At 50.7% G+C, this 108091-nt stretch overlaps 5 protein-coding genes across 5 annotated transcripts; 2 read left to right on the top strand and 3 right to left on the bottom strand.

Moving 5' to 3' along the window:
- Positions 1–23177: 23177 nt before the first annotated feature.
- Positions 23178–33291, top strand: SP7 (Sp7 transcription factor). Its single transcript, XM_010373923.2, has 3 exons — positions 23178–23387; positions 23843–23910; positions 30426–33291. The coding sequence occupies exons 2-3, from the start codon at positions 23890–23892 to the stop codon at positions 31698–31700; spliced, it is 1296 nt and encodes a 431-aa protein (XP_010372225.1). The 5' UTR covers positions 23178–23387; positions 23843–23889; the 3' UTR covers positions 31701–33291.
- A 5838-nt stretch (positions 33292–39129) lies between these two features.
- On the top strand, positions 39130–52809 carry AAAS (aladin WD repeat nucleoporin). Its single transcript, XM_010373924.2, has 16 exons — positions 39130–39414; positions 39972–40099; positions 45123–45178; positions 45483–45574; positions 45769–45815; positions 46059–46157; positions 46467–46610; positions 50525–50645; positions 50965–51089; positions 51227–51287; positions 51432–51522; positions 51739–51832; positions 51918–51985; positions 52134–52215; positions 52334–52418; positions 52550–52809. The coding sequence occupies exons 1-16, from the start codon at positions 39292–39294 to the stop codon at positions 52772–52774; spliced, it is 1641 nt and encodes a 546-aa protein (XP_010372226.2). The 5' UTR covers positions 39130–39291; the 3' UTR covers positions 52775–52809.
- A 277-nt stretch (positions 52810–53086) lies between these two features.
- C10H12orf10 (chromosome 10 C12orf10 homolog) lies at positions 53087–61741 on the bottom strand. Its single transcript, XM_010373928.2, has 7 exons — positions 61362–61741; positions 61053–61165; positions 56567–56726; positions 54265–54417; positions 54007–54129; positions 53408–53589; positions 53087–53297 (listed from the first exon to the last, which is right to left on the bottom strand). The coding sequence occupies exons 1-7, from the start codon at positions 61575–61577 to the stop codon at positions 53114–53116; spliced, it is 1131 nt and encodes a 376-aa protein (XP_010372230.1). The 5' UTR covers positions 61578–61741; the 3' UTR covers positions 53087–53113.
- A 123-nt stretch (positions 61742–61864) lies between these two features.
- On the bottom strand, positions 61865–66750 carry PFDN5 (prefoldin subunit 5). Its single transcript, XM_010373927.2, has 6 exons — positions 66565–66750; positions 66262–66364; positions 65928–65959; positions 64008–64082; positions 63782–63887; positions 61865–62046 (listed from the first exon to the last, which is right to left on the bottom strand). Exons 1-6 carry the CDS (start codon positions 66634–66636, stop codon positions 61970–61972), a joined length of 465 nt encoding a protein of 154 aa, XP_010372229.1. The 5' UTR covers positions 66637–66750; the 3' UTR covers positions 61865–61969.
- A 2161-nt stretch (positions 66751–68911) lies between these two features.
- ESPL1 (extra spindle pole bodies like 1, separase) lies at positions 68912–95405 on the bottom strand. The gene is made up of 31 exons (XM_030939799.1): positions 95026–95405; positions 94516–94608; positions 93285–94346; positions 92888–92992; positions 92610–92730; positions 90213–90349; positions 88879–89072; positions 86890–87129; positions 86522–86666; positions 86142–86280; positions 85790–85929; positions 83896–84030; positions 81470–81589; positions 80667–80838; positions 79846–79974; positions 79565–79721; positions 78624–78733; positions 75770–76758; positions 74296–74665; positions 73938–74099; positions 73334–73547; positions 73043–73233; positions 72429–72556; positions 72170–72292; positions 71525–71680; positions 70668–70838; positions 70440–70544; positions 70150–70265; positions 69889–69972; positions 69577–69741; positions 68912–69282 (listed from the first exon to the last, which is right to left on the bottom strand). The coding sequence occupies exons 2-31, from the start codon at positions 94594–94596 to the stop codon at positions 69081–69083; spliced, it is 6363 nt and encodes a 2120-aa protein (XP_030795659.1). The 5' UTR covers positions 94597–94608; positions 95026–95405; the 3' UTR covers positions 68912–69080.
- Positions 95406–108091: the final 12686 nt, after the last annotated feature.

Consider the following 108091-nt stretch of genomic DNA (forward strand, 5'->3'; position numbering starts at 1 on the left):
AGGCAGATTCACAGAACATTCTTGCCTTTCCTGTAGAGGTCAACTTCAATTGTCCTACACATTCCTTCCCTATGGTATATAAATTCTGCATCTGGAGATTAATGGCACAGGGATACACTGTCTTGTCTCAGCACCGCCAGAGATACAAACATGGCTTCTGTTCGTAAGTCCCTGTTAAATATTTCTTCCTTTTTTTGAGATGGTCTTGCTCTGTCACCCAGGCTCTTACTGCCTCAGCCTCCCCAGTGGCTGGGACCATAGGCAGGTGACACCACACCGGCTAATTTTTTTTTTTTCTTTTTTGAGATGGAGTTTCGTTCTTGTTGCCCAGGAGTGCAGTGGCACGATCTTGGCTCACCTCAACCTCTGCCTCCCGGGTTCAAGCGATTCTCCTGCCTCAAGCTGCCGAGTAGCTGGGATTACAGGCATGCACCACCTCACGTGGTTAATTTTACATTTTTAATAGAGACAGGGTTTCTTCATGTTGGTCAGGCTAGTCTTGAACTCCAGACCTCAGGTGATTCACCCACCTCGGCCTCCCAAAGTGCTGGGATTAAACAGGCGCGAGCCACCGTGCCGTGCCTTTTTTTTTTGAGACAGAGTCTCACTTTGTCACTCAGTCTAGAGTGCAATGACTTGATCTTGGCTCAAGGCAGACTTTGCCTCCCGGGTTCATGCAATTCTCCTGCCTCAGCCACCCATGTAGCTGGGATTGCAGGCACCTGCCATCATGCCTGGCTAAGTTTTGTATTTTTGTAGAGATGGGGGTCACCATGTTGGCCAGGCTGGTCTTGAACTCCTGACCTCAGGTGATCCGCCTGCCTCACCCTCCCAAAGTGATGGGATTATAGGCGTGAGCCACTGTGCCTGGCCCATACAACCTCCGCCTCCCAGGTTCAAGCAGTTCTCCTGCCTCAACCTGCCAAGTAGCTGGGATTACAGGCATGTGCCACCTCACCTAGCTAATTTTATATTTTTAGTAGAGACGGGGTTTCTCCATCTTGGTCAGGCTGGTGTCCGACTCCTGACCTCAGGTGATCCGCCCACCTCAACCTCCCAAAGTGCAGGGATTACAAGCGTGAGCCACTGCGCCTGGCCTGGATATTCTTGCTTATATGTGGGATCTAAACATGGACATAAAGCTGGGGACAATAATCACTGGGGACTCCAAAAGGGGGAAGGGAAGGAGAAGGGCTAAAAAATACCTCTTGTGTACTATGCTCACTGTTTGGGTGATGGGATCAGTAGAAGCCCAAACCTCAGCAATATTTTTGTTGTTGCTGTTGTTTTTTTTTTTTCTTTGAGGCGGAGCCTCACTCTGTCGCCGGGGCTGGAGTGCAGTGGCCGGATCTCAGCTCACTGCAAGCTCCGCCTCCCGGGTTCCCGCCATTCTCCTGCCTCAGCCTCCCGAGTAGCTGGGACTACAGGCGCCCGCCACCTCGCCCGGCTAATTGTTTGTATTTTTAGTAGAGACGGGATTTCACCGTGTTAACCAGGATGGTCTCGATCTCCTGACCTCGTGATCCACCCGTCTCGGCCTCCCAAAGTGCTGGGATTACAGGCTTGAGCCACTGCGCCCGGCGTTGCTGTTGTTGATGTTGAGACAGGGTCTTCTAGCTCTGTCACCCAGGCTGGAGTGTAGTGGCATGATCTTGGCTCACTCCAATCTCCACCCACCAGGCTCAAACAATCTTCCTATCTCAACCTCTGAAGTAACTGGGACCACAGGCTCACACTGCCATTTCCAGCTTTTTTTCTTTTTCCTTGTTCTTTTCTTTTCTTTTTCTTTTTCTTTTTTTCCCTGAGACGGAAACAATTGAATTGTTTGACTTAAAGAAGCTTGTTATATGTGGCCGGGCACGGTGGCTCACGCTTGTAATCCCAGCACTTTGGGAGGATGAGGCAGGCGGATCACAAGGTCAGGAGATTGAGATCATCCTGGCTAACATGGTGAAACCCCATCTCTACTAAAAATACAAAAAATTAGCCGGGCGAGGTGGCGGGTACCTGTAGTCCCAAGAGACGGAGTTTCACTCTTGTTGCCCAGGCTGGAGTGCAAAGGCGCCATCTCGGCTCACGGCAATCTCCTCCTCCTGGGTTCAGGTGATTCTCCTGCCTCAGCCTCCCAAGACTGGGGTTACAGGCATATGCCACCATGCCCAGCTAATTTTTGTATTTTTTTTTAGTAGAGACGGGGTTTCGCCATGTTCACCAGGCTGGCCTCGAACTCCTGACCTCAGGTGATCTGCCCGCCTCAACCTACCAAAGTGCTGGGATTACAGGCATGAGCCACTGCACCCAGCCTCTTTTTTCTTTTTTTGTATTTTTAGTAGAGATGGGGGGTGGGGGTCTCACCATGTTGTTTAGGCTGGTCTTGAACTTCTTTTTTGTTGTTGTTGTTGAGACGGAGTCTCGCTCTGTTGCCCAGGCTGGAGTGCAATGGAACAATCTCGGCTCACTGTAACCTTCACCTCCCAGCTTCAAGTGATTCTCCTGCCTCAACCTCCCGAGTAGCCGGGATTACGGGAACCCGCCACCACGCCCAGCTAATTTTGTTTTTTTTTTTTGTTTTTTTTTTGTTTTTTTTGAGACGGAGTCTCGCTCTTTCGCCAGGGCTGGAGTGCAGTGGCCGGATCTCAGCTCACTCCAAGCTCCGCCTCCTGGGTTTACGCCATTCTCCTGCCTCAGCCTCCAGAGTAGCTGGGACTACAGGCGCCCGCCACCTCGCCCGGCTAGTTTTTTGTATTTTTTAGTAGAGAGGGGGTTTCACCGTGTTAGCCAGGATGGTCTCGATCTCCTGACCTCATGATCCACCCGTCTCGGCCTCCCAAAGTGCTGGGATTACAGGCTTGAGCCACCGCGCCCGGCAATTTTTGTGTTTTTAGTAGAGACGGAGTTTCACCATGTTGGCCAGGCTGGTCTCATACTTTTGACCTCTGGTGATCCACCCACTGTGGCCTCCCAAAGCGCTAGGATTACAGGCGTGAGTCTTAAACTTCTAAGCTCAGGTGATCCACCAGCCTCCCAAAGTGTTGTGATTACAGTCATGAGCCACCGTGCCCGGCCAGCGTCATGCAATATGCCCTGGTAACAAATCTACACTTGTACCCCCGAATCTAAAATTAAAAATAGCCGGGCACAGTGACTCACGCCTGTAATCCCAGCACTTTGGGAGGCTGAGGCAGGCGGATCAGGAGGTCAGGAGATCAAGACCATCCTGGCTAACATGGTGAAACCCCATCTCTACTAAAAATACAAAAAATTAGCTGGGCGTGGTGGCAGACTCCTATAGTCCCAGTTACTCGGGAGGCTGAGGCAGGAGAATGGCATGAACCCGGGAGGCAGAGCTTGCAGTGAGCCGAGATAGCACCACTGTACTCCAGCCTGGGCGACAGAGTGAGACTCCGTCTCAAAAAAATAAAAATAAAAATAAAAATAAATTTAAAATAAAATAAAATGTTTCAGTGGGTTGCAGTGGCTCACGCCTGTAATCCCAGCACTTTGGGAGGCCGAGGGGGGACCGATCATGAGATCAAGAGATTGAGACCATCCTGGCTAACATGGTGAAACCCTGTCTCTACTAAAAATACAAAAATTAGCTGGGCGTCGTGGCACGTGCCGCCTGTAGTTCCAGCTTTTTTTTTTCCTTTGAGACATAGTCTCACTCTGTTGCCCAGGCTGGAGTTCAGTGGCACCGTGTTGGCTCACTGCAACCTCCATTTCCTGGGTTCAAGCAATTCTCCTGCCTCAGCCTCCCAAGTAACTGGGATTACAGGCACCCACCACCACGCCCAGCTAATTTTTATATTTTTAGTAGAGATGGTGTTTCACCATGTGGGCCAGACTGGTCTTGAACTGCTGTCCTCAGGTGATCCACTCACCTCGGCCTCCCAAAGTGCTGGGATTACTGGTGTGAAGCCACCATGCCTGGCCAAGAACTAACTTCTTGAACCAGAAAGCTGTCATGAATATTCTCAAACATGTTATCTTACAGTTCTGTGTAATACTTTCTCATGGTGACGATTCTGATATAAAAGTCTGGTCCTTTCACCTCCCTGCTCCACATCCTTCAATAACTCTTCATTCCTTTTTCTTCTTTTAAGTTTCTGTGGGCTCTCTGAGAACAAAGATTAGACCTTGAGTGCAGTGACAGGACGTCAGCTCACTGCGACCTCAATCTCCCCAAGCTCAGGCGACTCTCCCACCTCAGCTTCCCAACTAGCTGGGACTACAGGTGGATGCCATCACGCCTGGCTAATTTTGTGTGTGTGTGTGTGTATTTTTACTAGAGGTGGGGTTTCACAAAGCCTTCCAGAGGCCAAGGCTGGGATTACAGGCATGAGCCACTGTGCCCAGCCTCTTTTTTTTTCTTTTTTTTTTTTCTTAAGACAGGGTCTCGTCGGGTGCAGTGGTTCACGCCTGTAATCCCAGCACTTTGGGAGGCTGAGGTGGGTGGACTGCTTGAGTTTAGGAGTTTAAGACTAGCCTGGGCAACATGACGAAACCCAGTCTCTACCAAAAATACAAAGAAATTAGCCAGGTGTGGTGGTGCACACCTGTGGTCTCAGCTACTCAGGAGGTTGAGGTAGGAGGATTGTTTGAGCCTGGGAGGCAGAGGTTGCAGTGAGTCAAGATTACGCTGTTGTACTCCACCCCTAGTGAGGGAATGAGACCCCATCTCAAAAAAAAAAAAAAAAAAGGTCTCATCATGTTGCTGATCTGGAACTGGGCTCAAACTGGACTCCAGCGATCCTCCTCTGGGACTATAGGCATGTGTGAGCACATCCAACCCTTCTTTTCTTTTCTTTTGTTTTTTCTTTTGTTTCTTCTTTTGTTTTTTTCTTTTATTTTCTTTTCCTTCCTTTCCTCCCTCCCTCCTTCCCTTCCTGCTTTCGTTTCTCCCTCCCTCTCTCCCTCCCTCCCTCCTGTCTTCATTCTTGCCTTCCTCCCTCCCTCTCTTCCTTCCATCCATCTTGCTGTGTCACCCAGGCTGGAGTGCAATGACATTATTATAGCTCACTGCATGTTTGAACTGGGCTCAAGGTCTCCCCCTGCCTCTGCCTCCAGAGTAGCTGGGTCTATAGGTGTGTATCACTGTGCTTAGCTGTCGGCTCTTTATTTATCTTCATTAACTCTTGTTTTTGTTTTTTTGTTTTTTTTTTCTTTTTGAGACGGAGTTTTTCCTCTTGTTTCCCAGGCTGAAGTGCAGTGCCGTGATCTCGGCTCACTGCAATCTCTGCCTCACGGGTTCAAGTGATTCTCCTGCCTCAGCCTCCCGAGTAGCTGGGATTACAGGCATGTGCCACCACGCCCAGCTAATTTTTTGTATGTTTTTAGTAGAGACAGGGTTTCATCATGTTGGCCAGGCTGGTCTCGAACTCCTGACCTCAGGTGATCCACCCGCCTCAGTCTCCCAAAGTGCAGGCATTATAGGCATGAGCCACCGTGCCCAGCCTTATCTTCATTAACTCTTATAACTTTTTTTTTTTTTTTTTTTTGAGACAGAGTTTTGGTCTTCTTGCCCAGGCTGGAGAGCAATGGTGCGATCTTGGCTCACTGCAACCTCTGCCTCCTAGGTTCAAGTGATCCTCCTGCCTCAGCCTCCCGAGTAGCTGGGATTACAGTCGCGTGCCACCACACCTGGCTAATTTTGTGTTTTTAGTAGAGATGGGGTTTCACCATGTTGGTTAGGCTGGTCTCGAACTCCTGATCTCAGGTAATCTGCCCCCCTCAGCCTCCCGAAAATGCTGGGATTACAAGCATGAGCTACTGTGCCCAGCCAACTCTTATAACTCTTGAAAGAAGTTCCTAACAGGTGCTCACCAAATGCATGTTGATTTGAGGAGAGAATCCAGACCATGCTAGCCTCCACTATGGGAAGCTGGGCCTATCCTGTCCCTGTGCTGGTGAAGTAGGGCGTGTACATTCATCTTCTCTAGAGTTTGTCTGTGTTACTCCTCCTGGCCCACTTTCCCCTACCGCCACCTTTTCCCCACCAGACCGTTACACATCTGCCATTCATCTTTCACAGTTCTTTTTTTTCTTTTTGAGATGGAGTTTCGCTCTTGTTGCCCAGGCTGGAGTGCAATGGCACGATCTCAGCTCTCCGAACCCTCCGCCTCCCTAGTTCCAGCAATTCTACTGCCTCAGCCTCCCAAGTAGCTGCAATTACAGGCATGCGCCAGCACACGCAGCTAATTTTGTATTTCTTATTTATTTATTTATTTTTTTCGGAGACAGAGTCTTACTCTCTTGCCCAGGCTGGAGTGGCACGATCTCAGCTCACTGCATCCTCCACCTCCCTGGTTCAAGCGATTCTCTTGCCTCAGCCTCCCGAGTAGGTGGGACTAAAGGCGCGTGCCACCATGCCCAGCTAATTTTTGTATTTTTAGTAGAGACGGGGTTTTATCAAGTTGGCCAGGATGGTCTCAATCTCTTGACCTCATGATCTGCCTGCCTCGGCCTCCCAAAGTGCTGGGATTACAGGCGTGAGCCACCACATCCGGCCAATTTTTGTATTTTTAGTAGAGACGGGGCTGGTCTCGAACTCCTGACCTCAGGCAATCCACCCGCCTCAGCCTCCCAGAGTGCTGGGATTACAGGCATGAGCCACCATGCCTAGCCTAATTTTGTAGTTTTAGTAGAGACGGAGTTTCTCCATGTTGATCAGGCTGGTCTCAAACTCCAGACCTCAAGCAATCCGCCCACTGCAGCCTCTAAAAGTATTGGGATTATGGGCGTGAGCCACCGCGCCCAGACTCATCCTTCACAGTTCTACACAGTGGTTCCCTTCTCTGAGAAGTCTCCTCAAGACTGAGCTGGGGACTGCTACCCGAGCATTGGCATTTGTAATAACTGCCACATGGCAGGCAATGATCTTTATGTTTTCTCCTTAGGCAGTGAATTTTTATATATCATCTTAGTCTACTATGAAGGTGTTCTACTCCCATTTTATACACAAGGAGATTGAGGCTCAGATAGATGGTGCAAGCATTGGTACTTTAATTCACACCCTACTCTGACTTCCAAGGGAGTGTACTTAAGCACTACTCAAACTGATTCTCAGTCTCATATGAGTGTAGTGTTTACCAAGCTGTCTTTCACTAGGTTGCACACGTCTTGTTAAATACTATATTGTACACTTCTAGCACATACCTGGCACACAGTAAATGCTTAGGAAATGTCTGTGAAAGGCAATCAGGTAGGCTAGTGGGGCAGGAAATAGACCAGCACTTGCTGAACTCTGACTAGGAGTCAGGATACCTTGTGTTTGCCCTCTCTGTACCAAGACTGTAGGGAACGATAGAATAAGTACCATAACTCTGAGACTTTTTCCCACCTCAGCCCTTGCCTCAAGCGCTGACAACTCTGCCACTGTCCCCCTGCAAAAAAGGTGCCAACACTCTGCCTCCAGCCATGAGCTCCAAGCAGTCGGTAATCGGTGTTGTTGAGCGGCTCACTTCTGCCACCTGGTGGTAGTAATAAGCCTTTCTCATTCTCCACGGCAGTGGACCCAAGGGAAGAGCTTGTCTAGAAAAGGGTGGAAGAAGCTCTTTGCACACTGCCCGTTCCCCTGAGGGTTTTATTTTTGTGGAATCCTTTCTCATTTGCAGCACGCCTTGACATTCCTGTTTTCCGATATGCTGAATTGGATAGAGTTAAGACCCTTAAAGATCCTAAGCTCTGAAAAGATTATGGTGCACACCCCCACCATGAGGGCTTCAAGACAGAAACAATACAAAAAGCGAGGCGGCTCACGACTGTAATCCCAGCACTTTGGGAGCCTGAGGCGGGCGGATCATCTAAGGCTAAGAGTTCGAGACCAACGTGGCGAAACCCCCGTCTCTACTAAAAATACAAAAAAATTTAGCTGGGCATGGTGGTGCGTGCCTGTAACCCCAGCTACTCAGGAGGCTGAGGTAGCAGAATAGCTTGAACCCGGGAGGCGGAGTGAGCTGAGCTGGTGCTACTGCATTCCAGCCTGGGCAACAAGAGCAAAACTCCGTCTCAAAGAAAAACATAACAAGACAAAACAAAAAAGGGCCGGGTGGAATGGCTCACACCTGTAATCCCAGCACTTTGGGAGGCCGAGGCAGGTCCATCACGAGGTCAAGAAATCGAGACCATCCTGGCCAACATGGTGAAACCTCATCTCTACTAAAAAAAAAAAAAAAAAAAAAAAAAAAAAAAAAAATTAGCTGGGCGTGGTGGCGCGCGGCTGTAGTCCCAGCTACTTGGGAGCTGAGGCAGGAGAACTGCTTGAACCCAGGAGGCAGAGTTTGCAGTTAGCAGAATCCCTCCACTGCATTCCAGCCTCGGCGACAGAGAGAGACTCCGTCTCAAAAAAAAAAAAAAAAAAGAATCAGCCACCTACCCACTGCAAGCTCCGCCTCCTGGGTTCACGCCGTTCTCCTGCCTCTGCCTCCCAAGTAGCTAGGACTACAGGCGCCCGCCACCACGCCCGGTTAGTTTTTTTGTATTTTTAGTAGAGACGGAGTTTCACCGTGTTAGCCAGGATGGTCTCCATCTGCTGACCTCGTGATCCACCCACCTCGGCCTCCCAAAGTGCTGGGATTACAGGCGTGAGCCACTGCACCCGGCCTCCCTACCCACCTTCTTATCCCTCGCTCCCACCAGCTCTAAGAAAACACATTTCAAGCTGGGCGCCATGGCTCACACCTGTAATCCCAACACTTTGGGAGGCTGAGGCGGGTGAATCACCTGAGGTCGGGAGTTTGAGTCCAGCCTGACCAACATGGAGAAAACCCGTCTCTAGTAAAAATACAAAATTAGCCAGGCGTGGTGTCACATGCCTGTAATCCCAGCCACTCCGGAGGCTGAGGCAGGAGAATTGCTCGAACTCAGGAGGTGGAGGTTGTGGTGAGCCGAGATTGTGCCATTGCACTCTAGCCTGGGCAAAAAGAGCAAAACTCCGTCTCAGAAAAAAAAAAAAAAAGAAGAAGAAGAAGAAAAAGAAAACACATTTCACCTTCAAAGAAGGATCCTAAAATGGTAATCTCTATCATTTGTTGAATACTGTTTTTTTTTTTAAATGAGTTTCATTAAGAATAGCCATCTTGACTTTTGTCAAATGTCTTCTTAGCATCCATTGAATTGATGATGTGATTTTTCTTTTCTTTTATTTATTTATTTTTTTTTGGAGACAGAGTCTCGCTCTGTCCCCCAGGCTGGAGTCAATGGTGTGATCTCAGCTCACTACAACCTCTGCCTCCCGGGTTCAAGAGATTCTCCTTGAGAAGAGCAGCTGGGATTACAGGCGCCTGCCACCACGCCCGGCTAATTTTTGTATTTTTAGTAGAGAAGGGGTTTTGCCATGTTGGTCGGGCTGGTCTCGAACTCCTGACCTCAGGTGATCCACCCACCTGAGCCTCCTAAAGTGCTGGGATTACAGGCTTGAGCCACCACGCCTGATTGATTTTTCTTGCTTAACATATTAATGTGTTTTATTTATTTATTTATTTTGAGATGGAGTCTCAGTCTTGTCGCCCAGGCTGGAGTGCAGTAGTGGGATCTGGGCTCACTGCAACCTCCGCCTCTTGGGTTCAATAAATTCTGCTGCCTCAGCCTCCTGAGTAGCTGGGATTACAGGCTCTTGCCACCACACCTGGCTAATTTTTGTAGTTTTGGTAGAGACGGGGTTTCACCATGTTGGTCAGGCTGGTCTCGAACTCCTGACCTCAAGTGATCCGCCTGCTTGGGCCTCCCAAAGTGCTGGGATCATAAGCATGAGCCACCGCACCCGGCCTATTTTTATTTTTTAAGACGGAGTCTTGCTCTGTCACCCAGGCTGGAGTGCAGTGGTGCAATCTTGGCTTACTGCAACCTTTGCCTCTTGGGTCCGAGCGATTCTCCTGCCTCAGCCTCTTAAGTAGCTGGGACTACAGGTGTGTGCTAACATGCCCGAATAATTTTTGTATTTTTAGTAGAGACAGGGTTTCACTATGTTGGCCAGGCTGGTCTTGAACTCCTGACCTCAGGTGATCCACCCACCTCGGTCTCCTAAAGTGCTGGGATTACAGCCGTGAGCCACCATGCCTGGCCTAATGTGTTCTTTATTAACTAATTCCTGCGGTAAATCAGAAAGGGACCTAAAAGATCATGGAGACTAGTGGTTCTCAATTAGACATAGCCAAATTACTACTTCTTCCTTTTTTTTTTTAGAGATGGCCTTCTCGGAGGTTGCAGCGAGCCAAGATTGCGCCATTGCACTCCAGCCTGGGTGATCTGTCTCAAAAAAAACAAAAAAAAAGTCATGTTGTGCAGGCTGGTCTAGAACTTCTGGCCCCAAGCCATCCTCGTAACTCAACCTCCTGAGTAGCTGGGATTACAGGCACATGCCACTACGCCCGGCAAATTCCTTCATTTTTGAATGAGGAAATAGAGGCATTGAGGAGTAAAGTGAGTCATCTGTGCCTTCAAATATGGTCCATAGTTTTTTCTTTTCTTTCTTTCTTTCTTTTTTTTGTTTTTTGTTTTTGTTATTTTGAGACGGAGTCTTGCTCTTGTCACCCAGGCTGGAGGCTGGAGTGCAATGTCGCGATCTCGGCTCACTTCAACCTCTGCCTCCTGAGTTCAAGTGATTGTCCTGCCTCAGGCTCCTGAATAGCTGGGATTACAGGCACTCGCCACCAAGCCTGGCTAATTATTTTGTATTTTTAGTAGAAACGGGGTTTCAGCATGTTGGCCAGGCTGGTCTCAAACTCCTGACCTCAGGTAATCCACCCACCTTGGCTTCCCACGGTGCTGGGTTACAGGTGGGAGCCATGACGCCTGGCCCCTAGTTTTTTCCTGTATCTCTTTTCCCTAACCACACTACTAAACTCCTAAAGAGCAAGGACTGAGAGTTGTATGCAGCATTTTCTCTATAGTATTTCACCCAAGGGGCCACTCAATAAATGCCATTGACTACCAAATTGATGAATAGTCTTCTCTGTATTGGAGCTACAGCAAAAAGTTACAAGCTGAAAAGAAGATAGACAATGATGGTTATACCACATAAAGGACTTCTGGGCAAGGCATGGTGGGTTATGCTTGTAATCCCAGCACTTTGGGAGGCTGAGGTGGGAGGATCGCTTGAGCCCAGGAGTTCAAGACTAGCTGGAGAACATAGGGAGACCCTGTCTCTACAAAAATATAAATAAATAAATAACTTCTGGATAGTTGGAGGCAAACCATTAAACATGTGAGTAAAGATGGCTTGAGGTATTGCCTCCCCAGGTGAGCTTGGGAAAGGAAGATATACCTTCTAACGGGGCTACAAAACTGAAGAAAGAACACAAGGACTTTTGGCCATCCTGATTAGCTTTGGTTCTTATGATTATATAGTCAGTCCCTCATCCCTTCATGGTAACCATGCATCCCAGATTTTCTGGAACTTTCCAGCTTCAAATATTTCCCTAAACCAGTGATATGTTCCAGGAAAGACAAGACTATGTATCTCCATCCTCAGCTTTTCCATAGCTCTGTTCCATATTGTATCCATGCACAAATCTGTGCCCTTTCCAGCAAAAGACAAATGAGGGATGTAAAAATTAGGGTCATCAGGGCCGGGTGGTGGCTCACATCTGTAATCCCAGCACTTTGGGAGGCCAAGGTGGGTGGATAACCTAAGGTCAGGAGTTTGAGACTAGCCTGGCCAACATAGTGAAACCCCATCTCTACTAAAAATACAAAAATTAGCTAGGAGTGGTGGCGCATGCCTATAGTCCCAGCTACTCGGGAGGCTGAGGCAAGAGAATCGCTTGAACCCAGGAGGTGGAGGTTGCAGTGAGCTGAGATCATGCCACTGCACTCCAACCTGGGTGACAGAGCAAGACTCTATCTAGAAAAAGGAAAATTTAGGGTCTTGTACTGGAAATGTGCTCGGATTACTGGCAGAAGATAATATGGTTGAAGAATGGGCTGAGCTGGGGGCACAATCCCTATCCTCTTCTTCTCAGTCACCAGGGCTGAGATAGAAGAGATCAGGAGGAGCAGTGTTGGGGGCAGTATGTCACCAGTAAGACCACAAAATCCCTAGGGTTCCTCTCTGTCCCCAGGAGTTACTCTGGTTCTCCTTCCTCCTCCAGGCTCCCAGAGCTCCCTGCAGCTGCACACATTATTCCCCCTTCTTTGTCCTTTGGCTGCCATGAGTGAGCCGACTAGACATCGTATGCATCTTCTCCAAGAATCTGGAAGCAACTAGAAAGTGCTCTGAAGGTAGCACTTGAGAAGAAGCCCCCACAGCCTTCCTCTACCCCAGTTCCCAGGATCCTGGAGAGATGGGTTAGGCAGGCCTGAGCATCATCTAGAAGTAGAGTGGGATGGTGGGTGTTGTCTGGCTGGACACATTAGATGTCTCTGTCTCCTCTGTTAATTGAGGTCCGCCTTTATCCTGTGCCAGTGTTCTTGGATTCCTAAAGTCTCCTTATCTGGCAAGGAAGGCCTAGGGTCCAAGGACACTTTAGAGGGCCAGGTAGAGAGAGAGTGTGATCATCTATGGGTGTGTTAACTTCTTCTAAGACCTGACCTCTGTGGTTCATGTGTCCCCATGAATGCCCATGGTGTGACTGTGACATGTGGTATATGCCTGTGTCAGCCTCTGTGTGTCAGGGCAGGGGCTCCTGTGGTGTGCATATGTGTTGGGAGGGGGTGATGGTGAGAGTCTGGCTCCCTCTCCTCCTCCCCCATCCCTGCTCCCATCTGGCCTTGATCAGCCGGTCCCTGGGGAGGGAGCCGCGGTTTCGGATACAGGAAAATGTTCCAGGAAGTGGCCACTGTGCTGGGCCCTGCTCTGGCTCCCCCAGCGGAAATTGTTCCAGGAGGGAGGGAGGAAGGGAGTGTTGAGATAGGATTAAGGGAGGAGAGGGTTGGCTCTTGGCTCCCCTTTCCACAGGATAAAGCTGGATAAGTTGATAGGAAGCTCAGGTCAGCCAGTAACCTGGATGCTGCCACTGAAATCATTGAATGCAGGAAAATGGGCCAGCAAAAGAGGGTCCCCTTGACTATCTGCTTCTCTTTTTAATGAAGTTTCAGGATTGGGACCAGGGTGGCCCCTGAGGATCCCTCTTCTGGCCCTGCTATCATGTACACAAGCTGGAGACCAGAGCACCTGGATCTTGTCTGAAAGTGGTGTGGCTTGGTGGGGAGGTAGGGGGCCTACGATTCAGCTCCCTTTTCTCCCAACTGAGGGGGCTTTGAAGCTTGGATCCAGGACTGGGAGGGCTGCCTAATTGGGATAATGGAGGTTAATGGGTCGCCTGGAGGGGGTTGCCACGCTCCTAGATCAAAGGAGCCAGCTCTTCTCAGCCACCACAGCTGGAGATCACAGCTGGACGGGGAGGGGGAGGGACTTCGGGCCAGCCAGCAGGGGGTGCTCTGGCCCTGGAAAGCCCGTCCTCTGCGTCTCTGACCTCCTTCTTCGCTTGGAAGGGCTTTTGCCTAGAGAGTGCGTTGGGAAGCGGAGGATATGAGAATGGGGGAGCTCTGAGATCCTGACTCCTCTCTGTGTGGGTTGATGGGGAAGAGAAAGGGCATGAGAGACTGGCAGGCTGGGGTCAACGGGATGTTAACACCGTCGGGACCTCGGGCACTGCAGGATCCGGAGGAAGAAGCTCGGATGCAGCCTCGAGAAAGCTACGACCGAAGACGCAGGACTCCAGTCCTGGGTTCCCGCGGCTGAAAAAGGACTGGGCCGGGCAGCGGGGGGCGCTGGCTGGGCGGAGGCGAAGGGGCATCCGGAGCTCCCCCGCCGCCGCCCCCTCCCCCGGGCTGGCGCTCCCTCTCGGGCTCTAATCGGCGCGGCGGCCGCAGCGGGCAGAGTCAGCGCCGCCAGTCTCCGGGACGCGACTCCCAGCAATTGTGGTCGGGACCGCAGATATGCAGCTGCCTCCTGCCCGGGCGCCTGGCCCGGCCGGCCCCGCCCGCTCCCCGCCCCCCGGCTGCCCGCCCCTCGGCCGCGCGGGGACACTGAGGCACGGGAGGGAGGCGAGATCCCTGGCGGCCCTGAGCCCGGCCTAGGCCGCGAGAGACCTCCCAGCAGCCCCGGAGCTCACGACCTGTTCTGTCCGTCTGAGGGTGCCTATCTCTCCCACAGCTGTGGCTGGGGGCTGAGACCCCCCCATCCTGCCTCAGCTTCAACTGTGCTTCTTGCCTCACACGTCCACGTGGGGTGGGGGTGGATGGGGGACGTTGAACAGTGCTTTGAAATCTAGAGAGGGGCGTCCCATTGAGGCTGTGCGGGGAGGAGGTGGTAATGTTGGTAGCTGAGTTCCAAGGACCCTCATTATCTGAGGCAGTGGAAAAAGGAAGGAAGGGAAAGAGTGGGCCTAGGTAGGCTTAGAACTTACAGCGGGTTCCTATGTAGGGAAGGTGATGGAATGTGGGGGGAGGGAGACATGGGTGAAAAGAGGGAAAGGAAATAGTTCAGGAGGGATTGGGGCAGAGGGCAGAGGCAGGGATTCTTCTGGGAAACTGCAGGCCAGGTCCTCAGATACTGCCCTGGCCCTTCACTCTGTTGGCCAGATCCAGCAACTGTCAAGAACCATTCTCAGAACTGAATAGGTACACCTCTAAAATGCCTGCACGTCCTGTGTGCAAGCACACACATCAACACATAGATCAAGGGAAGTCATCTGTGACTACTCACCCCTCACATCCCACTGGACACCAAGTCCTCTCCACCTCACATCCTCAATATCACCCCTCCATTGACTTATTTTTTTATTTTTATTTTTTTGAGACAGTCTGTCTCTGTTGCCCAGGCTGAAGAGCAGTGGCGTGATCTCTTACTCACTGCAACCTCCACCTCCCAGGCTCAAGCGATTGTAATGTCTCAGCCTCCCAAGTAGCTGGGATTACAGGCATGTGCCAAAAATTGGCACAGCCAATTTTTGCATTTTTAAGTAGAGAAGGGGTTTCACCATATTGGCCAGGCTGGTCTCAAACTCCTGGGTTCAAGTGATCTGCCCACCTTGGCCTCTCAAAGTGCTGGTGTGAGCCACCGTGCTGGCCCCCTTCATTGACTTCTGCTCATCCTCTCTGCTACTGCAGGCCACACCTTCCCACATCTTGCTTGGACTGCTGCAACAGATTGTTTCCTTGCTTCCAATTTTGCCCTTCTCCCAACTGTGACAATACTGATAGACACCATTTATGGAGAAACTACTAAGTGCCAGACACTGTGCTAAGAACTCTACATGTATTATTGCTAATCCTTGTAACAACCCTGGGAGGTTACCATATTACATTGTCCCTTTCAACAGGAGAGGAATCTTAGGCCTCAAAGGTTAAATAGCTTACCCAAGCTTGCACCATTGTAAATGCCTGATTTACCCAGAACCGCCTGGCTCTAAGCCCCTATTTCATTCTCCTCTCTGAAGTCAGTTGTTTCTCTAATATACAAGTATTCTCCTATGTTGCCTTTGGATCAAGTCTAGGCCCCTTGCATAGCTTATTAGAACTTCTCCATCAGCCTGCACTCTGTGTTGCACTCACATTCAATTTTCAGCATCTCAAAAGTTGTTAATCCCTCATACCTCTGAGCCTTTGCATATACTCTTCCCCCTGCCTACAACACTCTTCCTCTTTTTTTTTTGAGACGGAGTCTTGCTCTGTCGTCCAGGCTGGAGTGCAGTGGCCGGATCTCAGCTCACTGCAAGCTCCGCCTGCCTCAGCCTCCAGAGTAGCTGGGACTACAGGCGCCCGCCACCTCGCCCGGCTAGTTTTTTGTATTTTAAGTAGAGACGGGGTTTCACCGTGTTAGCCAGGATGGTCTCGATCTCCTGACCTCGTGATCCGCCCGTCTCAGCCTCCCAAAGTGCTGGGATTACAGGCTTGAGCCACCGTGCCCGGCTTTTTTTTTTTTTTAAGACAAGGTCTCATTCTGTCACCCAGGGTATGGTTTTTTGTTTTGTTTTTTGTTTTTGTATTTTTTGTAGAGATGGGTTTTTTTTTTTTTTTTTTTTTGAGACGGAGTCTCGCTCTGTTGCCCAGGCTGGAGTGCAGTGGCCGGATCTCAGCTCACTGCAACCTCCGCCTCCCGGGTTCACGCCATTCTCCTGCCTCAGCCTCCCGAGTAGCTGGGACTACAGGCGCCCGCCATCTCGCCCGGCTAGTTTTTTGTATTTTTTAGTAGAGACGGGGTTTCACCGTGTTAGCCAGGATGGTCTCGATCTCCTGACCTCGTGATCTGCCCGTCTCGGCCTCCCAAAGTGCTGGGATTACAGGCTTGAGCCACCGCGCCCGGCCAGAGATGGGGTTTTGTCATGTTGCCCAGGCTGGTCTCGAACTCCTGGACTCATGTGATCCACCCACCTCAGCCTCCCAAAGTGCTGGAACTACAGGCATGAGCCACTGCGCCGGGGCCACACTTCCTTTTTTTACTTGATAACTCTGATTCGTCCTTCAGTTTCTTTACTTAGTCATCCTTTCTTCCAGGAAGCCTTCCTTAATTTCACCCCGCCAACACTGGCTTAGATTTACCCTTTTGTCTCCTATAACATCCAGTACTTATTATTTTATTTTATTTTTATTATTTATTTATTTATTTACTCATTTATTTTTGAGATGGAGTCTCGTTCTGTTGTCTAGGCTGGGGTGCAGTGGCATGATCTCGGCTCACTGCAGCCCCCGCCTCCCAGGTTCAAGCAATTTTCTGCCTCAGCCTCCCAAGTAGCTGGGATTACAGGCACCCGCCACCACACCCAGCTAAGTATTTTTGTATTTTTAGTAGAGATGGAGTTTCACCATCTTGGCCAGGCTAGTCTCGAACTCTTGACCTCATGATCTGCCCACCTCAGCCTCCTACAGTGCTAAGATTACAGGCATGAGCCACTGCGCCCAGCTCCCCAGTATTTATTCTATCGAGATACTTCCTACTCTTCTGTATTAGTTGCTGGTTAGTTTGTGAGGTGAAGGGATGAGTCTGTCTTGCTTGTTATCGCATGCCTAAGTCTAGCCCAGTGTGCTTGACACAAAGTAGGTGCTTTCTGAACGTTTGTTGAATGAAAGAATGTTCTTTAGGTTCATTCCACATCTCAAAAATCTGTGCTCCCATGAAGAACACAGCAGGCCAGATAAAGCGGGGAGAGGTGTGTATTTTTAGGAATTTTTTATTTTTTTTTAGATGGAGTCTCGCTTGTCCCCTAGGCTGGAATGCAGTGGTGCGATCTCGGCTCACTGCAACCTCTGCCTCCTAGGTTCAAGTGATTCTCCTACCTCACCCTCCCGAGTAGCTGGGATTACAGGCACATGCCACCACACCCAGCTAATTTTATTTTGGGCAGGCTGGTCTCCAACTTCTGACCTCAGGTAATCCACCCACCTCGGCCTCCCAAAGTGCTGAGATTACAGGTGTGAGCCACCTCACTCAGTCTGTATTTAGGATTTTGAAGGACCATCCCCTTGAGTTGCTCAGCCTCACTCCTAGGGATGATGTGATCAGAACTCCATCACCCCAAGTTCTTGTTATGAAAGACACTAGTATATTTCATGGATCAGATTTTAGGGTCATTTTTACAAAGGGTCATTTTCTAGAGATGACTAGGTTCTTACTTAATTCAATGTTGTCCCATTTTAGACAGAGGCATCCAGGACAGGTCCCTTGTTTCAGAATCAGACCTCAGTCTTCCCCTTCCTTTCATTTTCCTCTTTGTCCCCTGCCATCCAGTTTCCTTCCTCCTCCTTACATGGTACTTCTGTTTCTGATTCTGATCTGCCTCTCCTAAAGCTGCTGAATTATATCAGGGCTCAATATCAATGAAGGAACCCAAGGTTCAGGGAAGAGGGGAGCCAGAGCCAGTCGCAGAAGTCCTGCTTTGTAGCCCTGGTGCTGGAAGAGGGGATGGGGAGACCTAGCAGAGAGGGAGGGAAGTTGTAGTCTGTCTGTACCTGTAAATTTGTGTACATATTTGTTGGGATGAGGAGCTCCTTTTCCAAGCTGTCCTATACAAAGGTTGCCAGCCTCTTAAAAGCTTTCCTTCTACCCCGTGTCCTCAGCTTTGCCTCCTAAAATTGGATCCTCTTCCCCAAGTACGCTGAGCCTAGTGTCAGAAATGCTGGGTCAAGGCACTCGGCAGTCTCTAAATCCTGAGGCCATGAGTGGATGTTCCTTCAACCCAAGGAGCAAGCTTTCCTGGTCATCAGCCCCATTGCTCTTGGAGGACCCAACAGACTAGTAGCTGATCCTCAGGGTCTCTCATCTGTATGCCCACCATTTGTTTCCTCTTTGTCTCTCCTGTGTCTTTTTGTTTCCGTCTCTGGGTGCCTTCTTCTTTCCTGTCCCCTCTATGTTCTCTGTCGCTGGAGTATCCACTGGAGACAAGGGCTGGGCTGGGTGCATGGGCGGGTAGTGGCCAGACCAGGGGCCCGGGACATGAGCGCAACTTTCCAAGCTTCTCTTCCAGGCCCCTGTGGTTGGGGAGCTCCACAGAGGGAGAGATGAGTCAGCGGGGCCGCAGAGCAGCGGGGGCCTGGGTGGGGGTAGGGATGCTGGGGTTCCCCAGGGCCAGGGTGTTTGCTGGGCCATCTGGGTTTCTGTACTCTGGTGTGTGTGTGGAGTATTGGACCAACAGTACCTAAAGGTACACTGGAGCTTCTTATACTAGTAGGAGTTGGAGGCAGCAATTTGTGGGACTGGCATTGGCCTCCATATCACCCTTATCCCCAGATCCTTATAGGGAAAGAGGTTCCCAAATGCCCTTTAGGAGACCTCAGAGATCTCCAGAGCTGTAAAGTTGTAATGATAGCCCTGGGTGTATGTATGTGACATTTGCCACATGTGTAGATGTGTGTGTTGATGGGTGTCTGGGAGTCCATGTAGGGAGTAGTCCAGGTGGTTGTGAGTCTGTACGATGTGTATATATATATATATATATGTATATATATATATATATATACTGGTGTGTGCATTTTTATGATTGGGGGTTAGGGTGTCTTGGGGTAAGCATTATCTGTATATGTATATATCAGTGTCTGTCAATATGGATGCCTGCATAGTACAAATGTGTATGAATTATGTGTCACCTTGTGTGTGTGCAAGTATGCAGATATGAATGTGTCCCTCATCAGGTATGTATTAGTGCATGTGTCAGTCTCTGTTTCAGGGGCTCTGCTCACTATTCTCTGGTGATTCTCCCTAGGGTAGTCAAACCTCCTATAACAGCAACAGTGAAAAGTTGGGAGTCCCTTTGGACGAGGCTCTTAGAGACAGCCCAACCTAGAAGAGTGGTAGAGGGCGATGGTGTGGACGACGGAGGTAGCATCCCTTGGGAATAGAGGGTACAGGTCTCCCACTCTCCCCAGTTTTTTTTTTTTTTTTTTTTTTTTTTTTTTTTTTTTTTTGTGAGATGGAGTTTTGGTCTTGTTGCCCAGGCTGGAGTGCAATGGCGTGATCTCAGCTCACTGCAATCTCCACTTCCCGGGTTCAAGTGATTCTACTGCCTGAGTCTCCTGAGTAGCTGGGATTACAGGCACCCATCACCACGCTCAGCTAATTTTTGTATTTTTAGTAGAGACGGGGTTTCACCATGCTGGCCAGGCTGGTGTCAAACTCCTGACCTCAGGTGGTCCACCCACCTCGGCCTCCCAAACCGTTGGGATTACCGGCGTGAGCCACCGCACCTGGCCCCACTCTGCCCAGTTTTCCTTCTGTTTTCACCCCACTGATCTTTCCAAAAAGATCCAAAATCATTTGGAGAACTGAGGCAGGTGCCAGATTCAACCCCCTCTGACCTAGAAAGCCCACCCTGATTCTCCTAGGGGAGGGCGGGAAGGGAGTGGTTCCTGTGGTTCAGCCCAGTCCTGGCATTGGGATATCAGAAAGGCATCATCCCACCCCTTCCTTCTGGGGCATCCATCCCTTGGAGCTCAGCGTCTGGGTGGCCGTGGGCGGAGGCTGAGGGGCCCCCAGGGTGGTGGGGGGTGGTGGATAGAAACCAGATGCCTAGGGGGTTTATACTGGAAGGACCAGAGCCGCAGCCTCTACCCGCCCCTGCCACATGGCGCCTCTGCCTGGGCTGCCCCACCCCCTGGGAGGCTGGGCTGAGGGAGGCCTGAGAGGGTGGAGGTAGGTCCTTGGTTAGGACTTCCAATTGCTGCCCCCAGCCCCTCAGGGCCCTGGGAAGGAAACTAGGGAGCTGGACCCAGGAACGCCAGAGCCTCAGCTTGGCTGCAGGACTATTTTTTAAAAGGACATGGAGAAGTCAGAACCCAGGGGGTCCTGAGGGCAGCAACTGGGGACTTCAGGCAGCCCCGCTACCTATCTTTGGTGCTGATCTCTGGTGGGGAACAGGCTCTGTGTCCAGAGGGTGTCCTATGTTGACACATCAGGGGCCCTGGCTCACATCTTCCTGGGACTCTGCTCCTCCTTTTTATTTCCCAAGCACTCATAGGATCTGCCCCTTCCTGGGTAGGGATTAAAGCCCACACGGGGAGTGAGAAGGTGACCCTTCCTTCCAACCCCTCTCCCCAGCCCTGTCTGTCCATTCATCTTTCCATCCTTCCTCCTTTTCCCCTTCAGTCTCTTCCTTTCTTCTCTCATCTAATCTGAGTCCCAATCCCCTCCTCACCTGCTATCTCTTCTTTAGAGTCTAGACTTTCTCCTCTGCCTCAGTTTCCTGCCTGATCTAACTGGGCTTGGGCTTTTCTGCTGGTGATACAGAATTTCTCTAAAGCTTCTCTTTCCCAACTTCTGAGTTCGGGGCCCTGGAAATCCATCTGGCACCTCAGTCTCAGACTCCCCCAACAAGGGGGAGACCACGAGGTCACAGGGACACCCCACCACGGGCACTTCCTCTCAGGCAGACGGGTGGGGTGGCCTGTGTAATCAGCGGACACAATTATGTGCTATTTATACTCCATCCCCGCCCCCCCACCTGCCTGGCAACACAACACAACCACCCTCCTCCTCCTCCTCCTCTTCCTTCTCCTCCTCCTCCTCTTCCTTCTCCTCCTCCTCCTCTTCCTTCTCCTCCTCCTCCTCTTCCTTCTCCTCCTCCTCCTCCTCTTCCTTCTCCTCCTCCTCCTCCTCCTCCTCTTCCTTCTCCTCCTCCTCCTCCTCTTCCTTCTCCTCCTCCTCCTCTGGACCTGGCTATGCCTCAGGCTATTTTCCTTGTCCTTCCGAAGCCATTGTCTCCCCATCTTTGTTCCTCTGGGCCTGTTTCTTTACCTTTTTAGTTTCTTTCCTGCTCTGTTTTTGTTGTTGTTGTTTTTGTTTAAAGCCACACATCTGGTCTTCTGTTTTCCTCTTTCCTCTCTCTTTCTAATACCTGGTGATAGCTCTTTTGATTCTCTTGGACTGTTTCATTTGCTCTGTTTCTTCTTTTGCTGCCTTTTCTTTGTCTATCAGCCACCTGGTTCCCAAACCCTTCCCCTAAACCTTGGGTTCCCAGAGTTCCTTGGGGTAAATCAAATCATGGGGCTAGCATCCAGAACTCCTGGGCCCTACCCTGAAATTCGTCCCTGTCTGCTGGCGAAACTGCTGTGCAACCCTCCCTGGACCTCCATCTGCTCCTGCCACCTACCAGCTTTTTCTGTGGAGATCTGGGAGAGCAAAAGGAGCAAGGAAGTGGGCACTCCAAGAAAGTGAGGGGATGGTGTTGCGGAGTGAGGAGAGTGGAAATGATGGGGCTTTATTCCCCTGACAGGCAGAGCTGGGAGGGGGAGAGGTGTGTGTTAAGGAATAACCTGCAAAACAACCCCAGCAGGCTAAGCCCCACTGTGGGAGAGCTGCCGGTTCTACCACTTAGCTGCCCAGTCCTCTCTCTCCCATAAACACCTCAGGGCCCAGGGCCCAGGTTTCAGGTAATAGACTTTTTGGGTTTCTCTTCTTAAGACCTTCCTTCTCTTATTTCCTATTTTGATGGGAAGTCAAAGTTGGGAAGTCCTTATTAAGTTCTAACTTCAGTTCTTTCTGTGGAAGAGGGAATTGATGTATGGCAATGAGAAAGGGAACCTGGAGTTCCCAGGAAAGTCAGATCACTCAGGAGAACTGCCCACCAAAGGATGGAGATTAAACCCATGGCCTCGGCCGGGTGCGGTGGCTCAAGCCTGTAATCCCAGCACTTTGGGAGGCCGAGACGGGCGGATCACAAGGTCAGGAGATCGAGACCATCCTGGCTAACACGGTGAAACCCCATCTCTACTAAAAAAAATCCAAAAAACTAGCCGGGCGAGGTGGCGGGCGCCTGTAGTCCCAGCTACTCTGGAGGCTGAGGCAGGAGAATGGCCTAAACCCGGGAGGCGGAGCTTGCAGTGAGCTGAGATCCGGCCACTGCACCCCAGCCTGGGCAACAGAGCGAGACTCTGTCTCAAAAAAAAAAAAAACAAAAAACAAAAAACAAAAAACCATGGCCTCTAAGAGATGGTAACTTGGTTACCCAGGGATGGTAACTGACAAGGAATGATGGAGGTTAGGGTATTTCTTTTTGGGGGAAATAATCCAAAGGGGCTAGGTGTCGGCATGAATGAGTTGACCCAATGACCTTCTACCGCCACCCTCACTCCTGCCTGTCTTAAATTTTCTCTTCATCAACAAGATCCAGGTTCTGCCCCAGGAAGTGAGGTAGGCCTAGGTATGACCTCCAAACAGTGAAACTGAGGCACTGGAAGACTGAGGGACCCCAAGCCAATACCAAGCCTTTCCCAACTCTTCAACCCCTCCTCCAGGCCTTGCTCTGGAACCTACCTCAGTGACACTAAAAGTTTAGGCAGGAGAAACCTCCACCTCAGAACCTTTCATCCCTCTTCACACAACATACACAAACACACACACATGCACACACACACGGGCACGTACACACACACAGGGGCACGTACACACTGCTGTCCTGATCTAGAGGCAGGTGGGTGACTGGGGAAGCAAGCCTCTGCATGGTCAGCTGGGGCGGGTATGGTACGTGTGCCTCTAGTGTGTCACTGTGTGCATTTGTGTGTGTCCGTCTGTGTTCATTCATGATAGTGGCTGTACCCATGTGAGTGGTACTGTGTGTACGTGTGCATGCATCACCCCTGTGTTCGGCCATGAGTGTGTATGTCAGTGCGTTCCAGTCTCTGTGTGTGAGTGTCGTCCCCAACCCCCCATCCCCCCCCTGGATCTCTAATTAGTGGTTTGGGGTTTGTTCCTTTTCCCTCCTGTTCCTTTCCTCAGCAGCGGCGGGCAGCAGCAGCCTAGGCAGCAGCAGTAGCAGAAGCAGCAGCCGCCGAGCAGCAGCAAGGACTCTGGAGTCAGAGTAGAACTGTAGGACCGGAGCCTGAGTGGGAACAGGAGTGGAGCTGGCCTGGGAGACAGCGGATCCCTTCCAGCACCCTCAGGCCGCCCGTTTCCTGCACTCTCCCTGCCAGACCTCCAGAGAGGAGAGACTCGGGACAGCCAGCCCCAGGTTCCCCAGGTACATGACACTGGGGAGCTCTGGGAGGGGTGCCCACAGATGCCTATGGGACTGCTGCCATGTGTAGGACACCGGGGTCCACCATCCCTTTAACCTCTCCCCTCAGCAGCCCCCGCGAGGAAGCCCTGACAACTTGCCCGTGTTGCTCTCCCCTCTTCCTGCTTCCCACCCCTTCCATGGGCGCCCCTTTTTCTCCTCTCCCTCCCTGATCCCTTCTTTGGGGAGCTCAGCAAATGGAGCAGGAAATTTGGACCCTCTGCCTCCCTCTCTCACCCTCCTCATTGGATCCGGAGCCTTCTCCACTGGGAAAGCTGTAATTAGAGGGTGGATCCCTACAGACAGAGAGCAGCCCCCCACCCCCCACCCCCCACCCCAGTCCCTTCTAACTTTAGATCTCTTCTCTCCCATTCTCCCATTCTCCCTCCCTCTCCCTTCTCTCTCTCTCCCCGGCTCAGCTCTCTCCATCTGCCTGGCTCCTTGGGACCCGTTCCCCAGCCTCAGGATGGCGTCCTCCCTGCTTGAGGTAACTGTCCCCTCTTCTCCCCAGGAAACCAGCCACAACCTTAATGGTCCTAGTCCTTGCCCACCCACCTCCTCCAACTCACATAGATAGTAGCTCTGGTGCTTGTCAATTCCAGGGGTCCTTCTGATGCGGAGAGAGGAGTGGGGTCCAAGAAAGGGGAAGCAGAGGGCAGGAGAAAAGGGAGGGAAGAATAGGGCCAGGGTTCAGAGGGCAGTGAAAAGAGGGTGAGAGGGGATTAGGTCAGAAGACAGCATGGACCCCTACCTAAGGTCAGCTAAGCACACTGACTGTGAGGAGTGGAAAAGAGATGGAGAAAGGAGGGGGAGGGGGAGGGGGAGGGGGACGAGGGGTAGTGAGGAGAGAGAGGTAGGAAATACATAAGCTGGCAGCAGAGATAGAAGGCAGAGAGGACTGGCTGAGTGGGCACAGAGCAGCAACTGGGTATAGCTCATTAGGGGTCCTGTCTCCTGGGACTCGTAGCCCAGGCAGGATCTTGCCTGGTTGTGTGGGGAGGGGGCTGGGCCTGTGAGCTGGTGTGTGGAGGAGAGGAGGCAGGCTATGAGAGAAAGGAGGAGGCCAGCCTGTGCGTGTGGGGGGGCTGACCAGGGGAACTGAGCCCAGGCCTGAGAGGGAACCAAGGAGGAGGGACGGGGTCTGAGGCCGCTTGCCCGGCTCACAAATATTTAGCTTTCAGCCAAAGACAAACTCAGCTCTATTTTGGGAGTGGGAGGCTCCAGGGCGGACTGGGCCACTTCCCCTCCGGGCTGGGACCCCAGCATCCCTTGCCTCTGGCGCTGGGGACAAAGGGAATTGGGGTACTATCGGGGTCAGGGTTTGGCGTCTTGAGAAATTTCTGACTCTACCATGGCTTCTAGGAGACTCAAGGCACAGAGTTGGGAAGGGAGGGCTCACAGCCACTCAGGGCCAGACTCCTCCCTGCTTCTGGGTCTCTGACACTGTTTCTCTGTCACCATCTCTGTCCTGCTTTCTAGGTCTCTCTGCAGAAATTGAGGGCCAGAGGGCCCTCCCCGAAAGTCAGCCCCCTGCAGTAGCCTTGACTCTGCCCTATTCTTGGGTCCCACATCTCACTTCCCAGTGCCCTAGCTCAGACCCAGGGGTGCGGGGCCAAACAGGAAGCCGACTCACTCAACCTGTGGGAGAGGTGTGTGTATGAGAGATGGGGCAGGAGTCTTTTACCACCTGTGTTCATTGGCCTTAGTGTAATCGTTAGGGTGCAGTCGAGTGTGCTGAGGGCTCTGAGAGAGAGAGAGAGAGCGTGTATGTGTGTGTGTGTAAGTGGGGCCATCTGAGCGCTGTGAGTCCAAGTGATAAATGGTGCGTGCACAAGGCTGTGAGACAGTGAGTTTGTGGCTGAGTTTGGGGGAATAGAATGCAAGCCAACCAGATGGACACCATGTCCCTTGTCACACTCTGTATCCAGCCAGGGGTCTACCCGCAGATGCAATGGGTGCAGACTGTTGTCCTGCCGCCTCCCCAACAGACTCTATTTTGAGCCATTGTTGAAACACTGTGGTCTTGAGGAATAAGATGCATGGAAATCCTGGGTCCACCCAGGGCAGGGACAGTGTCAGTGGGCGTGGGCATCATGCCAGTGTTGCCAACGTGGCGCTGGTGCCTTGGGAGGGACTGGCCCAGAGGCCTGCTGGAAAGACATGGGATTGGGATAGTGCATGGCGAAAGGAGAGTGTCCTGGAAGCTAGGCTTTCATGTCCCCTCATTCCTGTGAGCTAGAGATGCCTGCAACACAAAGGCACACCAGTCCCTCCTATCCCTCGACCACCTGCACCTAGTTTTTGGGCACCAGGGCCCTTAACTTCCTCCCCACCTCCCCAGGAACCCCTCTGCCTGGTATGGGTGGGCTCTCTGGCAGTGGGAAGAACGTGGGGTTCAGAGAGGGAAGCAGCTGCTGCTTGATGAGGGGCTCACCTCGGCCAAGTGAGATGCAGGGAACAGGGAGGGGGAAGAAATGGTTGGGGGCCTAGGTGGGAAAGGAGAATTGGGAAGCTGGGAGAACGAAGAAACTTGGGAGAAGGCTGAGAAAGTTGAGAACTGGAAAATGGGAACCTAAGGCCAGTCAGCCCTGAGATGTCTGGTGAGCATTTCCACTGGGAGGCCAGGCTGGGCACAGCACCATGAGCTGCCTGGGAGGAGGGGTCCCCCTCCCCTGCTCCACATCTGGGTGGGAGAGTTGGGACAGCTCCTATCTTGTTCTTTTTCCAAACACTCCCACTTCAATACTTTAATTCTGTTTGTTTTGTTTTAAGGGTGGTGGGGTGGAGGTCGGGAGGGAACAACTTGAAGGTGGGACTGCTGGGCCCTGGAAAGGGAACACATTTGATCAGGTATGGGAACACATACTTAAAACTCTTAACCAGGACTCTTTCCCTGAGTTCTCAGGAGAGAACAATCAGCAGGAGAAGGAAACTGAGGCTGTGGTGAAACTTAGCCACGTGCTCAGCCCGTAGCTCCCCCATCACTGGGGTCTGGTTCCTTGCTCCCCCTTCCCTGCCTTCAAGGGCCCTCTGGGCCTCCACTCCCCAGGGCTGGGGTCTCCTGTTGGCCTGGGGCTGGCTGCCTTCTTTCACCGCTCCTTCCCTCCCCACAGCTGGGTGGGGTCCCTGGGCTTGGCTGAGGCCCCTGTGGCCGCAGTGTGAGGGCTGGGTGGGGGACGGCGTCGGCGTTTTTAAAAATAAACCGACCGCAGGGAAACCATCGGAGCCGGGCTGGGCAGAGGGAGAGGGGGCGGTCAGGGGGGAGAAGAAGGGAGGAGTGGCCTGGTCTGGGGGTTTTCTGGGGCCCAGCACCATGGTGGTTTTCTCTTAGGTAGGAAGGCTGCCTTCTTCCTTCTCCTCCCCTTTTCTTTTTTCCGCACCTTTCTTTTCGTCTCTGTTTTTCTTTGCTTTTCTAGCCCAGTCTCTTTTCCATCATCTCTCCTTCTTAGTTTGTGTCTTTTTACCTTTCTGCTCTTTTAGGTCCCTGCCTATTTCTGCCTCTTTTTGTTGTTGTTGTTGTTGTTTTTGAGACAGGGTCTTGCTGTGTTGTCCAGGCTGGAGTGCAGTGGAGCAATCATAGCTCACTGCAGCCTCTAACTACTGAGCTCAAGTGATCTTCCCATCTCAGCCTCCTGACGAGCTGGGACTACAGGCATGCACCACCAAGCCCAGCTAATTTTAAAATCTGTTATACAGATGGGGTCTCACTATGTTGCCCAGGCTGGTCTCAAACTCCTGGCCTCAAGTAACCCTCCTCCACTTGACCTCCCAAAGTGCTGGAATTGTAGCTATTTCTGCCATTCAATGCCAGTTTTTCCTCTCAGGTCCTCCTTTCCCCATTGCTATGGGTCTTTTACCTCAATCACTCACCCTACGCAGGTTCTTTGTGCCCCATGTCTCTGGGTATCTGCATCTCTCCTTTGAACTCCATGTTTCTACCTCTTCTTTCTGCTAGGATTTGAGTCCTCCCCATCAGCTGCCTTGCCATAGCTCACCCACTGCTTGGAAGATCAGGGGTTCCTGGGAAACCCTGACTAGGAGGAACCGTGAGTGTTCACTGTGGTTAGACTGGAGAAAGCTTTTGGTGGCTCAGTTTGGGAGTCAACGGGACCTTAGAGAGAGGTAACTAGGCAGGAGGAGCAGCAGGTTTGCACTTGGGGAGCAGTGCAGGAGTGGGGACTGCACATACGCCTCATGGCAACCCTAGGGCCCCAGGCCCACCTCTCAGATTGGCATCATACACATACTACATGCTAAGAGCTACCAGGCAGGTGTGAGAACTCTGAATTCTTGAGTTATTTTCTCAGCTTTACTGGGAAAGGATCAGGCATATCAATTTGTGAAGAACCCAATCCTCAAAACATGTTCTTTTAGCCCTTTCATACTCATATAACTGTATAGGGGTAGATGTTGAGGGCATCTTTTTTGGTGGGATTCCCAGCAATGAATGAATGTCTATGCCAGCCAGCAATGCTGTAGGGCATTTCCTCCTTGGATGCCTCCCCCAGGGAGAGGTACCATGATTTCCTGAGAGGCGGAGATCTTGAGAGTGGTTTGGCATGGTAGCAGCAGCATGGTGGGCATTAAGAAGATACCTTTGCATTTCTTTTTTTTCTTTTTTCTTTTTTGACATGGAGTCTCGCTCTATAGCTCAGGCTGGAATGCAGTGGCGCCATCTCGGCTCACTGCAACCTCCATCTCCCAGCAATTCTCTGCCTCAGCCTCCTGAGTAGCTGGGATTACAGGCGCCCGCCACCACACCCGGCTGATTTTTTTTGTATTTTTAGTAGAGATGGGGTTTCACCATCTTGGCCAGGATAATTTTGAACTCCTGACCTCGTGATCCACCCACCTCGGCTTCCCAAAGTGCTGGGATTACAGGCATGAGCCACCGCGCCTGGCCAGAAGATACCCTTGCATTTCTAAAAGACTCCCATACACTACATCCGTGTCTTCCTTCATTCACAGTACTAGAAGGACTACATGTTAGGGGACACTGAGGCATGAAGCAGTGTGGCTGTGGGCCAGTGTCTTAGTCACCCCATTCCTTGCCTTGGAAGGGGATGATGACTTTGGGCTCTTCCTGCCCTCTCAAAGGGGTACCAGCTGGCACCACAAAGCAGGAGGTGCTGACTGCCTGCTTGAAAGGCATTCTTGTCTCAGCCACAGTTCGGGCTTGGCGGCAGCCCTGTTCCCTCTCAATGTCCCAGTGTCTCCACCATCACTTCCTCTTGCTCCCCAACTGAGTCCCTGCCAAGAGATTCCTTACCAGGGACATGAGGATTGGACCTCAGGGAGACCAGACCACTGCCTTAGTCAGGAGCTGAAGCAGCGACAGGAAATGGAATATGGGGTATGGGATGAAGCTGGGAAAATCTGGCATGGGAACAAATATAGTCCCCTAATACTTTGACCTTCTTCCTACACTGCTCTTCGAGCCTCATCTTTCCTCTCCAAGGCCCTGACCATGGCCTTGGTCTGCTCCAAACCTACTTCCAAGAGTCAGGATCCCCAATTCTCACTTCACCTAGCTGCTGTCTCTATCCTCAGTTCTCTGACAGCCTTTTTTTTTTTTTTTTTTTTTTTTTTGAGACGGAGTCTCGCTCGGTTGCCCGGGCTGGAGTGCAGTGGCCGGATCTCAGCTCACTGCAAGCTCCGCCTCCCGGGTTTATGCCATTCTCCTGCCTCAGCCTCCCGAGTAGCTGGGACTACAGGCGCCCGCCACCTCGCCCGGCTAGTTTTTTGTATTTTTTAGTAGAGACGGGGTTTCACCATGTTAGCCAAGATGGTCTCGATCTCCTGACCTGGTGATCCAGCCGTCTTGGCCTCCCAAAGTGCTGGGATTACAGGCTTGAGCCACCGCGCCCGGCTGTCTCACAGCCATTTTAAAAGAGCCCCTGGCATATGCCTGTAGTCCTAACTACTCTGGAGGCTAAGGGTGGGAGGATCGCTTGAGCCCAGAAAGAAGTTTGAGGTTACAGTGAGCTGTGATGGCGCCTTGGGAGACACAGTGGGACCCTGTCTCTAAAAATATTTTTTTGGCTGGGCGTGGCCACTCACGCCTGTAATCCCAACACTTTGGGAGGCTGAGGTCAGGAGTTTTGGATCACTTGAGGTCAGGCATTCAAGACCAGCCTGGCCAACATGGTGAAACCCCGTCTCTACTAAAAAATACAAAATAGCTCAATGTGGTGGCATGCAGCTGTAATCCCAGCTATGCGGGAGGCTGAGGCAGGAGAATTGCTTGAACCTGGGAGGTAAAGGTTGCAGTGAGCCGAGATTGGGCCACTGCACTCCAGTCTGGGTGACAGAACAAGACTGTCTCAAAAAATATTTTTTTTTTTTTTTTTTAAATGAAAAGGCTGGGCACAGTGGCTCATGCCTATCATCCCAGCACTTTGGGAGGCCGAGGTGGGTGGATCACCTGAGGTCAGGAGTTTGAGACCAGTCTGGTCAACGTGGCGAAACCCCGTTTCTACTAAAAATACAAAAAAAATTAGCCAGGTGTGGTGGCAGGCGCCTGTAATCCCAACTACTTGGGGATTACTGAGGCAGGGGAATCTCTTGAATCCGGGAGGCGGAGTTGCAGTGAGCTGAGGTCACACCATTGCATTCCAACCTGGGCGACAACAGCGAGACTCCATCTCACACACACACACACACAAAAACCAGAAACAAAATGAAAAAGAACCTCCTGTTCCTTGGAGGCCCCTAGTACACCCCTAGCAACTCCAGAATGAGCTCTGCTTCCTGCCTCCCAGGCTGGGATACTGAGCTGCAGTCTTGGGCCTCTGCTCTTCTTCCCACGACTCCATGTGAGTCTGCCCTGAGGTCCAGTTCTCACTGGCCAACCTCTTTTACCTGTAATTCTCCACCCTCTTCAACTCTTCCCTGACCCCTCTGTTCTGCTGTGGATGTCTCTAGGTCACAGACCTAAAGTGTTGCCCTTCATTCTGCACCTCTCCTCCCCTCTCCCTAAGCAGTGTGTCCCTCTTTCCACAGGAGGAAGTTCACTATGGCTCCAGTCCCCTGGCCATGCTGACGGCAGCGTGCAGCAAATTTGGTGGCTCCAGCCCTCTGCGGGACTCAACAACACTGGGCAAAGCAGGCACAAAGAAGCCGTACTCTGTGGGCAGTGACCTTTCAGCCTCCAAAACCATGGGGGATGCTTATCCAGCCCCCTTTTCAAGCACTAATGGGCTCCTCTCACCTGCAGGCAGTCCTCCAGCACCCACCTCAGGCTATGCCAATGACTACCCTCCCTTTTCCCACTCATTCCCTGGGCCCACGGGCACCCAGGAGCCTGGGCTACTAGTGCCCAAGGGGCACGGCTCTTCTGACTGTCTGCCCAGTGTCTACACCTCTCTGGACATGACACACCCCTATGGCTCCTGGTACAAGGCAGGCATCCATGCAGGCATTTCACCAGGCCCAGGCAATGCTCCTACTCCATGGTGGGACGTGCACCCTGGAGGCAACTGGCTAGGTGGTGGACAGGGCCAGGGTGATGGGCTGCAAGGGACACTGCCCACAGGTCCAGCTCAGCCTCCACTGAACCCCCAGCTGCCCACCTACCCATCCGACTTTACTCCTATTAATCCAGCCCCCTACCCAGCTCCCCACCTCTTGCAACCAGGGCCCCAGCATGTCTTGCCCCAAGATGTCTACAAACCCAAGGCAGTGGGAAATAGTGGGCAGCTGGAAGGGAGTGGTGGAGCCAAACCCCCACGGGGTGCAAGCACCGGGGGCAGTGGTGGATATGGGGGCAGTGGGGCAGGTCGCTCCTCCTGCGACTGCCCTAATTGCCAGGAGCTAGAGCGGCTGGGAGCAGCAGCGGCTGGGCTGCGGAAGAAGCCCATCCACAGCTGCCACATCCCTGGCTGCGGCAAGGTGTATGGCAAGGCTTCGCACCTGAAGGCCCACTTGCGCTGGCACACAGGCGAGAGGCCTTTCGTCTGCAACTGGCTCTTCTGTGGCAAGAGGTTCACTCGTTCGGATGAGCTGGAGCGTCACGTGCGCACTCACACCCGGGAAAAGAAGTTCACCTGCCTGCTCTGCTCCAAGCGCTTTACCCGAAGTGACCACCTGAGCAAACACCAGCGCACCCATGGAGAACCAGGCCCAGGTCCCCCTCCCAGTGGCCCCAAGGAGCTGGGGGAGGTCCGCAGCACGGGGGAAGAGGAGGCCAGTCAGACGCCCCGACCTTCCGCCTCGCCAGCAACCCCAGAGAAAGCCCCTGGAGGCAGCCCTGAGCAGAGCAACTTGCTGGAGATCTGAGCTGGGTGGAAGGTCTCCCACCCCAGGGCTGCCCTGCCAGTCTCTCTTGGCTCTCTAGACCACTGCTTGCCAATCACTCTCTTTGCCCCATGCATGCCATCCTTCAGGGCTCTCTCCCTCTTTCTCCCTCCTGGTCATTCTGGGCTTGGGTATCTCCTTGCATGCCTCCTCAGCTCACCTCCCTTCACCATGAGACTGGCTTTCTGCAAACTCTCATCTCAGGCCCTCCCCTTGTGCCTGATTTCCGCACTCCCGCTTCCTAGACTCTGGCCCTGCCACACCAACACACTTTCAGTTTGGGCTCCCAACACGATTTCTCCATCTCACTCCTTGAAATGTACCCTTTCTACTTCTCAAGCTTATTTACTGCTGTCCCTCAGCCTCTAGGCTTCAGTCTTCCCAACTTCTTACATCATTGCTTTCCGTTCTCCAGAACTTTTTTCCTTTTTACAAACACAATGATAATGATAATTTATTGCCCCCTGGTGGCCTCTTCATCAGGGACCATGGTTAGGGGGATTGGGGTTAGTGACCTGGCCAGAGGCAGGGTGCTAAGAGGGGGGCAGACCAGCAGGGATCTGATCCCAAAGATGGGGTGACCCCAGGGTCAGGGAGGCTGCCCCCAGGCCTGTATATTTAACCCCTATGTACCAGGAGTAATGAATAGTAATAATAATTCTATTTATGTAAGTTATGATGACGGGTCAGGTAGAGTGAGCTGGGGAGGGAAGTGGATCCATTTCTACTAAGGAAATTCTAGTCAAATGCATCTCTGTATAGACAAAATGTTAGTGGAGAAGATCTTGGCAATAGAATGTCTATCATCAGGATCTCAGTTGATGGGGTTTCTCTTATAATGAAGTCTCTACAAATTGGGTTAGCTAGATCTCTGCTAAAGAGTTGATGGGGTATCTCTTGATTAGGGGGATCCCTAACATCCCCAGCCCCAGCCAGAAGCTGTGAAACCTCAAGTCCTATGGAGGGGAGAAGTACTGGAATGTACCCCAGCTCCCTTGACCCCAGAGCAGGTTCTTCCACTGCCCCTCCCCTTAGACACCATGACCCCATCAGGTTAATCCCCTGTTGCCATGGTTATGGAGAGCTTGCAGCTGCCATCTTAGATGTGCTCTTTGGGGAAGCCCATCTAACAGGAGGACATTGGTTTGGAGGTGCACCTCCTGAAGAATCAGTGGGGAAGGCTTTCTCTGGGATCAGATTCAAATAAATCAAGTATTTTTTGAGTGCCTACTCTGTGCAAGGTACTGTGCTAGACGTGGTGCCTAGAAGCCCTGAGAAAGAACAACTTACAGAGCTAGGAAGACAGAGGCCCTCAAGCTGATCTGGGGGTGCATCCACACACCCCTACTCTGGGACTTCGGATGCTCCCATCTCCACCTCCAGTGACTTTTAAAGCCGCTTCGTGCCTTTCCTGTAACTTTGGATCCTCCTTTTCTGTCCCCTGCTGTCTCAAGGCCCCAAGTTAAAGGGTTAAAGCCGCTGGAGCTTGGGGAGAGAACATTGTGGAATGGAAGGGATCATGCCCTTTGTGGAGTCTTTTTTTTAATTTAATAAATAAAAGTTGAATTTGAAATTTTGTCCTGGTGAGAAAAGGAGAAGAGGAAGGGCGAAGCGAGGGCCAATGAGTTTTTTTCCTTAGCAAATTGGAGACTACTCATGGGTGAATATTCTATCGTGCACGTTTGCTTATTATGCTCGCGGCGAAATAGTTTATCCGCCGGGCGCGGTGGTTCACCCCTGTAATCCTAGCACTTCGGGAGGCTGAGAAGGGCGGATCACCTGAGGTCAGGAGTTCGAGACCATCCTGGCTAACATGGTGAAACCCCGTCTCTACTAAAAACACAAAAATCAGCCGGGCGTGGTGGCAGGTGCCTGTAATCCCAGCTGCTTGGGAGGCTGAGGCAGGAGAATCGCTGGAACCTGGGAGGCGGAGGTTGCAGTGAGCTGATATCGTGACACTGCACTCCAGCATGGGCGGCAGAGCGACTCCGTCTCAAAACAAAACACAAAACAAAATTGTTTCTCGGTCAAATCCTCCGGCGGTGTTGTTTTTGGGCGTGCAGTGCTTTCTGCAGAGTTGGGAAGACTCACTGGTTTCTACCCTGGCACTTTCTGGACTGCACCAACTGAGCCTGGTCAGGGCAGTGACGCGACCGAGCGCTGGCACCGCGGTTGCAGTGCGGACTACAGCGCGGCCCCAGTCGGGCGGTGGTGCGGCTCCCGGCGGGCAGACTGGGCCTGGCACGTAACCCGCCCCCTGCCCGGGGCCTGCAATCAGTCGTGCCCGCCACGGAGTTAGCCGAAGAACAAAAGCCACTCTGTGGCGGCCATCCCCGAGCTACAATAGGGCTTTGTGCGGCCCCCGCCCCCCAAGGCTCCCCCGCTGGGCTGAGGGGACTCACAGGCCACTCCCCCCAGCCTGGCCCCGACTCCCAGCTGCGACCCGCGTCGGACTGTCCACCTCGCAGGTCGCAAGAGGCGATACTCCGGGTGGGAGGGGGCCAGCGATCCTGGGCGGGCTCGGGTTACGAGCCCCCCCCCACCCCCTGACGCCACTCCCGCCCCCGCCCAGGTGGGAAATCTCCTGCCCTCTGGCGGGGCGCGCTGCTTCAAAGGCGCTTTGAAGAAATCCGAGTTCCGAAGACTTCTTTAGTGGGCTGGGGGCTGTGACTGAAGAGACACGGGAGACGGGGCTGGGGCGGAGGAAGGAAGGGGGGCGCCTTGGAGCTGGTCTGAGCGAGGCGGCGGCCTGGATGGAGTGGACCCCCGGGATCCCGCCCCAACCCCGCCGGACGGGCTCCTCCGGACCCCCCAGAGTCTGGCCCTCTCGCCTCCCGGTCCCCGCCTGTCCGGTGCCAGCTCCTGCCCGCCGCAGCCTCGCGGTCCTCCCCTCCCTAGCCCCTCGGCCCCTTTCATCTTCCCTAGACTCCGCTTGGGGTTTTGCTGGTTTCTGGGAGATAAAAACCGCTTCAAATAGGGCGGCGCGCTGCCAGGACAAACAGGGCCGGGCAGGCCATGTGCGCCTGGTTACCGGCCCCGGGTCGGGACGCCGGGCTCCAGCGGGCCCGGGAAGGGGTGGCGGGCGGAGCTCCAAGCACCCAGGCTCCGGCGATGACTCCCAAAGTGGGGGGCCCCTTTTAGAAGCGGCCTGCGCGCTGTCTCGGTTCCCGCCCAGGTCGTAGGGAGGGGCCGGCGGAGACCGCCCGCTAAGCGCTCCGAGCCCATGGGGTCACAGTCGCTGCGTCGCCGGGCCCGCCGCGCCCCCTGGTGAAGTTACTGGGTGAGCGCGGTAGGCCTGGACTTGGGCCTTTCTAGAACCCGCAAATTGTGAAAAGCGTTCCACAAATGTTAGATAAGCAGTATGGGGGAGGGGACAGTACTTGTGCCAGGCCAGGGCGGGGGCTGCGGGCGGAACAGCACTGTTCCTTCTCTCTGGTTCACCTTACAGGGTAAGATGCAGGCACCTAAACCGATCATTATAACCTGTTGGTTTCATCGAAGGATGCAAGATGCAGGCCGGAGTGATTTTTCCTAGGGGTATCTGGGTTTGGATGGTGTTACCAAGGTACAAACGGAAACTTTATCGTGGGTCTTCAGTGCTCTCCACTAATCTGTCACCTATTCCCTCTTTCCCTCAAACCTGCTCACTTCCCCTTCTCAGGGAGAGCTTTCCCAGCCAGGATCCCCAAACCATCCCTAGTGTATACCTTGTGCTCTTCAAGCTTTCTGTGACTTCCCAGGTGACGGTGAACTCATCTAGGAAACTAAATGGGGCTATGGGTAAAGGTTAGAGGAGGAGTCCCGCCGCCCCTAGTGTTAGTGGCCTGTAAAGGAAGCGCACAGCAGTAGGTGAGCTGAGCAAGCTGAGCTCCGCCTCCTGTCAGATCAGCGGCATTAGATTCTCATAGTAGCGCGAACCCTGTTGTGAACTGCGCACGTGAAGGACCTAGGTTGCTCGCTTTTGATGAGAATCCAACTAATGGCTGATGATCTCAGGTGTAACAGTTTCATCCCAAAACCATTCCCTCCCCCGCTCCCCATGGAAAAACTGTCTTCCACTAAACCTGGTGCTAAAAAGATTGGGGACCCCTAGGTTAGAGCCTTGCTACTTAAAATGTCGTCTGTGCAGTATCAGCTGGGGATTCTTTGGAAATATAGCCTCTGAGCTCCACCCTAAAAGATGCCCAGGAGATTCATATGTCCCTTAACAGTTGATAAGTACTAGATTAGAGGCGAGCCACTTGCCTTCTCAGGTGAAGTGCATTTTCAGGAGACTGTGGAGCCCTTTGTTTTCTGACCTGGGAATAACTCTCTTGGGGGAAATTTTTCAGGTGAAAAAGAAGGGCAGACACGGAATCCAGAATACTAGAACTAAATGCCCCCTAGATTATTCAATAAGACTGGTAGTTTTTGGGAGTGGGGACTGCCTTCTACTTCTTCAAATCACTTAACATTTGTTAATGAACTCTGACCAAGGTCACCTAGCTGATGGCACAGTTATAGCTATTAACCTCTGACATTTGTTTAGCACTTTAAAATTTATTAAATAGCTTCACTTCATTATTTTGTATGGAAAACAACCATATGAAATAATTAGGACATTGCAAATGAGAAAAGTGAGACTCAAAGAATTCAATGTTTCTTTCTCCTTCTCCCTTTTTTTTCCCCCTTTTTTTTGAGACGGAGTTTCACTCTTGTTGCTTAGGTTGGAGTGCAGTGGTGTGATTTCTGCTCACCGCAACCTCTGTCTTCCAGGTTCAAGCAGTTCTCCTGCTTCAGCTTCCCAAGTAGCTGGGATTTACAGGCATGCACCACAATGCCCCAGCTAGTTTTGTATTTTTAGTAGAGACAGGGTTTCTCCATGTTGGTCAGGCTGGTCTCGAACTCCCGACCTCAGGTGATCAGCCCACCTCAGCCTCCCAAAGTGCTGGGATTACAGGCGTGAGCCACTGCGCCTGGCTTTTTCTCCCTCCCTTTCTTTCTCTCTTGCTTGCTTGACAGGGTCTCGCTCTTTGCCCCAGGCTGGAGTGCAGTGGCGCAATCTTGGATCATTGTAGTCTCGATTCTCCCATCTCAGCCTTCTGAGTAGCTGGACTACAGACGCTTGACACCACCACACTGGCTAACTTTTGAATTTTTTGTAGATACAGGGTCTTGCTATGTTGCCCAAGCTGGTCTTGAACTCCTGGGCTCAAGAGATCAGCCTCGGCCAGGCCTGGTGGCTCAAGCCTGTAATCCCAGCACTTTGGGAGGCCGAGACGGGCAGATCACGAGGTCAGGAGATGGAGACCCTCCTGGCTAACACGGTGAAACCTCGTCTCTACTAAAAAAAAAAAATACAAAAAAAACTAGCTGGGCGAGGTGGCGGGCGCCTGTAGCCCCAGCTACTCGGGAGGCTGAGGCAGGAGAATGGCTTAAACCCGGGGGGCGGAGCTTGCAGTGAGCTGAGATCCGGCCACTGCACTCCAACCTGGGCGACAGAGCGAGACTGTCTCACAAAAAAAAAAAAAAAAAAAAAAAAGAGATAAGCCTCAGCCTCCCAAAGTGCTGGGATTACAGGTGTGAGCTACCATGCCCAGCCTCACTTTTATTCTTAAGTCAGAATAACTGGTTTGGGTGTACCTAGGTCCAATCTCTCTGTGACTCACTTTCCTCGTGGTGACAGAACAGCACCCACCTTATGGGGTTGTAAAGATTGTAAGAGCATTTATCATAACAAGTGCTCAGGAAATAGTTTTGTAGCTTGGCAAGGTGGCTCAGGCCTGTAATCCCAGCACTTTGGGAGGCCAAAGTGGGCGGATCACTTGAGGTCAGGAGTTTGAGACTAGCCTAGCCAACATGATAAAACCCTGTCTCTACTAAAAATACAAAATTAGCTGGGCGTAGTGGCACATGCCTGTAATCCCAGCTACTCCAGAGGTTAAGGGAGGAGAACTGCTTGAACCCAGGAGGCAGAGGTTGCCATAAGCTGAGATAGCGCCACTGCCTTCAGCCTGGGCAATAGAACGAGACCCTGTCTCAATAAAATAAAATAGGCCGGGCGCGTTGGCTCAAGCCTGTAATCCCAGCACTTTGGGAGGCCGAGGCGGGCGGATCACAAGGTCAGGAGGTCGAGACCATCCTGGCTAACACAGTGAAACCCCGTCTCCACTTAAAAAATACAAAAAATTAGCCGGGCGAGATGGCGGCGCCTGTAGTCCCAGCTACTCGGGAGGCTGAGGCAGGAGAATGGCGTGGACCCGGGAGGCGGAGCTTGCAGTGAGCTGAGATCCGGCCACTGCACTCCAGCCTGGGCGACAGAGCGAGACTCCGTCTCAAAAAAAAAAATAAAAAAATAAAATAAGCCGGGCGCGGTGGCTCAAGCCTGTAATCCCAGCACTTTGGGAGGCCGAGACGGGCGGATCACGAGGTCAGGAGATCGAGACCATCCTGGCTAACACGGTGAAACCCCCGTCTCTACTAAAAACTACAAAAAACTAGCCGGGCGAGGTAGCGGCGCCTGTAGTCCCAGCTACCCGGGAGGCTGAGGCAGGAGAATGGCGTGAACCCGGGAGGCGGAGCTTGCAGTGAGCTGAGATCCGGCCACAGCACTCCAGCCCGGGTGACAGAGCGAGACTCCGTCTCAAAAAAAAAAAAAAAAAAAAAAAAAAAAAAAAAAAATAAAATAAAATAAAATAAAATTAAAGTTTACTTTCTTTTTTTGTGAGACAAAGTTTTGCTTTTGTTGCCCAGGCTGGAGTGCAACACAGCCATCTCGGCACACTGCAACCCCCCGCTGCTGGGTTCAAGAGATTCTCATGCCTCAGCCTCCCGATTAGCTGGGATTACAGATGCCCGCCACCACGCCCGACTAATTTTTGTATTTTTAGTATAGATGGGGTTTTCAACATGGCCAGGCTGGTCTACGAACTCCAGACCTTCAGGTGATCCACCCACCTAGGCCTCCCAAAGTGCTGGGATTACAGGCGTGAGCCACCTCGCCTGGCAGGAAATGTTACTTTTCCACCTGTCCCCACCTCCCTTTCCAGGAGTCCGCCTAACCTTGTGGGTGCAGGACTGTTCCTCCTCTCTGAGGTTTTTCCCTCAACTTTCCAGCCAGCTGCCTGTGACATAGCCTGTATTTTCCTCTGGGTGATCCACAGGCCTGGGAGGGTTAATTTGGTACTTCCCTGAATGTGGGTTATTTCGGGCTTTCTAAGCATTAAAAGAGTGAGTGGGAAAAGGCGTTGGGGAATTCGGAGCTGGGAAAAACAGTAGTCGCCTGGAAAACAACAAAAAAACCCCCGCTCCAGCCTGGTAACCAACGATTGGCCCGAGGACGTGTCCGCGCTGCTCCCCCTCCGGCCGCCAGGGGGCGCAGGAGGACGCTTTGGCGGTCTGTCCCGGGACCGCTTACTCGTCCTTCTTTCCTGTCAAGTCTTTTCTTCACTTCCGTCGAGCGCCGCCTCGCCGTTTGTCCCTTGCGGCTACCCGTCCGCATACGAATCTAGCCCGGGAACCGAGTTTCGGGAGGGCGGTCTGTGCCGTTCCGGCCAGGAGTTTGCCGACTCTAGACGTCCTGCGAACCGGCAAGATGTGCTCCCTGGGGTTGTTCCCTCCTCCACCGCCTCGGGGTCAAGTCACCCTATATGAGCACAATAACGAACTGGTGACGGGCAGTAGCTATGAGAGCCCTCCCCCCGACTTCCGGGGCCAGGTGGCCAGGGCGAGGAGGGAGGGGACCTGCAGGCATGGGGGCGGAGTCGGGGAGAATTGGAGAAGGGAGGCAGTGTGACAGGGGCAGGGTCGCAGAGTCTGGTGGACTGGAAACAGCTTGGCCCCGGCAGGAGAATAGAAGGGCTGGAATCTGTTTTAGGGCAGGGATTGGAGTATAAGGGGGGGTTAAGGAGCTGTGGAGGAGTCCTAGAGGGAATGGAGAGAATGAGGGAGAACTGTCTAAAAGTTGGGGACGGTATCTGGGGAGGATCAGAAAGGTACAACTTGGAACTTTTTTTCCGTGGTGTACCTGGGAAGGACAAGGAAGGGAAACTGATATTTACTGAGCGTTTGTTATGTAAGAAAGAGAATGAGTCAGGTGTTTTCTAAAAATGTTCTATGGTTTCATAATCACAACCCTGTGAAATATTATTCTAGTTGCACAGATACGGGAGCTAAGACTTATTTCCCATACTCACAAGTGTTAGCTTTGTGGAAACGGAAAACCGACCTCTGGAATCTTGACTCACCATCACACCCCTCGCTTTTGTGCTATAGTGGATCAATCTTCCTGTCCTACACCTGACCAAGGATCCCCTAAAGACCCCTGGAAGGCTGGACCATGGCACAAGAACTGCCTTCATCCATCACCGGGAGCAAGTGTGGAAGAGATGCATCAACATTTGGTGAGGCATGGCAAAGCGTTTTCTGGGTCATAGTCTGCAGATCCTGGAAAATGAGTCACCACTCTTTACCTTGGGGTGTTCTTGAAAAGACTTATTCAGGCTGTCTCCATGAGGGCTGTATATCTTAAATCATATGAAATTTTTAGTCCTTATTGTAGAAATCAAATGCTCAATAAATATCAGGTTCCCTTCCTTGCCCTTCCCAGGAACACTATGGAAAAAGTACTTCTATTTAATCTCTAGTAACTTGCTTTGCTTTCTGGCTTGATTAGGTGAACCTGCTCCCTGCCCCCACCTCATGTCATTAACACTTCTGAGCTTTTACCTAAAGCTCAGCAAGATTAGATATAAGGTTGCATTGAATAATCTACATAGGTCATCCACTTTGCACTTGTAGGAGTGGAGCCACACTACCTGGTTTCATTTTCTTTTCTTTTCTTTTTTTTAAGATGGAGTTTCACTCTTGTTGCCCAGGCTGGAGTGCAGTGGCACGATCTCAGCTCACTGCAACCTCTGCCTCCCAGGTTCAAGCGACTCTCCTGCCTCAGTCTCCCTAGTAGCTAGGATTACAGGCATGTGCCACCACGCCCAGCTAATTTTGTATTTTTAGTAGAGATGGGATTTCTCCATGTTGGTCAGCCTGGTCTTGAACTCCCGACCTCAGATTATCTGCCTGCCTCGGCCTCCCAAAGTGGGATTACAGCCGTGAGCCACCGCGCTGGCTCATTTTCTTTTTTTTGAGACAGAGTCTTGCTGTGTTGCCAGGCTGGAGTGCGGTAGTACAATCTCAGCTCACTGCAACCTCCGCCTCTCAGGTTCAGGTTCAAGCAATTCCCCTGCCTCAGCCTCCCGAGTGGCTGGGACTATAGGCACGTGCCACCACGCCCAGCTAATTTTTGTATTTTAGTAGAGGTGGGATTTCACCATGTTGGCCAGGCTGGTCTGGCCTCCTGATCTCAGGTAATCTGCCTGCCTTGGCCTCCCAAAGTGCTGAGATTACAGCTGTGAGTCACTGCACCTGGACCTATTAATGGCATATATAAATCCCTTTAAGGATTATTTATGCCAGGCACAGTGACTCATGCCTATAATCCTAGCACTTTGGTAGGCTGAGGCTGGCAGATTGCTTGGGCTCTGTGGTTCGAGACAAGCCTGGGGAACATGGCGAAACCATGTTCTTTTCTCTACAAGAAAAGTACGAAAATTAGCCGGGTATGGTGGAATGCACCTTTAGTCCCAGCTACTCAGGAGGCTTATGTATAGGAGGATTGCTTGAGCCTGGGAGGTGGAGGTTGCAATGAGCCAAGATTGTGCCAGTGCAGTGGCACTGAGTGAGACCTTGTCTCAAAAAAATAAAAAAAAAAGTTAATATTTTATTAATACCATTACTATTTATAGGACGAATTCCTAGAAGTTAAGTTGCTGGTTCAGAGGGTATGTTCATCTGTAATTTGTGAGCTGTTCCAAATAGTCCTCTGTCAAAATTGTACATGTATATGTTCCCACCAGCAGTGTATGAGAGTGCCTGTTTTCCAATACGTGCTGTTAAGCTTTGATCTTTGGTACTTTAGTACAGTTTAATGGGCATGTGTGTGTGAAGTTGAACATCAGTTTGTTGAAAATCCATTCATTCCCAGGCTCCTTCTTGTCTCCTGCTTCTGCAGCTGCTGCTTCTCAGGCTTTTTGGTGGCTCCTCTTCCTAATGTCCCTTGAATGTTGGTGTTTTTGGGGCTAGATTTCCAGTCGATGCATCAGACCTGGTGTTCACTTGTTTGTCAAATTATCCTGCTTGAGTATTTCAGACTTCATATATTCAGTATGCTCAAATCCAGTCTCTTTATTTCTCTCTCCAAATTTGCTTCCCTGGATGGTTCACTTTAAGGAATGATCATATTACTCATTCAGAAAAAAGTGGTTTGAGTGTAGGTTCTGGGGTAGATAGATAGTTGAATCCTGACTACTTTCTACTTAGATTACCTTGTTCATATTAATTAACCTCTTCACACCTTTGTTGTCTCATCTAAAAATGCAGTGATAGGCTGGGCGCGGAGGCTCACGCCTGTAATCCCAGCACTTTGGGACGCCAAGGCAGGTGTATCACTTGAGGTCAGGAGTTCGAGACCAGCCTGGCCAATGTGGTGAAACTCCGTCTGTAATCCTAATTACTCAGGAGGCTGAGGCACAAGAATTGCTTGCACCCAGGAGGTAGAGGTTGCAGTGAGCCGAGTGCACACCACTGCACTTCAGCCTGGGTGACAAAGTGAGACTCCGTCTTACATACACACGCACACTGAAACCATGTCTCTACAAAAAATTTAAAAATTAGCTTGGCATGATGGTGTGTGCCTGTAGTCTCAGCTCCTCCAGAGGCTGAGGTAGGAATACCTGAGTGCAGGAGGTTGAGGCTGCAGCAAGCCATGATGGTAATACTGCACTCCAGCCTGGGTGACAGAGCAAGACCCTGTCTCAATAAAATAAAAATAAATGCAGTGATAACAATACCTATCTTGTAGAATTGTCATAATGGCTTGATTAGTTCATGTGAGGCACCTAGTCCAGAGCTGGCACATTGTAAGCGTATTAGCTGATGTAATTATTACCTAGGTGTTTTTCTTGTGTTGATTGCTCTTTCCTTTACTAATGTCTGATTAGTCTTCACATCTTGTTCATGCTACTTCCTAAGTCTCTCAAATCTCTCCTTTTCTTCATCCCACCAGTTCAGGCCACTTTCACCTTTTTCCTAGATTCCTGAAGTAGATTCTTTTTTGTTTTTTTGAGACAGAGTCTCACTCTGTCACCCAGGCTGGAGTGCAATGGCGTGATCTTGGCTCACTACAACCTCTGCCTCCCAGGTTCAAGCAATTCTTTTGCCTCAGCCTCTGGAGTAGCTGGGACTACAGATGCACACCACAATGCCTGGCTAATTTTTTTTTTTTTTTTTGAGATGGAGTCTTACTCTGTTGCCCTTGCTAGAGTGCAGTGGCATGATCTTGCTCACTGCAGGCTCCGCCTCCTGGGTTCACGCCATTCTTCTGCTTCAGCCTCCCAAGTCGCTGGGACTACAGGCGCCCACCACCATGCCCGGCTAATTTTTTCTATTTTTAGTAGAGATGGGGTTTCACCGTGTTAGCCAGGATGGTTTCGATCTCCTGACCTCGTGATCCGCCCGTCTTGGCCTCCCAAAGTGCTGGGATTACAGGCTTGAGCCACCGCGCCTGGCCAATTTTTGTATTTTTTTTTTTTTTTTTTTTTTTGAGACGGAGTCTGGCTCTGTTGCCCAGGCTGGAGTGCAGTGGCCGGATCTCAGCTCACTGCAAGCTCCGCCTCCTGGGTTTACGCCATTCTCCTGCCTCAGCCTCCCGAGTAGCTGGGACTACAGGTGCCCGCCAACTCGCCCGGCTAGTTTTTTGTATTTTTTAGTAGAGAGGGGGTTTCACCGTGTTAGCCAGGATGGTCTCAATCTCCTGACCTCGTGATCCGCCCGTCTTGGCCTCCCAAAGTGCTGGAATTACAGGGTTGAGCCACCGCGCCCGGCCCAATTTTTGTATTTTTAATAGAGATGGAGTTTCACCATCTTGACCAGGTTGATCTCGAACTCCTGACCTTGTGATCTGCCTGCCTTGGCCTCCCAGCATGCTGGGATTACAGGCGTGAGCCACTGCACCTGGCCCTGAAGTAGATTCTTTTTTTTTTTTTTTGAGACGGAGTCTCGCTCTGTCGCCCCGGCTGGAGTGCAGTGGCCGGATCTTGGCTCACTGCAAGCTCCATCTCCCGGGTTAATGCCATTCTCCTGCCTCAGCCTCCCCAGTAGCTGGGACTACAGGCGCCCGCCACCTCGCCCGGCCAGTTTTTTTTTTTTGTATTTTTTTAGTAGAGACGGGGTTTCACCGGGTTAGCCAGGATGGTCTCGATCTCCTGACCTCGTGATCCGCCCGTCTCGGCCTCCCAAAGTGCTGGGATTACAGGCTTGAGCCACCGTGCCCGGCCTGTAGATTCTTAACTGATTTATTTTTCTCTTATTATTATTATTTTTTGAGATGGCATCTTGCTCTGTTGCCCAGCGTGGAGTGCAGTGGTGCAAACATGGAACACGGCTCACTGCATCATCAGCCCCCAGGGGCTCAAGTGATGCACCCTCCTCAGCCTCCGCAGTAGCTGGGACTACAGGTGTGTGCCACCATACCTGGCTACGTTTTGTATTTTTTTGTAGAGACAGCATTTCTCTATGTTGCCTAGGCTGGTCTCAAGCTCTTGAGCTCAGGTGATCCTCCTGCCTTGGCCTCTGAAAGTGCTAGGATTACGGGTGTGAGCCACTGCACCTGGACTTTTTCTATTTTTTCTCTTTTTTTTTTTTTCTGTGAGACGAAGTCTCACTCTGTCGCCCATGCTGGAGTGCAGTGGCATGATGTCAGCTCACTGCAACCTCCGCCTCCTGGGTTCAGACGATTCTCCTGCCTCAGCCTCCTCAGTAGCTGGGATTATAGGCACGCACCACCACGCTTGGCAAATTTTTATATTTTTATTAGAGATGGGGTTTCACCATGTTGGCCAGGATAGTCTCGATCTCTTGACCTTGTGATCTGCCCACCTCGGCCTCCTAAAGTGCTGGGATTACAGGTATGAGCCACTGCGCCCATCCTGGTCTTTTCTATTCTTATCACTCTCTAATCTGCAGCCAGATTGCTCTTTCTAAAATGCTGCTGTGTGATCTGTTTATTCCTCTCCTTAGAACCCTTCCATGGCTTTCCATTCACTGTCTTAGAGCAAGTCCCATCTCCTTAACCTGCTCACAAAGCCCAAAAGTCCTCTGAGGCTTGGTTGCCTCATCCGTAAATGTTTAGAATCTCTTTCAGATTTGTGAGATACGTAAATGAAAGGACAACATGTAGAGTGCCTGGTACATAGTTGGCATTCATTAAATGTGTCTGTGTTTTTAATACATGTGTATTGAATGACTGAATGAAACTGGTAGAGGGGGACACCGGATCAGAGAAATCTGACCCACATTTTCCTCCCTTATCAGGCGTGATGTGGGCCTTTTTGGTGTGCTAAATGAAATTGCAAACTCAGAAGAAGAGGGTAAGTATTTTTCTCTCCAGCCTTCCCTCGTTTTGTGGTTATCTTCCCCTCCATATTCTTGAACTCACCTGACACCTGTTGGCCCAGCCTCTTTTAGCTCTATTTTTCCTGTCATCTTCTCTCCTCTGCCTACCCAAATAACCCAGAGTGGGTGTCCAGAGTGGGTGTCCAGAGTGGGATGTTGAGAGTACTTACTGGGCAGAAGGACCTGGGGAGTGCCTGTCCTTCCTTGTCTTTCACCTAGAGGGTACCTGGTAAGAGGCCTGTGAATGGTTTAATCAGAGCTGCTTCCTCAACCCTACAGTGTTTGAGTGGGTGAAGACGGCATCCGGCTGGGCCCTGGCACTCTGTCGATGGGCCTCTTCCCTCCATGGGTCCCTGTTCCCCCATCTGTCTGTAAGTTTGGCTTCCTCCCCAGCCCTCTGCAGTTGCTGCGTCCCCATCCTACTGTGCCCCCATTCCTATACTTGCAGGTCAGGGTTGGGTGTGATGACTTCAGAAGGTAGGAGTGGTCCAGCTCCCCGGTAGGAATATTGAGGGGATGGGCTCCTTTTGCCCCAGTGTGTCCTCTGTCTGCCTTGTTCCTACAGCTCAGGAGTGAAGATCTGATTGCTGAATTTGCCCAAGTCACAAATTGGTGAGTGCACAAGCCCTGGAGCTTTGTGGGAAGGAAGTCCTGAACCTCGAAAATTCCTCTGGGGAGAAGGCAAAGACTCCTACTCCTTTTCTGATTGCTCACCATGTTCTCATTCCTTCTGTCCCCCCAAAAGAGAATACAAGAAAAAGTAGAAAAAAACCATGTTCTTACTGGAAATGAATGTGAGCTTCTGGTCTAGGGTAGGGGTAGGTGCAGGAACTCTTCATGTTAACCCTTCCTTAGGTCCAGCTGCTGCTTGCGTGTCTTTGCGTGGCACCCCCACACCAACAAGTTTGCAGTGGCCCTGCTAGATGACTCAGTCCGTGTGTATAATGCCAGCAGGTGTGTGTGGAGACACCAGGTGGGCTCTGACTTGTCAATATCATCTTCCCTTGCCAGCGTTGGTCCCGGAAAGTCCTGTAGTTCTTGAACCTGGTTCATAGGGCTCCTTCCAGAACTGGGATCAGGGAAACTCGATAACTGGATATGTGCTTTTTCTAGACCTAACCTTTATCCCCTCCTGTCCTATAGTGCCCCTGGCCCCTAGATGAATCCTCCTTCTTCTCTCTGACTTTCCCTCCTTAACTGCACTCTGGTCGCTGGAGCCTTAGTGTTCCTGCCTTGACTCAGTTTCCTATCCCTTCACCCTAGCACCATAGTCCCCTCCCTGAAGCACCGGCTGCAGCGAAATGTGGCGGCTCTGGCCTGGAAACCCCTTAGTGCCTCTGTCTTGGCTGTGGCCTGCCAGAGCTGCATTCTCATCTGGACCCTGGACCCTACCTCCTTGTCTACCCGGTAAGTCTTAGTAGCCTGTCTTACCTTGGCCTGAGAGTTACGCAATGCTAGGCATGGTGGATGGTGAGGAGGTCTGAAAGGAGAAGTTCTTTGTCCTCACAGCGCTTCCCAGGACTGTGGGAAAAGCAGATGTAAGATCAAGGTGGGTTGCTGAGAATACTCTAATCTGGAGAAAGAGACAGAACTAGGGGCTTTTTGGATTGTGGGGACAATGTGTCTGTGGGTTATGGGGTGGAAAGACTGTCTTTCAGAGGACTATCAGGAGACTTAAAGGAAATGTGAAGAAAATTAGTGCTGATAAGATCAGAAACTAATGAAATTAGAAAAAGCATACCTGTGAGAACTAACTAAAAATAAAACCAGAAATTGGTTCTTTAAATTATGAATAAGCTGGGCGCTGTGGCTCATGCCTGTAATTCCAACACTTTGGACTGTGGAGGCAGGTGGATCAGCTGAGGTCAGGAGTTCGAGACCAGCCTGGCCAACATGTCACTACTAAAAATACAAAAATTGGCCGAGCATGGTGGCTCACGTCTGTAATCCCAGCACTTTGGGAGGCCGAGGCGGGCGGATCACAAGGTCAGGAGATCGAGACCATCGTGGCTAACACGGTGAAACCCCATCTCTACTAAAAATAATAAAATAAACTGGGCGTGGTGGCGCTCGCTTGTAGTCTCAGCTACTCGGCAGGCTGAGGCAGGAGAGTCACTTGAACCTGGGAGGCAGAGGTTGCAATGAGCCGAGATTGCGCCACCGTACTCCAGCCTGGGCAACAGAGCAAGACTGTCTCAAAAAACAAAGTGTGTATGTGTGTGTGTGTATATATATATATAGATATATGAATAAAGAAGAAAACCTTTTGGTCAGCCTAATTAAGGAGAAAAAGAAAACCAAAGTATACTATTTTCAGAAGTGGAAAGATATAGATATGGTAGAAAATAGAATTATAAAAGAGTATTATGGACATGTTTAGGCCAACAAATTTGAAAATCTGAAGGAAATGTTTGATTTCTTTTTTTGTTTGTTTGAGATGGAGTCTCGCTCTGTTGTTCAGGCTGGAGTGTAGTGGCGTGATCTTGGCTCACTGCAGTCTCAGCCTCCCGGGTTCAAGTGATTCTTCCACCTCAGCATCCCGAGTAGCTGGGACTACAGGCGTGTGCTAGCTAATTTTTGTATTTTTATTAGAGAGAGGGTTTCACCATATTGGCCAGGCTGGTCTTGAACTCCTGACCTTGTGATCTGCCCGCCTTGGCTTCCCAAAGGGCTGGGATTATAGGAGTGAGCCACTGCGCCCTGTGGAAATGTTTGATTTTCTAGCAAAATGCAAGTTACCAAAGTGGATTGTAGAAGAAAATAATGATTTTTTTTTTTTTTTTTGGGGGTGGGTCAGAGTTTCACTCTTGTTGCCCAGGCTGGATGGAGTGCAATGGCACAATCTCGGCTCACTGCAACCTCTTCCTCCCGGGTTCAAGGGATTCTCCTCTTGACCTCGTGATCCGCCTGCCTCAGCATCCCGAAGTGCTGGGATTATAGGCATGAGTCACTGCGCCCGGCCTGTCCTCCCTTTTTTTGTTGCAGGATCTATCCTGATTTATTTTTATAAAGCTAATGTAACACTAATACCTAAATCTTGACAGTAGGTACTATAAGAAAAAAATACGTAATCACAGATTTTTTTTCTTTTTTCTTTTTGAGATGGAATCTCACTCTGTCACCCAGGCTGGAGGGCAAGTGGCACAATCTCAGCTCACTGCAACAACTTCTGCCTCCTGGGTTCAAGCGATTCTCCTGCCTCAGCCTCCCAAGTAACTGGGACTACAGGTGCATGCCACCACAGGCCAATTTTTTATTTTTAGTAGAGGCGGGGGTTTCACCATATTGACCAGGCTGGTCTCAAACTCTTGACCTCAGGTGATCCGCCTGCCTCGGCCTCCCGAAGTGCTGGGATTTCAGGCGTGAGCCACCACACCTAGCCTTTTTTTGGTTATTTTAGAGATGGGGTTTCATTATGTTGCCCAGGCTGAAATGAAGTGATTATTCACAGACTTAGTCATCGCACATCACAGCCTTGAACACCTGGGCTCAAGTGAGCCCCTTGCCAAGTAGCTGGGACTACAGGTGCATACACCACGCCTGAAAAGTTGTTGGTTTTTTGTTTTTGTTTCTACTAAAAATACAAAAATTAGCTGGGTGTGGTGGTGTGTGCCTGTAATCCCGGCAACTCAGGAAGCTGAGGCAGGAGAATCGCTTGAACCCAGGAGGTGGAAGTTCAGTGAGCTGAGATAATGCCATTGTACTCTAGCCTGGGCGACAAGAGCGAAACTTGATTTTAAAAAAATTTTTTAAATAAATACATGAACAGGCCGGGCGCGGTGGCTCAAGCCTGTAATCCCAGCACTTTGGGAGGCCGAGACGGGCGGATCATGAGGTCAGGAGATCGAGACCATCCTGGCTAACACGGTGAAACCCCGTCTCTACTAAAAATACAAAAACTAGCCGGGCGAGGTGGCGGGCGCCTGTAGTCCCAGCTACTAGGGAGGCTGAGGCAGGAGAATGGCGTAAACCCAGGAGGCGGAGCTTGCAGTGAGCTGAGATCCGGCCACTGCACTCCAGTCCGGGCGACAGAGCGAGACTCCGCCTCAAAAAAAAAAAAAAAAAAAAAAAAAAAAAATAAATAAATAAATACATGAACAAAAAACAAAGCCAGGCACGTGATGGCTCATGGGTGTAATTCCAGCACTTTGGGAGGCTGAGGCAGATGGATCACTTGAGCCTAGGAGTTTGAGACTAGCTTGGGCAACATAGACACTGTCTATACAAAAAATAAAAATGAAAAAACTAGCTGGGCGTGGTGGTGTACATCTGTAGTCCTTGCTACTTTAGAGGCTGAGGCTGAGGCAGGAGCCTCAGGAGTTTGAGGCTGCAGTGTGCTATGACCGTGCCACTGCACTCCAGCCTGGAGTGTGAACCGCCATGCCTGGCCCAGGAGATATTTTTCACAGCATTATGTATAATAAAAAATTACAAACAAGTCAAATGTCCATTTGTAGAGGCAGGACTGAATAGATTATAGTTCATCTATTGAGTGGTATACAGTGGAGCCACCGAAAAGAATGAGATGAATCTGAACCCACCTGCAAAGGCAGCTGTGATTTATTGTAAAGTTCGAGAGAATTAAATTGTACATCTGTGACTAAGACTTCACTGGAGCTGAAGGTGGTTATAGTTAGGTAGAAAGAGAAGGTGGCGTTAATTCAGGTAGTAGCCTTCATCTGTCAGGCCAGGCACATGACTCTGGAAATACACAGCTGACACACAGCTGCAGACACATGGCAGGCGCCGTCAGGTAGTTCCCTGCTGGTGATGGAGGCTGAGACACATGCACCATCTTTATGATAAGCAGCAAACGCAGGAGTGCAGAGGTGGGAGGCGCTCTGATAAGGCAAGGCAGGAGGGCTGTTTCGGAGCACAGGGTGTGTTCTGAGGAGTGTTAGATAACTCTGGAGAGAAAAGGTTGGAACCTTGAAGTAATGTCATAGATTATCCCTGCATGGATGGATGGCCAGGCTGGATGGCCTGTGGGCAGATAGCTGTGTTCTGGGGTGGGGCCTAATACCGCCCCAGGGCAGTACCTTCTAGGTTTCTGGTTAGGTTTTGCCTCCTCATGGCCTATCGTGGAAGCACTCTTTTTCACCCTGGCCTGAGATCTTGCAAATCACCTCTTCTCTGTTGACCTGCTCATGATTTGGCCTTTTTTCCCCTTCGCTGTTTGTGTTTTTCTTTTAACTTCCACAATCCTTATTCCTTTTTCCCAACCATCACGATAGGAGGTGTTAGCAGGAGGCAAATAAATAGAATTTTGGGGATGGCTTCTTGTCATCTCCTGACTCCACATCCTCTATGTTCCCCTCCAGACCCTCTTCTGGCTGTGCCCAAGTGCTGTCTCACCCTGGGCATACACCTGTTACCAGCTTAGCTTGGGCCCCCAGTGGGGGGCGGCTGCTCTCAGCTTCACCCGTGGATGCTGCTATCCGAGTGAGTGGGTCCCTGCCCCTCATGTGCATTTCAGTCCTGGCAAAAGCGTTCCTCACTCGGTGGTGGAAACATCTTGGGGGAAGGAGGAGGGACCTTGGTTCATTCGGTCTTAAACTTACCCAGAGAGGAGCTTTGCCATCAGACTCATGAGGTTTAAAATTCCATTCTCTGTGATTGTCAGCATGAACCTGTGCCTCTTGTTTCACAGTCCCTCTCCCGCTTCCTCTCGTTTCTGGCTCCGTGTACATTAGAGAGGCCAGCCCTCTGAGAGATGATAGGGTGCTTGAGTTTTCCCTTATCTTTTGCCCCACTCTCCTAGGTATGGGATGTCTCAACAGAGACCTGTGTCCCCCTTCCCTGGTTTCGAGGAGGTGGGGTGACCAACCTGCTCTGGTCCCCAGATGGCAGCAAAATCCTGGCTACCACTCCTTCAGCTATCTTTCGGTGAGTGGGAGGAGGATGGAGGGAGGGCAAGGACCTAGATAAAGGCACTTAGCTCCTGGAAGCTCTGTCAAGGGAGGTGGGTCGAAGTTTTAGAACTTAGAGGTCCTGAGCTATAATTTGCTTTTCTCTGGCTTAAGAGTCTGGGAGGCCCAGATGTGGACTTGTGAGAGGTGGCCTACTCTATCAGGGCGCTGTCAGGTAAGAGGGGACTCTGACTGACAGACGCTGGGGAGGAGATGATTCCAATGGGCCCCTGATGCCCCCAAGCCCGGCCACCTCTACTTTCCCTCCTGCATTCTACTGTAGACATACCTTCTCCTGCCTTTTGCTCCCTGACCCCAGACTGGCTGCTGGAGCCCAGATGGCAACCGACTGCTGTTCACTGTATTGGGAGAGCCACTGATTTACTCCCTATCTTTTCCAGAGCAATGTGGTGAGTTAGGGCAACATTTCAGTATTTGGGGTGGTCAGAGGGAGGCAGCAACCTTTGGTAAGATGCAGCTCTGAGGGATAAAGGGAAATATAGAAGCTTAGGAAATTTTGAGGTGTTGATGCCTTTGGTGAGCTGGTGGGGGACCAGCTCACCAGTTTGGTGAGCTGGTGGAGGCCTGTTTCTTGCAAGAACGTCTCTGGTCTTATCCGTCCACAGGTGAGGGAAAGGGGCGCGTTGGAGGTGCAAAGTCAGCAACAATTGTGGCAGATCTGTCTGAGACAACAATACAGACACCAGATGGTGAGGAGAGGTGAGCTGAGTGGTTGAGGGAGTAGCAGTGAAAAGCAGGTGGGAGGGACCACATTGAAACTCTCCTAACCTGTCGTCACTCACAGGCTTGGGGGAGAGGCTCATTCCATGGTCTGGGACCCCAGTGGGGAGCGTCTGGCTGTGCTCATGAAAGGTAAGAGGCAAGGATGAAGGGCTTAGCCTACAGCCATCTTCCCAATTAATCTAGTGAGGCCATGCCCTGGCCTGGAGTTCTCCTCTGCCCCTGTCCTGGGACTCTGTCTTCAGAGTTCCTCCCCTATCCCTGGATCCATTTCTTACAGGAAACCCAAGAGTACAGGATGGTAAACCAGTCATCCTCCTTTTTCGCACTCGAAACAGCCCTGTGTTTGAGCTCCTTCCCTGGTAAGTGCCATGTGGGCCCTTAGGTCTGGACTTCTCACCAGCCTTCCTGCACAAAACCCACATCCCACTACATGCAGCTCCCTTCTGCCTCCCGTTGCCTGCTCACCTTTTCTTCTAGTGGCGTTATCCAGGGGGAGCCAGGAGCCCAGCCCCAGCTCATCACTTTCCATCCTTCCTTCAACAAAGGGGCCCTGCTCAGTGTGGTGAGTGGGCCAGGCTGCTGGGGCTTCCAGGAGTTGGATGGAGAAGCTGAGGGCCTTGGCTGCTGTATGGCTTTGCCAGATGGCCCTTCTTTGGGCCCAGGCTCTGATCCTTTTCTTTCCCTTCTCTGCAGGGCTGGTCCACAGGCCGAATTGCTCACATCCCGCTATACTTTGTCAATGCCCAGTTTCCACGTTTTAGCCCAGTGCTTGGCCGGGCCCAAGAACCCCCTGCTGGGGGTGGAGGCTGTATTCATGACCTGCCCCTCTTTACTGAGACATCCCCAACCTCTACCCCTTGGGACCCTCTCCCAGGGCCACCACCTGTTCTGCCCCACTCCCCACATTCCCACCTCTAATAATAAATAAAAGTTTTCCTTTTGTTTTCCACTCAGTTACCAGTCTGTCTTTTCCAGGGAGTTGCATTGGGGTAGAGTAGGAGAAAAAAGCATGGACTTTGGGTTAAGGTCCTGTTCTGTCACCTTTTAGCCACTTGTGAATTTGGTCACGTTAACCCTGGAAACTGTATGGTTTCAAATGCTTTGGAAAGCAAGGCTGAGAAGTTACTGTGAAGAAAATATATCTAGCACAGGGTCTTACATATAAATAGTTGTTTCACTTTTCACAAGTTTCCAGAATGGTGTAGGGCAAGAATGAGTCAAGGACTGGGTCAGTATGAGGTGGAAGGTTTTATTACACTAGGACATTTGTGGGAGGTATGAGCGCTGGGCCAATGTGGCACGGGCCATGTTCAAGGCACCCTCTCGGGTGCGGTGACCACCAATGAAGCCGCTTGCATGGACGAAGATGCAGCCAGGGATCCCACTGACCTGGTCCAGGGCCTCGTCCCGAAGACCCCGCCATGGCTCTGGTAGGGGCAGCCTACAAGTGGGCAGAAAGAGGGAGCAGAGCAGAGGTCAGAATTGGCAGCCTTCTCTTAACAAGGCTGAGACAGGCCTGAAGGTCAGTAGGGTGGTTCCCTAGGGCCTCACCGGCTTTGGAATGAGTGGGGCTCCTTGGGCACACACTGTACTCGCCACTGTCCAGCCTGATCAGTGTAGATAACAAAGATGATGGCCACTGGAGGGGACAGCCCAGATTCCAGGTGGTAGAGATGCTCCTTCCAGGGACATCCACCTTTCGCCAGTTCCACAATCTCCCCACTTGGGTCCACCTGAAAGAGGAAGAGGATAGCTAGAAGGTTTAAGGTAGGCTGGGCATGATGAACATGCCTGTAGTCACAACACTTTGGGAGGCTGAGGTGGGAGGATCAATTGAGCTCAGGAATTTGAGACAAGCCTAGGCAACTAAGTGAGACTCTGTCTCTACAAAAAATACAAAAATCAGCTGGGTGAGGTGGCGTGTGCCTGTAGTCCCAGCTACTCAGGAGGCTGAGGTGGGAGGATTGCTTGAGCCCAGGAGGTTGAGGTTGTCTGCCACTGCACTCCAGCCTGGATGACAGACAGATCCCATCTCAAAAAAAAAAAAAAAAAAAAAAAAAAAAGATTTAGGGTTTAGGGTAGAAGCAGGAGCACCTGTTGATTGGCAGTCAGTAATCCCCAAGCCACAATGCCTCCTCCAAGGCCTATACCTGGAATCGCTGGGCAAGGGCCTCTTCCACCAAGGCCCGGGCTGGCAGCCAGCTGTGTTGGTAGAAATCTAATCTCTGCAGAAACTCCTCTTGAACCAGATCCATTGCACGCTTGAACCCTGCCTGGGAATGATGAGAATCAGAACCAGGGTGCTGGCCCAAACTTGGAATTTGCTGGGGCTTAGGAGGAATAAATGCTCCATTTCCCCCTGCCCAAGGTTCTTACAGGTCTCAGGGTTTCCTCCCATGCCACCTTACCTCTGTGTCTTGGTCAGGCTGGTTCCAGGTAGGATTAAGTCGAGCAACTCGTGCACTCAGGGTAGTGGTCAGTGCATATCGAGGCTCCCCCTCTGCCCACTGGGAGATCCCATTGTCCACGGCATCCACCTCCTCCACAAAGTTCTCATACATCTAAGGCAGCAGCAGGGGAAACTTTCTTGAGGCTACCTGCTATTTATGTGAAGTCTTACATGATTCAAAGTATGTTCATACACACTCTTTCAGCCCTGTGAGGATCTCTCAACATAACTGGATGAGAAAAGGGAGAATTGGCAAGTTCAGCAGCTTGCTGAAGCTCAGAAGGCTCGTTGTGCTGTGACTGGAATTCAGATCACCTGGTTTCTAAACCATGCTCATTCTGCTGCACAAAGCCCAAACCAAAGCCAACACGTGTGGGGAGGGGACTGCTAACTTTTGAACAAGGAAGGTCTCCAGATGCTAGAGGGTCTCTGTGGGAGTGGGTCCCTGTGGTTGAAGGCTGGTAAGTCTCCAGGTAGGGTGAGTAGGTATTCAGTGACATGGTTAATGAGGTGCAGGAGGGGCTCTGGTTGAGAACACAAGAGGGAGAAAATGAATATGAGACTAGACACCAAAAGCTGGTTGCTGAGTTAGGGTTCCAGGGAAGCCCATAATGTGCCACATGACATCAGCAGTTGTCTCCTGGGTCTGAATAAATGGTAGGATAATGCCTCAAGAGTCTCGGGGCAGAAACTTTATGCAAAATTGCCCTACAAAATAGGCCTCCATAACACTACACCTGTGGTATGTAGAAACGTGCTACTCTCAGAGCACTGAGAAAGTAACTTCTATGCCCAGCACTTCCTGATTTGGACCCCAACCTGATGCTCAGTTAAAACATGGGTTTAGGCCGGGCGCGGTGGCTCAAGCCTGTAATCCCAGCACTTTGGGAGGCCGAGACGGGCGGATCACGAGGTCAGGAGATCGAGACCATCCTGGCTAACACGGTGAAACCCCGTGTCTACTAAAAAATACAAAAACTAGCCGGGCGAGGTGGCGGGCACCTGTAGTCCCAGCTACTTGGGAGGCTGAGGCAGGAGAATGGTGTAACCCCGGGAGGCGGAGCTTGCAGTGAGCTGAGATCTGGCCACTGCACTCCAGCCTGGGCAACAGAGCGAGACTGTCTCAAAAAAATATATAAATAAATTAAATAAATAAATAAACACAGGTTAAATTTAGTCAATTGTTAGGGCCGGGCGCAGTGGCTCACGCCTGTAATCCCAGCACTTTGGGAGGTGAAAGCGGGTGGGTTACTTGAGGTCAGGAGTTTGAGACCAGCCTGGCTAACATGGTGAAACCCCGTCTATACTAAAAATACGAAAATTAGCCAGACGTGGTGGCGGGCACCTATAATCCCAGCTATTCAGGAGAATGAAGCAGGAGAGAATTGCTTGAACCCAGGAGACGGAGGTTGCAGTGAGCTGAGATCGTGCCACTGCACTCCAGACTGGATGACAGAGCAAGACCCTGTCTCAAAAAAAAAAAAAAAAAAAAAATTGTCAGTTGTTTAGAAACCCTTCAGCAGTGGAAGGGAAAACTGACCCAGGCAGTCTAAAATCTTGATATTCCAAAAGCTCTGTAGTTACAGAGGGCAGAAGATGGGTAAGCTAAAACTGAGAACTGAACTCAACAGCCTACCTGCAAGAAATACAGCTGACTGAACCTGAGCTTTGACTTGTAAACAAGTAAGTGTCTGTCCTCAGTAATGTGAGACCTGACTTGCATGCCAGGGCCACTAGCCATATTCCTTCCCCAACAGCAGGAAGCTGCTTGCAGGGGACACTGGTGGAATCCAAAGACAGTTTCATAATACAACTCTTCCCAGCTGAGCTTCCCAATTTCTGTGCCACTAGTGAATTACAGGGGTGCCTAATATACGCTTCCCTCAACCTTCAGGGCAGCCAGAACCTCTGAGCCATCTGCTTCTACACATAAGCAGTCTCCCCTCTGTTTACCCAAAGGTGCGGAGCAATTGCTGTTTGTGTTTGTCAAGAAAAAGATAGGGTCATGCTGCTTTATGGTTTTCAAAGCCCTTCCCCATATATTATCGCACCCACTTCTCACAACCACCCCAGGATGTAGGCAGGGGAGGTATCACCATGCCCTTGTGAGATGAGCCTGACTGAGGGAGAGGATGAGTGTTGGGCCTGCTATAGGCCAGGAACCCTGCCCCGAGGCCCAGTGCTGAGTGCTGTGTGAGCACTGCTCCCAGGTGGTCTGCCAGAAATGCATGTGGGTGGCATCTCTGTCCTCAGGTCCCCACCTTGTCATAGAGGGTGCCCACCATGCTGTCCTCTTCACTAGTGCACAGCAACTGGGCCAGCAGCTTGTGCCCGAAGTGCAGATAGATGAGTCCCGCACTGCTCAGCTTGGTCTGCCACGGCTTCCCAGGAGACAGGGAGCTCATGGTCTCTGTGAAAGACCTGAGGAGCATAGGGAGGTGGGGCTGAGGTGAGGCACCTTGGCTGGACTCTCCATGCATTCATTCAGTGGTTAACTCAATGCTTCCTATCTGCCACATTTTATGTTTTTTTTTTTTTTTTGAGGCGGAGTCTCGCTCTGTCGCCCAGACTGGAGTGCAGTGGCCAGATCTCAGCTCACTGCAAGCTCCGCCTCCCGGGTTTACGCCATTTTCCTGCCTCAGCCTCCCGAGTAGCTGGGACTACAGGCGCCCGCCACCTCGCCCGGCTAGTTTTTGTATTTTTAGTAGAGACAGGGTTTCACCGGGTTAGCCAGGATGGTCTCGATCTCCTGACTTCGTGATCCGCCCGTCTCGGCCTCCCAAAGTGCTGGGATTACAGGTTTGAGCCACCGCGCCCGGCCTCACATTTTATGTTTTATTAGACATTAAGGGTAAAAAACCAAGACTCTGGCTAGGCGTGGTGGCTCAAGCCTGTAATCCCAGTATTTTGGGAGGCCAAGACGGGCGGATCACGAGGTCAGGAGATCGAGACCATCCTGGCTAACACGGTGAAACCCCGTCTCTACTAAAAAAATACAAAAAAACTAGCCGGGCGAGGTGGCGGGCACCTGTAGTCCCAGCTACTCGGGAGGCTGAGGCAGGAGAATGACGTAAACCCGGGAGGCGGAGCTTGCAGTGAGCTGAGATCCGGCCACTGCACTCCAGCCTGGGCGACACAGCGAGACTCCGTCTCAAAAAAAAAAAAACCAAGACACTGTTTTCACCTTTAGATTCATCTGCTGGAGGCCGACAAACACAACCCCCCGAGTACTCTCACTAGACAAGACAAGGGAAAGGAAGGGATGAGGAAAGGGTTCAGAGGAGAGCCTTCAGGTCAGTTCTGAAAGATGAATTAGTGGGTGTCCACCAGATAGACAAGGGGTGAAAGAGGAAAAGCATTCCAAGTAGAGGGAACCACATGAATGATGGCTGAGAGACAAGTCTCTTGATAGAACTTCAGGAAAGGCAGCTCAGGTGTGAGATGTGAATGGCAAAAGAAAAAGCTGGAAGAGCAGGCAGGGCCAGACCACTGGACTTTATCTGTGGGTAATCGAAGTCATTGAGGGATTTTAAGCAGACAGGTGCATGTTAGAGCATTGCACCAGCCAGCATGGAGAACAGATGCAAGGAGATTACCAGCAATGGTTCAGGTGAATAAAGAAGGCAAGAATTTGAACAGCAGTGGGGCAGAAAATAGAGAAAAGATATAACAGATGTTAGGGAAGTAGAAACTACAGCCATGATTTCTAAATACCAGTCCATCTCAGAATTACCTAGGGAGCTCCATTTGTTAACTGACTTTTATTATTAAATCTTGAGTAAATACAGGCTGGGCTCAGTGGCTCACACTTGTAATCCCAACACTTTGGCAAGCAAGGCAGGTGATCGCTTGAGGTCAGGAGTTTGAGACCAGGCCAACATGGTGAAACTCTGTCTCTACTAAGAACACAAAAATTAGCCGGACATGTGGCACACGCCTGTAGTTCCAGCTCCTCTGGAGGCTGAGGCAGGAGAATGGCGTGAACCCGGGAGGCGGAGCTTGCAGTGAGCCGAGATAGTGCCACTGCACTCCAGCCTGGGCGACAGAGCGAGACTCCGTCTCAAAAACAAAAACAAAAACAAAAACAAAAAATGTATGCTAAAAAAAGAAAAAAGGGTGGCCGGGCGCGGTGGCTCAAGCCTGTAATCCCAGCACTTTGGGAGGCCGAGATGGGCGGATCACAAGGTCAGGAGATCAAGACCATCCTGGCTAACACGGTGAAACCCCGTCTCTACTAAAAAATACAAAAAAAAACTAGCCGGGCGAGGTGGCGGGCGCCTGTAGTCCCAGCTAATGTAGTCCCAGCTACTCGGGAGGCTGAGGCAGGAGAATGGCGTAAACCCGGGAGGCGGAGCTTGCAGTGAGCTGAGAACCGGCCACTGCACTCCAGCCTGGGCCACAGAGCGAGACTCCTTCTCAAAAAAAAAAAAAAAAAAAAGAAAAAAGGAGAGAGACTTAAAACATCATAATCCCTCTCTCCAAGATAATTACTTTTCGTGGTGTGGTATAATTGAAGACCAGTTTTGTTTTTATACCTTTGTTTCTTTTCAAGATAGAAGATACTTGAGAAGGGTTTTAGGCTGTAGAGAAGGAGAGGCAGAGACACTAGTGGAACTGTGACATGAAATCCCAGAGGATAGGCCGACGGTAGCTCACAGCTGTAATCCCAGCACTTTGGAAGGCTGAGGGGGGATGGATCACAAGGTCAGGAATTCGAGACCAGTCTGGCCAATACGGTGAAACCCCGTCTCTACTAAAAATACAAAAATTAGCCAGGTGTGGTGGTGGGCGCCTGTAGTCCCAGCTACTCAGGAGGCTGAGACAGTTGAAATTGCTTGAACCTGGAAGACAGAGGTTGCAGTGAGCCGAGATCGTGCCACTGAACTCCAGCTTCAGTGACAGAGGGGGACTCCGTCTCATAAAAAAAAACAAAAAGAAAGAAAAAAAGAAAAAGGAATCCCAGAGGAAAGTAATAGACTGGAAACAGGACAGAGATTAACCTCCAACAGAAGGGAAGAAATTTCCCTTAATTGGTAGGAGGGAGCTGAGGATGTTTGAGGTGGGAGACTGCGGAAATGCTCAACTTCTTTTGGGAAGAGGCAGGGACGATCAGTTTGATGTTGTAGAGGCTTGAGGGGGAAGAAAAGGATTGGAATGGGCTACCCCTGAGCAAGAAGGATTTCCCTTTAGAAGGGTGTAAATGAAGTAGAACACCTCACACATCTGAACTGTCATGAACTGCCACAATCATGTGGGCCCAGCAGTTAGGTGCAGCAGCAAGGGCACCAGAATGGATTAATCACAGATGGGTTTATTTAGTTGGGGTGATGTGGGGAACAGAGAGATCAGACTGTTACTGTGTCTATGTAGAAAGAAGTAGACATAGGCCGGGTGCGGTGGCTCAAGCCTGTAATCCCAGCACTTTGGGAGGCGGAGACAGGTGGATCACGAGGTCAGGAGATTGAGACTATCCTGGCTAACACGGTGAAACCCTGTCTCTACTAAAAAATGCAAAAAAAAAAAAAAAAAAAAAAAAAAAAAACTAGCCAGGCGAGGTGGCGGGCGCCTGTAGTCCCAGCTACTCAGGAGGCTGAGGCAGGAGAATGGCATAAACCCGGGAGGCGGAGCTTGCAGTGAGCTGAGATCCGGCCACTGCACTCCAGCCTGGGCGACAGAGCGAGACTCCGTCTCAAAAAAAAAAAAAAAAGAAGTAGACATAAGAGACTCCATTTTGTTCTGTACTAAGAAAAATTCTTCCGCCTTGAGATGCTGTTAATCTGTAACCCTACCCTCAACCCTGTCCTTGCAGAGACTTGTGCTGTGGTGACTCAAGGTTTAATGGATTTGGGGCTGTGCAGCATGTACTTTGTTAAACCAGTGCCTGAAGGCAGTATGCTTGTCAAAAGTCATCACCATTCTCTAATCTCAGGTACCCACGGACACAAACACTGCGGAAAGCCACAGGGACCTCTGCCTAGGAAAGCTAGGTATTGTCCAAGGTTTGTCCCCATGTGATAGTCTATTTACTGAGATAGGAGAAAACCGTCTTAGGGCTGGAGGTGGGACTAGGGCTGGAGGTGGGACGTGCTAGCCGCAATGCTGCTCTTTATGCACTGAAAATGTTTATGGAGATGTTTGCATATGCACATCAAGGCACAGTACTTTTCCTTAAACTTATACATGTCACAGAGATCTTTATTCATATGTCTTTCTGCTGACCTTCTCCCTGCATGACCCTATTGTCCTGCCACTTCCCCTTTTTCTAAAAGATAGTAAAGATAACGATTAATAAATACTGAGGGAACTCAGAGACCGGTGCCGGGGCAGGTCCCCTGTATGCTGAGTGCTGGTCTCCTGGGCCCACTTTTTCTTTCTCTATACTTTGTCTCTGTGTCTCATTTCTTTTCTCAAGTCTCTGGTTCCACCTGAGGAGAAACGCCCACAGGTGGGGCGGGGCAGGCCACCCCTTCAGGGTGATGAAGTCGCTGGTGGGAAAAAAGCCTTGGCTAAGGAAGGAGATGAGATAAGGGGCCTGAGGGACTCCCTGGGAACCAAGGGAGGTCCCAGGCCAAGGAGATGGGTGAAGAACAGGCAGGGCTGAAGGATGGTGTAGTCCTAGTGGGAGTTTGATTTCAACGATGAGGCAGTTATTTTCGCTGACGCGGACCACGGCAGTGGATGGCTGAATTGGAGCACAGAGGAAAGCTGAGGTCAAGGAAGTTAAATAAATGGTATCTGAAAACCTACCTCTGGTGATGGTCATATCGGTGTCTCCGAGGGTCGTACTCGCCCCCCACGTCCACCACGATGTCACAGGAAGCGAGTTTTTCGGGATCCCGGGTCCGCACAATCTCTGCATCCTGCGAGGTACACAGGGGTGAAGGGGCTGCCGGGGGTCGCCGGGTAGGAGATTAAAGTTGGACTTCAGGGAGACAAGGTGGGTAGGAAGGGTGCTTGGGATGCCCCGCGCTATCGGAGGGACCCTATTGGCGGAATGCCATCCACCCCGGAGGCATGCATGCACGCAGTGTCAGGGTCACTTTTTGCGAACCGTACCCGGTACTCCGGCAGGAGGCGAAGCAGTGCGCATGCCAATGCCTCGTCGCAGTGGAAGGTGCCATTGTGCGTCCCGATTCGGGGTGATGCCATGAGTTTGCTGCGGGGTCGTTTTGGGGGCGGGACGGACTCTAGGCCGAGCATGCGGTGCCGGGTACAGATGGGTGGCGGCGGCAGCAGCAGCGTTAAAAGGCCCTGCAGGAAGCGGTGTCCCATAAGACTCTCCCAGCAGTGAGGCAGGAGGGCCGACCCGGAAGGGAAAGCGCCAGCGCAGCTCCACTTCCGCTTGCCAACCGTTGCCTTGGCAACCAGCTCCGCAGAGTGAGCAGCAGCTCACTCCCAGCCTAGGATTTCTTCCAGCTGGTCAAAGGGCCCTGCGGTGGAGCCTCCAAGAGGAGCACCGCATCAACCCTGTGCATCAGTCTCTGGGGCAGGGCCCACACTCTCGACCACCCCCCCCATCTCATCACCAGTCCCTTGCTTAATCCAAGAAAAGACCAACATTCTGCCCAGCTGGCACATTTATTGGCATTAAACACAAGACCCTTCCCAGCACCAGGAAGCCATGCCCAAAGCCGGGTCCCTCTGCCCCATTTCTGCAAAAACTCTCAGGCCTTAGCAGTAGCCTGAGCTGCTCCCAGGGCTGTCAGCTGCTGAATCTTCTGACTCATCATTTCCATGACAGCTGTGGAAAAAAAGAAGCGTCCAAGGTTAGGAGCAAAAAGGAGAACCTAGAGTTAAGGAGAAGTTACAGGCAAGTTTAAGGACAGGTGGACAACTAACTACAGTTTGTTAATAAAACGTTTTTTTTTTTTTTTTTTTTTTTTTGAGACAGAGTCTGGCTCTGTCGCCCAGGCTGGAGTGCAGTGGCTGGATCTCGGCTCACTCTAAGTCGGGTTTACGCCATTCTCCTGCCTCAGCCTCCCGAGTAGCTGGGACTACAGGCGTCTGCCACCTCGCCCGGCTAGTTTTTTTGTATTTTTTTAATAGAGACGGGGTTTCACCGTGTTGGCCAGGATGGTCTCGATCTCCTGACCTCGTGATCCGCCCGTCTTGGCCTTCCAAAGTGCTGGGATTACAGGCTTGAGCCACCGTGCCCAGCCAACTTGTTTTTTTGAGATGGAATCTTGCTCTTGTCACCCAGGCTGGAGTGCAGTGGCATGACCTTGGCTCACTGCAACCTCCGCCTCCGGGGTTCAAGCGATTCTCCTGCCTCATCCTCCCGAATAGCTGGGATTACAGGCATGCACCACCATGCCCAGGTTAACTTTGTATTTTTAGTAGAGATGGGGTTTCACCATGGTGGCCAGGCTGGTCTTGAACTCCTGACCTCAGGTGATCCACCTGCCTCGGCTTCCCAAAGCGCTGAGATTACAGGCGTCAGCCACCGCGTCTGGCACTGTTAATAAAACTTTAACTCAGTGATCCACTGTGGGGTCGCTAACACAAATTTAGGGTCTACAATGCATCAATCAATATGTTAACCACAGCTGGGTGTGGTGAGAATGAGACTGTCTCGGGAAAAAAAACCCCTGCTAATCAGAGATATAAAAACGAACACACTTGGTATTAAATGACTCTGACGTAATCAGAAAACTATAATGTGGAAAGATTTTTACCTCTGGAACACTGGTTCTGAATCCTGATTGTAACAGAGGGGAGCTTTTTACAAAAACAAAAAAAAACAGACCTTGGTACAACTTCCCCTCCCTTGACTTCCAAGTTGATTTAGTCAATCTGGAACGGACCCAGGCTTTCTTTTTAAACTTCCTAGGCCGGGCGCGGTGGCTCAAGCCTGTAATCCCAGCACTTTGCAAGGCCGAGACGGGCGGATCACGAGGTCAGGAGATCAAGACCATCCTGGTTAACATGGTGAAACCCCCGTCTCTACTAAAAAATACAAAAAACTAGCCGGGCGAGGTGGCAGGTGCCTGTAGTCCCAGCTACTCGGGAGGCTGAGGCAGGAGAATGGCGTGAACCCGGGAGGCGGAGCTTGCAGTGAGCTGAGATCCGGCCACTGCACTCCAGCCTGGGCGACAGAGCGAGACTCCGTCTCAAAAAAAAAAAAAAAAAAAAAAACTTCCTGAGTGATTCTTATGTGCAGTCAGGGTTATAATTGCTGGTATTTAGTTCATTTGGATCATGATTCCTTCCTGTGTGTTCATCTCATTCCCCCATTCCATCCTCATTAAATAGGAGCTCCACCAAAGCAGAAACATGATTTCCTTCCTCTAAATTTCTCAAACACTCAACCCAGGAATCTACAGATAGTGATTATGCAATACACAGATTCTAAAGATTCCAAAGAGAAACTAAGACGTAGTTTTACTCCAGCAAAGGGGACACCCCCGTGGTTCACTCTGCAATCCATGTTATCATGGAGATAGAGAGGGTCAAGAGGTGCCCCAGGAAAAACTTACCCTGTTTCATGGCATGCTTCTCCTGAAGAGCTGGTTGGATTTTCTCCATCTGTTTGGTTAGAAAATCTATCTTCCTCTTGAAGAAGTCCTTGGCATCCTCAGCTGTCTACAAGGTCAGAGGTGAATGAGGGGCTAAAAGGAGACTCCCTCTGGCCATGTTGCACTCTAGAGCTTCCCCTAAATTTCCCTTCCCTGTTCAGAGGGGTATCCACATGCTCTCACTCACCTTCTCTACATAGTACCCAGTTCCCACATCGATGAGCACATGTTCCACATCATGCAGCTTCCCAGGGACATACATCTGAGAAGCAAGTATTAAGGCAAAAAGTAGCCCAGCATGAGCCATGATTCCGCCAGCCAGCCTGCTTGGCCTCCAAAGACCCTTTTCCAAAAAGCTTCAAGGCATAAGGACTGAATAATCTGGAGGCCTCAGAACAATAACTCCAAATGGAAAGAAGACAGAGAAATTGGTTCTTTAAGGAGAAAATGATGTATGCTGGAACACCCTCTTGTTCTACCTCATCCCATCTCTCACCCTCTAAGCAGTTCTTGCGATTCTTCTCATTAGCCCCATCAGAAAGACTATATATAATGTTTTCCTACTGTTGTAGAGTACTATAAGTGGAAAGCCAGCCTCATTTCCCTTAACACTCTCAATCATGAAGTAGATAATTCCTACCGAAGTTAATTTTTTGTTTGTTTGTTTTTTGAGACAGAGTCTTTGCTCTGTCGCCCAGGCTGGAGTGCAGTGGCGCGCTATTGGCTCACTGCAACCTCCGCCTCCCGGGTTAAAGTGATTCTTCTGTCTCAGCCTCCGGAGTAGTTGGGATCACAAGTGTGTGCCACCACGCCCGGCTAATTTTTGTATATTTAGTAGAGACGGGGATTCACCATGTCAGCCAGACTGATCTTGAACTCCTGACCTCAGGTGATCTGCCAGCCTTGGCCTCCCAAAGTGCTGGGGATTACAGGCGTGAGCAACCATGCCTGGCTAATTTTTTTTTTTTTTTAACCATTCCCTACTACACTACTATTCCTGTGCTCCTTTTAGCCTGTCAGTTCTCAGACTACAGATTAAAGGTGCCCTACTGCTATAACTTGCTCATTCAAGTAAAACACTGAACAAGTGGACACAATCCAGGTTTCTTAGTGACAGTTTAGAAATGAGCCACAATGAGGCTGGGCGCGGGGGCTCAAGCCTGTAATCCCAGCACTTTGGGAGGCCGAGACGGGCGGATCATGAGGTCAGGAGATCGAGACCATCCTGGCTAACACGGTGAAACCCTGTCTCAAATAAAAAATACAAAAAAAACTAGGCGGGCGAGGTGGCGGGCACCTGTAGTCCCAGCTACTCAGGAGACTGAGGCACGAGAATGGAGTAAACCCGGAAGGCGGAGCTTGCAGTGAGCTGAGATCCGGCCATCGCACTCCAGCCCAGGTGACAGAGCGAAAAAAAAAAAGAAATGAGCCACAATTAACAGAGCAACCTCCCTGTTCCTATATCCTCCTATTTTTGTCTATTGCCTGTATCTTCTAAGATATTAGCAAAGTGTAAACCACCAGGTTTATCTCCATATTAATGTTCTCAAATAGCAAAGGGAAATATTACATCTCAACTATACATACTCCTTGGTGTTCACAAGGCATTAGCTGGATGTTGGTGTGAAGTTAGATAAAAAGAGCTACAAAGTGTGAAATAAGAGTACTCTTGGCCGGGGGCAGTGGCTCACGCCTGTAATCCTAGCACTTTGGGAGGCCAAGGCAGGCAGATCACGAGGTCAGGAGTTCTAGACTAGCCTGGCCAATATGGTGAAAACCCATCCCTACTAATAATACAAAAATTAGCCGGTCGTGGTGGCGCGTGCCCACAGTCCCAGCTACTCGGGAGACTGAGGCAGAAGAATCTCTTGAACCCGGGAGGCGGAGGTTACAGTGAGCCGAGATCACACCACTGCACTCCAGTCTGGGCGAGAGCAAGATTCTGTCTTTAAAAAAAAAAAAAAAAAAAAAGGTGTTATCAAAATCATTGTGGGGAGAGGATAATCTGAAGTACTGAAGTAATCAAAACAATCCCCCTCCCCGCTTTTTGGGGGAGTGAGGGAGAAAGGGAGAAGGCAGCAGGTAGCCGTTCCTGTGGAAAGGATACAGAACTCGTCAGTGGGACAAGTAATTCTTTCCCTGTGAAAGCAATGAAGACAAACACCTGGGGAAGGTTAGCGGCTCCAATGTAAGACGTTAAAGAGAGTTCCAAGAGGGCACAGCACCCAGAGACGGTGTGAAAAGAACGGAAACAGGGGCAATAGAAGCAGAGGAATGTCCTGTACATTTCAATTCTAGGTAGGCAACATGCAAAGGGTTCATGAAGCAGTATACGATATGTAATGGATTTTCTCGTTTCAGGTAAGAAAAACCGGATTAGGAGGTGGGACGAGAGAAGCAGGCTTGCCACTTTAGGTTGCCCTCACCCCCCTACCCCATACCCTCGTTGCTCTTGTTCAGCACGTTCAGACAGTCCTTGGCTTCCACATACTTGGTCTGTACCACTTTCAGCTGGGCAATGGACGTGGACAAGAACTCCACTTCCTACAGAGGACGGGTATAGCGGGTCAATGAGAGGGCTATGGGGAAAAGGGAGAGCGGCCGGGGAGGGGGCGGGTCCTGGGACCGGATAGAGGTTTCGCCTGGGAAAGGTAGGCTCCCAACTTGGGACCGGGCGCCAGGAAGTACGCGTGGGCAGAGGGGATGTAGAGCGGGAAAGAGGTTCCTATGGGGCCCGTCACTACCTGGTCCAGCTGGTTCTTGAGCATTTCTAGCTGCGGCAGATTCAGCTCCGTGATGTTAATAGACTGCGCCATATTGGGAAGGAGGACTAACAAAGAGGAAGTCCCTCGGCGAGCAACGCTCTAGCCGTCCTCTGCGCGTCTCGATGGCGTCAGGAGGCCTCGCTGCGCCATACAGCTCTATGATCCTCTGTCCCGGAAGGGAAGGAGGCTGATCTGTGAGTTATTTTCATAAAATATCCTAAGCCTAGTACAGTAAAGTAGCAGCAAACAGGACTCCTGCCCATAAGGAACTGCAAAATCTTAAAGTTCTCACGACACAACCACGATATTACAAAGCAGTGTATGCTACTCCACGTGGGTGGTATAAGCTACTAGAAAGCAGGCTGGGTTGCTATGGTGACGGCTCCTGGGGCCTCGCCCTGCCCCTCTCTACCCCACCTGCTTGTGCTGCCTGCTGGTACCCCGCCAGGTCCGATTTCAAATGTTCCTCCCCGCACAGCACGGAAATGGCAGGAAAATTCTAAACTATTTTTCCCAGATGGCCTCTGAGGCCGAAAGGCAGGAAAAAAAACAACAACGGCCGAAAGGCAGGAAAAAAACAAACAACAACAAAAAAATCCCTTGTCAGACCGTTCTGAATTGTCCTTGAAAAAATCAGGCATTAGACTGAAAGCTTGTTGAAGGCAGGAACCAACCATGTTCTCATCACTGAACCAATTCTTCCCCTCTCGCTATGACCATCTTCCCCCAGCAGGAAGTAGGCTAACACGTAGTAGAATCTGAAAAAGGGTTTATAACCCGTTGCCAGTGAGTTGGTGGGAGAACAGCAAGGAAGCACCATTGTCAACACATAGAGCACAAATTAATCAATAAAATGTTTTGGCCGGGCATGGTGGCTCATTCCTGCAATTCCAGCACTTTGGGAGGCAGAGAAGGGCAGATCACTTGAGCCCAGGAGTTTGAGGCCAGCCTGGGCAACACGGCGACACCCCGTCTCTACAAAAAATACAAAAGTTAGCCGGGCTGGTGGCATATGCCTGTAGTCCCAGCTACACGGGAGGCTGAGGTGGGAGGATTGCTTGAGCTGCAGAGTTGGAGGCTGTAGTAGGCTGTGATTGTGCACTCTAGCAACAGAGCTAGACTCTGTCTCTTAAAAAAAAAAAAAAAAAAAAGACGGCGCAGTGGCTCACGCCTGTAATCCCAGCACTTTGGGAGGCCGAGGCAGGCAGATCACGAGGTCAGGAGATCAAGACCATCCTGGCTAACACGGTGAAACCCCATCTCTAATAAAAATACAAAAAATTAGCTAGGCATGGTGGGGAGCGCCTGTAGTCCCAGCTACTCGGTAGGCTGAGGCAGAATGGCGTGAACCCGGGAGGCGGAGCTTGCAGTGAGCTGAGATGCGCCACTGCACTCCAGCCTGGGCAACAGAGCCAGACTGTCTCAAAAAAAAAAAAAAAAAAAAAAAAGTTTTACCATGTGCTATACGTGAGGAATACGTGAGAGTAAGATATTTGCTTCCCTTGAGCTTAACAACTGAAGAGAAAAACCACACTAGAACTTCACAGATCCACACTCTACTGCTAAAGTTACACATTGGTAAGTGTAACAGGTGTACATGGGCAGACAGCAGTAGCCTTTAACATCTACTTAGGAGGGAGGCAGGGCAACTGAGGCATTAAAACTAGTGCCATGGCTGGGCATGGTGACTCACACCTGTAATCCCAGCACTTTTGGAAGGCTGAGAAGGGCGGATCACAAGGTCAGGAGTTTGAGACCAGCCTGGCCAATATGGTGAAACCCTGCCTCTACTAAAAATACAAAAATTAGTGGGACGTGGTGGCATGTGCCTGTAGTCCCAGCTACTCGGGAGGTTGAAGCAGGAGAATCGCTTGAACCCGGCAGGCAGCGGTTGCAGAGCCAAGATTGTGCCACTACACTCCAGCCTGGGCAACAGAGCAAGACTGTCTCAAAAAACAAAACAAAACAAAACAAAACAAAACAAAACAAAAACAACAACAACACAACACTAGTGCCACTCCAAGGATACCTGAGGCAGGAAGAAAGGATGGACAGATGGTACCTGGCCAAAACACTCTCAACGGGTCTATCACTACCCTTCATTGGGCCTGTCTCTACTTAGCATTTTGATGCCCCTTTCTTCTCCAGATTTGTCTGCTGAGGCCCAGCCAGGCCCAGCAGGCTTTGTCCTGTGTCTTTGTCTTTCTTCCCCAGGCACTCAAACTTGATCCCCTGTAAGCTGTTCCTGTCAGCTTACAGTACCACATAGCAGGAAGGGGGGCAGTCATGACGTGTCTTTAAATGTTCTCAGATAAACTACACAAAACAAGGTTTAAATGATGTATCTTTATTATATTGAAGTTAAATCAAAAGGAAATGTTTCATATAAAACACTGGGGAAAGTCACGTTAAAAGAGTTATCCTAAGGATTAAATCTAACCTTGGAGGTAGGACAGGTATGAGGCTTCCAGCATCAGAAAGACAGCTCCATGGGCTTACCGCAGAGAGACAGGCAAACCATAGGCTATAGGGGCAGCCCCAATAAGATACTTGAGTCGGGGAGCTTGGCGGGCCTGGTTTACATAGTAGAGAAGGGGGGCCCCCGGGCCTGCTCCAAGCCAGCCTTGCAGCAGAGCTTCCGTGTAGCGGTCAATATCACGATCAGTCACATCCCAGAGATTACCCAGAAACAAGGGGCTGGGAAAAGAAAAGAAATATAAAGTAAGGGCTCTAAAACAGAATACATAGGAAAACACCATTGGTGGTGGGGTGGCTGAGTAGAGAGGATTGAACCAATGAGAAACTCCTTTGGCCCTTGGTTACAAGAGAAGAATAGATGGGAGCTAAGGGTTAAATGGTCCAGGCATGCCACGGAACTAGGGATAGGAGGAAAATGGGGCACAAGAGAGGCAGGATTCAGACTGGGAAAGAACCTGGGGTGAGGGCAGGAGTCTTAGTGCCCTAGGATGGGTCTTGCCCTTGGAGACTCACCAACCAGCCATGATGTACTTGAGCACGATGCCAGCCCCCTCCAGGTTTCCATGCACAGCCAGGGCCGCACTGCTACAGCCAAACAGCAGGGCCACTGCCCGGCAGCTCAGTCGCAGGACAGCCTGCCCGTCAAGGAAGCGGGCACCAGCCCCATGCCCTGCATAGCTAAGGCAGAAGGAGGTGAGATGAGTCTTGAGCTAGTAGTACCTGGCCTCTGCCTTTGTCTCCAGAGGCTCTCAAGTCCCAAAGCAACCCATGGTGATACCATCCTCAGGACTGCCCTCTCCCCACATCCCTGCCTTAAGCACTCACATATACAAATCATGCTGTGTCAGGGCTTCCTGCACCTGTTCGGGTCTCGGCACCTCCCCAACCACTCCTCTCCAGCCAGCTTCACTGCAGAGAAAAGGCGGGAGTGAGAATAGGGAAATGCATGGCAGGGGTCAGATGGCAAAGACGGCAGAGGGATCATTAAATAGAAGGTGGGCTGCAACAGCTGTTTCTGGAGAAAAGGCTTGTTGCCCCTGTGTGTTGTCTACCCTTCCCCACTCTTCTTGTCTTCGTGCCCCTGACCTGCTGAAATTGGCTCGAAATTGCTCCTCTGTGCTTGACAGGTTATTGTGAGGGTTCAGGACATAGAAGGTACTTCGCGGATCCACCCCTTGACTCAGCACTGGCGAGGCCCCATACTGAGGAGGAGACACTGGTGATTAGGATGCTTGTCTCATCAAGAGGCCCAAGCCCCTTTCCATGTCTGAGCCATTCCTAGGACCCTCGCCTCTCTTCCCAGGTTTCTTTGCCCTTCTTTGTTGAGGTCTTCCCCAATTGCCAGTCATCCCCAGACACCACTCCCTGAACCCCACCTCTTTGATGATGGAGTAGCTGAGTAGGAAGCGGAAGGAGGGCAGCCGGGTGACAGGCAGTGCCTGGAGGCTGGGCATGCTTTCCCATGGCAGCTTCTGCAAGTCCTGGGCAAAAAGCACTAAGAGGTTACTGTCCCCAGCCAGGTATATGCAGAAGTCAGAAGGGGCATGGGGATGAGTTGGTACTCACTCCCCACTAGACACTGCCCCTCTGCCCCAGCTCCTTACCTTGTCTAGGACCAAGACAAGGTGGCTATTGCTTGGTACTGTCAGGCCCTGTAGACGTCCTACTGCCTCATTCAGGAGCTCCTGGGCTCGCTCTGGCTGGGTTGGGCAGAGCCCATAGGCCAGGGCCTGAATGTCCTGAGGGGTGAGGGCACCGGCACCACTGAGCATGATCTGCAGGGGAACAGTGGTGGTGAGCACCATCTTCATTCATGATGGCTGCTGGGAAAGGATTAAGTCCAGTTTCTTCCCCTTCCCTGCTTTACTTTTTTTTGAGATAGTGTGTTGCTCTGTCGCCCAGGCTGGAGTGCAGTGGCACAATCTCGGCTCACTGCAACCTCCACCTCCTGGGTTCAAGTGATTCTCCTGCCTCAGCCTCCCGAGTAGTTGGGACTACAGGCACGTGCCACCAAGCCCAGCTAAGTTTTGTATTTTTAGTAGAGATGGGGTTTCACCCTGTTGGCCAGGATGGTCTCCACTTCTTGACCTCATGATCCACCCGCCTCAGCCTCCCGAAGTGCTGGGATCATAGGCCTAAGCCACAGCGCCTGTCCTTTTTTTAGATGGAGTCTTGCTCTGTCACCCAGGCTGGAGTGCAGCAATCTCAGCTCACTGCAACCTCTGCCTCCCGGGTTCAAGCAATTCTTCTGCTGCAGCCTCCCAAGTAGCTGGAATTACAGGTGCCGGCCACCACGCCCAGCGAATTTTTGTATTTTCGTAGAGACAGGGTTTCATCCTGTTGGCCAGGCTGGTCTCAAGCTCCTGAGCTCAAGCAATCCACCTGCCTCGGCCTCCCGAAGTGCTGGGATTACAGGTGCAAGCCACTGGGCCTGGCCCCATTCCCTCCTTTCCTCACTCACTTTCAGCAGAGTGGGGTCAGGATATTTCCAGCCACATTCCTGTAGCAGCTCCTGTAGGCGGGAGGCCTCCTGGGCAGGGCTGGGCTCCTCACTGGACGGCAGTAGCAGCCCCTTCCAGCAGCCCAACACAGACTTCTCTAGGGAAGCGATGAGAACCTGAATGCAGAGGGCAGACCCTTTAGTCCGAGAGGAAACTGAGCTTCTTTCTCACAGGCACTGACATTCTGGAGATGAGAAAATGTGTTTTCCAACGTGCATATCTCTTACGTATCTTTCTGTTAGTCATAGAAGGCAAGAATCTACAAACTTTTTTCATTTTCTGAGACTGGGAGAGTACAGACTATTATCTATCCCTCTGTTGTGACAAATATTAACAGGTGGGCAATGAAAGCTAAAACTGGGAAGCTGATAGTTGGGTTTAAGTCCTTTTTTTTTCTGCATATCTTTAAATATCCATTCCCATATATTCTTCAAGTTCAGGGCTCTGAAGTTCTCCCCAGGTGACATATTTTTAAATTTAGGTCTACACTTCCAGAAATGATTTGAAGTGGCTTTAGCACTGACCCAGGCCCTCTGGTAGAGAAGACACTGGGATCCCCCGGGTCGTTCCTAGGGCAGGCCTGACCCCACCCCCGGAGCACACACCTCCATCCTGTGGTCCAGTGCCAGCCGCCCCGTCCACCATTCTCGCTTGTCAGTACAGCTGCTGTTCTCTTTCTGTGCCTTCTGGATGGCATCAAACTCATTCAGAACTGAACGCAGAGGAAGCTTTGGGAGATGGCGCTGTGAGAGCTCTGCCTGTCCACATGATCACCATCTCTCTCCCTCTCCCAGCACAGAATGTGAGCAGCTTGACCCAAAGCCCAACCCAGCCCAACTTCGCTCCACGGCCCAGGAATCCTACCTTGTTCTGGCCAGTGGGAATCTGCACACTGACTGGGGGACTGTCCTTTTCCAGCCGGGTCAATAGGAGGGTGTTGCCCACGGTTCCGGGCTGGAGGGTGGCCAGGGCCAACACACACACGGTCACCCCTGACAAACAGGATACAGCCAGAATCATTCAGCTGTTGAAAGAATTCCTTTCTCTGTCTTGGGCACTCAATCCCTGTCCATCACTCAAGACAGCATCAAGAAGCCTTCCTTGGTCACTGGAGGTCAAAGTGCTCTCCCTTGCCTAATAGCTCCCTGTGCACAGAGACCATGTCCTGTACTTTGTGTTTCTCACAGGAACTAACAAAGTGAGGTACTCAAATCATGTGTATGTTTCATGTTAGTTCAGAAGACCCCAGGCATCTGAACTCACCTCTGAGGAAAGACACTGAATTTGCTGGTAATTCAAAGTTGAGGTTTAAAAAAACAACAAACCTTCCTGATTTAAGATGCTAACAGGTGAAAAGGTATGACATAAGGGTCATAAATCGATGTAAACTAACCAATGCCTAAAACTCCTTCACCCAGCTCCTCAGTAAGAAGATGCAGAAGAGGACAGAGGAGCCAGCCAGAAGCCTGCCCGCATACCACTGGGGATCAGAGCCAGGCGCTCCTGGAAACTCTCCTTTTCAGGCTGGGGAAAGTGGCCAGATCCCAAAGCCCTGAAGGAAAAGAGGCGCTGGATGCGGGCCAGGGGGACATCTCCAGGCGTCTCTTGAAGGCTCAGCCCCTGCAGCTGGTCTGCTATTTCAAGTGATCCTCGGTACTTCTGGGCCTTGCTGCAGGCAACACAGGGAGGGGTGAGGTCCCCTTCCTTCAAAGTCTGGACCCTCCCTCCAGTCTGCCCCAGCAGGAGTCTTGGGGATGGTGGGCACCCACCTGAGTTGTCTGTGGAGGTGGGTGAGCAGCTGGTGGCGACAGGTGATGGAGACAGACTCGGTGACAAGGAAAGCAGTGGCATAGGGATCCCGGTGGCCCAGGCACAGGGCCAGGAAGCGGCAGAGGTGGGCATAGAGCCCACTAGGAGGACAGTGACTAATGCCCCGGAAAGCAACACTCAGGGAGTCACAGATGGAGTCCAGGGTAGAAAGACCTAGAGGAATGTCAGGACACTTGGTACAGCTGAATTCCTTATTTCATAGTTGACAGGAACTTTCCAAGAAAGAAGAGTCCCTATCTCATCTCCCACATGGCAAATAGCAGCTACCATTTATGAAGAGCAGTGTGCCAAAGGAGGTGCCATGCAACTAACAGGCATCAACTCACTCCACCGTGCCCCCTAAACCCCATTTTTACAGAAGGAATAGAAGCTTGGAGAGGTTAAGTGACCTGCACACAGCTCATAGACAGAGTGCTGGGGTTCAAACACAGGTTCACAGGCTACTGGATCCAGATCAGAATCCAGCCTGGAAAGACAGAGGGGTCAAGAGTTCTAGAAGCTCAGCCCTCTCGAAGTGACCAACGTCAGGGGTTGCATATTCACCAGTGGCTATGGGGGCTGAGGGGAGCCGGAGCTGAGGACCAAGGTCCTTGTCACTCTCCTTGTCTGGGCATGGGCTGGGCAGCTCCTTCTTGCTGGAATCCAGCCTCAGCAGCTCCCATTCTCCAGAAGCTGCCTCAGGGTCTGGCGCTGGAGCCTTCCTACCTGGGGAGAGAGCAGGCCTTTTTCACAGTGCTCCCTCCCCCTGCCATTCTCTTTGTTCTTCCTTCTGTAATCCACTCCCTTAGAGTCAGCAAAAGAGCATTCTTCCTGTACTTCCTTGGAAGCACTTACTGCTTGTGCTTTGCCCCAGAACAAACCCCCAAAACATGCACCTTCCATCTCACCCTTGCTGTCCTACCTAAGGCTGAGTCTTCCCCATCAGAGGCCCTGAGGATCTCAAAGCTCATTTCTCTCCAGTTGTCAGTCAGTTCCTCCTCAGGGATGGTCCTCATGATCTCAGGGCCAGGCCTGGCCTGGTCACTGGCCCTCTGGGGACGCTGCTCCTCACAATGTCTTGATGCCACCTTCTTGGCCCTCCGGCTTCTGCCCCTCAGGCCAGGATTCCCAGGGGCACTACCTGGGGCAACCACGGCATCTGTCTTTAGGCTCAGGACGTTCCTTGCTCGCCCCTGGCCCCGGGAAGCAGTGCCCCGTCTCTTAGGCTCCTCTGCCAGCCAGGCCTCAGCTGAGACAGGGTCTTCCAAGTCACTGTCTTCATTGAAGTTCACCTGAGATCAGAGGGAAAGGGTGAAGGGCCAAGAGGTCTTCAGTGACAAGACACCTTGTGACAGCAGGTGGCGCAGTGGAGGCACCATCAGGCACTGTCCCACAGGACCATGGAAGATTTCAGAACTAACTTCCCACATGACACCCAACACTCTAGATGAGGGGCAGCGACTCTTGGAAGGGGAAGGAGAGAGAAAATGAGGGAACAGAAGGTGGGATGAAAAGGTAAAAGGAACGTTAGAGTTAAGGAAAATGTCTCTGTCTGAAGCAAAGGGAGACTTGGAACTAGGTCTTGCTGTGAAAGATGTTGTCCTGGTGCAGTGGTTCATGTCTGTAATCCCAGCACTTTGGGAGGCTGAGGCAGGAGGATCACCTGAGGTCAGGAGTTCGAGACCAGCCTGGCCATCATGGTGAAACCATGATATTATATTTACTAAAAATATATAAATAAGCTGGGTATGGTGGCACCTGCCTGTAATCCCAGCTGCTCAGGAGGCTGAGGCAGAATTGCTTTAACCCAGGAGGTGGAGATTGCAGTAAGCCGAGATCACGCCATTACACTCCAGCCTGGGTGACAGAACGAGACTCCGTCTCAAAAAAAAAAGGCCGGGCACGGTGGCTCCTCACACCTGTAATCCCAGCACTTTGGGAGGCCGAGGTGGGCGGATCACGAGGTCAGGAGATCAAGACCATCCTGGCTAACACGGTGAAACCCCATCTCTACTGAAAATACAAAAAATTAGCCGGGCGTGGTGGCAGGCACCTGTAGTCCCAGCTACTTGGGAGGCTGAGGCAGGAGAATGGTGTGAACCTGAGAGGCAGAGCCTGCAGTGAGCTGAGATTGCGCCACTGCTCTCCAGCCTCGGTGACAGGGCGAGACTCCGTCTCAAAAAAAAAAAAAAACAAAAAAACAAAAAAACAGAAAAACAACAAAAAACAAACAAAAAAGCAAGATGTTGGGGTACTGCAGATAGCAGGAGATTAAGGTTCCACTAGGCCCTGGGGACCCCGCTATTCCACAGGGACACCTGCTCTATAAAACATTCTCCTCCAGGAATAACCCCATCCAACACCATGACCACCACCTAGCAACAGTCCCACCTCACCTTGAGGCGCGTCTGAGCTCTCTGTTGTACTCTGGGGGCCTGGGGAACTTCAGGCGTGCTCTTTGTAGGGCAGACTTCCTCAAACACGGTGAAGGGGACATGAGGGCCAGCTTGCTTGATCCGGCCTGGGGGTCTAGGTGTGCAGGGCGGTCCTCTACCTTCCAGACCTTTCTGAGAGGTATTATTGAGGCGCAGGGGAGCAGAGGCTACCTGTTGGCGCCCTCGTCCAGAACGTTTTTGGCTCTGAGTCTTAGAGGGCTCTGAGCCAGGGACACTTTTTATTAATGGTGGCCACCAGCCCCAGGAGCTTGCAAAAAGTTGGGTAGTACAGCAGCTGAGGCCAGCTAGCTTTGTGAGGGCCCAAATCAAGAGCAGGCTGGCTCGCCAGGGCTCCAGCTGGGGTATCCGTGCTGCTACAAACTTCAGCCCTGACTCTAGAACCTTCTGCAGGCTCTTGTTTGATGGCTGTCTCAGGCCCTCCAATGCCAACAGTGTGTATGCTTGAGCTAAGATCTCATCCAAGAGGCTTGGAACCAAGGAGGGGGGTGTTTTATGATTCAGGGAAGCTTGGAGAGCTTGGGTGAGGCGCTCGGTGGCTTCAGGGCAGCCCTTCAGCACGACCTGCAGCAGATCCAGACCCTGGGCCTGGTGGCCCATGGCCAGCCTCACCCCTGCTGTGACTAATACCCAGCGCAGACAGACTGCTGTGAGGACAGGGCTGGCACACAGCGAGCAGTCACAGGTGGGTGAATGGGACAGGAAGTTGGGTATGGGCTGGGGCTTGGTTTTCAAGTCTGGGGAGGAATTTGTAGAAGGTGCTATGGGGCCAGGCTCCTTGGCTACAGTGGCCACCAGCTCTAGAGCAGGGCCTCTTAGGAAGAGCTCCTCCTCTGGGAGCTGTGGAGGACAGGGGACCTGGGCCTGCTGCTTCCCCTTCTGCAGGTGGACCTTCTTCACAGAGTCCAGGTGCTGAGTCACCCCACCAAACTCTGGGGAGAAGGCAGAACAAGAATTACAAAATAAGGAGAAATGGCATCAAGCACTTCCTAAGCGACTTTGGGGCCCAACTCTCTAATATACGTGTTTTATATATGTACATGTATATATATATATATGTATTACTGTATAACATATCAAATATTAGTATGGCTTATTTTTTAGGTAAAAAAAAATTTTTTTTTTTTTTTTTTTTTTTTTGAGACGGAGTCTCGCTCTGTCACCCGGGCTGGAGTGCAGTGGCCGGATCTCAGCTCACTGCAAGCTCCGCCTCCCGGGTTTACCGCCATTCTCCTGCCTCAGCCTCCGAGTAGCTGGGACTACAGGCGCCCGCCACCTCACCCGGCTAGTTTTTTGTATTTTTTTAGTAGAGACGGGGTTTCACAGTGTTAGCCAGGATGGTCTCGATCTCCTGACCTCGTGATCCGCCCATCTCGGCCTCCCAAAGTGCTGGGATTACAGGCTTGAGCCACCGCGCCCGGCCTTTTTTTTTTTTTTTGAGATGGAGTCTCGGTCTGTCGCCCAGGCTGGAGTGCAGTGGCGTGATCTCGGCTCACTGCAAGCTCCGCCTCCTGGGTTCATGCCATTCTCCTGCCTCAGCCTCCCGAGTAGCTGGGACTACAGGCGCCCGCCACTACGCCCAGCTAGCCCCCACACCTGCAGCTCAGGGGCCACATGGCTGAGAAGAGCAGGCTGGCCCCAACAGGCCCACACCTGAATCCTGCCTCCTACCCTGTGGTCCTGGCCCCAAACATTGACTTCTCAACTTTCTCATTTAACAAATGAAAATAATCTATGCTCCCACCCAGCTTTATGGGGTCTAGTGTGGGGGAAATGAAATACTAGAAGTATATGTGATTGAGGAGACAAAATGTGCCATAAAGGCAATGTTTTATGATTAGCTTCAGCCCTCCTGAGGATGTTCGTGCTACTCAATACGGTAGCCACTAGCCATGTGGCTAGTGAGCACATGAAGTGTGGCTAGTGTGACTGAGGACCTGAATTCTAAATATTATCTTTCTTTTTTTTTTTTGGGTCAGAGTCTCACACTGTCGCCTGGACTGGAGTGCAATGGTGCGATCTTGCTCACTGCAACCTCTGCCTCTTGGGTTCAAGTGATTCTCCTGCCTCAGTCTTCCGAGTAGCTGGGATTACAGGTGCCCGCCACCACACCTGGCTAATTTTTGTATTAGTAGAGATGGGGTTTCACTATGTTGGCCAGGCTGATCTCGAACTCCTGACCTCGTGATCTGCCTGCCTTGGCCTTCTAAAGTGCTGGGATTACAGGCATGAGCCACCAAGCCTGGCCCTAAATATTATCTAAATCAAATTTAAATAGCCAAAATGTATTAGGAAGCACTGAAAACTAGAACTAGGGTAAGTCTGGGACAGGCTGTCTAAAGGAGACCAATGGTTGGACTAAAGTCGAGGGAATGCTGCCCTGGGACCAGAAGTCAGTATCTGATTAAAAAGGGAACAAAGGCCGGGCGCAGTGGCTCACGCCTGTAATCCCAGCACTTTAGGAGGCCGAGGCGGGTGGATCACCTGAGGTCAGGAGTTCAAAACCAATCTGGCCAACATGGTAAAACCTCATCTCTACTACAAATAAGAAAAAATTATCCGGGCATGGTGGCGCATGCCTGTAGTCCCACCTACTGGGGAGACTGAGGCAGGAGAATCACTTGAACCTGGGAGGCAGAGGTTGCAGTGAGCCAAGATCACACCACTGCACTCCAGCCTGGGTAATAAAGCGAGACTGTCTCAAAAATAAAAGGCACCGAAACCTTTACACAGAAAGATGTGCTGTAGTGTGGGTCATTTCAGCACGGCCTATGGGCATGGGGACATGGCTGCTCACCTGTGCAAGACTCAAGCAAGAACAGAACCTGCTGCAGGTCCGACTGACAGAGATCAATGTCATTGCGGGCCAGCTCCAGCTCGCCCTTCAGCACCAGGAACAGGGCACACCTTGTTGAGAGAGGAGAGGAGAGCCAATCAGAGGAATCCTTTGTTTTCCTGGAGAGTCTTTCTCTTTGTTTCTTTCCCAGGCTGAGCTACCTCAGTCCTTCCCTGCCTCCAAAAGGCATTCACTCCCTTAAGCTGACTTAAAGGCTCCCTGGGGAAAAACTCTCTACTCTTCTCTCTAATCCCAACTCTCCTTGTGCCTTGGGACAGGATTTCCCAAACTGCATTCCTCAATAAAAGGATCCGTGGGAGGCTGGGTGCAGTGGCTCATGCCTGTAATCCCAGCACTTTGGGAGGCTGAGGTGGGCGGATCACGAGGTCAGGAGATCAAGACCATCCTGGCTAACACGGTGAAACCCCGTCTCTACTAAAAATACAAAACAATTAGCTGGGCATGGTGGCAGGCACCTGTAGTCCCAGCTACTCAGGAGGCTCAGGCAGGAGAATGGAGTGAACCTGGGAGGCGGAGCTTGCAGTGAGCCGAGATTACACCACTGCACTCCAGCCTGGGCGACAGGGCGAGACTCCATCTCAAAAAAAAAAAAAAAAAGGATCCTGTGGGAAAACATTCTTAGGGAAACGCTGTACACTAGATCTCCCTTTTAAAGATTTGCAAGGTATATCCACATACTGAAGGACACGAGAGTCCTACGGGAAATAAAAACATCTAACCTTGATTAACTCAGCATTTCCCACTTATTTAGCTGTGGAATGCCTTTTTCCACGAATGCATCTAAACATAGCATGTAATCTGTGGAACAGTTTGGAATCCATGTTCAAGGGTGCATGGCACTCTGGTGCCATCATTGCCATATCCTCTGGCCCTGTACTCACTTGCGTGGTATCTGCAGCTTTGTTGTAAGTTTTAGGGCCTCCAAGCAAAAGGCCTTGGCTTCACTCACACTACCCAGGCGGCCCAGGTGGCAGACCAGCTTCTCTGAGCAGCTCAGCACCTCTGAAAGAACCTGCCATTTTTGTACCAGATTTTCACCTGTAGCAAAAGAGACAAGACAACCATCACTCAGCCACAGTGTGGATCATCTGGAGAAAAAACTGCAGCCCTCTCATATAGCCTATCCATTCCAACAGGGCCCTGCTGTCCTCCCCAGACTCACCATAGTCCAGAAACGATGTCTCCACAGCTGCTTTCTGAGTTGAGAGGATGTCACTGCCCATCAGCAGGACAATGATGCTTCGGAGGAGCTTATGAGAGTCTATGAGAGCTATCTCAGGTGTCTGCCAGCCTGTGGTGGGTGTGGCAAAGAAGGGAGAGGATGCAGCCAGAACTTCACCACCTTCAGCTGCTAAGGCAGCAAAGCCTGCTTCCCATGCTTCCTTCTGCATTTAGGCAGGCAGAGCTAATCAATCTCATAACGCCTTCCCTCTGAGATCCCATGGGGTCTCAGAATCCTTTCAGCTGTCTGGGCGCAGTGGTCCAAGCCTGTAATCCCAGCATTTTGGGAGGCTGAGGCAGACGGATCACCTGAGGTCAGGAGTTCGAGATCAGCCTGGCCAACATGGTAAAACCCCATCTCTACTAAGAATACAAAAATTAGCCGGGCGTAGTGGCGCATGTCAGTAATCCCAGCTACTCAGGAGACTGAGGCAGGAGAATCGCTTGAACCCGGGAGGCGGAGGTTGCAGTAAGCTGAGATTGCACCATTGCACTCCAGCCTGGGCAACAAGAGTGAAACTCCGCCTCAGGAAAAAAAAATAAAAAAGTCCTTTCAGCCTAGTATTCCAGGCAGTCACCAATTGCTGACACCAATAGAGTCAGCAGGCAAACTGAAACCCATCTGCTATCCCAAGCCTACTCTGTGCAGGTTCTAGGTAGGCTGGGCCACACAGCTGGCAGAGGGGATGAGGTTTGAGAAGAGCTGACAGCAGACAAACCATACACGTCATCCAAAGGGGGCCATCCACCCTATTCTTTCACCTTGGGCACAGAGCTGCTCCCACAGGGAATGTGAGAGGCTGTCTGACGGGAGGCTAAGGTAAGCTGCCACCAACTGCAGGGCCTGGACACGCAGCAAGTACCAAGCCTTGGAGGACTTCTGGAGGGCAGGATCCTGAAGCACAGACAGTAGCAGAGAGACACCCTCGGTCGCCTAAAGGAGAGAAGGGGCCAGAGGAGGCAGTAAGTGGAGTCAGACAGGCACTTCAGAGCTTGAGAGGCCCTGGAGATTACGTGGCCCCATCCCTGACGGCCCTGGGTATTAGAAAGATTTTAGAATTTTCTGAGTATTTGCCTGGCTTTCGAGATCTCCCTGGAGCTAGGCAGAACGTTCCTGACCCTGAGAAGCAGTAACAGTTCCTAGCTTTGCCCTCACCAGTGACTTGTCCACCAATTTAGGAATGATAAAAACGTAGAGAAGAAACTAGAGCATGAGAGGGTAGAAGACATGCGCAAGTCACACAACTAGTTTGGGAGAAAACTCAAGTCTTTGCGATCCCCTGGATTTCTAGTCCAGAGCTCCCATGCCTTCCCAGGATCACTGTTGTCCCAGCTTTTCGTCACAGGACAGACTTTGCCCCTTGCCCTTGAAGAAGGAAAAGGACCAGAGGAGGACTGGTGAGCAAGTCTCTGGCGAGGGCAAGGCTAGGAAATATGCGTGCCTCTCAGGGTCAGGAACATTCTGCCTAGCTCCAGGGAAATCTCAAAAGCCAGGCAAATATCAAGAAAATCCTAAATTATTTCTAATACCCAGGGCCTTCGGAGATGAAGAAAGTGAGAAATACCTTCTGGTGAGTCCAGTAGAGTTGACTTCGAAGTAGATCACAGGTCAGGGAAAGGAGCAGGTATGTGTCAGTGGTCTGATCGAGATGCTTCAGGCTCAATGCTGCCTCTTCCAGGTATAACTAAGGAAGCAATCAGAGGGCACATGAGGAAAGGCAGCCACACTCTTCAAACGAAAGTGGAGTAAATAAGGGCGACCGCGTGGCTCACGCCTGTAATCCCAGCACTTTGGGAGGCCAAGGTGGGCGGATCACCTGAAGTCAGGAGTTCAAGACCAGCCTGGCCAACATGGTGACAGCCCGTCTCTACTAAAAATACAAAAATTAGCCAGGCGTGGTGGCACACGCTGTAATCCCAGCTACTCGGGAGGCTGAGGCATGAGAATCACTTCAACCTGAGGCAGAGGTTGCAGTGAACGGAGATTGCACCACTGTACTCCAGCCTGGGTGACAGAGTAAGACTCTGTCTCAAAAAAAAAAAAAAAAAGTGGAGTAAAGCATTTACAAACAAAATGCTCAACATGTCCAATAAATATTATATTATTTCAGATATTATAATCTGCATAGGAGTTATTGATTCACTCTCTAAATTGTGCATTTAACACTTGGTTAACCACTTTTTTTTTTTTTGGCATGGAGTTTCACTCTTGTCGCCCAGGCTGGAGTGCAATGGTATGATCTCGACTCACTGCAGCCTCCGCCTCCAGGGTTCAAGTGATCTCCTGCCTCAGCCTCCCAAGTACCTGGGATTACAGGCATACGCCACCATGCCCGGCTAATTTTGTATTTTTAGTAGAGATGGGGTTTCTCTATGTTGGTCAGATTGGTCTCGAACTCCCGACCTCAGGTGATCTGCCCACCTCGGCCTCCCAAAATGCTGGGATTACAGGTGTGAGCCACTGCGCCCAGCCTGGTTAACCACTTTTAGATTAAAGCTATATACAGAGTAAGCAGTAGCTGGGCACAGTGGCTCATGCCTGTAATATCAGCACTTTGGGAGCCTGAGGCGGGAGGATCACTTGAGCCCAGGAGTTCAAGACCAGCCTGGGCAACACAGTGAGACTCTGTCTCTACAAAACATTTAAAAATTAGTCAGGTGTGGTGGCATGTACCTGTAATCCCCGCTACTCAGGAAGGTGATGTGGGAGGATCACTTGAGTGCAGAAGGTCAAAGCTGCTGTGAGCCATGATCATGCTACTGCACTCTGGCCTAGGCAACACAGTGACACCCTGTCTCAAAAAATGAATAAAATAAATTTTAAAAAATAAGCAGGCTGCTGGGCACAGTGGCTCATGCCTGTAATCCCAGCACTTCGGGAGGCCGAGGCAGGTGGATCACAAGGTCAGGAGCTCGAGAGCAGCCTGGCCAATATGGTGAAACCCCATCTCTACTAAAAACACAATAAAAATTAGCTGGGTGTGGTGGTGCGTGCCTGAAATCCCAGCTACTCGGGAGGCTGAGGCAGGAGACTTGTTTGAACCCAGGAGGCAGAGGTTGCAGTGAGCCAAGATTGCGCCACTGTACTCCAGCCTGGGCGACAGAGCGAGACTCCACCTCAAAAAAAAAAAAAAAAAAAAAAGAATTACTATATTTTGGCCATATGCGGTGGCTCACGCCTATAATCCCAGCACTTTGGGAGGCCAAGGCAGGCAGATCACCTGAGCTCAGGGGTTTGAGACCAGCCTGGCCAACGTGGTGAAACTGCATCTCTACTAAAAATACAAAAATTAGCCAGGCATTGTGGCAGGTGCTTGTAATCCCAGCTACTCGGGAGACTGAGGCAGGAGAATCGCTTGAACTCAAAAAAAAAAGAATTACTATATTTTGTGAATGGAAATGACACCACTAAAAACAGAATGCTGTAAACAGAATCATGTCTTTTGTTTTCAAAGTCAATATACTAGAGTGATGCGAAAATAGTAAGAGTGAGATATTTCGTGGCAAAGTTATCCAGGGGTAAACACTGCAACCGTAAGCACTGGCAAGTATTCTTGGGGCAAAAGGGAAAAGGGTTAAGCAGGAAAGAGATTAGATCACACCTGTGCCTACCAGTGGTCATTAAGAAGATGAAGTAGAACAGGGAGAAACTGGAGGCCAAGGAGACCAACCAGGAGACACTGTGATAGCCTTATGTGAGCAATGAAGCATCAACTAGGGCAACAGAACCAGTCAGGAAATACAAGACTGGCGGTATATTCCTGCAGCAGTCTGTAAACTTAATGAACAACTGGTTTTGCAGGAAGGACAAAGATGACTCCCCTTATTGCAGCCGCCTCCAGCTGCTCCACACTCCACAATTCTCCAGCCAATTGTGGTGGTAAAAGGCTGAGAAGCTGCCCCTTTGATATCCTGTCTTCTCAGAAAAGAGGTGGTCCTCTAAAGCTACAGGCCCCCTGCAGTCTCCAGACTAGGCTGGTTGGGCACTCACCTGGGCATAGCTGGGACAGCCGAGGGTCAGGAGGAGCTGGGTGATGTGGCAGGAGGAGCCGGCTGCCTTCGAGTGGTCCTTCAGTCTCTCAGAGACAATCCGTAGCAGCAGGAGGACCTCCAGAGCCTGCATGGGCTGGTCAGCAAGAGCAGCCAAAGTTTACTTCACCCCTGCTCAAGCCTCCATTTCTACCCTCTGCTCCCCAGCCCTTTGGGACCTTGGACTGTAGTTTGACCTCAGGGCCTGGGTGGAATGTGGTTACCCAGATGAAGTAATCATCACCCTGCCCCTACTGTTTTAAAGCCTAGATGCCATTCATCATCAATAGCCAGGATTTTCTGAGTTCTTACTATGTGCCAGGCACTGTGCCAAGGCTTACATGCATCAATGCATTTAACCCTCATAACAACTCTAATCCCAAATTTACAGTACAGGAAGTTAAGACTCACATGGGTTGCTTGTCTAAGTTCACATAAAGGTATGTGGCAGAACCAAGACTCAAATCTAGGGCTGAGGTAGCTTCCCCTGCTAGAAATATGGTCTAATGCTCACAGTTAACAGCATGTATAATGGCTTTTTTTTTTTTTTTCTAAATTTCCTAATGTGGAGTCTAGGGTAGAGCTTCAGGAAGTTTGTGAAACTCCCTGAAATAAGAATGTACATGGCCTTATAGGCCAGGCACAGTGGCTTATGCCTATAACCCCAGCAGTTTGAGAGGCTGAGGCAGGCGGGTCACCTGAGATCAGGAGTTCGAGACCAGCCTGGGCAACATGGTGAAACCCCATCTCTACCAATGATACAAAATTAGCTGGGTGTGGTGGTATGCGCCTGTAATCCCAGCTGCTCAGGAGGCTGAGTGAGCCAGGAGAATCGCTTGAACCCAGGAGGTGGAGGATGCAGTGAGCTGAGATCACGCCACTGCTCTCCAGCCTGGGTGACAGAGCAAGACTATCTCGGGGGGGGAAAAAAAAGTTGGGCACAGTGGCTCATGCCTGTAATCCCAGCACTTTTGGAGGCTGGGGCGGGTGGATCACCTGAGGTCAGGAGATCAAGACCAGCCTGGCCAATATGGTAAAACCCGTCTATACTAAAAATGCAAAAAAGTAGCCAGGCATGGTTGCACGCCTATAGTCCCAGCTACTCGGGAGGCTGAGGCAGAAGAATCACTTGAACCCAGGTGGTGGAAGTTGCAGTGAGCCCAGATTGCGCCACTGCACTCCAGCCTGGGCTATAGAGTGAGACTCCATCTCAAAAAAAAAAAAAAAAAGGCACACATAACAATGTAAGAATGTAAAATTGTGTATAAAGGCATCTATGTATTTTTCTGATAGGTAACAAATCATCTAATAATTAAAGCTAACTTTTTTTTTTTTTTTTTTAATGAAACAGTGTCTTGCTCTGTCCCCCAGGCTGGAGTACAGTGGCATGATCTTAGCCCACTGCAACCTCCACCTTCTGGCTCAAGGAATTCTCCTGCCTCAGCCACCTGAGTAGCTGGGATTACAGGCACATGTCACCGCACCGGGCTATATTTTTTTTATTTCTTGTAGAGATGGGGTTTCGCTATGATGCCCAGACTAAAGCTAACATTTCAGCACACCATTTACACAATACCTCTTCCATGCACTGCCACACTGAATAATAACGCCATGAGGCAGTAGTATGGCCCCTATTTTAGAGATAAGGAAACTTGGGCTTAGAAAGTTAAGCAACTTGCCCGAGGCCATACACAATGAGGGAGCTTGGATTTAAAATAAGACTGGTGATACAGGCCTGTGCTTCATCACTGGCTTTCATGGCTTCTCAGCAGGCTCACAGGCCAAAGAAGGTGAAGGAGCTGTTTCTGGTTTAGTCCTTATTTATATGGGTCCCCCTAAATGCCCCACCTCATTACCTTTGCCACCAGCTGGTAGAGGGCTGCTAGGATCTGCAGTGAGGCTGCTGTCTGCTGGAGACACCGTACAGCTGGGGCCTGCCCCTTTGTAAGCAGCTTCTTCCACAGGGCCAGGGCTTGGTCCAGGCATTTGGACTGAGCTGTTAAGCCAGAAGAAAATGACTGCTGTCTCAGCATGGGCAATCTGGAGAGAACTTGCCTTCCTCCATAACATCCTCTGCCCTTTACATCAACCTCCCACTGCTTACGCAACCTCCTACTCTACAAGGTCAGGCTCTCCCTCACCAGGGGTCCCTGTTCCACTCTTAGGAAACCATGGAGATGCCCATGCCATACTCCATTTATCCCTCACCAGCATCTGCAGCCAGGTTGAAGGCAATGTTACTGTATAGGAGACGATCTTCCTGGAGTTTATCTTCATAGTTCAGGTCATTGACTTCAAATTCCTCCAAGTTACCAGGAGCCTGGGCTCTCCGATCCCGCTCGATACCCTGGATGGGAAGATTGGAGTATAAAACAGGGCACAGTGGTGTGGGCCTATAGTCCTGGCTACTCGGCAGGCTGAGGTGGGAGGATTGTTTGAGCCCGGTTCAAGACCAGCCTGTGCAACAGAGAGACCCCATCTCTAAAAATAAAAACAAAAATAAAAAGGGCTGATACCAACTTGTTGGGGGCCCAGGGACAATAATTCCTACACCCAGTTCTACTGAGCCCCACAGCAGCCACACTCACTTCCTGCATTTTGGCTTCCAGAGTACAGATGTAAAGCCACAGCAAGGCCTGTGCTTTATCGTCCAGAAGCTGATCTCTGGTCTGGGCCTCAGGTTTCACAGACTCCAGAAGTTGCAGGGCTTCCCAGACAGCATCCAGAGCAGAGCTGCAGGGAGAAGATGTGCTTAAGCTGGGCCTACTATGAGTACCTGCCACAGTGCCCTGGGAAGGGCTGGCTGCAGAACAACTGGCCTCACCCTTTGCATGTGCTCCCATGGCCACAAGATGAAGGGAGCACTCAGGGATGTGGAGAGGGAAACTGGTTCTGAAGAGTTTGAGAGGACCTAGGGCAAGGAGCAAGAGTGGCCTCCGCAGCTACTACTCCTTACCAGTTGGTCTGCTGGGCAAAGTCGTGGTAGCAGAGCACCTGAGCCAGTTCTACCAGGTGGGTGGCTCGTGCCCAGGCCCCGGCTGGTGTCTCCTCGGGGCTCAGCTCCAGGAGGTCACAGATGATGTTGAAGCGTTCCTGTCCAGTGTCAGCCCGCACAGACTTGTAGGCCTGCAGCTCCTCCCTCAGCAGGAAGGCCAGGGTCTCCTGGTCCCAGCCACTTAGGCTGTCTCGCAGAGTCCTGAGAGAGGGCATGCTCAGCACCAGCGTGGAGTCCAGAAGGCATATAGCCTCTGCTCCCATGCTGAGGAGGCCCAGCCTTGGCTTGCTGAAAGCTCAGTAAGTTTCCAGTCATGGCTTTAAAAATCTGAATCAGATTGCATTGCTCCTCTTGTTTAACAAACTGCAGTGGGCTCCCACTAGGAATCATTTCCAAAGCCCTGACCATGGCCTATAAGGCCCTGTGTGACCTGGCCTCTTCCCACCTTGACCACCTCAATTCCATATGGCTCTCCATCCTATACTCCTACTACCCCCAGCATGCTGGCTTTCTCAAGCATGGTCCCAAGTTTGTTCCCACCTTGCAACCTTTGTATTTACTACTCTCTCTGCAAGGAATTCTCTTCCCTGAGGTTTTTTTTTTCCAGACAGTCTCACGCTATTGTCCAGGCTGGAGTGCAATAGCGTGATCACGGTTCACTGAGCCTTGATCTTCCAGGCTCTTCCTTGCTCCCACTTCAGTCTCCTAATTAAGTGTAAATAGACTATAGGTTCATGCCACCATATTCGGCTAATTTTTTTTAAGTAGGGACAAGGTCTCACTATGTTGCCCAGGCTCCCTGAGATCTTTATAGAGTAGATTCCTTCACATCCTCAGGTCTCATCTGTCACTTCTTCAAAAAGGGCTTTCCTAAATAACCTACCTAAAGTTGCTTCCTCTTTTGGCAAATCACTGTTTAGTTGTCTTCATAGAGCATACATGAAGGCTGGGTGCATTGGCTCATGCCTGTAATCCTAGCACTTTGAGAGGCCAAGGTGGGAGGATCACTTGAGCCTGGGAGTTCAAGACCAGCCTAGACAACATAGTGAGACCTTGTCTCTATTAAAAAAAAAAAAAAAAAAAAAAAACAGACACAAAATGTCCTTTTTAAAAATAACTCCCCAAGTAGAATATAAGCTCCACGAAAGTAAGACCACTGTCACCACTATACCCGCAAGTACCTAGCATAGTGGCTAGCATATAGTAGGCACTCAATGAATAACTAATGAATGAAGGAATTACTGTCTTTTTCAGACATAAACATGAAAGGACATGACCATGAGTACCAAAAGCCACTCTATCCATGGGAGATACATGGTTGACCCCCTTCCCAACTCACTTTTTTTTTTGAGACGGAGTCTCCCTCTGTCACTCAGGCTGGAGTGCAGTGGTGCGAGCTCAGCTCACTGCAACCTTCACCTCAGGGGTTTGAGCAATTCTCCTGCATCAGCCTCCTGAGTAGCTGGGATTACAGGCACCCGCCACCACGCCCAGCTAATTTTTTTTTTTTTTTTTTGAGACAGAGTCTTGCTCTGTCGCCCAGGCTGCAGTGCAGTGGAGCGATCTCGGCTCACTGCAACCTCCGCCTCCTGGGTTCATGCCATTCTCCTGCCTCAGTCTCCCAAGTAGCTGGGATTACAGGCGCCTGCCACCACGCCTGGCTAATTTTTTGTATTTTTAGTAGAGACGGGGTTTCACCATGTTAGCCAGGATGGTCTCGATCTCCTGACCTCGTGATCCACCCGCCTCGGCCTCCCAAAGTGCTGGGATTACAGGTGTCAGCCACCGTGCCCAGCCAACACCCAGCTAATTTTTGTATTTTTAGTAGAGATGGGGTTTCCCCTTGTTGGCCATGGTCTCAAACTCCTGACCTCAAGTGATCCACCCGCCTCAGCTTCCCAAAGTGCTGGGATTACAAGCATGAGCCATCGCATCTGGCCCCCAACTCACTTTAGCTGTAGCTCCTTGTCTCCAGCCCTGGACGCATCCATCTTGACCCGAACCCAGAAAGTGACTGGCTCAGCCATGTGTTCAGGGCTATAGGGTTGCAGGGCTGCCAGCCACAAAGTCACCATCTTGCAGCCCTGGGCTTGTTTACCCAGTTTCTTCAAACTCTCTACTTGTAGCCGGAAGCACCTGTGCAACTGACCAGAGAAAGGGAACAGACCAAACTGGAGAGGAGCCAGTGAGTGTGTATGGTGGAAAGGGATGTACATGCATAGGTACATACACCACATGGTGGGGTGGGGTTGGCAGGTGGGCCTCCTGAGCCACCCCCACCCAAGACAGGAGACACCTAAGAATGAAATACTCTGAGTGCCTTCAACTCAGAGGCTCCAATCCCACACCCTTGAAAACCTGCTTCTCCTCCTGTAATCCTTCTCAGCAAATGGCACTGCCTTCTCCTGAGTCAGAAATGTGGGGCCATCTCTGATGTTTCCTTCTCTCGCTCTCCCTTCTACCAGTCACCTACTAGGTTAATCCTTGGCTTCTTGCACCCATCCACTGCATTCCATCCCTTGTGCAGCTGCTTCAGTTCAGCCCACCCCTCCCTGCCTAGGTTACTATAGCAGCCTGATTACCCAGTCTTTTCTCCTGCACTCCGTTCATCACAGCGAAGTCAGGGAAATCCAAAACGCCTGTCTGCTGTCATGCCTCCACTTAAATCCTTTAGAGGCTTATCACCTCAGTCAAGATGAAACCCAAGCCCCTCTATGACCTATCTTGCTTGCCAATCCCACCAATGCATCAGTTCACAGGTATTCTTGCTTAAGAACACTGGTTCTTGCCCAGCGCGGTGGCTTGAGCCTATAATCCCAGCGCTTTGGGAGGCCCAGGCAGGCAGATCACCTGAGGTCAGGAGTTCGAGACCAGCCTGGCCAACCAACATGGTGAAAGCCCCGTCTCTACAAAAAATACAAAAATTAGCTGGGCGTGGTGGTGGGCACCTGTAATCCCAGCTATTCGGGAGGCTAAGGCAGGAGAATTGTTTGAACCCGGGAGGCAAAGGTTGCAGTGAGTTGAGATGGCCCCACTGTACTCCAGCCTGGGCGACAGAGCAAGCGAGACTCGTCTCAAAAAAAAAAAAAAAAAAAGTGAGTCAATCTAAAGAAAAACACTAAGTTACAGTACAGTGAGGTTTGGGAAACACTGCTCCGAATACTGGTGCCAACATGCTGCTACTAACCCCCTACTCGAAGGGAGGGTGCTGGCTAGGCCCTTTCCTGCTCCCCCCACTCCCCGACCACATAAGCTCCCTTGCTGCACCTCTCATTTCCTTGTACCTTCTCAGGAGGCACCTCAGGATAAGTGCCTGGCTTCACCAAACCCAGGTGCTGACAGAGCGGCTCAGAGATGGCACAGGCCTCGGCATAGAGCTTGTGACTATAGAAGTTGTAGGTCAAGTTACTGGTGTAAGAAGCTGCAGGGGAGAAAAGGCACAATTGACCGTAGGAATGGCTCCCACCACCCTCTCCTCCTGGAGAGGCAGCAGAGATTAGCTCAATCTATGGTCAGCTCAGCAGCTTCCAGATCAGACAGGAACCCCTACTGCTAGGAATGAGGAAGGGGTGGCTGTCCCCTTCCTGCTCCAAATAGGCCCATGCGCTTCATTCTAGTACGGTGAACCCACACCACTCAGCCCATCTGCACTTGTTTTACAAACCAGACACCCTCCTGCCTCAGCACTGGTTGTTTCTTCTGCCAGGGATGTTCTTTTCCAGGAACCCACATGGCTAACTCCCTCACGTCCTCCAAGCCTGTGCTCACATCACCCTCTCAATGAGGTCTACCCTGACCACCTGATTTAAGGTGGTAACGTGCCCCCCGTCATGCACCTTAGACTCTCAATTCCCTTTCTTATCCTGCTCTACTTTTCCTTTTCCCTCACATTTCTCATCACTTTCTAATATGTTGATAATTCACTTATTTACTGAATCTGTTTATCTTTTCCCCCAAACTAGAACGTGGCTCCATGAGGGAAGGAATCTTTGTTTTGTTTACTGACACATCCAAGTACTCAAAATAGTGCTTCACACACAGTGAATACTCAACAAATACTTGCTGAATGAATAAATGATAATAACTTATTTATGCAGCTTCTTGGCCATCAACATAGATGATTGGGAAAAAATAAAATCAGTCTTCAGTACTCTGTGGGAAGAATTCTCCTTTTCTTTTGAGATGGAGTTTCGCTCTTGTTGCCCAGGCTCGAGTGCCCTGTTGCCCAGGCTGAAGTGCAATGGCGCAATCTCAGCTCACTGCAATCTCCACCTTGCAGGTTCAAGCAACTCTCCTGCCTCAGCCTCCCAAGTAGCTGGGATTACAGGCATGCACCACCCTGCCTGGCTAATTTTGTATTTTTAGTAGAGACAGGGTTTCAGGGAGGCCAAGGCAGGCAGATAACTTGAGTCCAGGAGTTCGAGACCAGTCTGGACAACATGGTGAGACCTCGTCTCTACAAAAAATACAGAAATCAGCCAGGCGTAGTGGTGCATGCCTGCAGTCCCAGCTACTTGGGAGGCTGAGGCAGGTGAGTCGCTTGAACTTGCAAGGTGAGCTTGGGGGGCTGAGGTGGGAGGATTGCTCGAGCCCAGGAGGTTGAGACTGTGTTGTGCCAGTGCACTCCAGCTTAGGCAACAGAACAAGACCTTGTCTCAAAAAAAAAAAAAAAACAAAAACCAACCACTTAAATATACAGAAAGGTCATTTGTAATGATTTCTGGATTCTGATAAGTGAAGAAAAAGAAAAAAAAGAAAACATTGGCTGGGCACGGTGGCTCACACCTGTAATTCCAGCACTTTGGGAGGCCGAAGTGAGTGGATCACAAGGTCAGGAGACCGAAACCATCCTGGCCAACACGGTGAAACCCCATCTCTACTAAAAATACAAAAATTAGCTGGGTGTGGCGGCACATGCCTGTAATCCCAGCTACTCAGGAGGCTGAGGCAGGAGAATCGCCTGAACCCAGGAGGTGGAGGTTGCAGTGAGCCAAGATCGCGCCACTGTACTCCAGTCTGGTGACAGAACTAGACTCCAGCTCAAAAAAAAAAAAAAAAAAGGGCCGGGCGCGGTGGCTCAAGCCTGTAAACCCAGCACTTTGGGAGGCCGAGACGGGCGGATCACGAGGTCAGGAGATCAAGACCATCCTGGCTAACATGGTGAAACCCCGTCTCTACTAAAAAATACAAAAAACTAGCCAGGCGAGGTGGCGGGTGCCTGTAGTCCCAGCTACTCGGGAGGCTGAGGCAGGAGAATGGTGTAAACCCGGGAGGCGGAGCTTGCAGTGAGCTGAGATCCGGCCACTGCACTCCAGCCCGGGCGACAGAGCAAAAACTCCGTCTCAAAAAAAAAAAAGAAAGAAAGAAAGAAAAAAGAAAACATTAAAAAAAAAGAAATTAAAAAAATATATTGAAAGGTCATAAGGTTGCATATTAGGTACAACTGTTAATGCCAAGTTAGATTCCAGTCAAATAAATAGTGTCTGCTGCTATAAGTTAGCCTCATCACTTCTCTACTGGTGTTAAACATAGAGTAGCTGGTACTTATAAACATTTCTTTCACTGCCTCCTTGAACCATGAGGAACCCTCACAATGGTCAGAACCATGCAGCAAGTACTATTCACCTGCCTAATGGGTGATGACCCTCCCACACTCTGTGCCTGGGACCCAGGGCACTAACCGGTCATCCCCATGTAGTCCGTCAGCTCTTGGCCCGACAGGCCCTCTAAGGCCTCCAGCATCCAGACAACGGTAGATTTGCAACTCTCCACTAGCTGGGCCAGGTCAGTCAAATCAACTATCTGAAGGGACAAGAAGGGTGAGGAGTCATGCTGGGTCCAAGATGACCTCCAATCCACTCCACACCCAAAGCCAAGCAACCCCAAAGCTGTTTGAGGGCAGTGGAGCAACCCCAAACCCTATGAGCCTAGTCCAGGTTCCTTGATTCCCAGACAGTACCTGACAGCCTTGGGCAAAGTCATAAACCACCACAGTGTAGAGGTGAAGTCCCTGAAAGTACATCTGAAGAAAAGACTGCTGTTGCTTGGAGGAGCCCCCACACACCTGAGGAAGGAAGCAGAAGGTTGGTATGAGGAGCAGAGATAAAAAGGGCTCCAAGCTGAAGACTGACCCAGAGTCCTGGAGAGTTGACAGAGCCCAGGGAGCACGAGGAAGGATATCCAGAAGGGCCAGTGCCCTCTGAGGAAAGACTAGGCTGCTTGCTAGCTCACTAGGCACAGTCCAGAGAGCAGCTTAACAAGGAGGGAGCCAGGACTTCCAGATCTTGCCAAATACCCTAGGCTGGTAGTGAGTCCACAGACCATGTCCCCATCCTACCTCCAGGTCCTTAACTTACACCATCATCCCGCAGCTGCTGCAGAAGAGAGCAGTACCCTCCAAGAAAAGCAAAGAGGCTCAGAATGGCATCAAGTCTATAGCGCCTCTTGGTGCCTCGTTCCAGGCCTGAAAGGATGAACTGGCAGCTCTCATACAATGCCCGAAGCGGGGGTGATGGTGCCTCCAAACTCTTGCTCAGGACAGCTGATGCCTTGATCAGAAGCTTGGCCACTGCCTGAGGTCCTTTCTCTCCAACTTGTAGCAGCTTAACCCCCAGCTGACATAGCTGAAGGCTAGGGGCTAGATTGGTGTTCCTTAGGTAACTATGAGCCTTTGCCACTGCGCTGATGGCTTTGTCATGGTGGCAGCTCCAGCAAAAGCGACGGCAGTGTTCCAAGGTGAGCTCCAAGAGGCAGAGGGCCCTCTGGGGAGAAAGAAGCCCAGAAGAGCTCCCTCTCTCACCCACCAAGGCTCTGATCACGTGCCTGGAGAGCAGGTCATCTAGGAAATCAGCATCTGCTTCATTTAGACCATGGCCACTGGCATCGAATAGCTGATGGGCAGCTACCACTCGACAGGCTGTTGGAGAGGCAAAGTGAGGAACCTCACAAGGGGTACTTTCATCCTCCAAAAGTACTAGGAAGCTCAAGGCCTTCAGCCGAGCTGTGAGTGCAGCTCGCTGTTCCAACAGGGCTTCTGCCCCCTTCCAAAGCAAAGAAAAGCTGCCCCGAGCCACGGCCTCATAGTCCTGGGGAGCAGCCTGGCGACAGCACTGCACCAAGCAGGCATGGAGGGGCTGAGCAAGGCGGAGTGTGGCCTCTGGGCTTCCTTGTGCAGCAGCATTCCGCAATAAGACGAAGAGAATTCGTTCCAGGTAGAGGGGAGGACGCTGGGGGGTAGACACCAAGTAGCCATCACAGGCCAGCTCTGCCAGCTCCAGCAAGCTCCCCAGATGCCTAGGGCAAGCTAGCTTAGCAGTCAGCTGCTGGTTGCAAGCCCTCAGGATGGCATCACAAGCTTGTCTCCTCTCAGCATCAGATCGGCTGCTGGGAAAACCAGCTGGAGGGTTGGACAGGAACTCCTAGAAGTAGAGAAAGATACGAATGGGGCTAGCAAAGGCAGGAAAGAGGTAGAGAAAGAAATAGCGTTGCTCAGAGAGGGTCCCCAACTTATTCATCTCTTCAAAAGGCAAACACAAAACAGCTCAGTTTGGAAAGCCAGGTGTATCCCGGGCCAGGCAGCACCCCCACCTTCAAGTCAGGCAGCAACTCTTCAGCCTCCTTCTGGCTGCTTAGCAGAGTCCCAAAGTTGACTCCTTTGAAGTTCCTCATGACACCAGAGAGCTAGGGAAAAAGAGACCAATTAGAGAAGATCGTTAATGAAGCTAACTGGAGGAAGGGAAGAGGGCTGAAGGTCGTGGAAGGAGGCAAAGAATCACACCAGAAATTTCATCGGGGAGAAAACCGACGCCAGGACGCCGTGCTCCCGTTATAAACGGACGATTCCGCTCTTCCTTCCTCCGGGTAGATCCCCGACCGCACTACCACACCACTCGCCGCGCTACCCCGGAGGCCTCGGCCCAGCCCTTCAGCGCCCCGGGGCCGTCCGAAGGCCTCCTGATACTCCCTCCAGGAGCCACCCCCGCCTCTCCTCGCGTCAGCGCTGGGAATCTCCTTCACTTCGGCACGTACCCACGCTCACGAGTCCCTTCCGGCCTTACCGCCCCAGAGGTCGCCCTCTTTCCTAAGTACAGGACTTACCCCCCTGACCAGTACTCCGCGAGGATCCAAAATGTAACCTTCGTTTTCCGCGCCAGCCCCTCCTTTCAAATATCCGCGACTGCCAATCAGCGGGCGCGGCGTAACGCCGGGCGCGCGGCACGCTGGGAGTTGTAGTTTACCCGCCGCGCTGCGCGCTCCCGCGGCTCCCCGGAGGGTCTTGCTGCTCTGTGCGTTAAGGCTGCTTGGGAGTGCGGATTTCCCCTTTTTTTCCAGTCAGAGCTCAGTTTCTCAGCTACCCGTCGCTTAGTCGCTATCGGTAATGCCACCCCTTTTCCTCCTTTATCTTCAGAGCTCAGGTAAGAGTTTCAGTTTCAAGAGAAGAGAAATAACAAAAAGAGCTTAGTTGGGAACTCAAGCGGTTTGGGTTACTAGAAGAAAAGGGCTTAGACTTCTGTGCTTTTTTCTATGCTTTTTTTTTTTTTTTTTTTTTTTTTTTGACAGGGTCTTGCTCTGACACACAGGCTGGAGTGCAGTGGCGCATCACAGCTCACTGCAGCCTTGAACTCCTGGGCTTAAGTGATCCTCCCGCCTTGGCCTGCCAAAATGCTGAGTCTACGGGCGTGCACCGCCACGCCCAACTTCCTACGAAATTATTTTGAAGATAGTTTTCTAGGGGAACTAAAATGAGTACCCGTAGCGACCTCCAGCTCTCTCTCTGCCTTCCAGCCTTACTCCTTCTGTCGGTTGTATGAGAAAGACAAGATCTGGTGCTCCTTGATTGGGGAGAGAGGGTAGTGGGGTGGGGTGGGAGTTGTGAGTGGCAGGAAGAACTCTGGAAATTCATTTCCTGGGATATTTCACAGTCTTTAATGGCTTATGTTTCGTAAGTACTAACCACTTCCCCAAACACAGATTCAGCTGTCTCTTTCCTTCCTCCACCAAAGAATTAAGCTCAAAAGTGGCTATCAGCTTGTTGCTGATGAACTCTACTGGATAATTCATCTTTCTCCATCATCATAGAGCTCTTTTATGAGTTGAGAATCTAGCAGAGAAGATTATTTTTGTAAAAAGAAAGAAAAGAAGGCCGGGCGCGGTGGCTCACGCCTGTAATCCCAACACTTTGGGAAGCGGAGGCGGGTGGATCACTTCAGGTCAGGAGTTCGAGACCAGCCTGGCCAACATGGTGAAACCCCGTCTCTACTGAAAATACAAAAATTAGCCAGTGTGGTGTTGGGGGCCTGTAGTCCCAGCTACTTGAGAGGATCTCTTGAACCTGGGAAGCGGAGGTTACAGTGAGCTGAGATCCTGCCACTGCACTGCAGCCTGGGTGACAGAGCAAGACTCTGTCTCAGAAAAAAAAAAACAAAAAAAAATTATTCATCACAGTACTCAGTTCCTCTTACTTACACCTTAGCTATCAGTGTTCATTTACCTGTTGTTTAGCAAGCATTCTAGGACTTTTTCCCAACGTATTTTATTATACCTACAATTTTTTTTTTTTTTTTTTGAGACGGAGTCTTGGTCTGTCGCCCGGGCTGGAGTGCAGTGGCCAGATCTCAGCTCACTGCAAGCTCCGCCTCCCGGGTTTACGCCATTCTCCTGCCTCAGCCTCCCGAGTAGCTGGGACTACAGGCGCCCCTCACCTCGCCCGGCTAGTTTTTTGTATTTTTAGTAGAGACGGGGTTTCACCATGTTAGCCATGATGGTCTCGATCTCCTGACCTCGTGATCCTCCCGTCTCGGCCTCCCAAAGTGCTGGGATTACAGGCTTGAGCCACCGCGCCCGGCCTTTTTTTTTTAAAGATAGAAACGAGGTCTCACTATGATGCCCAGGTTGGTCTCGAACTCCTGAGCTCAAGTGATCCTCTGCGGCCTTAGCCTCCCAATGTGTTACAATTACAGGCGTGAGCCACTATACCCAGCATTTTTTTTTTTTTTTGAGACGGAGTTTCGCTCTTGTCACCCAGGCTAGAGTACAATGGCGTGATCTTAGCTCACTGCAACCTCTCCCTCCTGGGTTCAAGTGATTCTCCTGCCTCAGCCTCCCAAGTAGCTGGGATTACAGGGGCCCACCACCACGCCCAGCTAATGTTTTGTATTTTTAGTAGGGACGCGGTTTCACCATGTTGGCCAGGCTGGTCTTGAACTCCTGACCTCAAGTAATCCACCTGCCTCAGCCTCCCAAAGTGCTAGGATTACAGGCGTGAACCACCATGGCTGGCCATGCCTAGCCTATTATATCTACTTAATTCTAAACTCCTCAAGGGCAGAGAGCTTTTTCTTTTTTATTTATTTATTTATTTTTGGTTGTTTTTTGTTTTGCTTTTTTTTCTTTTTTCTTTTTTATTTCTTTTCTACTTCTTACAAGAAATACTTTAAGTATCAACAGATCAATAAAGGCTGACTAATATGAACTTGAGTCACATTATTTCCTCATGTGAATCACAAGGTTATAGAGGCAGCACAGGATGGTTGAAAGAGCTTTGAAAACGAGATAGGACAGAAGAGCCAGGTTCTAGTGCCACTTCTAATTTCTTCCTTCTCAGTGAAATGGGAACATCAAGCCTCACTACCTCCAGGAGTTCTGTTAGGCTCAAAATAGGAGAAGGCCTCAGATAGCCTTGAAAACCCTAACGATGCATGGCAGTCATTAAAAAACATGTTTTGGGCCAGGCGCAGTGGCTAACATCTTTAATCCCAGCACTTCAGGAGGCTGAGGCGGGTGGATCACGAGGTCAGGAGATGGAGACCATCCTGGCTAACACGGTGAAACCCCGTCTCTACTAAAAATACAAAAAACTAGCCGGGCGCGGTGGTGGGCGCCTGTAGTCCCAGCTACTCGGGAGGCTGAAGCAGGAGAATGGCGTGAACCCGGGAGGCAGAGGTTGCAGTGAACTGAGATCGCACCACTGCACTCCAGCCTGGGCGATAGATCGAGACTCCGTCTAAAAAAACAAAACAAAACATGTTTTGGCCAGGAGCAGTGGCTTATACCTATAATCCCAACACTTCAGGAGGCCGAGCTGAGAGATCCCTTGAGCCCAGAGTTTGAGACCAGCCTGGGCAACATAGTGAGACTCTGTCTCTACCCTAAATAAATAAATAAATAAATAAATAATGGTCGGGTGTGATGGTGCATGCCTAACATCCCAGCTACTCAGGAGGCTGAGGCTGGGAGGAGGCTGAGGCAGGAGGATTGCTTGAGCCCAGGACTTCAAGGATATGGTGAGCTATGATCTCACTGAGAATAGCCACTGCACTCCAGGCTGGCCAACATAGCAAGAGCCCGGCTCAAAAAAAATAAATCATGAGGCTGGGCACGGTGGCTCACGCCTGTAATCCCAGCACTTTGGAAGGTTGAGGTGGGGACATCACCTGAGGTCAGAAGTTTGAGACCAACCTGGTCAACATGGTGAAACCCCGTCTCTACTAAAAATACAAAAATTAGCCAGGCGTGGTGGTGGGCACCTGTAATCCCAGCTACTTGGGAGGTTGAGGCAGGAGAATGGCTTGAACCCAGAGGTGGAGGTTGCAGTGAGCTGAGATTGTGCCATTGCACACTAGCCTGTGTGACAAGAGCGAGACTCCATCTCAAAAAAAAAAAATTGGCTGGGCACAGGGGCTCACACCTGTAATCCCAGCACTTTAGGAGGCCAAGGCGGGTGGATGGATCATGAGGTCAGGAGATCGAGACCATCCTGGCTAACATGGTGAAACCCTATCTCTACTGAAAATACAAAAAATTAGCCGGGCGTGGTGGCAGGTACCTGTAGTCCCAGCTACTCCGGAGGCTGAGGCAGGAGAATGACGTGAACCCGGGAGGCGGAGCTTGCAGTAAGCCAAGATTGCGCCACTGCACTCCAGCCTGGGCAACAGAGCAAGACTCCATCTCAAAAAATATATATATATAGACTAATAATAATAGCACATATACACCATGGACTACCATGCATCCATAAAAAAGGATGAGTCCTTTGCAGGGACATTGATGAAACTGGAAATGATCATTCTCAGCAAACTATCACAAGAACAGAAAACCAAACACTGCATGTTCTCACTCATAGTGGGAGTTGAACAATGAACACATGGACACAGGGAGGAGAGCATCACACACGGGGTCCTGTTGAGGGGTGGGGAGCTAGGGGAGGAATAGTATTAGGAGAAATATCTAATGTAGATGACAGGTTGATGGGTGCAGCAAACCACCGTGTTATATATATACCTATGTAACAAACCTGCACGTTCTGCAGATGTATCCCAGAACTTAAAGTATAATAAAATAGGCCGAGCGCGGTGGCTCAAGCCTGTAATCCCAGTACTTTGGGAGGCCGAGACGGGTGGATCACGAGGTCAGGAGATCGAGACCATCCTGGCTAACAAGGTGAAACCCCGTCTCTACTAAAAAAATACAAAAAAACTAGCCGGGCGATGTGGCGGGCGCCTGTAGTCCCAGCTACTCGGGAGGCTGAGGCAGGAGAATGGCGTAAAACCGGGAGGCGGAGCTTGCAGTGAGCTGAGATCGGCCACTGCACTCCAGGCTGGGCGACAGAGCGAGACTCCGTCTCAAAAAAAAAAAAAAAAAAAAAAACTAGCCAGGCGAGGTGGCAGGCGCCCCTAGTCCCAGCTACTCCGGAGGCTGAGGCAGGAGAATGGTGTGAATCCGGGAGGCGGAGCTTGCAGTGAGCTGAGATCCGGCCACTGCACTCCAGCCTGGGTGACGGAGCGAGACTTCGTCTCAAAAAAAAAAAAAAAGTATAATAAAATAATAATAATAAAATAAAAAAGCATGTCCCATGTCAAGCATATTATCATATAAAAATGTCAGAGATGCATGAATGACTGTTACAGTCTTCCTGTGGACTTTTAAGGAAAGAAAAAAAGATATATGGAAAACAAGTTGCAGAAAAGTATGAATGGTATGATCCAATTTTTGTTTAAAAAAAAAAAAAGAAGAAAGACTGGCCAGGCGTAGTGGCTCGCGCCTGTAATCTCAGGACTTTGGGAGGCCAAGGCAGGGGGATCACTTGAAGACAGGAGTTCAAGACCAGCCTGCTCATCATGACAAAACCCTGTCTCTACTAAAAATACAAAAATGAACTGGGTATGGTGGCTTAATCCTGTAATCCCAGCTACTTGGGAGGCCGAGGCACAAGAATTGCTTCAATCCGCGAGGCGGAGGGTGCAGTGAGCTAAGAACACACCACTACGCTCCAGCCTGAGTGACAGAGTGAGCAGAGTGAGACTCTCTAAAAAAAAGATTTGATATTAAATCTGCTGCTGGTCTAGACCCAAAACATTTAACAGTAGTAATCTCTGATGAGCAGGATTAAGGGAGCCTGTCATTTTTTACCTTTTATATTTCTACATGCATATATGTATATTTATAGTACAGTTGACTCGAAAAATATGGGCTTGAACTGCACAGGTGAATTTACATGAGGATTTTCTTTTCTTTTTTTTTTTTTTTTTTTTTTGAGACGGAGTCTCACTCTGTCGCCCAGGCTGGAGTGCAGTGGCCAGATCTCAGCTCACTGCAAGCTCTGCCTCCCGGGTTCACGCCATTCTCCTGCCTCAGCCTCCAGAGTAGCTGGGACTACAGGCGCCCGCCACCTCGCCCGGCTAGTTTTTTTGTATTTTTTTAGTAGAGACGGGGTTTCACAGTGTTAGCCAGGATGGTCTCGATCTCCTGACCTCGTGATCCGCCCGTCTCGGCCTCCCAAAGTGCTGGGATTACAGGCTTGAGCCACCACGCCTGGCCTAGAATATCATACATATTATGGAATATGTATTAATTGGCTGTTTATATTATTCATTGGTAAGGCTTCAGGTCAACAGTAGGCTATTAGTAGCTAGGTTTTTGCGGAGTCAAAAGTTATACGTGGCCGGGCGCGGTGGCTCAAGCCTGTAATCCCAGCACTTTGGGAGGCCGAGACGGGCGGATCACGAGGTCAGGAGATCGAGACCATCCTGGCTAACACGGTGAAACCCCGTCTCTACTAAAAATACAAAAAAACTAGCCGGGCGAGGTGGCGGGCGCCTGTAGTCCCAGCTACTCAGGAGGCTGAGGCAGGAGAATGGCGTAAACCCGGGAGGCAGAGCTTGCAGTGAGCTGAGATCTGGCCACTGCACTGCAGTCCGGGCGACAGAGCGAGACTCCGCCTCAAAAAAAAAAAAAAAAAAAAAAAAAAAAAAAAAAAAAAAAAAAAAAAAAACTAGCCGGGCGAGGTGGCGGGCGCCTGTAGTCCCAGCTACTCGGGAGGCTGAGGCAGGAGAATGGCGTAAACCCGGGAGGCGGAGCTTGCAGTGAGCTGAGATCTGGCCACTGCACTCCAGCCTGGGCGACAGAGCAAGACTCCGTCTCAAAAAAAAAAAAAAAAAAAAAAAAAAAAAAGTTATATGTGGTCAGGCGCATGGTGGCTCACGCCTGTAATCCCAGCACTTTGGAGGCCAAGGTGGGCAGATCACCTGAAGTCAGGAGTTTGTGACTAGCCTGGCCAACATGCTGAAACCCTGTCTCTACTAAAAATACAAAAATAGCCAGGTGTGGTGGCGCATGCCTGTAATCCTAGCTACTCGGTAGGCTGAGGCAGGAGAATCACTTGAACCCAAGAGACAGAGGTTGTGGTGAGCCAAGATTGTGCCACTGTGCTACAGCCTGGATGACAGAGCGAAATTCCCTCTCAAAAAAAAAAAGGTCAGGCATGGTGGCTCACACCTGTAATCCCAGCTCTTTGGGAGACTGAGGCAGGTGGATCACTTGGCCAACTTGCCAAAACCCCGTCTCTACTAAAAATACAAAAATTAGCTGGGCATGGTGGTGCACACCTGTAATCCCAGCTACTCGGGAGGCTGAGGCAGGAGAATTGCTTGAACCTGGGAGGCAGAGGCTGCAGTGAGTCAGGATCACCACCGTTGCACTTCAGCCTGGGCAACAGAGAGAGACTCTGTCTCAGAAAAAAAAAAAAAGTTGTACACAATCACTGGGCATGGCAGCTCACATCTATAATCCCAGCTACTTGGGAGGCAGAGGCAGGAGGATCACTTGAGGCCAGGAGTTTGAGACCAACCTAGGCATCATAGCAAGACTCCATCTCTATAAAATATTGAAAAATTAGCCAGGCATGGTTGCTCCAATGCCTGTAGTCATAGCTACTCAAGAGGCTGAGGTGGGAGGATTGCTTGAGCCCAGGAGTTTAAGACTCCCATGAGCTATGATCTTGCCACTACACTCCAGTCTGGGCAACAAAATGAGATTCCATGTCTAAAAAAGTTAAAGTGGCCAGGCGCGGTGGCTCACACCTGTAATCCCAGCACTTTGAGAGGCTAAGGCAGGTAGATCACCTGAGGTCAGGAGCTCAAGACCAGCCTGACCAACATGGTGAAACCCCATCTCTACTAAAAATACAAAAATTTTGCTGGGCGTGGTGGCGTGCACCTGTAGTCCCAGCTACTCGGGAGGATGAGACAGAAGAATTGCTGAACCCAGGAGGCGAAGGTTGCAGTGAGCTGAGATCATGCCATTGCACTCCAGCCAGGGTGACAGGGTGAGACTCTGTCTCAAAAAATAAATACATAAAAAAATTTTTTAATGTAAAAATTAGCCTGTAATCCCAGCACTTTGGGAGGCTGAGGCAGGCGAATCACGAGGTCAGGAGATCGAGACCATCCTGGCTAACACGATGAAACCCCGTCTCTACTAAAAATATACAAAATTGGCCGGGCGTGGTGGCAGGCGCATGTAGTCCCAGCTACTCTACTCAGGAGGCTGAGGCAGGAGAATGGCATGAACCCGGGAGGCGGAGATTGCAGTCAGCCGAGATCGTGCCACTGCACTGCAGCCTGGGTGACAGAGCGAGACTCTGTCTCAAAAAAAAAAAAAAAAAAGTAAAAAAGTAACTTTAAAGAATTATCTTCAGGCCAGTCACAGTGGCTCACACCTGTAATCCCAACACTTTCGGAGGCTGAGGTGGGAGGATTGCTTGAGCTCAAGGGTTTGAGACTAACCTGGGCCACATAGTGAGACCGTCTTCTCTACAAAAAATTAAACAAAATTAGCTAGGCGTGGTGGTGTGCACCTGTAGTCCAAACTACTCAGAGGTGGGAGGACTGCTTGAGCCCAGGAGGTCGAGGCTGCAGTGAACTGTTATCACGCCACTGCACTCTAGCTTGGGCGACATAAGACCTTGTCTTAAAAAGAAAAAGAAGAAAAAAAAATGAATTATTTTCAGAGGCAGCAACAGAAGGCAAAATTTAAAAAAAAAGCCAAGCATGGTGGTGTTCGAGTAGTTTGAGTAGTCCCAGCTTGTCTGGAGGCTGAGGTGGAGGTGGGAGGATCGCTTGAGCTCAGGAGTTGGAGACCAGCCTGGGTGACACAGCAAGATTCAGTCTCAAGAAAAAGCCGGGCATGGTGGCTCACTCCTGTAACCGTAGCACCTTGGGAGGCCAAGGTGGGTGGATCACTTGAGGTCAAGAGTTTGAGACCAGCCTGGCCAGCATGGTGAAACCTCGTCTCTACTAAAAATGCAAAAATTAGTCAGGCATGGCGGCACACACCTTGCAGTCCCAGCTACTGGGGAGGCAGAGGTAGGAGAATTGCTTGAATCCAGGAGGCTAAGGCTGCAGTGAGCCAAAATCGTGCCACTGCACTCCAGCCTGGGTGAAAGAGGGAGGCCCTGTCTCAAAAAAAAAGAAAGAAAAAGCCATACGCAGATTTTGAACTGCACCATGGGTCAGTGGCTTGCTGTTGTTCAAGTGTTAACTATATATTTATATAGCAATACAAATATATGTATTTTAATATACTACTATAACATAATTAGCACATACTGATATTCACATGTGTATATTAAATATGCATTTGTTTTTGCATTTGACCATTTTACAATGAGACCCTATAACTTTATGGAAAAAACAGTTAAAGTAAATGTGAGGTATTTTTATAACTTCAGATCTGATCCCAAGCATGACATTCGTTTGTGTTACATTTCCAATCTGTGGTTCTATGGGGAGGTGGTGGCAGAAAATAATAAAAAGGACAGGGAAAACCACAGGATCGGGGTTAGGGGAATAGCAATGAGGAGAGTACCTAGACTCAGCTGACCATTAGCTGGGAACAGCCCCTCCCCTCCCAGGGCAGGGACTGAATTTCCAGGAAGAGGTCATCCTCCAGGCCTCAGAATCCTGTACTGTCTTCCTGCCCCAGTCCTCCTGCCTCCTCATCCATTGGCTCCTGGGTCCTCGGGATGTTTCTCTTCTCTCCTCAGGATCGCTTAAAAGCTCCAGATCAAATAATCATGTTTCCAGCTGGATGGAAATTCAGAAAATCAGGAGCCTCTTAGTGAAAGATGGTGGTTGTATCCAGTCTAACCCCAAGCTGACCTTCCCACTAGAGGAAGAGGAAATGGGTTCAAGTGGAACACACTGACACCCAGCTCAGATGCTCACATACTCCAGAGTAGAAGCCTTTTCAAATAGCTTGATAATTCCATCTGGACCAGTACTGAGGATAAACGCTGCTGGGAATCCCCCAATCACTGAGATGCATTAGAAAGTTCTGCACCCCATTACAGTCCTGTCCACTCATTCCCACACTCAAATCCAGATAGGCTCAGTTGGATTGGAGAAGTTAAGAAATAAAATATAAAAGCAAACACTTATATAGTGCTTATACTGTGGGCCAAATACTGTTCTAAGCACTTAAGTACAATGATGCATTTAATCCTTACAGGAACCCTTAGGGGTTGAAACTATACTATCCTCCCCATTTCACAGACAAGGAAACTGAGGCACAGAGTTGTTGAGCCAGATTCAAATCAGGCAGTTGGGCTCTTTTTCTTTTTTTTTTTGAGATGGAGTTTCACTCTTGTTGCTTGTTGCCCAGGCTGGAGTGCAATGTCATGATGGCATGATTTCAGCTCACTGCAAACTCTGCCTCCCAGGTTCAAGTGATTCTCCTGCCTCAGCCTCCTGAGTAGCTGGGATTACAGGCACCCACCACTATGCCTGGCTAATTTTTGTATTATCATAGAGATGGGGTTGCACCATGTTGGCCAGGCTGGTCTCGACTCCTGACCTCTGGTGATCCACCTGCCTCAGCCTCCCAAAGTGCTGGGATTACAGGGGTGAGCCACCGTGCCGGGCCAGATCCATATTGTTTTCTGTTTTTTCAGACGGAGTCTCCCACTGTTGCCAAGGCCGGGCTCCACCTCCTGGGTTCATGCCATTCTTCTGCCTCAGCCTCCCAAGTAGCTGGGACTACAGGCGCCTGCCACCACACCCGACCAATTTTTTGTATTTTTAATAGAGACAGAGTTTCACCATCTTAGCCAGGATGGTCTTGATCTCCTGACCTTGTGATCCGCCTGCCTCGGCCTCCCAAAGTGCTGGGATTACAGGCGTGAGCTGCCACACCCAGCCTCAGATCCACATTTTTTTTTTTTTTTTGAGACGGAGTCTCTCTCTGTCGCCCAGCCTGGAGTGCAGTGGCCGGATCTCCGCTCACTGCAAGCTCCGCCTCCCGGGTTTACGCCATTCTCCTGGCTCAGCCTCCCAAGTAGCTGGGACTACAGGCGCCCGCCACCTCGCCCGGCTAGTTTTTTTGTATTTTTTAGTAGAGACGGGGTTTCACCTTGTTAGCCAGGATGGTCTCGATCTCCTGACCTCGTGATCCGCCCGTCTCGGCCTCCCAAAGTACTGGGATTACAGGCTTGAGCCACCGCGCCCGGCCAGTCTTAGTTTTATCACTCACTACATGGCCTTAGGCAAGTTATTTGCTTTCTTTAAGTGGATTTTCCTCTTGGGTAAATAAATAAATAAGTCCAGGCGCGGTGGCTCACGCAGGTAATCCCTGTAATCCCAGCACCTTGGGAGGCTGAGGTGGGTGGATCATGAAGTCAAGAGATTGAGACCATTCTGGCCAACATGGTGAAATCTGGTTTCTACTAAAAATACAAAAATTAGCTGGGTGTGGTGGGGCATGCCTGTAGTCCTAGCTACTAGGGAGGCTGAGGCAGGAGAATCACTTGAACATGGGAGCCAAGATCATGCCACTGCACTCCAGCCTGGCAACAGAGCGAGACTCCATCTCAAAAAAATAAAATAAAATAAAATAAATATATCACCGGTACCTAGCAGTAAAACACATGGCATAGTAAGTGCTCAAAAAAAAAAAAAAAAATGTTTAAGGCCAAATGGATAATCTCTAAGATGACTTCCAGCTCTTAACATGCTGTGAGTCTGACAGGAAAGAACCCTCTCCACTCTATTTGCCACCAGCCCCTTTGAAGCAAGCTCAGCAGGGACAAAGCTAAAGGAATCTCATTAATCTCCCCTAGCCCTCTGTTTCCATATCACTTAGGAAGGTGAGGGTCCCTAAATAATTACCGTCAGGCCAGGTGTGGTGGCTCACACCTGTAATCCCAGCACTTTGGGAGGCTGAGAAGGGAGGATGGCTTGAACCCAGAAGTTTCAGATGACCCTGGGCAACATAGTGAGACCCTTGTCTCTACACAAAAGTTTTAAAAATTAGCTAGGTGTGGGTGGTGCTGCCTGTAGTCCCTACTACTCAGGAGGCTAAGGTGGGAAGATCGCTTGAGCCCAGGAGGTCAAGGCTGTAGTAAGCCGTGATCCTGCCACTATACTCTGGCCTAGGCGACAGAGCAAGACCCTATCTCAAAAACAAAATAAAACAAAAAACAATAATAATGATAATTATTGTCATCCAAAACAACAAATTATCAAGTGTCTCCTGAAAAGCCAGGCGTGAGCTAGCTTGTCTCCTCTCCGGGTATGTACTGAGCACAGCCATGGGGAAAGCATCCACTTGTGCGTATATATGCAGGAGATAAAGGTAGTAAGACTGTTTCCTTGTCCCCTCAAGATCACAGCATGATAGAAAGAGATGCATTGTCTACAAATAACTAACTATAAAGTATATCTAGGTCTAGCCCAACAGGGCAGAAAGAGGAAGTGGAGTTATTGCAAGACTCTGTCTTTAGTCTTGAGATGATGAGTGGCAGGAGTAGGGGTGTAGCAGAAAAGATACCTTTTCTTCTTTTTGTTTGTTGAGACAGAGTCTCACTCTGTTGCCCAGGCTGGAGTGCAGTGGCATGGCTCAGTCATCACTCACTGCAGCCTCTATCTCCCAGGTTCAATTGATCCTCCCACCTCAGCCTCCCAAGTAGCTCAGACTATGGGCACATGCCACTATGCACAACTAATTTTTCTATTTTTTGTAGAGACGGGGTTTTGCCACATTGCCCAGGCTGGTCTCAAACTCCTGGGCTCAAAATCCTACCTGCCTTGGCCTCCCAAAGTGCTGGGATTACAGGTGTAAATCACCACACCTGGCTGATACGTTTTTTCTTACTTAATCTCAACCTCTATTCCCTGAAGCTTGGGTGGGGCAACATGTTTTTTTCTGGTCTGAGAAGGGAACTGAGACCACCACCCATTCCTCCCCTTGGCCTCACCCTGCAGAAGCCCTTCCACCCTGCATTCCACCAGCACCTGCTGATGCTATCTTTCCACACAGGTTGGGACCTGCAGTTCTTGGAACATCCTGAATCTTTCTGTCTGAGAAGTAGTCTGGGACCCAAGGAAAGGTGATCAATCCCTTTCCAGAAGGGATAGGTGTCCCCCATGCCCATCCCAAGCACATTCCAGGACACATCCTTGAGCCTACCCTCCTTCCCTTCCTACCCTTCTTAAAGCTGGCTGTGCTTCCCCTGAGAAGCCCAGGTTTTGGTGGGAGGAGGAAAGGCAGATACAATCAGAGGTAAGGCAGGGAGGGACCCACAGAACTGGCTCACTAGTACTGTTTCCTGCCCTGATGGCTCCCTCACCCTCATTCAGGCTGGGTGGGGGAGAGTCAGGTATAGACAAGATATCCTAGTCCCTCAGCAATGCACCACTCTCCCCTTGGCAGCCTTTCACTTCAGTTTCATGCAGGGATAAAGGATCTGGTAGACCCTGATGATGCTGGACAAATGGTGCATTCATAGCCACAGAGGCAAAAGGCAAGCAGCAGGCCTGTGCTGAGCTGCAAGCTTACTTTGTTAGGAAGGGCCCTGGCTTTGCCAAAGAGGTGGTCACAGCAGCAGCCCAAG

This window comes from Rhinopithecus roxellana, chromosome 10 (assembly GCF_007565055.1).
Source record: "Rhinopithecus roxellana isolate Shanxi Qingling chromosome 10, ASM756505v1, whole genome shotgun sequence".
In the NCBI taxonomy this organism is placed as follows: Eukaryota; Metazoa; Chordata; class Mammalia; order Primates; family Cercopithecidae; genus Rhinopithecus; species Rhinopithecus roxellana.

What these genes read in the sequence shown, in the direction of transcription:
- PFDN5 (XM_010373927.2), bottom strand. Translation starts at nt 66,636, where the DNA reads ATGGCGCAGTCTATTAACATCACGGAGCTGAATCTGCCGCAGCTAGAA. An exon ending in TCAAGAACCAGCTGGACCAG is followed by an intron (nt 66,365 to 66,564) that starts GTAGTGACGGGC and finishes CGTCCTCTGTAG; the next exon opens with GAAGTGGAGTTCTTGTCCAC. An exon ending in GCTGAACAAGAGCAACGAGG is followed by an intron (nt 65,960 to 66,261) that starts GTATGGGGTAGG and finishes TTGCTTTCACAG; the next exon opens with GGAAAGAATTACTTGTCCCA.
- C10H12orf10 (XM_010373928.2), bottom strand. Translation starts at nt 61,577, where the DNA reads ATGGGACACCGCTTCCTGCAGGGCCTTTTAACGCTGCTGCTGCCGCCG. An exon ending in TGGGCACCCTCTATGACAAG is followed by an intron (nt 54,418 to 56,566) that starts GTGGGGACCTGA and finishes CTGCTGCCTTAG; the next exon opens with ATGTATGAGAACTTTGTGGA. An exon ending in CCCTTGCCCAGCGATTCCAG is followed by an intron (nt 53,590 to 54,006) that starts GTATAGGCCTTG and finishes TTCCTCTTTCAG; the next exon opens with GTGGACCCAAGTGGGGAGAT.
- AAAS (XM_010373924.2), top strand. Translation starts at nt 39,292, where the DNA reads ATGTGCTCCCTGGGGTTGTTCCCTCCTCCACCGCCTCGGGGTCAAGTC. An exon ending in CCTACCTCCTTGTCTACCCG is followed by an intron (nt 46,611 to 50,524) that starts GTAAGTCTTAGT and finishes GTTCCCCTCCAG; the next exon opens with ACCCTCTTCTGGCTGTGCCC. An exon ending in ATCTTTTCCAGAGCAATGTG is followed by an intron (nt 51,523 to 51,738) that starts GTGAGTTAGGGC and finishes ATCCGTCCACAG; the next exon opens with GTGAGGGAAAGGGGCGCGTT.
- SP7 (XM_010373923.2), top strand. Translation starts at nt 23,890, where the DNA reads ATGGCGTCCTCCCTGCTTGAG. An exon ending in TGGCGTCCTCCCTGCTTGAG is followed by an intron (nt 23,911 to 30,425) that starts GTAACTGTCCCC and finishes CTCTTTCCACAG; the next exon opens with GAGGAAGTTCACTATGGCTC.
- ESPL1 (XM_030939799.1), bottom strand. Translation starts at nt 94,596, where the DNA reads ATGAGGAACTTCAAAGGAGTCAACTTTGGGACTCTGCTAAGCAGCCAG. An exon ending in AGCAGCTGCGGGATGATGGT is followed by an intron (nt 92,993 to 93,284) that starts GTAAGTTAAGGA and finishes TTCCTTCCTCAG; the next exon opens with GTGTGTGGGGGCTCCTCCAA. An exon ending in TTGTCTTGGTCCTAGACAAG is followed by an intron (nt 70,545 to 70,667) that starts GTAAGGAGCTGG and finishes CTTTTTGCCCAG; the next exon opens with GACTTGCAGAAGCTGCCATG.